Source organism: Zonotrichia leucophrys, chromosome 20 (genome assembly GCF_028769735.1).
Source record: "Zonotrichia leucophrys gambelii isolate GWCS_2022_RI chromosome 20, RI_Zleu_2.0, whole genome shotgun sequence".
Taxonomy (NCBI): Eukaryota; Metazoa; Chordata; class Aves; order Passeriformes; family Passerellidae; genus Zonotrichia; species Zonotrichia leucophrys.
The window spans coordinates 11,833,904-11,955,799 of NC_088189.1; the positions used below are offsets into that span (position 1 = coordinate 11,833,904).

The window sequence follows — 121,896 nt, forward strand, 5'->3', positions numbered from 1 at the left end:
GCTACTTCAATAAGTAAAGGGCATTCAGGACAAAAAAAGGGTTTCATTCAGTGACGATTGACTCAAGAGAGCATTTCACACCTCGTTTATCCTGAAGCTCCAAAACACCTCCATGGATTTTGCACACTGGGGTATCACCTCCCTGCCTAGTGCTGCCATTTCCCCGTGGTATTTAGGGTAGTGCAACATTTGGGTGCACTTTTTATTGTTTCCATTATAATCCAAAGATATATTTTTATAAGGGCATCGGGTTATAGGGCAAGCGATGATGGCTTTAAACTGACAGAGAGCAGGGTTAGAATTGATGTTAGGAAGAAATCCTTCGCTGTGAGGGTGGGCAGGCCCTGGCACAGCTGTGGCTGCCCCTGGATCCCTGGCAGTGCCCAATGCCAGGCTGGACAGGGCTGGAGCAGCCTGGGACAGTGGAAGGTGTCCCTGCCATGGCAGGGGTGGCACTGGATGGGCTTTAAGGTCCCTCCCAACCCAATCCTATGAAAAGCAGCTCCCAGCCCAGGGAGAGGCTGTACTGTGATACAGGCAAGACAAACTAGTGTGACCTTTAAAATACAATTTTTTTGTTGTTACCTCCTTGGATAAAAACATTTAACTGAGGCTCTGTGGTGTTTGTACAGAAAGCCTGACCCAGTACCTGATTTGGAGAACAAGTCTCTGCTTCTTCCAGCCTTGTAAGCCTGTTAAAACATCCAAGAAACACACAAAAACATGCATTTTTTGAAGAAATCAACACTCCAACTACCTGTCCCAGCTGCCAATCTGACAGCAAACAGCTCTGCAAGCATCCTCACTGACAGAACAGCTCAGCCCTGGTTCCCTTCCAAACCCCTGCAAAGATTTGCATCCATCTCATTTTAATTGGCCTTTGCTGGTCTCTCCTTTGTTTCTGCAAGTTGTTCTCCTTTCATCCACATCATTTGCATTTCATGCAGGCTGTGGATGTTTGCCTGGCCTTGGGAGGGCTGCACCTCCAGCTTGCCTCACGTGGAGCTCCTGAAGCAGCTCGCTGTTGTCTCAGAGTGCTCTTTCCCTCCTCCCTGTGAGCCTTTGAGAGAAGCACACAATAACAATATCTGCTTTAAAGGGGCTCATTGTGGCTGGATCACCTGAGCATCTGTTCCTGCCCATGGAACCACAGTGAATGAGCATTCACAGAATTCACAGAACTTACAGAATTCACAGAATGACCAGGTTGGAAGAGACCTTCAGGATCATTGAGTCCAGCCCAGCCCCAGCCCCTCACCCAAACCCTGGCACCCAGTGCCACATCCAGGCTTTGTTAAACACACCCAGGGATGGGGACTCCACCACCTCCCTGGGCAGCCATGCCAGAACTTTATCACCCTTTCTGTAAAAGATTTTTCCCAATCTCCAGCCTGTATTTCCCTGAAGCTGTGTGCTCTGGCTGTGTCAGTGCTGCTGCAGACAGAGCCCAGCCCCAGCTGAGCACAGGCACCTTTCAGGATTATCCTCCACAGAATTTTCCAGGCAAAGGGTTGGAGCAAGCACTGATCAATGCACATTTAAATAACCCTAAGCTACATAAATACAGAGCTGCTTCATAATTATTTGCAGTACTTGACTATAAGCTTCAAAATAGCATTTCTCTCACTGAGGGTCACCTTCTCCATGTGCTTTCCTATGGAGTTTTTAGATTTCCCTGCAAACAGGTAGCCCAGACAGTGTGGGAGAGAGACAGAGAAAAGTCAGAGTTCCTAACATGGGAGGACAGAGGAAAGGGCAGCTGCAGCAATTTGGCATGATATCCCAACTTTTAAGGAATGTAGGTGCACAAAATATATTTGAACTGGTTTAGTATCTACATTGCCAAACACCAACAAATAAATTTGGCTTATTCTCAGCTTTGGAAAAGGGCACAGTGCAAGGCAAGGTAGGATGTCATCAGAGACTACTGTAAAACAGTATAATTTTAAATCTATTATCTAAAATACACAGCTCACTGTCTTCGAGACTGTAATTGAGACTTCTCTTTTCCTCAGTGGATTTATCTTGTTCTTTACTTGGCTCATGGCAGATGTCTTCATCTTCTCAGGAAAACTTCCAGTTCTTTAGAACCCTCCCTTAATTTTTTTTCTTTCCTTTTTTCACCCCCTCCTTTTGTTCTTTTTCTGTTTGTAATTAATGCGAGTCACAGAATATTTTATATTTGGAATCCTGTTATTTGCAGACAGTAGTCAAACGTGTTTGGGTAGCTGCCAGATGCTCAGCATATGCAGCAGAGGAGGGAGATGCAAGGCTGGAGGTAAACAGGGAAGGCACCCACACCCATGGAGAGACTGACCCCCACCCCTCTCTGTGCTGCTGCACGTGCCAAAATAGGAGCCAGTCAAAAAAAGGTAAATAAAAACCGAAATCAGATGGAAACCAGAAGTAATTTGGGGGATAAATTTTTAATTTAAAAGCCAGTATGGGATAGCAAGTTTAGAAAGATTGCTTCTGAAAGCTTAAGGCTCTGTTTCTCTGCCCTCTCTCTTTAGCTTTTTTATTGACATGGAATGAGGAGAGAGCTTTTCCGAGATGCCTGATAGGAAAGCACAATCCATGCTGTAAGCATCTTTCTCATTTCCATCCAATATTACTGTCATGCCCTTTGAAAGTTGCAAAAAAATACAAATACAGAAGAAAGGGACTGTCTGCTTCCAAATTATCTATCTCAAGCATGGGGCACACAGATCCAGAGCTGGAACAACTTCTAATTGTCTTGCAAGGATAATTCAAATTAGTTCAACTCTTTATTTATGAGTGTGACATGAGTGTGACATTTATTCCTGTGTATTACAGCCATTCCTAAATGCCTTAATGTGGGATCAATAGCACTTTGCACCGGGCAGACCTGGACAACGTGCTGCTCCTCAGGGAGGATTTGTTTTGCTGGCCAGGGCTGTTTGCCTGACCCACCTTCAGCCAAGACATGGAGGACAGGGCACTGCAGGATGGATTTTGCCTCCCTGGGTATCACTCCTGGTGCCCAGCCAGGCTTTTGTGGCAGTGATGCCACCAACTCACCAAGTGCGTGGATGGAGATAAATAGGAGAGGAGAGAGGATGAGTGTGGTCACAAATATCAGCATGGAAAATGTGGATCTGGGACTCTCACTGCATATAAACTAAAATAATCCCACTCATTGCAAATTCACAATGTATATGACAGGAAATATTCGTCTCCCTTTGTCTTGCCGTTCCAAAAAACCAGCCAGGAAATATCAGGCTTTACCCCTGGAGAGCTGATGGCAGGAGAGTGTGCTGCTCCCCAAATCACACCTGCCTGTGGTATGAGAAGTTTAAGCTTTTGATTTGCTTTCTGTAGCCACAAATGGATGAGTTTAATAAAATAAATTATTCCTAAGCAGTGTCTGTATCATGTGCTGGAATCTCAGCAGAGGCCAGAGGAAAGTGTAAGGAATGGTTATGGTAGGAAAATAATCTGCAATCCAGTCTGCCCTAAGGTGTGTGGTGTTGGAGGCTGGGAACTGCTGTGTCTGAGAGAAATCAACGCCAGAAAAACTTTTTAGAGGAATTTCTGAGATGACAGATCCCTGTGCAAGATGTCACATTTTCTGCAATTACACACCCCTGCCTGTCTGCAGGAACAGAGCTCGTTCTTCTGAAACTTTGGGGTAGATCAATCAAATTAAGGAGGCAAAAGCAGTGCTGGAGTTTGATCTGGCTTTAACAGATACAGATCAGAGCAGCTCCAGCCAAGTGAGGAGCAATTCACTGAAATCAGAGAAGCAAGAGAGGCTGCAAGGCCAGAAAGGGACATTCCACAAGGCCACTGATGCTGGCACAGGCAGAAATATTTGAGATCTAAGTAGATGTGGCTGGGCAGCACCAACTGTCTGCTCTCAATATCCCCCCTCCCCAGAGGCCAGCTGATACAGCACACGATTAGATATGACAAGCTGAGCCTCAGAGATGAACAAGCCTGTTGATAAAGGACAAGCCAGCATTATATTTTAATGAGAGGAGAGATTTGCATATCAAAAACTCATTCTTTGTTTCCGCGGAGTGCAAGGAAGCGGACGTGAGGCTCAGGGCTCTTTTACACTGCAGCATATGTTTGTGTCTGTCTTTGGGGGGTTTGAAGTGGCATTCCAACCAAAATGCAGCAGCAGAATGGTTAACAGGGGTGGTGTTTTGAGTCTGAGCATGCCAGCTTCACACAAGGTGTCTCTTTGCCTATTAATTGCAAGGCACACGCAACAGAAGCCGCTCGCTCTCGAGATGAAAAAGCACATTAGCAATTCCTCCTCAGTATTGCTGCTAAAACACCTCAGGCACGTCTGGCTGGGGCTGCTTCAGGAAAGGAACAATCTCTGCTGCTCAGTCCTGGGGCATAAAGCAAAGGTTGCTGGAAATGAACCACAGCCTGCAAATATTTTTGCAACTATCACCTTTGTTTTCGAATCCCTCGTGGTGTTAATTATTTGCCCATAAAAGTGACATGTACAGAAGCAAAGCAGCTCCAGTGAGGATTTGCTCTTTGTTTTATGGCTCCAGATGGTTCCACAGCTCAAGGTAAGTTGTAAAGGACAGGCAGGAAGAGAAAAAATATTTTGCTTTGTGACTTCTACCTATGGGAGCCTGTAGGAGGGGGATGAGTGGGTGGGGAAAGTTACCAGTCCCATTAACAAATCTGCCCAAACTACTCTATTTCTGTTGTTTTACCTTCTCACCTACTCAACACACAAAACTACAAACATGGCTGATACAAGCTCATGTCTCACCAGCCTGTCTTGAGAATAAACAACCTTGGCATTCCACAAGTAATTTTCAAAATTGTTGAGAGCTAAAATTAGGGGTTTTTTACAAGTATTTTTATGCTATCCATTTGAAAGAAAACAACTGTGAGTTATTGCGTTCTCCAGGAAAGAAAGCTATCCTTTTCCAAGGCTAGGTTTCTGAGAACTTCACTCTAGCTGAGTCCTATTGCTATTTTTTAATAAGAAATGGAAACCTCAGACTTGAGACAGAGTCATTAATGGAGTTAAAACCCAGCAGCTATTGCTACCCAAAAGTAATTAATCCCACCCACTTTCAGAGGGAATAGGGGTGCTCATCCCAGTAGTATTTTACAAAATTTGCATTATATGCCCAGTTGCTCCCTACATAAAGGCAGCTTGAGATATTTTAGACCTGTTTATTTAGAGTGATATCTAAAGACAGATGCAGGAAAAGTGAAACCACACACAAAGCCTGGAATTCCTACTTGGGCTGCAGTTGATACCATGGCACTGCCTAAAGTGAGGAAATTTTTGGCAAGGACAAACCAACATTGATATGAGCAAACCAGAAAGCTGGAGACACACAAATTACAAACCAAAAGTGCTATGTGGAAATCATGTCCTTTTCTAGCAAATTTACAAAGTCAAATGGACTCACAAACATTTTGTTGTTTTTTCCCAACATGCTCCTTCTCTTACTCTCCATCAGGAATCTGCTGAGCTTATTTACCACTGGATGCCTCAGCCTGCTGCTTGCTCCAGGCAGAGCTGGGGTGTCAGGGACTTGCACTTTAAAGCATTAATATTGTTCTCTGATGTGCTGGTGGAGTTGCAAAAAAAACCCTGTTCTGGTGAAGACTAAGTGCTATCTGCTCAGAATTTCAACGTGGGAATCAAATGCCCAGTGGGATGCACCAGCAATAAGAACTGTAGACAAATCTTCGAGGTCTTCCCTTAGACATGCTGGGAACATTTTTCCACTCAGCCTTGAAAGAGCCAGGATTGTTCCAAGTCACCCAAGTAAAGCTAAATTGTTGATCAGCATCCCGAGCAGGCCTGCCTGGTGGAGTCTGGGAAAGAAAAATGGCTTTATTAGGGGCTGTCAAGGCACAAACCTGGTGCCATGCTGAAGATAGAGTGTGTGTGACAGAGTCTGTGCAGGGACAGGCTCACCCCAGCAGCAGGAGAAAAGGGCAGCACAGCCTGACTGCTCCCTTCTGTCTTCTGGGGGCTTGGCTGGTGTCCAGCCAGGGGACACCAGAGCTGTGCTCCTCTTCTCAGAGGAGAAATAGAGCTCAGCCCATGCTCAGTCCCACTCTGCAAGGCTGAGAGGCAGGGATGCTGTGCTCAGTGCCCGGTGTGTCCAACACACATGCCGCAGGGTGTGTGTCCATCCCACCTAAACCAGTCAAATTCTGACCACTGGAAGGCAGCTTGGGCTATTTCCTGGTGCTTCAGCAGGGAGTGTTTCCTAATTTTGGCAGGGAGGAATGATTCAGCATGGACAGACACAGACAGCTGCCTGTTCTCACCATGCCCAAAGCAGACAGATATGAGACAGCTCGAGACCAGATAAACCCAATAGTCACATTAGCAGGGCACAGAGCCCAAAGCAACATGCCAAGCCTCTCAGTTTATTCCTACACTGTTTATACATGTTTATAATCTTTAAATCATAGCTCTCTCCCATATTGAAAGATCCCAAACAGATGCAACAATAAACTGAAATTCAAGACAAACAGATTGTGAGGCAGAGAGACAGAGCACATTCATTTGTGGTGAATCACAAATGCTGAAACAAAATAAATGAATCAGTTCTAAAGAGTCTAATTAATAAAGGTTAATTTATTTATCATGCTGGCTAACCTGATATCTCTGAACTCATCTAAATTAATGCAAAATGAACAAAGCACAAAAAGGGCAGCAGTAATTGGAAAGCCACAGTGGATACACTTTCCAGAAGCTTCTTTTTCTGCTGCATAAAAAGCATCCCAGGTTCACTTGGTCAGGTGCACAACCAGGCTGATTGACAGCAGCACAATTAAAGGATGTTAATGGATTAACTCTTTCTGCCTTAGATATCTGTCTTCTCTTTATCATAAAAAGCATCAGGACCCAGCCTGTCCCACACATAAAATTATGTTTCCGTCTAGACCAATGCACACAAGGAAATGGAAATGGGAAAAGGCTCCCAGCAAATCCAGCCTGGGACACTGACTAGCTGAGAAATTGTTCTTTAATAAGCTTAACCACAAAATCATTCCACTGTAACATGCTACTACTTTTATGTATCTGTATTATCCCCTAATTTACCGATAAAATTCAGCCTCTGGATTAGCAGAAACTCCTTGCACTTGCTGGCTCGTGGTAATTGCAATGCAGTGCCATACACACTCCCTCAACCATGATGTCCTCTCAAACACAGTTTTGTGGCTCCTTCAAGAGGCAAAACTTCACAGGGATGAAATGATGGAAACACCACACTCCAGGCTCAAGGTGCCCCATTCGTCCTGAGCCTTCCTACATGCAGTTCATACAACAAAACTGTCCAAGAGTTCAATAGCACAAAGAAAATCTAAGTTTTGTGCTTTCTGTTGCATCAGTATCTCACTTCATCTCATGCTGGGTAAATCCAAGGTACACACAAAGCCATTAGTAGATTTTATTTTGGGTTCTTCCCTTCCAACTTGGCTCCTCAGTGTGTACAAGACTGATTTTTAATATAATTAAACATGAAAAAAAATTGCCTGATGTCTACAAAGACTGTTTCATGTTGCTGATAAACAGATTTGTTGGAGATATCCTGATATCAACCTTTTCAAGCCCTTCCACATCCAGTTGCATCCCCAGGAGGCATTTCTGTCTTCCATCATGAAGGAAAGATGTGGCCACCACTGAAAAGCTTCCATAACAACCCACAAAACATGGTTTGAAACACAGAGTAAATAAATATAACAGGGGCAAAAAGCAGAATCTGAGATTATACAGCAGGGCTGTGGTCATAGGGTCACTAATTCTTTTTTATTTCCTTTTTTTTTAAAGCCCTTTTGTGCTGCTGTGCCCTGTCAGTGACCGGGTTTCATTTCTAAAGGCATAAGTGGCTGTCACTTATAGAAATACCCATGGGGAATGGCAGGGGAGCATGTCAAAGTACTCCATTTCAGATGGGCACATGTTTTTTCATCACTTCTTCCCTTGACAATTCTTCAGCTGTTAAGGAACTCTTCCCTCTTTCAGAAGATAGAAAAAAAGAGGCTCAGGACTGTCTTTTGCTGATTTTTGGAATTAAAGAAGGGTTCCTGCTGTCTGAGCAGCTCTGGGAGCTGTGATACATCACTGGAGGAAACAGCAGAGCAGTTCTGGGATGCTTTAAAGGGCACAGCTTAACTGAACTGTAATTGACTTTCACTCATTGATCCAGTATTATTAGTGTTTGTTTAAAAATCAAAGGTTATTCAATTTGAAGTTATTTTCCTGCTTTCAGGGGCTATAAATGCCATTTAACTGCACTAAATTTGATCAATCCACCAAAACAAAAAAAAATTTTGAGTTTTTCTTGTAGTAATCCTCTCTTCTTCCCCTCAGTGCAGACAATTTCTCCATTCCCAAACTGCTGTGGAGATTTCACTTAAGCTCCAGAGCAGCATCCACTGGGCTTTGGCTTCTCTATTATCATGAATTCTATCCATTATCACCCTCTAGCTGCCAAATGGGGAAGACCACCCTGGCTACAAGTTCTAGATTGGTCAGGAAGATCCTTCAGAATGCTCTGGATGTGAAAACATCCATTTCTTCACATGGTTCCTGCAGGTAAAACAGCTCCAGTGGTGCTTTCTGTGTTCATGGGCTGGGGCTGCTGCCACCAGGAGGTCCCAGACTTCCATCAAAGGGTAGAACTCTTTGCCATTTAATTTCCACTGGTCCAGATCATCTTATTCTTGACATCTAGAAGGAACAGATATAGCACAGCCTGAACACCCAAGTGGCTTAGTGAGAATCCATTTCCAATTGCTTATTCATTCACTTTTGCAGGGCAAAGAGTTCCAGATATTTCATTTGATGAACATCATTTAAATCTTTTCTTTTTTTCCCAAATTATTAGGTAAATAAGAGAACACACAGTTTAAATACTGTGTACAATTCCATGATAAACAGGCTTTATTGGGACAAAATTGCCATTATTAATCTCAATTCTCACCTCAGGCTGAGACTGACGAAGTCAATGTCTCCTTAAACTTAATCTTATAAGAAATTCATTCAATTTGCTGGAACCCCTGAGGTTTGAGTCTTTAGGATATGAAGTTTTCATAACAAAAATTATAGTGATATAAACTTCAATTTCCTGTTTTAAAAGCAGTGATTTTCATATAAGTGCATGACTCCACCTGGGATTTGAAGAAAATGGTCAAATGCTGCTGAAGAAAAGCTGTGAGCCACAGGCACTGTCTAGAGGAAGAGTATGAAGCTCCTGGAAAGTTACTGTGTAAAAATACAGCCAGATACTGAGCATAATTGGTACTAACAGGTATTGGATCCCAGAGCAGGGACTGGTTTTGTTTGATTCTTCACAGTAGCCAGCACAAAATGCCCTGGACCTGAGGCATAACAGCAGTATAAATAATATCAATAATTTAGGCACTGACCATATGGGAGCAGACCCAAAGCTAGAGCAAGATGAGTGGATCTGCTGCAGAGGAGGGAACTGTGCCAGCTTGTGCTGAGGAAATGGCCTGAGAGCTGATCCTGTTCGTGGGGACCAGATGGTGGTTCATCTTTTTTTTTTTTTCTTTTTTTTTCCCCCCCCATTTAAAGTTTCTCAGACTGGCAAGGGGAAAAGGGAGAGAGGGGTGGTGTGGTGCAGCAGGTTGGTGGGTGGTGATGTGGCAGGGGGAGGAACCAGGAGCATTCTCCTCCATTTGTGCAGTATGACATGGAATGAAACAGCACTGCAGGCTCACCAAAGTTAGCCCTGGATGGGAATATACTCCTGCTATTGGGTGGGAGCTTTTTCGTGCTCTGTTCCACTGAATCCAACAAAAGATCTGGCTGATTTACTCCAGTTATGGGTCAGGTCCAAGTCTCCTACACATCCCTGCTGTGCCCCTCCTCATTGGAGCTCTGAGGGGAGTGCTAACGAGCTGTGAGCCCATCAGCTCTCCTGCACGTTGCTCTGCTCTACCCACACTTCCCACATGGAAGCAGTGAGTAAACTACCACACTACTTTACTCCTTTCCTTTGCTTTAAAAGCAGTTTCACTCAAGTTGAAATGTTGAAGAGCAGCAACTCCACAAAATGCAATGGGTAGATCAAGAAGCTGTTTAAGAGCTCCCCGGTATTTTCAATTTTTGGAGAAAGTTAATAAGCTCCTGAGCAGGCAGCAGCACAGAGGAGGGGGTTTTCAGAAAGAAAAGCTCAGTGGCAGCTCTGGCAGGCAGCAGTTCTCCTGGAGAGCTCTCCCAGGTATGGGTGCAGGAGCTGTGGCTGGCAGGTCACCAACAGTGCCACATGGGGTTTGTGCCTTTCTCTGTGATCATGTGTGTGCAGCTGTGTGTGTGTGCTCAAACAGGCCCACACTTCCAAAATCTAAGCCAGTGTCATGGATTGGAGGTCTTCAAATGTTTTGTATTCTACCATTTATTTTTGCAATGAAGTGAAGATGTCAATCCAGCCAAGGCCTGCCAAGGAATTGTTACTTAAGTGGGTTCTGTGAAGGCACAGATGAGAGAAGAGAAGGTGCTGGGGAGACCTGAGAGCATTTTCCAGTGCCTAAAGGGTTCTGAGGGAGCTGGGGAGGGACTTTGGACAATGCCATGGAGTGACAGGACAAAGGGGAATTTCTTTAAACTGACAAGGAGTAGGTTTAGGTCAGAGAGTGGGAAAAAATTCTTCCCTGTGCATGAAGGATTGCCCAGAGCAGCTGTGGCTGCCCCTGGATCCCTGGCAGTGTCCAAGGCCAGGCTGGACAGGGCTTGGAGCACCCTGGGACAGTGGAAGGTGTCCCTGCCCATGGCAGGGGGGTGGAATGAGATGATTTTTCAAGTCCCTTCCAACCCAATCCATTCTGGGATTCTGTCACTCTTGCAGAATGCTCTGGGCACATATTGCCATTCCTGACCAACCCTAAACTTGGAAGAGCATCCAAGGCAGGCAGAGCAGGCAGAAGTTACACCAAGACACCCCACACAGCCAGACAACCACAGCAAGCTGCTCATGATCATCCCCTTCCCTGCAAGAGCCAGATGATTCCCCAAATCCTTTGATTTTCAGTGCTGGGCTGGGGGGAGCTCCCAGCTCCTCCCCCAGCTGGGGGCTGCAGGGAGCAGACCTGATTTCCCCATTAGCGCCCCCAGAGCCCATTTCCAGCTGTGGAGAGATTTGCTGGGTGGTGAAAGCGCAGTGGGAGCTGCTCATTCAAAGGCAGGAATGGCATCAATAAATTCCAGCAGAACCTCTCTGCTTGCAGGGGAGCACTGCAGAGGCAGGGATGAAACCTCTGATGCTGCTGCTAATTGCAGCCTTTGCCCCATGGGAGCTGCTGTCTTTATTAATGCAATTATGATGTAGCCAAAGGCTGCAAATGCTTCTGCTGACCTTGCTGAGGGAACAGAGGCCTTCAGTCTCCACAGGAAATTGCTTCCTCCCCTGGCAAATGGCACATAACCCAGTGTGTTCCCATTCCTGCAGATTCACCATCTTGTCATTGGACCAGACAGGATGGAAATTGCTGTTTGATGCCACCTCCCTCGCTCCTGCAAATCAGAGATAAAGTCCAACAGTGCTTCCTGTCTTTCAGTATAGGAAAATTAACAGTAAAACTTAACATTATAGTAGAAGTCATTCTTGTATTGTGAATTACAAAAATAGTAATAATAACAACCCTTAAAGAGTCCTAATTACAGACATTTCTGAGCTGTGATTTAATTGGAATTTGATGACTGAATTCAGTTAGCCTAAAGGCATTCAACATGGAGACCTGCTCTCAAAAACACATATACATAAATTGAAATTCTATATTATGGCAAGAAGCTGCCACCAAGAATGACAGGACTGAGGGGGAAAATGGACTGAGGGGAAAAATGTCTTAATCATTAAAGATTAAGATTTCTGACCACACACTGCAGACTTATTATCAAAGCAGGTTCCAATCTCAGAGAAACTTCCACTCCTAGTCGAAGGAGAATTTCCTACGGTTATGATATATACTTTGTAAATACAAGTTTGAAAGAGGATGAACAGCTGTGCTTGGATTTTAGAGGACCAAAAAATGGTTCGTTCTCCAGACATTAGTCCCAACACTTTAACCCCAGGAGCTCTAAAATTGCCCTGACTGCCACCAAGATTTGAGCTTTCCCATAGATCAGTCACTGAAAGAAGAACATCCCACTATGGGATGCCTCAATTTGACAGCTCAAGGCAGACAGAGAGTGGAAAATGACAACTGTTGCCCTCCACAAAAATCTGCTGAGATCTGGGAGGGGCTGGATGGCTGGTCCAGTGTCAGTCAAGAAATCATCAACACAATGATGGGATCTCCTGGTATCACTGTGTGGTAATCACACATCCTCTGAGCAGAGAGAGACACAGCTCTCCCCTGATTTTCCTGAGACGCTGTGAGAAAGCCCAGAGAAAGAATTAAAACAATTATTATCCCAATCTCGGCACCTGGCAGGAAATCTCCTGTTTGTCAAAGATGTTTACAAGAAGGAACTGTCCCTTCTTGACCAAGAGGTGAGAGAAGATTCCTAAAGGCCAATCAGGTCTTAGGACCACCATTGTTTGTATAAGAACTGTGAATTTCTAATAATAAAGTGCCTTTTCATGCCTTCGGATGATGGAGTCTCTGTATCAGCTTTATTTGTCCCCAGTGTCCCTTTGGTGATAATTGGTGATCCCTTTTGGTGATAATTGGTGACCCCTTTGGTGATAACTGGAGGCCCCTTTGGTGATAACACTGGACCTGCCTCTACTGGTGGTGGCCCCAGGCAGGCAGTATGACAACCATAAGGTCTTTGGCCGGGTGTCACTCTAGAAAAAAGCACAGCCTCCACCCCCAGTGCTTTTCATCCTGGAACACTCTGTTGGGATTTTTGGAGTCATCTAAAGCATGGAGACCTGCAAGATCTATTCTCAAAGTACCTGAGAAAAGGGCAAAACCACCAACAAGGTCATTGTGCAAAGCAGAGGGTTGAGAATGAAGACAAACAAATGGCTGCACGCAGAGGCAGGAAAGGCAGATTGGGCAGGGTGCTTGTGCCTGCCCTGAGGGTTGGGACAGTCTGGGACAAGGCCCTGGGGAGCCCTGTGTCACCAGCTGAGGGCCCAGAGAGCTGCAGACCCTCCCACAGTGAGGGAACAGCACATGGCCAGATGCTTTTAGTCAGATGACTCACCACCAAGAAGCCCGGGGGCCAGAGTTTTAAAGACATTATAATGCATTAGTCAACCTTAAAGTAAAGGCTTCTGTGGACCTCAATGTCTCAAAATAATTATGCCTTGGAGACATGCCTGGGGTGGCACAGCCACTGTGAGAGCACAGGGGAACAGCTCTGCCCCTCGCAGCCTCCTCCAGCCCAATCACAGACACCATTAAGGAGCACAGGGGGATTTGCATGAATTTCCCCGTGCTGCTCCCAGCTCCTGATAGCTCTCCATTCTGCGTGATGCTAGAGTTTAGTCTCCTACTGTTCAGCATGAAAAACTGGCATAAAAGCAGCAGCTGGTGCTCGCAGTATCTGCTCAGTCCCTAACACCACCCAGCATGTGCTAGTACTGAATATTGATGAAACTCAGATCTTATTACAACAGAGCACAATATGTTCCTTGCCTATACATTGCCTTTAAGCACAAAAAAATAGTGCTAAATTAGCATCCAGGTCAGGTCTAGTTTCAAAAATCCCATTTAAGCCAAGGTTTGGGGGAAGGCTCCAGGGTTTTGCCTGGCCCTAGTGAGGATTGCTTTCTACTTTTCTAACCCAGCTGTAAATGAACCCCAAGTTAGGGGGTGTCAGGACTTCATCTCTGCTTAGGAACACACTTGGATCCAATCTGATGTCATGTGTCTGGAAGATAAAGGCAAATTAACCACTTCAAAGCAGCAAGCGCTTCCACGCACAGCCAATTTTGTTCTCTCTATAGAATCCAAAATAAAAATCCCTGTTTACCAAAAATCGGTTTTTCATCTTGCTGCATTTCAAGTTCAAAACGGGAAATGAAATGTTATATGAGCTGTATCAGTACAGAAATAGAAACACAAGTGTAAAGGATAAGACAACACTATTCCAGATACAGATATATTTTGAATAAGTTTTACTTCTGGGGATTTAGTGAACTTAGAACTGTGCATCATTGATTCATCCTTTGGTAGTGTTCCAAATTACACAAGATCCACATTATTAACTTGTGTAGTTGATAAAACACATTATGAATTCCCACATTCACCCCCACAACCACAGAAAGGAACAGCAAAAGCAGTTTTAAATGGCCTGGTGGTCCTCAAGGCAGCAGAAGATTCTCTGTAAAGAGAAGAAAAGATCTGGAAGTCATGGCAGGGGAACCTGCACATCCTTGCTTTCCAGCACCCACACACAGGGCTGGTTCCTGATGCTGGGGTTGATCCCAGGAGCTCTCTCCCACCTTACAGGCCAGGAATGAGGTGGGAAGAGACCTCAAAGAGAAGCCCTCTGCACTGGGGGAGGATCATCTTTACACAAGCCATAGCTTAATTCCCTTTTCTGACACCAAGCTTCTGCTGGAGTGCCCTGAGGCCACTGGTGCCAGTCCTGGATTATCCTTCCTGTTGGGAAGTCTCACTCAATATTCTAAATAGCTGAACCTACACCCATGACTTCTCCACCCATGAACAGTGGGCAAAGAGAGCAGGTTAGTTTTATATCCTAATTCTTCTCTGACATATTTGCAGCTTAGAGTCTCTGCTTGACCTCATTTGCAAATTTAATAAGAGCAATCTTTATCTCATCCTTGAGATGATTAATGAAGACACTGATTGACAGCAAACACTTTGCAGAACCCCAGTTTCTGAAGTCTTCTCTTTTGATGAGAAACAACTCTCCAGCATGGCTTTCCAACCAGTTTTGCAATGACCAAATGAAAATTTTCTTCTAATGAGGTTTCTCTATCTTGATTATCAAAAACATAATTGGAGAAAATCAAAAGCTTTATTAATGTCAATTTATACAAAATCTACTGCTTTTCTTTTGCTCTTAAAACTGAATTATACTGTCACAGCAGAAAAATCAAAATTGTTTGGAAGCCACTTGTTCTAGACAAGCCCGCAGGATGCTGCTGACCTCCTCACTATGTGCTAACATTTTCATTGTTTGCTCCAATATTTTCCTGGCAGATAAAGTTAAACTGCTGATCTGTATATGGAGCTTCCTTAACCCCATTTGAATGGGAATTTATTTTTATTATCTTTGCCAGGACATATTTTTCACACTTTGCAAAACCAGTGATGAGCAGCTCCATGGTGGAGCAAATCACCCTGTGGTGATTTTCCCCAGCACCAACGTGATTCCACAACAACAATCCACACTTTTTAATTTCTTTTTTCCTGTGTTGGCTGCCTGGTGGCAGCTGCACATTTGAGTTGAATCTGAAGCAATTCAACATCAATAGGAATGAACTGGGCTTTGCTCCTCCACAAGCTTCCTTGTGCTCCAAGGACCAGCCCAACATTTCCCCAATGGCCTCTTGTGTCTAACACACTGGTGCAGAGCATCTTCCTCTCTGTCCTTCCCAGTTCCCTCTCCATTTTGTGCCCTGGCCTGTTTGTTCTGCCCTCCCAGGCTCACACACTAGGCTTTTGTGCTCCTCCTTAGGAGTTTGACCCAGTTTCCCTAAGTCTGGACTGTTCCGCTTCGCATCGTGACTTAGCACTGACAAACAAAGCCTGGGAGCTGCAAAGACAAAGAACATCAGAGAGATCTGGGCCAGCACCAGCCCTGTCCAGAACACCAATTTCCCCCTGCATGCTTGTGAAAAACACCAATCACTTGTTTTTAAAATTTTAAAAGTGTAATAGTAGTAAAATGGTTATAAAAATAGTAATATAATTAGAGTAATAAAAATTTGGACAATTAGGATTTAGGACAATATGAGACAATAGAGACAAAGAGTTATGGATGGTCTGGGTACCTTTTTCTGGGCAAAATCAGCCCGAAAAAGGACACACATTAATAGAGGATTAATCCTTAAAAGCAACAGCCTGTTGCATATTCATACACCTCATACATGATGCATAAATTCCATTCAAACACAGGATTCTGTCTGGGCAGTGTCAGCTTCTTCCTCTTAATCCTGACAGCATCTCAGGGCTGAGTGAGGCAGTAAGAACTTGATAAGAGAGCAATAAATTCTCTTTCTCTGAAAGATTCAGGTGTCCTGTGGCTATCTCCGGTGCAAGTCCTCTCTTTAAAAAAAGTATCCTACATAGCATAGTTTCTATTTTAACATTATGTTATAACCTAAAACTATATTTAACACATTACTTTAAAAAATTAACACAGCATAACTTTCTAACAGAACACACATAATATTCATTTTCATATTTGTGAAAAGCCAATCATAAAATAGGCAATTTCACAATGCTGGCGCCAGGGCCGTGTGCCTGCAGGAAAGCAGGCCAGAGCCTCGGGATGCAATTAGCGATGGTTTGCGCAAATGCCGGGAAGGACGGCGGTGGCTCGGGTGTTCTCAGCACAAAGGAGGCTCTGCCTCACATGATGAGGGCATCACATGCCAAACTGGTGGGATTGGCAGAGGGAACTGGGAGCAGGTCTGCAGGCCGTGGTCTGGGCCATGGAAATGGGAACAGGTGTCCAGGCCAAAGTCTGGGCCATGGAAATGGGAGCAGATCTCCAGGCTGTGGTCTGGGCTATGGAACTGGGAGCAGGTCTCCAGGCCATGGAATTGGGAGCAAGTCCCCAGGCCATGGAACTGGGCTATGGAACTGGGAACAGGTTTGTAGGCCATGGAACTGGGAGCAGGTCCCCAGGCCATGGAACTGTGAACAGGTCTGCAGACTGTGGAACTGGGAGCAGGCCTCCAGGCCATGGAATGGGCTGTGGAACTGGGAGCAGGTCTCCAGGCCATAGAACTGGGAGCAGCAAGAAGCACAGAGCAGGGAGCTGGTGTGAGCTCCTTCCATCATAGGGCACAAGGAGGATGTGGAGCTGCTGGGAAGAGCCCAGAGGAGGCAGCAGGATCACCAGAGGGATGGAGCAGCTCTGCTGGGAGGAAGGGCTGGAGAGCTGGTATTGGTGAAATTTCACCCAGCTGGCAGGAGGAATGATGAGGGGGACTCCATGATATCAGAAGGCTAATTAATTACTTTATTATTGTATATTATTCTATACTATATTACACTACATCTCAATTGGGACTGCCCAAGCACTCAACTGCCCAGAACCTTGTGATTGCCTGCTGACCCACAGTCTGCACACATCTGGCCCTGACAGGCCAAGGAAACAAAACACCATCACTGTGGGCAAACAATCTCCACATTGCATTCTGCTTTGGCACAACACAGGAGCAGCAAATGAGATAAGGATTGCTTTGATCATTCTTTTCTCTGCTTCTCTCACTGCTTCTTTCAGGTTCACAGAATGTGAACCCCAGAAGTTGGGGCTGTTCAGCCTGGAAAGGAGAAGGCTTTGAGCTGATCTAATTCCAGCCTTGCAATAACTGAAGGGAGTCTAGAAAACGATGGAGAGAGAGTTTTTAAAGGGCCTGGAGTGACAGGACAAAGGGGAATGGCTTCAAACCTACAGAGGGGAGGTTTAGATGGGATATTAGGAAGAAATTGCCAACTGGGATGCACTGGCACAGGTTTTCAGAGAAGTTGTGGCTGCCCCATCCCTAGCAGAGTTCAAGGCCAGGCTGGCCAGGGCTTGATCTAGGAAAGTGTCCCTGCCCATGGCAGGGGCGCTGGAATGAGACAATCTTAAAGGCTCCTTCTAACCCAAACCATGCCATGATTCTGTGCTGAGTCAGTCATGCCCCTATGACCTCCTGCTGCCCTCAGTGAGAGCAAAGGAGCAATAAGGAGCCAGTGAGATTACACTGAGCAGCCCCACAGACAAAAATCCCATTGGGATGCTCTACTTGCTGTCAAGATTTGAAAAGGCCCCTGGTGAGGAATCTAGGAATTCTTTACAGGCAGATTTTATGCAGCTGTGGGAGACTGCAGAGGAGGGGCTGCAGAGATGCTTGTCCGGAGCATCAGGGAAGGAATGCACTTGGAGACACCTGAAGAGTGAAAACAACAGTTTTGGTGCTGTAGACAACAGCTTTTGCTGTGGCAGGGAAGGGGAGCTGCAGGGGTGCAGGCAGAGAGGAGGTGGTCCTAGAAAATTTGCTGAAACAAGGTTCTCAGGGAAGCTTTAACCAAGCTGAATGGGGCAGGACTGCATTTGCTGAGGGAAGAACAGAGCAGCAGCAGAGGTGAAGTCACATTCCCAATTTTCTGACATGTCTGGGTTTACTGAACACCTAGTTGTGTTGTTCTTTTCCATCTCAATGAAAAAAGTCTTGGTGGGGAGAGAAGAGAACAGGATTCACAACATTGCCCAGGTTTGCATTTCTCTGGAAGTCCTTTAAGAGAAATAATTAGAGTTGGCTTGAGGAACCTCCAAACCTGCAGTAAGTTGGAGAAGCCCCATACCCACTGTAGCTGTGGAAGTTTTTAATTCTTCCCCCTGCACTGGGGCAGGAACACTGGATTCCTAGCAAAGCTGACAGGCACACACAGCACCCCTGCATGCTGGACCAGAAGGGTTGAATTATAGAAAGGTTAGGCAGAAATTCTGCAAAATTCAGAAGCAGCTTCAACATCAGGACCCTGAGGGAAATGTGAGTCTGAGGAAGCAACAGGGAGCTGACCTGAATGATAATCACAATATTGGCAGCAGATCAAGGAGGGAAGGGCACAGGGAAGAGGCTGAGGACTCTGCCACGTGGGGATTGGGCTGATGGCTGAAACTCCAGAGGACTCTGAAGAGACAGGCTGAGATTTTTGTGTGGACGGAGGAAACACAAGTGGAGTGACCAGAGATACAATTCATCTGCACAAAATCAGGAGCTGAGCATTTCTTAGAACCACAGAAGGGTTTGGGTTGGAAGGGATGTAAAGTTCACCTCATTCCACCCCCTGCCATGGACAGGGACACCTTCCCTACCCAAAGCCCACCCACCATGACCCCCTTTGCAGCAGGTAACAATTCCTGTAGCCTTAGAGCAGAGGTGCATTATATCACAAAACAGTTCATTAAGGAAAGACTGGGGGAAGGTCACCCCTGAGTGACTGGGTGAGATAAATTAATCACATTTGTTGGTGAAAAATACAACTGATCATCATTTTTACTGCTGTAGAAGCACAGCTTAAAATAACTGTGTGAACAGTAATGAAGGGCCCTGCCAATCAACAGGAGCAAGAGAAAAACCCCAAACCAAGATTATTTTGCTTTTGGCACATTACAGGAGTAGGTTGCAACTTGTGTTTTACTTGTTAGCTGGCCAGCCTCCTCCTCAGAATAAAAACAAACAGAAAAAGGCAAATTCAGCTGACTGAATTAATTGCACAGTGCAACCCCATTGCCTCTGGCAGTCACCCACAGCTCCCCTGGGCTACAGAGACACCACCATCACTTGGTGAGAGCACAGAGCTCTGCCCATCATCAATCTACACCCAGGAGGGACAAATCCCACCCCATCCCCATGGTGGGAACATGGACAAAACCCTGGAGCTGCCACAAAGGGAGGTTTAAGGAGCCAGGAGGGCTGGCAGGGGCTCAGCTGCTGCTGGAAGCAGCCAGGGCACTGGAAGTGGAGGGGAGCTCTGTATTCATGGGCATCTCAGGGCACCCTTGGCTCACAGTGTGTTTGGGCAGCAAGCACACAGCACCGGGAATTGCTGCCTAATTTATTCAGCCTCTCTCCATCCAGCATTTACTGTTACTGAAGCACTCGGAGGGGAAATCTTCCTTGGACTTCAGAGGACTCCAGATCAAACCCCAGTAATGCTTTTATTTCCAGATGGAGAGGCTCTGAAATTAAAGAATAAAAACACAGGCTGACATGAAATTCCTGGATCTTTTCATATTTGCCACAGTACCTTTTTTTTTTTTTTTTAAATTGGAATAACCCAGATGTTTGCTTGAAAAGAAAGCAGGATCCCTGTGGCAAATATTTGTCCATTCCTTCACTTTCTTGCAGCTTCTCTGCAAAATACCAAATCTTCTAGGCATTTTCCACATTTTCCATGGCACTGATCAAAGGTATCATTATTAACAAGGAGCATCACTGGACAGGGCATGTTCAAAAAAAATCATTTTCCCCTAACAAGACTTTCAGATCATCAGCTCAGAGTTGAAAAAGCCCCAAAAATGTGCTGGATGCACAAAGTGAGTGGAGGAAAAAGGCACTGACAGGGTTGTGGGACAGAAATCCCACAGAGTAAGCACACACCTTGGAACCCACCAACAAAAGCTTTGTACCAAGTTAAGAAAAGCCCAGAGCTGTGGTGTTTTCTGAGATCCCCATTGAAGGGAGGAATGATGAATCTGACTCCATGTTCTTAGAAGGCTAATTTATTATGATATGATATGATATGATATGATACTAAAACTATAATAAAGAATACAGAAAGGACACAGACAAAAGGCTAAAAGATAATAAAAGATAAAAGATAAATTTAGAAAAAGATAATAATGAAAACTGTGATTCTCTCCAGAGACCCGACACAGCCTGACCATGGTTGGTCATTCAGTCAAAACAACTCACATGTTGGATAAACAATCTCCAATCACATACCAAAGCAGCAAAACACAGGAGAAGCAAATAAAATAATTATTGTTTTCATTTTTCTCTCAGGCTTCTCAGCTTCCCAAGAGAGAAATCCTGGGCAGAGGGATTTTTCCTAAAAATGTGACAGTGACACAGGACTGCAAGAGAGCCATGGGCTGCAGCACAGAGGGGTGCCAGGAGCTGGGACACAGGCTGGCACTGGGACTGCAAACACCTCAGTAATGGTCAGATAAGGAAATGCAGCCCCGGAGCTGGGCAGAGTTGGGTTTAGAGTGGCAGAATCAGCAATTAATGCATGAAAAACGCATGGGATAAATTCAGATATAACTCAGCTGCAGACTATGAAGGAAGCAGCAGTGCTCTGAAGTCATCAAAGAGAGAGCAGAGGTGTAAAGGTGTGTCAGCAAACAAAGAACTGGCCTGGGGCAAGGAATCCAAAATTACCACTGAGAACTTCACATCCTTAGCAAAGGATTCAGGCACTGGCAAATTGCTGTAACATCCCTCACTTCTCCCAGAATGAAACCACCAAGGAGTTCATTCCCCAGCCAGGACAACAAGGCAGAGATGAGCATAAACCCCTCCCCACAAAAGAGGGGTAAAATCCAAGTGCATGTATAAATACTTCAATTGTTTTTCTGTAACAACTTATCTAATAAACTGCAAAGATATTGCACATACCAGTAATATGTGAGGCTTTCCTCACGTGTTAAATGTGCTTCCTTTTCTCCTGCAGTGACAGGAGGAATGGCTTTAAACTGGCAGAGATATTGGGATGAAATTGTTCCCTGTGAGGGTGGGCAGGCCCTGGCACAGGGTGCCCAGAGCAGCTGTGGCTGCCCCTGGATCCCTGGAAATGTCCAAGGCCAGGCTGGATGGGCTGGGAGCAGCCTGGGACAGGTGTCCATGGCAGGGGTGGGATTGGATGATCTGAAAGGTCCCTTCCCAAATCAAAACCCTCTGCGATGCTGTGAAAAGCAGAACATTAGCAGCATTAATTTCTGAGTTAAAAGTGACCCAGTACAAGGTGCCATCTGTGAATTGTTTAGTGGAATTTGGAGACTCCTTTCCCTCTGATTGGGCTTTCCTGGGGTAGGAAAGCAGCTGATGTTACTCACTCCCCATTTTTCTCCCTGAAGAGATTTTGCAAACAAAACCCTCAGTTTCTGACAAAGCCACAAATTAATTTTCTGTTCTAGCCAGAAGCTGCAGTCGTGTCTGGGTGACAGCGTCCCCTATCCCACAGCACCATCTCGTGGGAGACTGCAGCTTGGAAAAACCCACCAGCAAAACCACCAGCCTGGAGCAAATCCATTTCCAAGCATGCCACTGCTCTTCCCTTAGCTCCAAATCTCTGCACAGCAGGACAAACACTGCATCTTTGCAGGGCTTGCAGTGTTTCCCCTAAAAAGGGACAGGGAAGCACTTCCATGGCTCAGCCTCACCCTGAGTTTATCTTTCCAGGACCAGAAGTGCACAAATGCACCTGGCTCTTATCAAAGAAATCCAGGTATTTTCAAAGGAATCCAGGTCTTTCAAAGAAATCCAGGTCTTTTCTCCCAGGTAACAAGCGTCAGGACAGGAGGGAACAACCTCAAGTTCAACCAGTGGGGTTTCGATTGGATATTACAAAATTGGATATTGGATATTACAATATGAAATTGGAAATTACAAAAAATTTCTTCACTGAAAGGGCTGCCAGGCATTGGAAGAGCTGCCCAGGGCAGTGATGGAATCATCAGCCCTGGAAATGGTTTTTAAAAGGTGTAGATGTGATGCTTAGGGATGTGGTTTAGTGGTGGCTTTGGCAGTGTTGGTTGGAACTTAACCTTAAAAGGCTTTTCCAAACTGAATTATTGAACTATTGAATTACATGAATTATTATTGAGTTATTGAATTATTTGAACTATTTAGCCCATTTGTGAAGTGCCCTATTGCAATTCCACCCTTCACAGAAGAACCTGCAGTGCTGCTTGCTCAGGTCTCACAACAGGATCAGTGAGAGAAGAATCCAAAAGAATCCCCAAAGCCATAAAATAATTTCATAAAATCTCTCCTTGGTCTGGGAGATCTTTCAGTGGGCCCAAACCATGTGCCTGAAGAGATGCTTAGAACAGAGAAAGTTTTCATCATCTCAAGAACAGGTTTGTATTTGTGGTTCCATCTTTTGGAGGCCATAACTTAAGTGGAGCAGCTATTGCTGGGATGATTTTTCCAATATGTACAAGATTTGCCATGGCAGCACTGCTGGGTGTCAGGGAAGAGGGGTCCAGACCCTGGGTATGGGTGAGGTTCCTGCCCAGAGAATGTGCCAGGCTTAGACTCAGAGCCTGTTCTTTCTCCTGAGGTTTCCACGTTGGAAGGTGGAATTACCATGTTAAAAACCATTGTTTAATGAAATTTTTCTTATTTTCTACATGGAAAAAGTATGATTATCCATCTCAGCTGTGGATTTACAGGATGCTGGGAAAAATAGAGGAGAAAGAGTGCTCCAGGACATCAACTGAGTCCCACCATGGGCCATGGAGACACCCAACACCTTCCACCTGCTGGAAAAGCATCACCCAAGCCTGTTTCAACAGCACTGCTTTCCCTGATGGGCCTCTACACTGATATTCCATAAAAACATCTTCTGCTGCATCTTTAATCAAATTATCACCCTTTTCAGCAGCTCTCACCCTTCTTAGCTGCAGTGAGAACAGTGGGAGTAGCAAACAGCTGTTCTCTGCTGCAAACATTTGACATAAAGCACATCAAATTAGCAGCTAATGCCTCTTCCCCCCCCCCCCCCCCCCCCAGCTCTGGGATCCCTTTGGGAGCAGCAGCCTGCACACAAAGGCAGGAGCCCCAGATGTCTGGCTACACCTCCCACCTCCATACCCAAAAGTAGAGTTCAACCTCCAGCTTGGAGCTGTAGGAGCCTCAGCCCTGGAGGGCTATTGATGTTCTTCATTTGTTTTGGTTTGGTGTTCTCCATTTATTTTTCTCCATATTTTTTGGTTTTTGTTCTCCATTTATTATGGGTTTTTTTCCACCAGCACGTGAAAATGTGGTGTGTCAGACAGCCAGGAAGCTCCATCCTCCCTTCTGCACCAGATGCTCTTTGCTCTGCAAAGATGTTGAGATGTTTAGGGAGGCAACGAGGCTGGAGAGGGGCTGGGAGCACAAACCCTGAGAGGAAGCCCTGAGGGAGCTGGGGGTGCTCAGCCTGGAGAAAAGGAGACTCAGGGCTGCCCCCATCACTCTCTGCAGCCCCTGAAAGGTGCCTGTGCTCAGCTGGGGCTGGGCTCTGTCTGCAGCAGCACTGACACAGCCAGAGCACACAGCCTCAGGCTGCACCAAGGGAAATACAGGCTGGAGATCGGGAAAAAGCTTTTACAGAAAGGGTGATAAAGTTCTGGAATGGCTGCCCAGGGAGGTGGTGGAGTCCCCATCCCTGGGTGTGTTTAACAAAGCCTGGATGTGGCACTGGGTGCCAGGGTTTGGGTAAGGGGTTGGGGCTGGGCTGGACTCGATGATCTTGGAGGTCTCTTCCAACCCCAATGATTCTGGGAATGCTGTGAGTCCACTTAGCAGGGCAGAGCCCAGGGTTCACCCCACAGCTTCCTCCATCCCCTGAAGGAGCCAGCCCATGCAGGGAAGTTTGTCTGGTTCATGTTTTGCACAGATTTTTGTCTCACCACGAGCATTTTGTGCTCTCTCCACCCAGGAAAGGCAGACCTCCTTGCACAGGGAGTCAGCTGCAAGCTGAAACCTCCCAAAACATTCCAAGAGTCCACTCCCATGGGCTTTCTCCAACACTTATTAACCCATTTATTTATCACACCACCAGCCCATCAGCTCCCCAGTGCTTCCACCCCTCAAACTCACTGAAATCAAGCCTGGCTGATGCTTTGTTTTTCAGAGAAGCAGCTAAGAGGCAAAGATGGAAAGGATTTTGTCACAGACATATTTTATGAAAAATCCTTTTGCCAGGATATTTTCTCCTGAGAAGCTGAGAAGCTTCAGCTTCTCCACATTTTTGGAATGCGATCTGGAGAATTGTTTACCCAGCATGTGAAATTGTCTTTCCTTGATGACCAATGACAGCCACCTGTGTCGAGGCTGTGAGCAGTCACAAGATTTTATTATCATCCCTTTCTATTCCTTTTAAGCCTTCTGATGAAATCCTTTCTTCTATTCTTTTAGTATAGTTATATTCTATCATTTTCTTTTAATATAATATATATCATAAAATAATAAATCAGCCCTCTGAAACATGGAGTCAAGATTCTCATCTCTTCCCTCATCCTGGGGCCCCTGAAAACACCACCACAGGATTTCTGTTGGCATCCAGATCTTTGGGAATTAAAGCCCAGCATGGAAAAGCTTCAGTCACATTTCGAATTCTGCTGTGACCAGATGGAAGCTGAAGTTCCTCCCTAAACTGCAGGACCTGCTTGGAGCAGGGGATCAGAAACCAAACCCTCTAAATCAGAGCACAAACTCTCATCAATTAAACTGAAAAGGGTTTTCCATTAATGAGCAGTAATTAGGGCTGCTGCCCAAAGCCAAGCAATTCCAAGCCCATCTGGGGGTGGTGGCTGTGCCCTTGTGCCCTGGCCAGCTCATTACAGGGGCTTCATTTGCCACCTTCAGGGCAGACAGCACTGCAGGCACCTTCCCTTGGACTGTCCCTGTCACCAGCATCAAGGTGGCCTTCCCCACACTGCACAGAGCAGGGGACAGTAACAGAGCTGAGACAGGCAACCCAGGGATTAAGCTGTAAAAAAAAAAAAGAGAATCCACCTTATTTTTATACCTTATTGTTATACCTTATACTGAGAATTCTCTACCTTATTCTTATATTTTATTCTTATACCTGATCTGAGAATTCTTATCCCTTATACTGAGAATCTACCTTACATTAACTACTTGTTTCTATTCAACAGTGGATCTGCTCCACTGCTTAAAAGTTGCCTTAACTTTGCTGGTTTCACATGGTCTGAAGGCCCTACAGTGAATAAAACTTGTAAAAATCCCATTTTGCTCAAGCTCTCAAGAAAAAGCGAAGCTAGTGTGAGTTTTATTTCTGGAGAGGCACTCATCCCAAGAAATCCCAGCTCTCCTGGTTACCAGGGACCTGGCACAAAGCTGCTGAGCTTGGCTGAGAGGAGCTGAGAGCACAGCCCAAAGAGCTGCAGCCACATTTCCAGTACTGCTCCTACAGAGGTCACAACTCAAAAATTGCCAGAGACAGAGCCTTCCTCATACTCCAAATGCAAGAAATTTGGGACACAGACTGATCAAAACTTGAATTCGGGAGAATTTTCTAAGTGTGCCACTCAGTTTTGGCTGGACTAAATCCCCTTGAACGCTGAGGGTTTGGTCTCTGCACTGGCTCTCCTCTGGATTTTGCTGTCTGAGCTCTGCTAATTAGAAACACTCTTCAAACAGCACATGAAACAGATGTGAAAGATGAGGAGAACATGGTACATCCAGGGCACAGGGAATGGAGCAGTGCAAGGTCCCATCACTTGATTGAAGAGATCTCCTTGCCACATTTAAATTTACAGCTCATTTAAACTTTTTTTTTTTTGCTTGCTTTTCATATCCAGCCAGCCTCTTCCCTCACATATGGACACATTCACTCCTCTTCCTTGCAGGAAGTTTGTCACTGTCATATTTTCTGAAAAATCCCTTTGCACAGGATTTCTCTCCTGGGAAGCTGAGAAGCCTCAGAGAAAAGGAAAACAATATTATCTCATTTGCTTCTCCTGTGTTTGCTGCTTTGGAATGTGGTTGGAGATTGTTTATCCATCATGTGAATTGTTTTAACTTAATGAGCAATCACAGTCCAGCTGTGTCTGGGCTTTGGAAGGAGTCACAAGTTTTCATTATTATCTTTTAGCCTTCTGTCTGTATCCTGTCACTATTCTTTAGTACAGTTTAGTATAGCATTCTTTAATATAACATAGATCATAAAATAATAAATTAGCCTTCTAAGACCATGGAGTCAGATTCATCATTCCTCCCAACAATGGGAGACCCTGAAAATACCACAGAAGTTGCTGGCCCAGCCCTCAGTCCCAGCCTTTTCCCTTCCCACAAGGTGACAGAAAGTTTCTTTTCTGAGCCTGAAAAAAAGTTTCTTTTCTCAGCACAAAGAGCTTCACCCACGGCGGTGTGAGAAACCATTCACTGCTTCTTCTGAGCCCTTCCAGTTTGTACCCAGATCTTCCCTAGAGGAAGGTCTGGCTGAGCACGATCTCTGATCACCCAAATGAGCTCCAGGATGAGCTGCCCAAGGATGTCATCCCTGGACTCGCCAAACAGGGGAGAAGCAGCGCAGCAACCACAGGAATTTCCCCCTATCTCCTAGCAGGGGAAATGCTCCTTGCAACACAGCTCTTCCCTAGGGCTTCCCACTGGAATAGCACTGGCCCACAGCTGGGTTAGAGCTGGAAACTGCCCTTGGCAGCTGCAAACGATTCCTTTGTGTGTAAATGGGGCTGTTCACAAACAGCAAAGCCATTGCAACACTCCCTGCCTGTTGGAGAGCAGCCCAGGTGGACAAAGGCTGCAGAGGAATTCCCTCACAGCATCACCTCCAGCAGTCAGGAGAGAGAAACCAGCCCAGAAAGTGCCACGGGCAAGGCCTGAGAGGAGGAGCCGGGGTTTGCATTTCAATAGAACTCCAGAACTTCATGTGGAGGGTGGCAGTGGGGTCCCAGGTGGGATCTGGGGAGTTCAGGCTCACCAGGGGTAGCTGGTCAGGCAATGACCCTGCTTGGATGAGTTGAGCCCCCATAATGGTCAGTGCAGCTGGCAGAGAAAGCCAAATTACCTCGGGAATCCCAACAACGATTAAATATTAGTGGGTTATTTCCTTCTCCTCTGTGATCACTTGCTATCTCTATCCAATTAGTAAATGTTGACAGTTTGTTTTTAAAGCTACAAAGTGCAGCTCTTGCTTTTCTTGGGAGACCTCTCCTTGGAACAGCTATGATGGTTTCATGAGCTCTCTTCCTTATCACTGTTCGAGTCCTGCCCTGGGTTTCTGATTACAAAGTCTTTTCTGAAGGGTGAGTGCAAGGGTAGCTGGGGTCAGAGCTCCTGGGCACTGCTGGAGCTGCAGAATACTGCACTGGCTTCAGAATGTTGCTAAAACTTCAGGCTTTGATTGTTTACTTCTTTTATTTCTGACAGATACATTTTTTAAAAGCTTGTTGTGCATACTGGAGACTTCTCAAAAGCCAGTTTGGTGTCAGAGCATCAATGAAAGAGTCCAGCCTTGAAAATTCTCACATAGCAGGAGGTTGTAATTTCTCAGTGGCCAGGTTAACAACAGGAAAGAGTTTATTTAGATTTTTATTTATGTATTCTTCAGCTTTTGGTTGAGTTGCTGTCCTTCCTCCCTAGCTTGGACCCCTGGCTGAACATCCTCAGGTGTCTCTGGTGCCTGTAGGGGAGATGGACACCTGTGCTCTCAGCTCTGACTGGGTTTTACATTTCTAGTCTTGTTAAAATGTCCTATTAGGTGTCCAGAAAAAATAAATTAATATTTTGTATCCTTTCACTATGACCCCACTCTTTGCCATGTTAATGTTCCTAGCACAAACCCACCAGTGTGGTGGGAGCCAAGGGAAGGCTTTTTCCCCTGCTAAAATGTTGCTGGTAGTGCCTAAAACAGGTTGGGCAGGGCTGGAGCACAGCTGCGGTCTCCAAGGGAAAGGCACAAAAGTGCTGGAGGTATCCAGCATAGGGATACAAAATTCAAATTAAACACTGGATATAAACTGAAGGAACTTTGTATCACTTTTATATATAAAGGCAAACATAATAACATTTATATGGATAACGATTTATAACCGTACTTCTACAACGGTGCTGTGTCTGCAGAGTGTTCAAAACTCTTTTCACCCTTTTTTTTTCTTTTTTTTTTTTCATTTTTTCCCCATTCTCGACAGCAGCGCCAAGGCGGCTGCGCTGCTCCCTGTGGCCACCAGGTGGCGACGCAGCCCCGCAGCTCCAGCCCAGCAGAAATGGGGCAGAAAACGCAAATTTGGGGTTTTTTGCACAACTCCGTTGTTAAAGGTCTCGGTTTGCTTTGGGCTTTCGGGTAGGAGAAGACTCACGGGTGACAGGACCCACCTGACGCATGGCCATTGTCCCTGTCCCAAACAGGAGTCACTGACAGCTGGGCTGGGGGAGCTCTCAGGGTTTCTAGGGCCACTCTGCTGCCCTAAATTACCACAGGCATTCCTACACCATGGCAGCCACGTCCAGCTCTGGAGAGACATCATGTCCAGCCCAGGAGAGCCATCTTTAACATGGGAAGAGCCATATCAGCCCGGGAAAGTCATCACCTCCAGCCCAGGAGAGCCATCTCCAGCCTGGGAAGAGCCATGTCCAACCTGGTGGAGCCATCTCCAACCAGGGAAGAGCCACCTCCAGCCTAGGAGAGGCACATCCAGCCCAGGAAAGCCATCTCCTCCAACCTGGGAAGAGCCACCTCCAACCTGGGAGAGCCATCTCCAACCTGGGAGAGCCACATCCAGCCCAGGAGAGCCATCATGTCCAGCCTGGGAGAGCCAGGCTGCCCTGCCAAGGTCCTGCCAGTGTGGCACCTCCCTGTCCCACAGCAGTGGGATGTGCTGAGGGCTGTGCTGCACTCCTGGAGCAGGATTCTGCTCAGGAACATCCCCACCCTGCCGCACTGGTGTTGGGGACAGCCAGCCTGGGAATCCTGCACTGCTGTCCCTGCAGAGCCACATTGCCTGGGTGGGGGAGAGCATGGGGAGGGCAGGATGGAGCTCAGTGTGGTGATCTTGTACCCCAAAAGCAAGAGCTCCCCACTTCCTCCCCAAAGCAGGTCCCAGGAGCACTGAGCAGCAGCCAAACAGCCCAGGGGGAGGGCAGAGCAGGCTGGGGGGCTCAGTGGAGCTCTGGGACTTGCTCTGAGGAAGCCGTGATGACAGGAGAGTGTGAGCTGCAAAGTGCTGGGAGCTGGGACTGGCTCAGACACAGGCTGTGGCAGAGCAGTGGGTGCTGATCCTGGCTGGCCCAGCAGTGGGTGAGCTCAGGGCCAGGGAAGGAGAGCCCAGGGTGTCTCTTGTTTGGTTTTTTTCCCTACACCTGCAGGTTTTTAATTCTTCACTGCCAGTCAAGGAGAAGCTTGTGCTGTGCCATGGAAACTGGTGCTGCCCTTATCCCAGGGAGCCCTCAGCATTTGGGAGGGCTGCTGTGACTCCTTAAATCCCTGTGACCATTCCTGGGCCCAGGGCCTCCATCTCCCAAGGCCAGCAGCCATTTCAGAGGGCAATGCCCTCGTGCTCTGCTGTTGGGTTGGCACAGCTGTCCCTCCACAGGCTGCTGCTGAGCCCAGAGGTGTCACAGACATCTTTTATGGAAAACCCTTTCCTTAGGATTTTTCCTCCTGAGAAGCTGAGAGGCCTCAGGAACAAAATGTAAACATTGATTATCTGCTGCTGTGGGATGGAAGAGGTGCATCTGTGATTGGTCTCATGTGGTTGTTTGTAATTAATGACAGTCACAGTCAGCTGGCTCAGGCAGAGAGCCAAGCCACAAACCTTTGTTATCATTCTTTCTGATTCTATTCTTAGCTTAGCTAGTCTTCTGATGAAATCTTTTCTTCCATTCTTTTAGTATAGTTTTAATCTAAAATATATCATAAAATAATAAATCAAGCTTTCTGAAACATGGAGTCAGATCCTTGTCTCTTCCCTCAACACAAGACCCCTGTGAACACGGTCACACAGAGGTGTTGGGTGTCTGGTGCTTCCTCCTGCCCCCTGTGGAATCCAAGCTGTAGGACAGAGGAGCAGTGCTCCCCACCTTGCTGATGCTGGAGGAGTGAACCAGGGTTTGGGATGCAGCTCAGGATCTCTGGAGGGTCCAGCTGGTGCAGGTGGGACTGGCTGGAGCCTCTGGAGCTGCTCACTGCACCAGAGCCCTCACCTGACAGGGGACAGCAGATTCTCAGCCTGAGCACCTTCCCAGAACTCCTCTCCCCTTCCTGGCCAGAGGTTTTTGCTGGTGTCTGTCAGGCAGCAGCAAATTTGGGAGAAATCAGCCTCATTTCTGCTGGGGAAGGTGGGAACCCAAGGCAGCCCCGTTGCTATGGCTGCTGCAGACCATCCTGGTGCAACATCATGTTCAGCAGCTCTGCAAGCAGATGTGCCACAGCTGGAGAGCAAAGTGATTCCCCCAGATGTGAGCAAGGCCTGGCAGGCCACACAGAGTGCCCTGGGGTGCCACACAGAGTGCCCTGGGGTGCCACAGCCTCCCCTGGGATCCTTGGCTTCGTGTCCCTGCTCAGGGCCCTCCCTGGCAGCAAAATCCCCTCAGTGGGAGCAGCACTGGGGAGGGGGAGCACAGCAAACAGCAAACAATGCATGTAGGTGTTTAAAAATGATGCACCTGGGATGTTTGTCATTCCAACAGTGTGTCAGTGTCTATATAAAGTGCTGGATGCTGTTTGAACAAGGGGGGGTTGCTGAATGGTGCCTGAGCATCACAACCATTTCTACTTTTTTTTTTTCCCCTAAGAAACTGGAGAATCATCAGCTCAAGGCAGAGGGGGTTTGGCTTTGCTCACCACAGCCTGGGCCAGGATCACAGGGTCCATCTGCACCTTGGGGACTGAGGGCTCAGGCCCTGCCTCCTGCCACTCCTCAGGCCCTGCTGCACTTTGCTACAGGGTTGAGCACCCTCAGCTGTGATGCACCTGACAGCCTCACCCATCACAGGGCTGGAGAGAAGCCAGCACTGCCTCTGGGAGCCAGAGAAGGAGCAGGGAGTGTGCAGAGCCTGGTCCAGAAGGGTGCCCAGGTGTCAACACCTTCACTGGTTCCTGCCTCTCCCCTGGGCCCTGTCCTTTGGGATGTCAGCCTGAGCCCCTGGGGTGCTCCTGCCCTTGTGCACACCAGTGGTGGCTCTGGAGGTGACAGCTGGGATCCATCTGCAGGGTTGTCCCTGTGCCAGGAGCCAGCACAGGCTGATTTTGCCTCTGGTCCCCTCTCCTGTGTCCCTTTCCAGGCCCTGGTGAGGCTCAGGAGGGGCTGGGTGGGCAGCAGAGCCCTGCTCAGCCCCAGCTCCAGGCACGGTGCTGGTGAGAGCTCTCCCCTGCTCTGCTCAGGGCTGTGCTGGATCCTGGCTCAGCTGGCTGCCAGCCAGACCTCCCGAGGGCCCAGGGGGCTGCTTAAGCTCATTGCTTTCCTTTCAGAGGCTTCAGAAAGCCGCCTGCCCACATTTAATTCAAATTTATTGAATAATTCCCCTGGGAACAACTAGTTCAGGAGCAGCCACTACAGCAGACCATCAGTGAGATCAGTTGGCACAGCCCTGGCCATCGAGGGCTCTGTGCCCTCCAGCACAGCTCCGTGGCAGTGCCAGGGTGATGGAGGTGAGCACGGGGCCAGGCACCTGCCTTGGCTCAGCCCTAAACCTGGCTGCCTGCACTGCCTCCAGCCCCAGGGGATGTTCTGAGCTCTGTTCACATCCCTGCCACTTCCACCCCAAACCTGCTCCTGCCTTGGGCAGCAGTGCCAGAAAGGGGCTCAGCCCTCAGCTGCCTCCAAAGCCTCCAAAGAGGGGGTGAGACACACCCTGCCTGTGGGGATGCACAGGTACCACGGGAGGCACATCCTGCTCTGATGGGATTCACGTCCTCTTTGGGTTGGCCAGATTTACAGCCAGGGTTCACATCCATCTTGGAGCCACCAGGGATTGGCTCTGCTGGACATGGGGGAGGCAGGAGCCACCCCTGTAGCCCTCTCCTTGCTGCCAAAACCTGGCCACACAAACCCAGCAGGGGTACAACAATCTGAGAGCACCTGGACAGGAGTGGGGACAAGCCAGGGCCAGGCTGGGAGGGCAGGGATGAGACCCCAGCTCCAGCAGGTGGACTGTGAGTGATGAGATCTGACAGAGTGGGCTTCCCTAAAGGAGGCTGAGCTCTGGGAAAGCCTTTCTACACTGAGCTCAGCCCCAAGCAGAGTTTGGGCATGTCCTGTCCCTCCTTATGGCATCCTGGGGGCCGTTGCCAACATCCTGGGGGCTGTTCCCAAGGATCAGGAGCTATTCCAAACATCCTGGGAGCTGTTCCAAACATCCTGGGGTTGTTCCCAAGGACCAGGGGCTCTTCCACATATTCTGGGGACTGTTCCCAACATCCTGAGGGCTCTTCTCAACATCCTGGGGGCCGTTCCCAAGGACCAGGGACTGTTCCCAATATCCTGGGGACTGTTCCCAACATCCTGAGGGCTGTTTCCAAGGACCAGGGGCTCTTCCCAACATCCTGGGAGTTGTTCTCAACCTCCTTGGGGGCTGTTCCCAAGGACAGGGGCTGTTCCCAAGATCCTGGGGGTTGTTCCCAAGGCTGTTCCCCACATCCTGGGGGTTGTTCCCAAGGTCCAGGCATGTTCCCAACATCCTGGGGGCTGTTCCCAACATCCTGGGGGCTGTTCCCAAGGACCAGGGGCTGTTCCCCAGGACCAGGCTGCCGACATGCTGCCCTCATCGCTCTCTGCCCTGCAGCTCTGTGGCTCCCCGAGGGCAGCCCACCGTGTGCCGGCGTTACGCAATTAGCACTGCCGGGAGCAGGACTAATGATGATCGCTAATGAGCACAGGCAGCACGGCTCGGTCAGCGCCTGTCCCGCTCGGGGCATGTGCAGTCATGCAGCAGCTCTGAGTCACGGCACGGCTGCTAATGGTGCTGGGGAGGGCAGCCCTGCCGCCAGCCCTGGCCACGGGCACGTACAGAAGGGCACGGCTGTGCCACCCGCCCTGCATCCCTCGTGGGACAGCGCCTGGCACTGCTCAGCCTGCTTTGCTGCAAGGTGTGGTGCCAGGCAACGTGCCAGAGCCTGGAAAGCGGCACCTGTGGCTGCAAATCTTCCTGGAAAGGGCAGGATGCCCAGGAACCTTCCTTTCCCAGTGCAGTGGCTGCGCTGCAGGGTGGGGCTGGGGTACAGAGCCCCTCTCGTGTGCTGCAGGGTGGGGATGGGACACAGAGCCCTTCCCATCTTCCTGGGGTCCCTTATTCCACTCGCACCCCCCCTTGTCATGCTCACAAGCTGCTGACAGGCTGGAGACACCACCTTGGCATTCATGGAGCCACGGGGGGGCTCAGCAAGCCGTGGCCAGAGGCACACAGAGATTTACAGCTCCACGAGCTGCAGGGAGTGATACCTGCAACAAAAGGTATCACTGCAGTCGTGGTGTGTTGTACAGCCCTGGTTTGTTGTACAATCCTGGTTTGCTGTACATTCCTGGTGTGTTGTACAGCCCTGGTGTGTTGCACAGCCCCTGGTTTGCTGTACAATCCTGGTTTGCTATACAATCCTGGTTTGTCATACAATCCTGGTTTGTTGTACAATCCTGGTTTGCTGTACAATCCTGGTTTGTTTTACAGCTCTGGTAGCCCTGGTTTGTCGTACAATCCTGGTGTGCTGCACAGCCCTGGTGCGCTGTACAATTCTGGTGAGCTGTACAATCCTGGTTTGCTGTACAGCCCTGGTTTGCTGTACAATCCCGGTTTTCCTGTGCTGGAGGCACATCTGGCTCAGGGCAGAGCAGCAGTGCAATCCCAGCCTGTGTCCAGAGGGTGTTTGGGGAGGGGGCAGGGGGCTGTGGGCTGAACAGAGAGGGGTATTGAGCAACGTGCTAATCAGCCCCACGTGGGTTTATTTTGGGCGGATTAAGACCGAGATGTGCTGCGGGTTCTGCCCCTGTGCCAGGCTCGGGTTTGCCCCGGGCAGAAGCAGGCGCTGCCTTGGGGCTGCGCTGCCCAGCATCGGGAACGGAATCTGAGCAGCGAGGGGGTCCCGGGCTCTGTGTGGTGCAGCAGAGCATCGCTTCCCGTGCTGAGGCCACGCGGGAAAGCGCAGAGGAGCATTTTACAAACACAGCCGAGGAGCATTTTTCAAACGGAGCCTCTGGACGCTCCGCAGTGGGCTCGGGGCCGGCTGGTAACGTACGGCAGACGCGGCGGGTGGGTGGGAGCAGACTGGAACAGGCACTCGCTGCTCCAGGCTTCCCCCTGGAGAGGCACTGTGCTCCCGCTGCTCCGGAGGAGGCTGCAGCGGCCCTGGGCAGCGTCAGGGGAGCGGAGGCGGCTCAGGGTGGCCAGGGAGCTCCCACCCACGGGGAACATGGGGGACTTCCAGCTCAGAGGATGCCCTGCAGTGACAGTGGTGCCCCGGGGGACAGTCACACTCAGTGTCCCTCGGGGATCTTCACCTCCGAGACTGCCCCGGAGGAGCTGCGCTTACAGGAACACCCTGGGGACCTCCTTCCCCAGGCCTGTCCTCGGGGACATTTACCCTCGGGGGTGTCCCAGGAGCTGAAATACCCCAGAGTAACCCTCATCCGCAGGGGTACCGCAGCGACCCGCTCTGCAGGGGACACAGGAGGGGACCCTGTCCCCAGGGATGCTCCGCCTGCCTTGTCACGGCTCCCCAAAGAACACGCGTTGCTGAAGACACCCGCGGGGCACCCCTCACCCCGGGGATGCTCTACCCACGGGGATGCCCCATCCACCGGGGCAGGGTGGGCTGGTGCGGCTCCGGGCGGGCGGAGGGGTCGCTGTTGCCGCCAGCACGGCCGCCCCCCGCCTCCCCCCACACACTCCCTCCGCCGCCTTTTGTTCGCCGCCCGCGCTCGTCCCCGCCCGGCGGCGGCGGGCGGAGCCGGGGCCGGGGCCGGGCCGGGGCCGCAGCCGCAGCCGGGGCCGAGCCCAGCGCAGCGCAGCGGGACATGGAGGCCGCGCCGGCAGCACAGCCGGGTCCCCCCGCGCCGCCGCCGCCGCCGCCGCCGCTCCCCGAGAGGAAGAAGAAGCCGCAGCGGGCGCCGTCGCCCGCCCGCCCCAAGGAGGTGCCGGGCTGGTCGCTGGCCAAGAGCCGGCGCGGCGGCGGCGGGGGACACCCGGGCGCGGCCCCGCGGCTGGCGGCGAGCGGCGCGCACCCGCACCCGCACCCGCGGCGCCCGGGCGGCAGCAAGGACGGGCGAGCCGACAAGCGGGGCCCGCCGGGGGCCCGGGCCGGCGGCAAGGGGCCGGCGGGGCGCGGCGCGGTGCGGCCCAAGGGCCGGCGGCACGGAGCCGACACGGCGGCCCCCGCGGCCAGGAGGAGCGGCTCGGGACCGCGCTCGGTGCCCGCCGCGCCCGGGCCGGGCTCGGGGCTGACCGACAGCAGCTCGGAGGTGTCGGACTGCAGCGCCTCGGAGGAGGCGAAGCTGCTGTCGCTGGAGCTGGGGCTGAGCGGCAGCGATGGCGAGTCCCCGGGCAGCGCCCCGCCGCCGCCGCCCTCGGCCGGAGAGGCGTCGCCGCTGCCCGAGGAGCCCTCGGCCGCCTCCGTGGCCAGCAGCCGCCTGCAGCTCAGCACCTCGCTCGCCTTCTCCGACCTCACCGAGGAGATGCTGGACGCCGGCACCGACGGGCTGCTCCGCGAGCTGGAGGACTTGCGCTCCGAGAACGACTATCTCAAGGTGGGCACGGCTCGGGGTGGCATCCCTGTCACAGCTCGGTGTGGCATCCCTGCCACGTCTCTGTGTGCAGTCATATCCCTGTCAAGGCTCGGCGTGGCATCCGTGGCACAGCTCGGTGTGCAGTGGCATCCCTGGTACGGCTCGGTGTGATGTGGCATCCCTGGGCAGTAGTGGTACCGCATGGCATCCCAGGGCACGGGTCAGTCAGGGTCAGCATCCCCTGGCTAAACATCACAGCGTGGTTTAACGTCCCCAGAGCTTTGCCGGGCATCTGAGGGCATGGCTCAGCATGGTGCAGCATCCCTGAGCACAATAGAGCATCCGTGGTTATCACAGCATGGCAGCCCTGTGCACAGGGCAGCATGGCACAGCTTCCCTGGCAATGGCATGGCACAGCATGGCTCAGCATGACACAGCATCCCTGGCAATGGCATGACGTGGCATGGCACTGCATCCCAAGGTGTAGCTCCATGTGGCACAGCATCCTCGGGTCCAGCCTGGTGGAGTTCAGCATCCCAGGGCATGGCTGGGCACAGGGCACAGCTCAGCTCAGCCTGGCATGGCTCAGATGAGCAGCACAGCACAGCATGGCTGGGTGCAGGGCTTGGCATGGCTCAGCCCAGCATGGCATCCCTGAACATGGCAGAGCCAGAGAATGCTGGCCTGCCATGCCGTGGCTGGGCTTAACTTGGCACAGCATAGCATGACTGGATGTAGGGTCTGGCTTGTCTAAGCCTGGCTTGTCTAAGCCTGGCATGGCCATGCTGAACTTAGAGCAGAGCTCAGCTTGGCACAGCATGGCCCAGCTGGGCATGGTCCAGCGTGGTGTGGCACTGCTCAGCTCAGTGTTCCATGGCATGGTTTGGCACAGGGCAGCCTTTGGCACAATGTGGGCAGGTTAGCCAGGCATGACCCAGCTGGGCATGGCTTCCCTGGCACAGCACACTGGGTGCAGAACGACCAAGCCTAGCATGGACCCAGCTTGGCATGGCCAGGCTTGGCACAGCCTGGGCTGGCACAGCTCAGCATGGTATGGATGTGCTCAGCCTGGGACACAGTGTGGCATAACCTGACCCTGTGCAGCTGGGCATGGCCTGGCAGTTGGGCATGGCTCCCTGCTGCTCTCCCTGCTGCTGCTGCCAGACCCTGGGGACATTTTCCAGCTCTCTTCTTCCCATTGGTTCCTGTGCTCCCTGGGGCCATTTTCCAGGTCTGCCTGGTTCATAGGGGCAGACGTGCTGTGAGGGGACAGGGACACTGAGCCATCATCACACACCAGCCTGGTGGGTGCCACGTCCTGGGGTGGCTGCAGGGATTTGGTGCCCTCTGCTCTCCTTCATGGTGGAGCTGTGGCTGAGCTGTTTGGGCAGTCAGCTGCTGGCAAGCTCAGGGCTGGGTACCAGGGCTCCCCAGCTGCTCTTAGGGTGCTGCAGGCTGCAAGTCAGGCCAGCTCTCCTCTGCTGCTGCCCAAGTTTGTGGAAGTGTCAGGATTCCAGCCCGAGGTGGGCACTGGGTGATGCACTGGAAGATGCTCAATCAGGCCCTTTGTCCATCAGCAAAGCCCCAGTGCACGGCTGCTGTCCCAACTCCTGCCAAAATTAGCAGCAACAGCTTAAAGGCTTTGATTTACTGGGGGCTGGAAAAATACAGATGAGGCCCCTGGGCTTCCAAGAACGAGTGCTGCCATTCCTGCTTCCTCCATTGCCACGTGATCTCCTTCCTGGCAAGCTGCAGGCCAGCAGGGAGCGAGTGATTTACCTGCCCTGAGGGCTGGCAGCTGAAACCCCCTGGCCAGGGGCAGTGGGAGAGGGCAGAGCTGCTGGAGGCATGCACCAGGAATGGCCATGGGGATGCTGGCATCATCCCTTCTTTGCCAGGACATGTGCATCCTGCTTATATCCATGTTTCCATGTTGTAGCTCACTTCTGCTAACTCTGGAGCAGGAGGTGGCTGGGGTGCTGCCCTGGCTCCAGCTGGGCAGAAGCCCAGTGCACACACCTCTCATGGTCCAAAAAATGTTGGAAGATTTGCCTAGTTTCTCCAGCAAGGAGCAGAAAACTGGGCTGGGCTGCAGCAGAGTGCTGGCTTGTGCCATCTGTGCTAAAAATTCAGGCATTTCAGGATTAAAAACAAAAATAAAGCCCTAACCCGAGGGATTGGCACTGCCCATCTCGGGTGTGGATGAATCAGACTTATCCCAGGTGACTTATTTCCTAGGACTCACCCAAAAAGCTGCAGATGAATATTTTTGTCACGTATTCATCAGCACCAGTGCGTATTTGGAGCGAGATGAGGATTTTTGGGGGTGGGAGGAAGGGCTTTGGTGACGTTGTGGCACGAGCCAGACGTGTGTGGTGCTACTACACCCGTGTGATGCACGCTGGGCTTGGGAGCTTCCCAGCAGAGCTCCAGCAGTGCCAGCTCACATCCCATCCTCCCTCCGCTGCCATATAAAACCCACTTGTTTAAGCACATTTTACCCATTTCTTTTTGCACCCCACATTTGTGCAAGGCTTTGCTTTCCTCCTCCTGCTCTGGCTGTGCTGGGATCTCCTCTTGCCGCTGCTCTCAGCTCTCTGCACCTGCTGTGACCGCCCTGGAGGGGTTATTCTGAGTGTTTCCCCAAAAAGGGCTGTTTTCAGAGGCAGCCTGGCAGCCTGGGGAGGGAGGGAGGCGGTGGCTCGGTGTCCTTGCCCCAGCTCGCTGTTGCTGAGCTGTGTGATGGAGAGCAGCTCCCAGCCCTGCTCAGCAGGCTGGAAAATGTGAGATGTGATACGGCAGCAGCTGCAGAGGGACAGGCAGACAAAGAGTGGGCACGGGAGGGTTTGGAGCAAGGGGAGGGGATGCCTGCAAAGCCTCTCCCTCTCCTCTCCTCTGCAAAGGAAGGGGTTTAGGCAAGAGCCGTGTAACCCTGGGAGCTGAGTGCCCTTTCCTGCTGCCTGTCCCCCTCCTGCTCCCTCCCTGAGTCATCCCACATCCCCTGGGGCTCACATGCATTTCCCAGCTCTCTGGAGAGACATTTAATGTGGCTGGGTGCCTTGTTTCCCCCAAGGTAGTCATGCCACCAGCCAGGGCTCTCTGAGAGCCCCCACAGGGGTACTGGGGGCTGTGTCTGGGCAGCCTGGTTGGCACTGAGTCCCTGCTCTGCCTGGGAGCCCCAGTAGCCACCTGCAGAGCTGGGGAGCAGAGCTCTGTCAAGCAGCCACCCTGCAAGGGCTTTTGCAGCCTCTTGCCTTTTTGGATGCTGCACAGCATGGGATGGGCTGCAGAGAGCCCCCAGCTGTTTGCCTGGTAATTTATGGGGGCAGGTGTAAAGCTGAGAAATGTTGATTTTTTCCCCTCACTCCCATTACCAAGGGGGAGCTGCCATGCCAGCCAGGGGCAGGGATCAGCACGACATGGATGGCCAGTGCTTGCTGTCAGAGCTGCTGTTAATGCACCCAGAGAAACCCCTGTGTGTGACATGGGTGTGCCTTGCCCATCCTTTCACCCTGCCATGGGCTTGTGGTGTGCTGCCTTTCCTGCATTCCCCTTGCATCTCCCATACCTGAGCACCCTGGGCAGTTTCCTTTAAAAATCCCCTCTGGTTTTTCTTTTTTTTTTTCCCCCTAGCAAATTCAGGCATAATTCCCTGTGCTGCCTGCCGGGCTGCCTGCTCAGAGTTAATTGAAAGCTGCTGCTTTTGTGCTGTAATCTGGGAGGGAGCCGTGCTTGTTGCTCTCCTGCACTGTAATCCCCATCTTTGCACGGGGCCAGCCGCAGGCACAGCCCTGCCAGCACAGCCAGCTCTGCACAAAGGCTCCTCTGCCTCACACCCAGCCTGCTCCCACCCTTCCTCCTCCTCTGCTGAGGTTTGGGGGGAAACTGCAGGGTGTGCCCCCCAAAATGCTGCCCATCCTCCATGGGCAGGCTGCTGCTGCTGGGATGTGCTTGCCAAGGTTGCCACAGCCTGCTGTGACTGTGCTGTATGAGCCTGTTTTGTATCCTGTGCTTTTTTCTGCTCCTTGGAGATAGCAGGTCCTGCTGGGTTGCTCAGTGTGTGCTCCCTCTCTGCTCAGAGCTTGCTGCATTCTTGCAGGAGCCAAAGCCAGCGTGTAACTCCGCTTGGGTAGGAGATCTGAGGGTTTAATTCTGCTTCTGGTGTGGTCTGCACTCTGAGGTGTGCTCTGCCATCTCTGCTGGTCCCTCTCCTGCCCTGTCACTGCTCAGGGTTATCACCCTAAAGCTCAGGCCTGCCTGCCAAGGTTGCCACAATCAGCCAGGCACAGCCAGCTCTGGGTGAGCTGCATGAGGCTGTTGTGTGTCCCTTGCTGTTTTCTGCTCCTTGGAGATAGCAGGTCCTGCTGGGTTGGTTGCACAGTGTGTGCCCCCTCTCTGCTCAGAGCTTGCTGCATCCTTGCAGGAGCCAAAGTCAGGCTTGGGTAGGAGATCTGAAGGTTTAATTCTGCTTCTGGTCTGGCCTGCACTTTGCTCTGTCACCTCCACTGGTCCCTGTCACTGCTCAGGGTCATCACCCCAAAGCTCAGCCCTTCCTGAAAGAGCTGATGTCCTTCAAGTGCATGTGTGGACACAGCTGTTGCCTCCTCCTGCTCTAAAAATGCATGGTTTCTTTTTCCTGAGCTGCAAACAGGCACTTTGCATCCCACCTTTCCGCTCCTTAGCTTCCTTAATAATCTCCCCAGGGAGAGACAGTGTCTCTGAGGTTTGTGCAGAGGAGGATGAAGGTAGGTTGTCTCTTGAGCTCCTCCACTGAGCATAACCTGGCTCCTGTAGCCACGAAATGGGCTGTTTGCTTCTGCAACAATCCCTGGGGCATCCAAATGAGTCTCTCTGGACTGCAGCTTCCCAGCGTTTTTTCCGAGACAGGAGATTTCTAGTGTAAAAAAAATCGTTGAATTTGAACAACCTGTGAAATCTTTGCTGCTGCAGAGATGGGGTGAGCAGGGTGCAGTGCTGGGTGATCCTGGAGGACAAGCAGGGGTGCAGCCCATGGGTGCTGGGAGGCTGTGACTCCCATAGGGATGGGCATTCTGTTGTTTACAGGGTGATGGAGCAGCAGGGCACTCCCCAGGGCATTTGTGGTGGAGAGAAGTCATTTATCTCCTCCTCTGTGCCCACCTGTCACCATGTCACACTTAATTTAACATCATTTACATTCCTCAATGCCACCCCTGAATTTGGGATGTTTCTGTGGGGTTCCTCCCCTCTCCTTGTTCTGCTCTCACCTTAATCCAATTTTTTTTGATTTTTTGCTGGGTTAGGCATCAGTTCCAGAATATGTGCAAAGGGTGAGGCTCTGTGGCCATCACAGACCCCTGAAGCTGTGAGGGGACCCCAGTGCACCCCCATGTGCTGCCTTAGCAGATCAGCTCTGTCCTCCAAGCTCTCTCCCTGGCATTTTTCCACTCTCCAGTCCTAATCCCTTTACTGTGGCTTAGCAGCATGCTTTACCTCCGTGGGGCAAACTGGGGCAGGCTGTGGATGCCTGCTGCATGCACTCAGAGGATTTATCAGGTTGTGGATGTGGGTGAATTCCTGCAGCTGGAGCAAAGACAGGCCCTGCTGTGCTGCAGATCCCCCCAGCCCCACTCCCTGGCTGCATTTCCAGGTTTTGCCCAGGCTGGACTCAGCCTCCCCCTAAAATAACGGTTGCTACAACCCAAAGCATAAACAAGCAGGAGCTCTTAGCAGGGCAAGGCCAGGCTTTCTTCCAGCAAATGCAAGATGTGGTTGGGTTTTTTCCAAGGTCCCTGCTCCCTGCCCTGCTCAGCTGCTGCCTGGGAAAGCCACATGGCAAGTGAGAGCTGGAATGGTGAGCACTGAAGGAGGATTGCAGTTGTATTCAAGCCACGATTCCTTGGTGGTGAAAGGAAGGGTTTTCCCCACCCTCTGCAGTGTGCCTGCTCACCTGCAATCCATAATGCCTTTTTATTTACAAAAGCTCTACAAGGAATAGATGCCACAAATCAGCTCTCCTGGTTTGCTTTATGGGGGTTTTGCTGTGGCCCTGCCAGGGTGAGGAGGTGGCAGTGCTGGTGGGGGATTCCCATCGAGTTTGTCACTCCATGGTGCATCCCAGCCCTTGCAGGAACATGTGGTTTGTTCCTGGGCGGTTTCACACCTGTCCAGGAGGTTTTCTCAGACATGTCTGCAGTGATGCCCCTTCACAGCACAGTCTCTGGCTGTCCCTGAACAGCCTGTCTGTCCCCAGGATCCCCGTGCCCATCTCAGAGCCTCGGGGCTGTTTGTGTTCTGAGACAGAACAGAGGCAGATCTGTTCTCAGGACCCCCTGTGTGGAAGCAGAGCAGCAGAGGGTGGCAGGACCCTGGTGGCCATGGTGCCACCGGGCTCCCAGGCCAGGGGATAATCCGGGATTGTCTAATTGAGGTTCTTTCTTTGTTACAAAGTGTTTAAAGCCAACAGTGAGCGACTGTGACTCGTCCCTGCAGCTGCAGGCCCTTTCCCCAGGCTTGGCTGCTCCTTTCGGGCAGTTCTTGCAGCTGGGGCTTTGTCAGGCAGGGCGAGTGTGGCAGCCACCGTGCCAGCGCCTGGCAGAGCCAGCACAGAGCTGCCATCTCGGGCTCTAGGGCACTGTCACAGCAATGAGGGGACAGTCCTCTGTCCCCTCTGCCCAGCGGGAATCAGGGCTGAGCATCCCCAATCCTGTGCCACAGCCTTTTGTTTCCTCCCTGAGCATGCCACGGTGCAGAGTGGCAGTGTGAGCCACTCTCAAGTGGCAGTGGCATTGGCAGTGTCAGGAGTCTTTAGTGGCAGGGGTTTTGGCAGGACAGCAGATGCTTGATCCCTCCCAGGAGGGATCCCTGGTCCCACTGGGTCTGGTCAAGGAGGACAGCTGGTGTGGTGGGTGGAGTGTTTGCCTGGGGGATTTGGGCTGGCACCATGTTCATGGTGACGTGGACAGAGCTTGGTCAGTCCCTGGGGAGCAGAGGGGACAGTCCTTGAGTATCCCCATGACCACAGTCCTGTTCTGGGTCAGGAGGTGGCACTGGGGACCCCACAGCAGTCGTGTGCCCCATCCCCAGAGGAGGCTCTGGGCCAGTGTTGGTGCCAGCAGGATGTCACCCTTGGCCCTGCTGTGGCACTGATGCAATTGCTCTGTGCCAGAGGCTCTGCTGTGCTGGAGGAGCTCACTGGGAGAGCTGATGAGACTGGGAAGAGGTGGAACAGGGACCCAGCCCAAGGGCTGCTGCTTGGTAGCAAAACAAGAGGCAGCCTCTGGTCCCCAGCACTGGTGGCATCTGGTTCATGTCCCCACATTGCCTCCCCTAAGAGCTGTCCTCGCCTGCCGTCTCCTCCTTCCCTCGCCTGCCTCCCTGACACATCTTTTCCAAACATAACCTAATTTTTTCTCCCTGTGGCTGCTGCCTGAGCTGCTCCTGCAGCTCCTCTCCCTCCCCCACCTTCCTCTTTCTTTTACCACAAAGACTCTCAGGCGCTTTTGTTGGCTGTTCCCCCCCGCGTGACTGGCTCACCCCTGGGTGACGGCATCCAGCTGGCTCTGAGCCTGCTCTGCAAGGACTGGGCTTGGAGACCTGTGAAAATGGCTCATGGATGGAGGGATGGATGGATGGATGGATGGATGGATGATGGATCCATGGATGGATGATGGATGGAGTATGAACGGATAGATAGAGGGATGGAGGAGAGGATGGATGGATGGATAGATGATGAATGATGGAGGGATGGATGGATGGATGGATGGATGGATGGATGGATGGATGGATGGATGGATGGATGGATGGATGGATGGATGATGGATCCATGGATGGATGGATGGATGCATGGATGGATGATGGATGGATAGATAGAGGGATGGAGGGAAGGATGGATGGATGGATGGATGGATGGATGGATGGATGGATGGATGGATGATGGAGAGCCATGGTGGGGAGGTATCACAGGCAAAAAGCAAGCAGAGCAAGCCGCAGGGTCTAACCCACCATCTCCCTGCAGGATGAGATCGAGGAGCTGCGCGCCGAGATGCTGGAGATGCGGGATGTCTACATGGAGGAGGACGTGTACCAGCTGCAGGAGCTGAGGCAGCAGCTGGACCAGGCCAGCAAGACGTGCCGCATCCTGCAGTACCGGCTGCGCAAGGCCGAGCGCCGCAGCCTGCGCGTGGCACAGACCGGCCAGGTGGACGGAGAGCTCATCCACAGCCTCGAGCAGGACGTCAAGGTCAGCCTGGGAGGGCTCCTCCCCACCCAGACACCCCCCACAAGGGGGTTTTGCTGAGTTGTGGGCAGGGGATGTCAGGGCGCAGGGAGCTCTGTGAGGATGTGCAGTTTGTGATGTGCAGTTTGGTTGGAGGCGTTATAATTCCCTGCTAGCGGTGTTGATGTGGGAAGTGGGGAGCAGTGCTTTCAGCTCACAGGTCTGAGGGGGTCCTGGTGGTGGAGAGGGCCAGCACTGCCTGAGAATGTGCCTGAAACTGCCTGAAATATGTGAGGCTCATCCTGGGCAGGCTGGAGCCCAGCCCAGCCCTGTGCCCTGGGGCTGAGCTCCCTTGTCCTGCTCCTGTGGGGATGTGATGGGGCCACCACTGCAGGGACCAGGGCCCTGCAGGCTTGGGAGCTGCTTCTCTCGGCCTTCAGGAAAACCTTGCAGAGCCCCAGGCATGGTGGCACGTGGGGCTGGGGCAGGGACAGGAGGATTTCTGCAGGGTGACGTTGCTTCGCCCTCCAGGAGCCTGGTGAGTGTTTGCTGAGGGCTCTCACCAGCGAGCCTGCTGCCAAGAGGGGGTGCGGTGGCACTCAGAGACAGCTCGGGATGGATGTGCAACAGCTCGAGGACTGACTTTGTTTTTTGAGCAGAAAACAGCCAGTCCTGGAGCCAAGACGTGCCACAAGTGCTGGGCTGTGAACCCTCCTCACTGCCCATCCCTGCTGGGGCCCCAATCCCCTCCCCAAACCACCCATCAGCATCAGCTCCCCCCCAGCTTGGGTGGCTGCTGCCAGAAACACCCCTCCAGCTTCTCCCTTTCTGGGAAAGAAAGCACAGCCCATCCTCGGGGGAGCAGAGCCCAGCCCCATGGCCTGAGATCCTGCAGCAGGGCTTGCTGCTGCCTCCAAAGTGCTCATATCCCAGGCTGTGCAGGAGAGCAGTGGCATTTGGGACAAGTTTTGCTGTCCTGCAAAGGCAGGAGTGAATGTTTTGTGTTATTAAGCTCCCTTTATGCTGGGGACTGCTCCTGTGCAGGGATCTGGAGAGGGGGAGCTCTGGGAGTGATGTAGGCACTCTTCACCCTGGGGCAGCTGCTGCTTTTTCTGTAATGTGATGCAGCAGCTCCTCTTTCTCCTGGCCAGCACAGCTGCTGCCTGCAGTGACAGGCTGCCTGCTCTGCTGCTGCCTACCAGCTCTTCCAGCCTGCTGGGGGCTTCTCCAGCTTTGTGCTATGGGAAAAAGGTGATTAATGTCTCCCAGCATCATGCTAGGGCTGGGGAAGGCAGGATTTGGCCAGGGGATGGGGATGCAGGGCAGCCTTGCAGCTGGTGAAGGAACAAGAGCAGTCACATCAGGGACAGATACAAGGACCAGTATCTCCCCCTGAGGAGTAACTGCCTGGTGATCTCCTCATGAGGACTGTGGGTGCCCAGGAGCTGGAGTCTCAGCCCCCTGCACACTGTGCCCCGTCTGGTGAGAGCCCTGCTGTGTCCCCAGGTGGCCAAGGACGTCTCAGTGCGGCTCCACAATGAGCTGGAGGTGGTGGAGAAGAAGAGGATCCGGCTGGAGGAGGAGAACGAGGAGCTGCGCCAGCGGCTCATCGAGACAGAGCTGGCCAAGCAGGTGGTGCAGAACGAGATGGACAAGCTCAGAGAGGTGAGTGGGGACCAGGAGGTGTCCCCAAGGCTCTGCTCATAGCAGGTGTCCTGGCCCTGCATCATGGGATCCCCCAGCCCTGCCTGAGTCACTGAAACCCAAACCGTGCTACAGATGCTTGTGAAACCCAAGCAGCACCTGCCCTCGGCGTGCTCCATCCCACCCTGCTGGCTCTGCCCCAGCCAGGGGGGGCTCTGGGACTTCCCCACTGCTCTGGGGACACTTTATATGTCCCTGGCCACTTGCTCAGCCCAGCCCCCTGGGCCGTGCCCAATTCCATCTGGGCAAAGCTCCAAATGATGTGTGGGGTCCCTGTCCCTGGCAGAGTGCCTGGTGCTGGCTGCATCCTGCAGGTGCCAGCAGTGTCCCAGTGCTGCTGTGGAGCTGGGTGGCTGCACAATCCCCTCTGTGCCCTGGGCAGTCACAAATGTACCCACATGCACAGGTCCAGGGCACTCCATGTCATGCTCTGTTTGCAGCCAGCTTCTGGCTGGGATCTGTGTCAATCTCAGTGACAGGAAAGGCATCCTGGTGACAGCATGGACTTGAGATCCATTGCAGAGCCCTTGTAACCCACTTCCCTACTGCCCAGGATGCCTTTGGTCCCCGGGGAGCCTCGGGATGGCTCTGGCTGAGCCTCAGGACAGTGTGGAGGAGGAGGCACAGCCAAGGGAAGGCTCTCACTTCCCCACTGTGCTTCCTGCACAGGCAGCTCGGCATCTCTGGGGCCATCCCTGCTAAAAGCCCAGCTCCTGGGAGGCTGCAGGATCCAGCTGCAGCCATCCCCTGTCAGCCATGGCCGTGCTGGTGACACTCAGCAGCATCCCCCACACTGGTGCCTTGCACAGCCCTGCTAACAGCCGTGAAATGGGTTTCCCTGCAGCTGGGAGCTGGGCTGAATAACAAATGGCAGCAGTGGGAGCTGGGCTGGAGCTCTCGCTCGCTGGAAAACAGGCAGGGGAAGTGGTTCTGTGGGGAGCTCTGAGAGGCAGGCACTGCTGAAGGGGCTGGGGTGGGACACAGCCCCTCCTGCAGCTGCCTGAGCCCTGGGGACACTGCTGGCTCAGAGATGGTCCCCAAGCTCAGCATGGCACACCCCCAGGCTAGCAAGGGCGTTGGGGTTACTGGCTGATTGCAGAGTGCTAATTAGGCAAACATGAGACAAAGTGAGCTAAAAGCCCTCCTCCTCCCTGCTGCTGCAGGGCACAGAGCCTGGCAGAGCTTGTTAGCAGCCAGAGCCAGGGACTGTGCAGGGCTGCACTCACCCCTAGGGGCTGATTATCCCTCCCTTCCAAGAGGTTTCTCCCATAATTGGATAATTTTAGGGGATCATTCCCAAAGGCACAGGCATTTTCCCCTCTCCTGTCTCCTAAAGGGGTCAGAAAAAGTGGGATCAATCTGGGTACCCCATGCCAAGCCTGCCACACCAAGCTTGGCTTTGAGGGCACCCCAGGGTGGAGCAGTGACAGCCACATCTGCCCCAGGGTGCTGTGCCTGGGGCTCCTTGGAGCTGCCCTTTGCCTGCTGCAGTCCCCAGCAGAGTGTGGGTGAGGGATGTGATGTGGCACCAGCAGCCCCTGGGAGAGGCTCTGCAGCTCCAGCAGCTCCAGGCATGGTCGTGGCCTTAATAGGAAAGCCTGGAGCCCTGCACCTTGGCACAGGCAGCAGCTTACATTTCACAGCTGCTTTCTCTGGCTGGGGGCCTCAGCACCAGCTTGGAAAGAGGTCCAGGGCAGCTGCATGGATCAGCCAGCACTCATGGGAGGCTCTGTGCATGTTCTTGAGGGTCTTGTCCCAGCTCCCTTCCCCAGATAACTGGCTCTGCTCTGGGCACCTCCATTTTTACCATGTTTTTGCTCTGCCTTATTGCTCTGCCTGCCTTCCCCACCTCCCAGCTGTCCTCACTAGCCTGGACATTGTCCCTTGTGTCCCCTTGTGACCTTGAGAGCAGAGTCAGCATCATGCTGCTGAGGGAGCAGCACATATCCCTTGCTTGGGGAGGTGATGGGGAATGTCATCATCTGCTGCTCCCACACTGGAATGTCCTGAGAGCTGTCCCTTGGCCTGGGGGCTGGATTCCCTGCTGCATGCAGCCCTGACAGGGACAGTGACTCAGCCTCTCCACTCTCCATGGCTCATTTCCTGCTCACTCCTGCTTTTTCACTGCTCCTTTGCCTGCAGGGGGAATTTCTGACCAAACCTCATGATGTGATGCTTGCCAGTCCAGCTGCCTCAAAGCAAAGGGAACACCAGGGCTAGGGTGTACTCCTGGGGTCCAGGAGCACCTGGGAATGTCAGCACCAATGTCCATGCACGCTGAATCTGTCTGTCTGTCACTGCTGGGGTGCAGGGACCTCATAACTCTCTGTTCTTCCTGCAGAACTCCCTGAAGAAGCGGAGCTCTCGCTCCTTGGGCAAGACTGAGAAGAAGCCATCTGTGCAGGTATCAGCACCTGAGCACCCAGGGTATCACCTGAGCACCCAAGGGTACCACCTGAGCACCCAGAGTATCACCTAAGCACCCAGGGCACGCCACAGTGACCCCCTACCCCCCAGCTCATGGTGCCAGCTGGACACTGAGCCCAGACCTGGAGCAAATCCGGGCATGGCAGTGCCATCCCCCCCTTGCAGGGCTTTGCTGCCTCTCAGAGCCCCTGCATAAGGGAGGGATTGATGTGCTGGGCCATCCTCTTTGTCCTCACTCACTCCCTTGTCTCATTTATCAATGGAGCAGCAGTGGCTTTAACCCTTTCCCTGTGTAAGGAGCTGAAGGAGTTTGGCTTTGACATTGCAAAGCTGCTCCTGCTCCTGTGGCTCTTGCAGCCTGTGTGCCTCCAGCTGTGTTTGAGGGTGCCCTGGGAGCTTCACAGGGTCTGGGGGAGCAGAGGGTCCCTGTGGGGATGGCTGGAGGCCACAGCACTCCTGCCCTCTCAGGGGATTTGCCGATGGCAGCAGGATTTCAGCTGTCACTTGCTGTTGAGCTGAGCTGCTGTGACTCACTAATGCTGTTACCAGGGCTTGGAGAGGCAGAGCTGCTGTTGCAGGGATAGAAAGGCAGGAGGAGAAATCCTCTTTCAAAGGCAACAGACCTGAAGGGTTTATTTTGGGGAACAGATCTGCTCCCCCAAAGCTGGGACAGGGAGGCAGACCATGGAAAGACACTCCTGACATGCTGCTGAGTGTCTGCCAGCAGGAGCCCTGAGCAGCCCAAGGGGTTTGGGTGACCTGTGTCCTTCTTGGCACAGGCCCTTCTGTGCAGCCACAGGACAGAGACCCCCAGGTCCTCAAAGACTTTCCCTTCCAGTCCTTATTTATCATCTCCCTTTAACTCCATTCTTCAGAGCCCTTTCTGGCCAGTTGATGGTCCCAGCATCCTTCCCCTCAGTTCCCCAGAGAGCACTTACAGCCAGCTCTGCCCTGAGCTGAGGGAGCTCCTCCATCACCCCTTTCCTGAAGCTGAGCCCCTCATCTGCCTCCTCCTGAGGCAGGAAACAACCCCAGCCCCCTCTGCTTCCCCATGGAACTAAGGCCCTTCATCTTGGGGTCAGAGTGGCCCCAATTCTGCTTGGACCAGTGTTCCAGGAACTCTGGGCTTCCCCAGGTGGGTGCAGATGCCCCTGGATGTGGCCCCCATGGGCTCCCTGTCCCTGCTCAGCTGTGGCTGGTGGCCCTGTGGCACAGATGCTGTGACTCATCTGTGGCTTCCTGGGCCCCTTTCCTGCCTGGCTGTGCTGGCTGAGCTTCAGCACTCCCCAAAAATGGAGCTGGGAGGGGACAAACTCAACACTGAGATCTCCCCAGACCCCAGGAGCACTCCAGGTGGTCTTGGGGACCTGTGTGTGTCTCTTTGCTGGTGCCATAGAGGGACACACTGGGTTGCTGCTTTTTTTTTTTCCCCCTGGAAAAACAGGAACTGAGGTCATGTCTGCCCTGCCCACAGCAGCCCTCCCCTAATCTCCTCACCTAATTAGGGGGGCACAGCTTTAATGCTCCTTAGTGAGGTCGTGTCCCGGTGCACAAGCATGGAAGTGCAGCAGGGTGGTTCCCATGGTCACTGCAGGACATTTAGGGAATAAATGGCACCCCAAACTCATGGGAACCCCCTTTCCATCACCCCTGGCCTTGTTATGAGCAGTGCAGGAAGTCAGCAGAGTAAATACTGCTGTGGGGTTTGGGATGAGCATGGGTGTGGCTGGGGGTGCAGAGCACCCAGAGAAGGGGGCAGCTTGTTTTTTCCAGCAAGAAAGGGGGAAAGGGGGTGAGTTCAGCCAGGCAGAGGGGTACCAGGGCCAGCAGCCACCCAGCCACAGGGCTTGGGCATCTCCAGCACTGCCCAGCTGCAGTGGGTGCAGCGAGGTGAGAGGCACAGTCCAGCCAGTCCCCTCCTGGCAGTGACCACAGCTCAGCTCAGAGCACTCAGGTGACCCCAGGGCACGGGAAGCTGCGAGCTGGACGTCAGGAAATCCTGGTCCTCCATCCAAAAAGCTCCCAGAGCAGAGAAACGGTCTGTCTGGGCAGACAGCCAAGAGCCTAACTGCTGAATAAAAAAAGAACACATGGAGAAACGGTCCTGGGAAGCAGAGGGCCTTGGGAAGGGACTGGTGAGCTGGTGCTGAGGCTTTGCCTGGGTTTTCAGTGCCCTGGCAAGGTGGTGGCAGCAAGGCTGGGGGTTGGGACTTTGAGAGGTTTTCAGCTGCTTCTCTGCCCTGTGATGAGAGTGGAGGCTGAGCAAGAGAAGCAGAGCCCTGATGAGGGCATTTCAGTGGCAGTTTTGGGGAGGAAGCCTTAAAAACCCTGTGGAGTCCTGAGACCTTTCCCTTCCCCTCTGCCCTGTTGTGGATCAGGCTGGACTTGGTCTTTACATCCCTGGTAGTGGCTCAATGTCCTTCTTGGGGCAAGACCCCAAGGTCTCCTCATCCAGGGCATCCTGTCCCATCTCCAGGCTCGCCCTGAAAGTCTCCAGGATGGATCTCAAAGCTTTTCCTCCTCCAGGAGCAGAGCCAGCAGCTTCCCTGGGATGACTGGCATGGGAGGGTGGCTGTGACTGTGTTCACAGGGGTTCTTGGATGAGGGAAGAGACAAGAATCTGATTCTATGTTTCAGAAGGCTGATTTATTATTTTATTATATATATTACATTACAATTATACTAAAAGAATAGAAGAAAAGGTTTCATCAGAAGGCTGGCTAAGAATAGAATAGAAAGGAATGATAACAAAGGTTTGTGGCTCGGCTCTCTGTCCAAGCCAGCTGACTGTGATTGGCCACATGAGACCAATCACAGATGCACCTGTTGCATTCCACAGCAGATAATCAATGTTTACATTTTGTTCCTGAGGCCTCTCAGCTTCTCAGGAGGAAAAATCCTAAGGAAAGGATTTTTCATAAAAGATGTCTGCGACAGGTGGCACATCCCCAGGGCTCTCTGGGAATCACCATGGTTCCTGGGAGCATCTTTCTAACACCCACCCCCTCTGGGTCCCCAGGAGGACAGCGCAGACCTGAAGTGCCAGCTGCATTTTGCCAAGGAGGAGTCAGCCCTGATGTGCAAGAAGCTGACCAAGCTGGCCAAGGAGAACGATGGCATGAAGGAGGAGCTGCTGAAGTACAGGTCCCTTTATGGTGACCTGGACAGCTCCCTGTCTGTGGAGGAGCTGGCTGACTCCCCCCATTCCCGCGAGGCCGAGCTGAAGGTCCACCTCAAGCTGGTGGAGGAGGAAGCCAACATCCTGAGCAGGAGGATAGTGGAGCTGGAGGTGGAGAACCGCGGGCTGCGGGCGGAGATGGACGACATGAAGGGCCAGGGGGACAGGGAGCTGCCGGGGCAGGACGCGCGGTTCCTGGCGGGCGTCTCTGGGGACGCGGGGGACACGGTGGCCGAGCTGCGGCGGCACCTGCAGTTCGTGGAGGAGGAGGCCGAGCTGCTGAGGCGCTCGCTGCTGGAGCTGGAGGACCAGAACAAGCTGCTCCTGAACGAGCTGAGCAAGTACAAGTCGGAGCACGAGCTGGACGTGACGCTCTCGGAGGACAGCTGCTCGGTGGTCAGCGAGCCCTCGCAGGAGGAGCTGGCCACGGCCAAGGTGCAGATCAGCGAGCTCAGCGGCAAGGTGAAGAAGCTGCAGTACGAGAACAGGGTGCTGCTGTCCAACCTGCAGCGCTGCGACCTGGCCTCCTGCCAGAGCACCCGGCCCATGCTGGAGACCGATGCCGAGGCCGGCGACTCGGCGCAGTGCGTGCCCACCGCCGGCTGGAGGGACGGTGTGGGCAGCAGTGAGCCCGACGGGCAGGACAGGGGGCTGGGCACTGGGAAGGTGCCCGATGGCCCTGCCAAACTGCTCAAGCCCAAGGACCTGGAGACCTTGCTGGGCATCCGGGACCAGGCGACGCTGGTCAGCAAAGCGATCGACGTGTTGATTTCAGATGCCAACGGGTTCACTGCGGGGCTGAAGGCTTGCTTGGACAATGAGTGTGCGGGGGTGCTGCTGGGAGAGGCGGTGGGCAGCGGTGGTGACAGCCCCAGCGATGCCAAGCTGATGAACGTGCTGCTGATGAGGCTGGGCGTGCTCCAGCAGGACCTGGGCTGCTTCGTGAGGAAGGTGGACCACCTCACCAGTGGCTTCAAGGAGCACACGGACTCGTTCCCCTTCTCCAGCCCCAGCAGCCACGATGTCACCAAAGAGCATTCCTCTGACTTCCAGGTATGGCTTCTTCCCACATCCCTCACAGCAGCTGCCGCTTTATTTGCCACCACGTTTCCTCCTGCTTTAATGGAGCAAACCCTGATCCCCACTGTAACCTCCCTCCTGCCTCTCCAGAGCAAAATCCAAACTAACACCTCACTGCATGCCAGTGGCACCGGGGACAAGGTAGGACTCTGCTCCAACAGAGTGTGCCCAGGGCAGGAGGCAGTGGGCATCCTGGCACAGGCTGGTTGTGCCAAGGCTGCCCTGCCCATGGCCAGGGGCTCTCAGGTGCAATCCCACCCTAGCAGGGCTGCTCTCCCTGGCTTAGCCCAACATTGTGTCTCAGAAGCTCTTTGCTTATTGGGGATGAGCTGGGTGGGAGGAGAGCAGTCTGCAGCCTCCAAAAGCAGCCCAAATTGCAGGGACCCCACTTGCAGGAATCCTCCATCCCCAGAAACACCCAGGCAGGGTAATTTGGAGAGCAAAGGCTTCAGGGCAAATCTGCATCCAGGGGAGAACACCTTTGGAGCAGTGCAGAGCAGCTCATGCCCTGCTGTCCCACTGTCCTCAGGGGTCCCAGCTCGTGCCAGGGGTGTCAGTGGTGGTTGGGGCTGCAGGCACAAGCCCCTTTCTGGAGCACACTCCCTTGTTCAGAGTCCTATTGTTCTGCATGTGGTCCCCCCAGCCCGAGGTCCCAGTCTCCCCCAGTCACTGCATGGCACCGTAACTGGTGTTTGCACATTTTTTCCCTCTTTCTCTCTTTTTTCCCCTTTCCCCAAACTATCCAGGCCACGTGTCTCCTCATCCTGTGTTTCCTTTTGGTTTCCACATTGTCTCCCGCCATGGTGATGAAGCTCCTTCTCCTCCTCATCCTTTTTGTTGTCTTGTAGTTCTTTACTGTTTCGGAGACCCATTGTTTTGTTTTCTGTTTTGTTTTTTTTTCCCCCTTCCCGCTCTTTTGGTTTGTTCTCATTAACTTGCCCACGCATGCAGCAGCCTGATTTTAGGGACGCCGACCCTTTCCGCATCCCCCACGCCAAGGACACGGACCCCGCCCATGCCCGGAGCTACAAACCCTGCCGGGCTGAGGAGAACGACTCCTACGCCACCGAGGTATGGCACAGCCTGGGAGCCGTGTCCCCTCGGCCACAGGGCTGTGGGACAGGCTTTGGGGAGCTGGGGACAAGGGAAGTGCAGGGCAGCTTTGCCATCCCCTTCTGGGGCTGTTACAGATGAAGGAGCTGCAGCTGGTGCTGTCTGAGGCCAACGAGAGCCTGCGGGGGCTGCAGGAGCAGCTCTCACAGGAGAGGCAGCTGAGGAAGGACGAGGTGGAGAACTTCTCACAGAAGATCTGCCAGGTGAGTAGGGAACAGCCTCTCCCCCTGGGAGACAGCTGTCCTCAACCTATGGCACTGCCACCTCCAGCCTCAGCCCTATGACCCACGTGGGGACTTGGGTGTCACCTGGGAGCACACACAGCATGTCCCATTTTCAAGGCTGAGCACGCTCCTTGCACATGGTGCCATGCAGGGCTTCCCCCATGGCCCTGCTGTCCCCAGCATGCTCCAGAGTGGTGCAGCTCCTCCAGATGGGGATATGGGGCTGGCACCAGGCTCATGTCCCATTTTCAAGGCTGAGCACACTCCTCCCTGCACATGGAGCCATGCAGGGCTTCCCCCATCCCCAGCATGCTCCCAGAGTGGTGAAGCTCCCCCAGATGGGGATATGGGGCTGGCACCAGGCTCAGCCCAGACCCTGGGGGGGAAGCATCACATGGCTGCCACCAGTGCTTGTCCTGGAGCCACTCATCTCTCCATAGTTGAAGGAGGACCACCAGAAAGCACTGCTGCGGCGGGAGTTTGAGCTGCAGAGCCTCAACCTGCAGAGGCGGCTGGAGCAGAAGTTCTGGAGCCAGGAGAAGAACCTGCTGGTGCAGGAGTCCCAGCAGTTCAGGCAGAGCTTCCTCCTGCTCTTCATGAAGCTCAAGTGGTTCCTCAAGCGCTGGCGCCAGGGCAAAGTGGTGCACAGTGAGGGCGAGGACTTTCTGGAGGTACAGTGGGCTGTCATGGAGGGGAGACCACACTGTTGGGTGTGTCCCTCATGCCTCTTTGTCCTGCCCAGGGCTGTTTGGGTGTCCCCCATCCTGCCCAGGGGCTGTGGGTCCCCATATCACCCCAGCCACGGTGTCACCCACAGGTGAACAGCATGAAGGAGCTGTACCTGCTGCTGGAAGAGGAGGAACTAGCTCCACAACAACAGGCAGACAACAAGATGTGTGCTGGGGACTCCTGGACCCCCAACACGGTGAGCAGGGTCCCCACGAGCCCAGGGGGTGGATCAGGATAGGATCAGGTCCTGCTGTGGCTGGTGGCTCCTCTTGGGGTGTGTGCCTGGGTGGGGATGGTCCCTGTCCCTCACCTTGGCAGCAGCCTGCAGGGCTGGGATGCAGAGAGGACAGCTCCCACAGAGTCGCACCCTGTTGAATCCCCTCGTGCTGCCTGTGCTCACCCCTGTTCTCCTGCAGCCCAACGAGTGCATCAAGACTCTGGCAGACATGAAGGTGACCCTGAAGGAGCTGTGCACGGAGCTGCGGGAGGAGCGGCGTGGTGCCAGCGAGCTGCAGCAGCAGTTCACCAAGGCCAAGGCTGCCTGGGAGATGGAGCGTGCTGAGCTCAAGTGCCACATTGCCCAGGTGGGAGCCCTGGGCACCCCATGGGCTGGCAGAGCCCCCCCCGTGCCTGCTGGGGGGCTGGGGGCCTGCCTGTGCCCTGTGCCAAGCGCTGGGCTGGGAGCAGGGTGGCACTGTGGGAATCTTAATTAGCAGCCACTCAGGCAGGAGAGTTTCCATGGCAACGGGGCTGGCATGGAAATCTGCCTGTGGAGCAGCAGAGGATGCTCTTTATTCCTCTGTCTGGGGAGGGTGGGATGGGACAGGGGCTCAGCATCCCCCCTGAGGACAGGCAGCTGAGAGCAGCATCAGAGCCCACCTCTCCCCCACCCTGAGTCACAGCACAGGATCCCTGTGGATGCTGCAGAAGGGATGCAGGGCTGCAGGGAAGGCAGGAGGTGGAGAAAGGGCAGCCTGGGCAGTGGGGGAAGCTCCTGCCTGTAGGATGAGTCTCACCAGTCCCTCAGCCCTGCCCTCCCAGTGCTGAGAGGTTTCCATTCATGCTGTGCTGGCAGCAGCCCATGGCTGCACATCAGCTCTGCTCCCCAGCACTTTCCAGGCAGGATTTCTCCTGGCAGAGCATAAGTCCCCAGTTCCCATATCTCCTCAAAAGCAAGCATAGCAGCTATGGTGGCACCGCCCCACTGGTGCTGCATCCTTGGGGGCCACTCAGGTGATGGTGCCCCTCTCCAGGAGCCATGTCCTGCAGGCAGGAGCACAGCCAGGCCGGCAGGACATTCAGCCTGTGTCCTGCTGGGTGACCATCTGCTGGCCAGCTGGCATGTTGTGGCTGCAAGCCATGGCTTGGCTGTGCCATGGGCAAGCCATGTTGTGTGTGTCACGTCCTTGGGGACATGCTTATTGCCCAGCCCGGCAGCATGGGACTGGCACTGGCAAGAGGGATGCCTGCAGCCCTGCCTGTTTGCTGGAGATGTCCAGCACCACACTGGAGCCCTGGGTCCCTCACAGCCACCACCGTGTCCCCACAGCTGGAGTCAAAGGCAGGCAAAGGGATCGCAGAGCGTGCGCTGCCAGACTGGAAGGTGGCACTGAAGAGGGAGCGTGAGGAGCACCAGCATCTCCTGGCCGAGTCCTACAGCGCTGTCATGGACCTCACCAAGCAGCTGCAGATCAGCGAGAAGAACTGGAACCAGGAGAAGGTGGAGCTGCTGGCTCGCTTCAAGGAGGAGCAGCAGCAGGCAGAGCAGCAAGCGAAGGACCTGCAGAACAAACTCAACCAGGTATGGTGTCCCCCATCCTGCACGTGTCCTCCAGCCTCTGCTGCTTGCCCCAAGAATGTTTCGTGCTTTTGCTTGCCCAGAGAGGCTCATGTTGCACCTGCTGAGTGACCAATGCATTCTCCAGTTGCAGAAAGGATCCAATCCATGGGCATTGAAGCACTCTGAAATGGAGAAGCATGGCAGCAACTGGAAAGAGGTGGGTAAGAGAGTGTGGAGTGCTCTCAGGATGCTCCTGGAGCCCAGATCTGTGCTAAGGAGGATGTGTGAACCCAAATTAACACCCCTTTAAACAGCAAATGAGGCTGCAAGGGAGAACACCAGGAGAATGTGAGCATGAAGGGCATGGCTGAACCCCCAAGAGCTTCTTTTTATAAAAAGCTGATTTTAAATAGATGTGGTTGCAGCAAGCCCCATGCAGTCCCGGGACTGCTGTGCCTCGGTGTGTGGGGAAGCTGGTGGTGCTGGAGGGGAGCAGGATGCAGCCCCTGAGCCCCAGCCCATCTCTGTGCCCTGGTCCTGTGCCTTCTGACCCTGGAGCTTTCTCCTGTGCCCTCCTAGGCTCTCAATGAGAAAATCACAGACAAGGAGACAATCTCTGAAGCAGAAGCCAAGGGAACCAACCTCAAAAGGTGAGTGTGCTGATGCCTCCATAGCCCCTGGAACATAGAGGGCTTGACATCCCTGAGAGTCACAGGGGAGATGCAACCCTGTTCCATGATAGTACTGGAAGCAAAGGGCTCCCGGTGAGGAGCAGGACTGGGTGCCCAGGAAGGTCCCATTGGGGTGGGAACAGTGTGTCTCAGCTGTCCCCAATCCCTTCCCTGCCCTGTTTTGATCCCTATCCTCTCTCCTCCCACAGGACCAAGTCTGTTTCCTCCATGTCAGAGTTTGAAAGCTTGCTCGACTGTTCTCCCTACCTCTCTGGAAAGACCATGCCAGGGCTGGGTGACCATGCCCGGTGCAAAAAGTCATCCTCAACCACCCAGATGCTGCCCAACGGGATCCGGGACAGCGCCAGCCTCCCTCCCTCCAACTGTACATATGTGAATATCGAACAACCTGTCCCCGACAGCCTGGCCAAGGAGAAGCTGGGCATCTCCTCCTGGGACTACTCACGGGCAAGCAGCCTCTCTGGGCACGACCCAGCTCAGAAACAAATCCAGAGGAGCTACACGGCCCCCGACAAGACAGGGATCCGCATCTACTACAGCCCGCCGGTGGTGCGGCGGCTGGAGGCGCCGCTGGTGCACAACAAGGAGGGCAAGATCATGATCGAGCCCGGATTCCTGTTCACCATGGCCAAGCCCAAGGAGCCGGAGGAGTCGGCCAGCGCCGAGGGCACCTACAGCCAGTGGCTGTGCAACTTCTCCAAGCAGCAGCAGGAGCTGCTGGATGGTGGCACAGGGGAGAGCGCGGTGCCGCCGGTGCCGCGCTTCCCCTCCTCGCTGCACGACCTGGAGATCTCCGGCAACATGAGCGACGACATGAAGGAGATCACCAACTGCGTGCGCCAGGCCATCCGCTCCAGCTCGCTCGAGAGGAAGGTGAAAAGCACCTCCAGCCAGACCGTGGGGCTGGCCCACGTGGGCACACAGACCATCCAGACGGTGAGCGTGGGCCTGCAGACCGACCTGCCCCGTGCTGCCGGCATGCATGGCAAGAGCTGGTCCCCGCGCAGCTCCTCCCTCGTGTCCGTGCGCAGCAAGCAGATCTCCTCCTCCCTGGATAAGGTCCACTCCAGGATCGAGCGGCCATGCTGCTCCCCAAAATACGGCTCTCCGAAGCTCCAAAGGAGGTCTTCCTCCAAGCTGGATGCCTCCAAGGACAGGAGCCTGTGGAACTTGCACCAGAGCAAGCAGAACGGCTCTGCCTGGGCCCGCTCCACCACCACCCGTGACAGCCCCGTCCTCAGCAACATCAACGATGGCCTGTCCAGCCTGTTCAGTGTGGTGGAGCACGCGGGCAGCACCGAGTCCATCTGGAAGCCGGGCTGCCCTGAGAGCAGCCGGGCCAAGCCCGAAGCACCCAAGTACGGCCTCGTGCAGGAGTTCTTCAGGAATGTCTGCGGGCGGGCGCAGAGCCCCACTGCCCCCCAGGAGAAGAAGGAGGCGACTGGGGAAGAGAGCAAGAGAGCCGAGCACCCCAGCCCCGCCACCCACCACGAAAACATCTCCCGTGTCTTGAACAAGAAGGTCCTCAAGCAGGGCAGCTGCGAGGACCCCAAGCCCTCGTCCCCTGGCCAGGGCAGTAAGGACGCAGCCCTGCGGGACCCCGACCTCATCTCGGCTCTAGCCAGCGAGGTAACGAGGCACAGAGGCCCCCGGGGTGTCCCGCCGTGGCGGGGGACAGGGTGCCTGACCCCTCTAACTCCGCTGTGCCCTGTCTATCTTTGCAGGACACGGCGTGTGACTGCAGCTCCCAGTCCCTCACCTCGTGCTTTGCCCGGCCGTCCCGCTCCGCGGTCCGCCACTCCCCCTCCAAGTGCAAACTGCACCCCGCGGAGCCCCCCAGGGCGGAGGAGAAGCCGGGGGCCTCGAGTGAGTGAGGACGGGGGGCCGGGGGACGCAGTGTGCCTGCCATCCACTGTCCTGCCGGAAGAGCGCCCGCGCTGAGCCCGCGGGGCCCCTCGCGGAGGCGGCGCAGGCTCATCTGTCTCCTAAACGTCCCCTCGGCCCCGGGGACGCTTACGAAGCAGATGTGGAGCCAGAGGTAGCCCCGGGGTGCGGGGACACCCTGGCAGGGTGGCTGCATCACCTCCTGCCTGTGCAGAGGTGGCACCGGGGCATCCTGGCTGGTGCCACCGCGCCGGGAGTGTCAGCGAGACCCTGCTGTGCCGAGGGCTGAGAAAGGGAGAGCAGCCAGGGGAGGCTGCTGCTGTCGATAGGGAGGGCCGGGCCGCTGTAGGGGTGATGCTGCAGCCACCCCGCGGATGGAGGGTGCTGGTGCTGGCTGTGGCTGCAGCATCCTGCCCATCCCGGGCCCGTTGCCCGATTGCTGTGCGGTTGCATCAGCCGCGGGCTGAGTGTGCTTCCCCGGCAGGAAGGAGGAGGGAGGCTCCCTGTGCTCACCCGGGCTGGGCTGGCTGGGGGCCCTCCTCGGCCACCCTCCTGCTCTTGGGGTGCTGCTGAGGCCCTTGGCTGCTGGCAGGGGTCTGGGTGGTCCCCGGGCTCCTCCAGCTGCAGGTGGGGATCACTGGGTGCACAGCATGGGGAGAGGTGGCCTGTGCCTCTGTGTGTGTGTGTGTGCACATCCCCTGCTCTCAAGGGGTTGTGGTGCCCCTGCCTTGCACCCACCTCCCTGCTTGGGGCCACTTGTAGTTATTTCTTCTCCAAGTGCTGAATATACATATTTCTCTTTTTTTTTTTCTTTTCTCTTTTTTTTTTTTTTCATTTCTCCACTTCTGGCCCTGCCCAACTCCGGACAGCCTGCAATGTAAAACCAAGTGCATTTTAAAAATACCGAAATGAGCTACTTTGGAGAGGCACCAATTGGATTAAGAGATTGTGGTTTGGGAGGCTGCAGCGTGGCCCGTGGTCTGTGCCGCACGTCCCTCTGTCACCACCAGAAAAAGCCTTACCCAGGGAGGGAGGGGGCAGCAGCCACAGCCCCCACAGCACTGCAGAGCTCCTGGGGCTGGGGGACTGCGACCCAGTCCCACTCAGAGCAGCCTTGGTTCCCCTGTGCAGCTCCAGGAGAGAACAGAGATTTCTGAGGCAGCTGCCTGACCTATTTTCCAGCCGCCTGCCAGGGGCCAGGCAGGGATTCACCCAGATGGAGCTGCCTGCAGGTGCCTGGGGCTCAACGCATTGCTCTGGGGCTGTGTGCCTTGTTCTGGGGTCTCTGTGCACGGCTCCAAGGGCTCTGCATTGCCCCAGGGGCTCCATCCATTGCTCCAAGGGCTCTGCATTGCTCTGGGGCTCTGTACAGTGCTCCAGGGGCTCTGTATGCTGTTCCACGGGCTCTGTGCATCGCTCTGGAGCTCTGTACACCACTCCAAGGGCTCTGTGCATTGCTCTGGAGCTCTGTACACCACTCCCAGGGCCTCTGCACATTGTCATCTCGCAGTTTCTCTAAAGAACTGCCGGTGCTGCCGAGGCTGCTGCCCTCTCCTGCCCGCAGCAGCTGCTGCATCACTGCCACGTCGCAGCCTCCGTCAGCATCTCCGCGACAGCCGCTCACTGCCGGTGTCCCCGGACACACCAGCATCAGCCAGGGCCCAGCAGGCCCACTACCCATGGCCTTTTGCTCCTGCAGCACCCAGCCAGCCCCCGGGGCACCCTCATCACCCAGCTGGGTGCTGCCCACCCTCACCAGCAGCCAGGGCCGGGCTGTGTCCCTGCCTGCCACGGAGTTGTTGGGTCCAGCACTGCCACGGGCAATCTCCTGCTGTACATAGATATTTTCGGGGTGGTTTTTAGCATTTTCATGGATAATCGGGGTTTTGGTTTGGTTTGGTTTTTTTTTAAAAGACTCTCTACTTTTTTGGAATGTGGTTTCTCATTTTTAAAACTGCCTTTTAATTATTTGTAATATTGGTCAGTTCTGTCTTACTCTGTAAATAGCGGTGCTGAGCATTTCCCAGGGGGGCTGAGATGAGGCTGGCAAGGAATTTGTGGGGAAAATTTGCTTGAGATGTGGAGGTGGCTGATTCTACTCCAGCCCCTCCATGATTCTGCCCCTGTCCACATGCCAGTGCCCAGCCTGGGGTGAAACCTGAGGTGTTTTGGGTAAAGCCGTTTGCCCCTGCCCTGTCCTCCTGCTTCCTCTCACCAGCCCATGCCAAGGTCGCATGAAGGGCACCTCCTGCCCCGATGACAGGCTCTCTGCCCACCCCATCCTGCGCCCCTGTGTCATGCCTGCTTGTTGTGTGATGAATAAAGGCCCTGCAACCCCTCACCCCACCCTTGGTGCTGCCTTCCCATGCTGTGGTGGGGGACTGTGCTGCCTGTCCTGTCTGGGGCAGGGCTGCTGCAGAGGGAGGTGTGGGGTGACCTGATCCTGTGCCTCTGTTCCTGCCATCCTGCCTGCTGCCCAGCCCACACATGGTGTCCCATGCTCTCCTCACCCATCTGTCTGTCCCTGGCACGGTCCCCATGTGCTGACCCCAGCTGTGCCACACCAGCAGGGCTCCTTGTGGATCCTCACTGCCAGCACTGTCACCAGGCTGCCCTCAGCTCTGCATTGTCCCTGTGGTGCGCTGGTGTTTGTCACAGCTGCCATGTGCCATGCCAGCCTGCCCAGCAGCTCACCCCAGCCTGCACACACACCCACATCCCCCTTCCTCTGCTGCCCATGGCTCCCTGCCCTTGTGCCCTTCAGTTGGACTTGATGATCTCAGAGATCATTTCCAACCTTAATGATTCTGTGATTCCCTGACCACCTGCTGGTCCCAGCCTTCCCTCAGGTTCATTCCATTAAACTGTTCCACCCTGAGGTCCTCCATCACCCACTAAAACCCACCCTCCTTCTTTGGCTCTTCCATCATCCTTCATGTCCTATTCCTTTCATCCCTTATCTTTGATCTGCCATGTTCCATCCCTCTTTATTGTGCTCTTTCATCAACCCTAACCCAACCCAGCCCTCCTTCCTGTGCTACTCCATCCCATTCCTCCTTCCCTTGTTCCCACCATACCCCATCCCTCCTGTGTATCTTCTTTTATGTCTCAACCCTTCTTCTACTGCTTCTCTGTTGTTCACCCACCCCTCCTTCCTTGCAGTGATCTACTGTGTCCCATCCTTCCCTGCCACCCACCTCCATCACCCAGCAGGTCCCATCCTTCTTTTCTGTGCTCATCCATCAGCCACCATGTCTTGTCCCTCCTTCCTGTCCTGCATCCTCCTTTGTGTCCTGTGCTTTCTTTGTGCTCCACTGTCGCTCACCACCTCCAATCCCCCCTGTTCCCCCCACTCCCTTCACATGCCATCCCTCCTTCCACGCTCCTTCCAGTGTGCTGTCATCAGCTGTGTCCCATCCCTCCCTGCCTTGCTGTGCTCCTCCATTACCCACCATGTCCCTTCCAAACCCCTTGTGCTCCTGCATCCTACACTGCATCCTCTCCCTCCTTGTTCTGCTCCATCACCCATCACCTCCCATCCCTCCTTCCTTTGTTCCTCCACTGCCTTCCATATCCCACCCTCCAGTTTTCCTGCCACACTTCGATCCCATCCCTCTAACCTGCTCCTCCATTCACCCCATCCTGTTCCTTAGCTTCATTCACCCCCACCTTCTTCTCATGTTTTTTCCTTCTTCCCCTTCACCCTGCCCCATCCATCCTTGCCTTGCTTTGCCTCCAGCTTTTCCTTTCATATTCATGTCAACATTTCACTGTCTTCTTCAGCTCCCCCCACCACTGCCCTCTACATCTTACCATTAATTTATCACTGCTTATTCTCCATTAGTTCCCACCTTCACCCCAACCTCCTCCCCTCCTCATCTTCTCCACATCTTTCTTCATCCTCTTCTCTCTTCCTCTCTGCTCTCTTAATGTCCTTAACTTCTCCACCCTCACCTCCCACTATTTCACCATCCTTTCAACTGCTAATGTCACCCAATTTTACCTTCTTAACCTCCACATTTCCAGTCCCTCTTTGTGCTTATCCATTTCCCATTTCCTCATTCATCTTCCTCCACTGCCCTCCAGTCTTTGTCTTCTTCTGTCCCCTTAGTGTGTCTCTGTTCCTCCTGTCATCCATGTCCATCTCCCAGTGTTTCCTCATCCTTCCCCTTCTTCTCTATCTCCCCTCCATCTTTTCCTCCACTCTTCTTGTTTTCCTCTTCGATTTTATCCACTTTCTTCATCCTCCACTTCCCACTGTCCTCCATCCTTCCCCATGCCCCACACCACCCACTATTTGCCTGTCCTTCCTCACCCTCCACTTCCTACCATCTGCCCAGTCTCCTCATCCTCCCCAACCTCACTTTTCATATTCATTGTCCTTCCCATCTTCCATCTCCTTCATCCTCCATCTCACACTTCTTCCTCCACCTTAGTTCTTCCTGTGACCCTTCACTTCCCATTGTTCCCCATACTTCTTCCTGCAGTTTCACCTCTTCCTGTCCCTCTCACACTCAATCTCTGGCTATCTCACCATCCTGTGTCATTTGCCTCCCACAGTGTCCCTGTTTCTCCTTATGCTCCTCCACTTCTCCCCACCTTCCTATCCCTCTTTACGCTCTAAGTGTCCACCAACCTCACAGATTTCCCTCTCCACCCCTCCCTGACCTCCATCCATCCTTCCTTACCTCACAGCTCCCTCTCTAACTGTCCTTACATTCTCCTTCATCTCCTACCTCTGTCCTGACTTCCAGTCTTCTCCCAGCCTGACCTCTCCCATTCCTCCCTGCACTTTTACTCCCAGCACATCTGACTCCAGCTACAATTTTCTGCTTCTGTTCCCACTTCTCCTGCCTTATATCCCATCCCTTACCGACCCAGGAAAGCCACTACCAGCTCAGCCACCCCTGATGCATATAGGAAGGGCTCTTCCTGACATCAGAAAACACTTCTCCCTAGGGCTAGTGCAGCTGGAACTGGTCATGGGGGGAAAGGGGATAACCTCTGCCCTTGGAAGGCTTCAGTAACCAGATAAAGGTTTCAGCCAGATAAAGTCACCAATGTCCCAGTCTAACAATAGCAATAACTGATGTGGAACATGCAGCTTGACTAGATTCCCCTAGGATCACTTCCAGCAGTGAAGGATTTGCAAGAGGGGCGAGAAAGTCCAGGAATGGCTTTGAATGCATTGCTTGGGATGCTCTAGGACATGAAGAACTATCCCTGCCACTTGCAGCTGCTCCATGGTGCTCAAGCAGACCACCACACACACTGCTCAAGCAGGACCACCCTATGCTCCACAAGGACCATCGCACCGTGTTCTAGCAGGACCATCCCATGCTCAACAAGGACCATCCCACTGTGCTCCAGCAGGGCCATCCCATGCTGCCTGAGCAGGACCATTCCATGCTGTTCCAGCAGGACCATCCCATGCTGATTGAGTAGGACCATCCCATCCTGCTTGATCAGTAGCACCCCAAACTGTTCAAGCAGGACCTCTCCAGGCTGCTTGGGCAGGATCATCCAATGTAGCTGGAGCAGAACCTTCCCATGTTGCCCAAGCAGGACCACCCCAGGCTGTTCAAACAGGACTATTCCCAGGCTGCTTGAGTACCATGGACCAACCCAAAGAGGCTTCCTGAAAAAGCTACCAGCTCCCAGGCCAGTGAGTGATCCCTGAGATGTCCCTTCAGACCCAAGAGCCAGGGATCTTTCATCATCCTTGTTTTCTGCCCCTGCAGGGCCATCCCCTTCCAACAGCCTTACAGCTGCAGTAGGGCACCAGGCTGCTGGCAGTGCTGCCAAGGGGAGGACAGGTCTCCTCTCCATGCCAAGGGAGCTCCAAACCCTGCAGGACCTGCATGCAGGAACTTCTCAGAGCATCCCATGTCACTCACGCACAAGGGCCAGCCAGCCTTGCTTCCCTGAAAATTGCCTTGCCATGCTGGAGGCTCCCAGCCGTCCCATGGAGGGGAAAATGCCCTTTCCTAGGGGATGTCCCACTGCAGGGACACAGCACCCAGTGTCTTTATAGGGTGGGTGTGACATTTGTGAAGCATTCCTGCCCATATGCCTTCCTGGCTGGGAAATCTGGGGGAGGGTGGAGGGAATTTGCTACCTGTGTTAGGAACTAGCTGAACTTACGTGTCTCCCCAAGCTGGATTTCTTATTCCAAATGTTCAAACTGTTGTATATTGTACTGGGATTTTTACATTGAATTATTGTAGAAAGCAAAAATTTAAACCGAGTCTGTTAAAAAATAAACATTAAAAATCTCTATGAAAAAAATAAATGTGAGCTTGTCTCCTTACACACGTGCCAGAGCAGGGATGTGTCTCCAGCGGTGAATTTCCAGCGTGAGACCACACCACCCTCTGGTGTCAGCACCGACCTCAGCTCAGCTCCGTGCTGGCCCTGCTCCAGCTGTGTCCCTTTACTCCTTGTCCCTTTGCTCCCAGCCCTGCCTGGCTGCCGGCACACCTTAAATCCTGCTCAGTCAAAGCAGATCCCATCCTGCTCCCAGCACGTGGCGTGGGGCAGGATGTGGCCAAGCCAGAAAGAAGCAAAGCAAGAGCAGAGCTGCTTTGTTGGGTGCTGGCATCACCCTCCCAGCCCCACTGGTGCTGATTCCCAATCTGCCAGAGTGTGGGATGTGCTCCTGTGTCCACACAGCCTCACCCTGGGCATGACCAGAGCTCCAGCTATCCCTCCCTGCTCAATAAAACAGGGACAAAAGGAGGCAGCCACGTTTATGGGAGTGAAAGGACATGCTCTGAAGCCTGGGGACAGCTCACACAGGGAAGCTGTTTATTAAACCCCAGTCTCCTTGCTGTGCTGCTGATGAAGGCACTGCCTCTCCTGAAGCAGTTTCCCTTCCTCTGCAGCCCAGGCGTCCAACAAATCTCTTACCAACCAGGCCCCCTCTCCCAGAATGAAAATAGCACCAGCTGGCAGAGCCCAAGTAAACAAATGAGCCACTGTGAGAGGAGAGAGCATCTTTATAAGTTAATTGGCCCCATCTAAGAGTCAGACAGACATTTTCCTGTGGATAGATCGCTCGAGAAGCTCAGGCAAACAGCACCAACATGTCTCCTGGGTTTGATTTATAAGCCTGATTGCATTACTAGCTCATCTCCATATAGAATGATTATGAATATATTGTCTGTACTCTGCAGAGGGCTAAATTACCAGGCTCTGATATTCATCAGCTACTCCTTGAAGCTTAAAACCGCCTCAAATTCAGAACCCTCTCTCCCAGTGACAGCAGGGGTAGAAAGGAAACAGCTCAGGGTTGATCCGTGTTTTCAGCACAACCTGGGCTGTTTTAACACCCTGATTAAGGGGTAGCTGGAGGGAGGGAGCAGCCTGAGCCAAAGGGCTGTGGAGCAGGGAAGTGCAGGAACCCAGAGCCAAGTGTGTTGGTATTGAGCAGTTACATTTACAAACAAAGGAGCTGATAACTCCCAGCAGGACTGAAGGGCTCTTATCACGGTGTTGATTAAAATTTCCTCTGCAGCCAGCGACGAGGGGGAGTGTCCTCAGTGGGGAGACAGAACAACCCGGTGTTTAACCCTGCTACTGCCGAGTGCTGATTCATCCAGCACAAGTGAAGGGCTGCACAGCCTGGCTATGTGCTGAAAATTAGCCCAGAAAGCCCCAGCAGGAAGATCCACAGCTTGGTCACATCCTCTCACTCCATCTCCTGTGCCTCCCACTCCATCTCACCCCTGCTCTGCAGGTCCCAGGAGTTTTTGCTGGTGTCACTTGTGATACCTTCCAGATCCTTTGCTCTTTTGTTCTGCCCCTCAGTTCTCTTCCCTTGCCTGTGGTTAAAGAAATCTTTCCCTTCCCACTTTGGGATATTCTGATAAAGGCTCCGAGTGCCTCTGGCACAGCCATGCAAGGCACAAACTTAACTTGTGATAAGTTCACCAAGAGTAAGATCCATGATAAAAAGATGCCTTCTCTGATTAGCATCATTGACAGGTGTTACACCAAGCTGCTCAATCTGCCTCACCAGGCCCTGGTCCAGGCTGCCCTGCCCAGGAGATGCTCTGGGAGGAGTGGACAGGCAGTGGGAGAGGAGCTGGCTTGCTGCCCTCCTCCAGACATGCCCATGAGGCTCAGCCATCACACTGGTGCCTTGGTGTAGCTCAGACTCGTCCGTGCCTTCCTGGCTTCCTTCCTCCACTGCTCTGGGCTGCATCCTTCCTGCCTGATCCTCTCAGTGATTTGCATGAATGGGGATGTGATTCCCACTTTTATTGGCAATAAGGCCAGAAGGCAATGCCCTGTGACCCCTGTTGGACCCCCAGGTAAGTCACCTGCCCACCTGGAGCAGTACTTACCCCAAATTAGCACAAGGTTCCCATGTGAGGCTGCCTCCTGCTCACCCCACCAGCATCAGGAGGTCTGAGGTGTACAAACCAGTCCACACTCTCCAGTTTCTTTCCCCCACCCCCAGCATCTCCAGGACTGAGATCTTTCTTGTCAGGGGAGATGCAGTGAAGGGTCCCACCACAGCTGCTGAGCTGCTGTGGGTGCTGCACTAGAGGCTGTTTCCCCAAGCTTCCACAGTATCCAAAGCAGAGTTTGAGCAAGATACCACATATCCTGGCCAGTATTTTTTTTTTTTGACCCTCTGAGTCTCTTCAAGAGACCTTAATATGCATTAATATATACACCAAGTAATTACATTAACATATACACTTAAAGTACTTTTATTCCTCTACAGGAAGAGGCAATAAAGGACCTTTATTTTCCAGGACTGCCTGGTGAGTTAGGAGAGCTGGGAGCCAAGCTCAGAGCAAACCTGCAGCATCCAGCTCCAGCACACACCAGCCCCCAGGGCAGGAGCCCAGCTGGATGCAAACTGCCCCGGGGTGGAGGAACTGGAGCAGCAAAGCATGGTCACACAGCAGGATTCCCTTTCCTAGATCCTGTAAAATCACCAAGGGAAGGCTGGGCATGCCCACAGAGTGTTCAAGACCAGGTTGGATGGGGCCTGGAACAATCTGGCCTAATGGAAGGTGCCCCTGCACATGGCAGGCGGTTGGAATGACATGAGCTTTAAGTTCCCTTCCAACCCAAAGCATTCCATGATTCTGTGGTTTTCCAGCTGTGAGACACTGAAATGAAAAGGTGAGGAGGGCTGTGTTTGTGCCATGGGTCTCTGTGGTTCACAACCCTGTATGCAGCTGCTGGGAGATTTACTGGAACATGAGAGAGCCGGGGAAAACAATAGGAGGCTATTTGGAATTTTCTGCTTTGCAGGTGCTTTCTGAGAGGAGATGCACCTTCTCCCCATCAGGCAGCTTCCTGGGCTGGACAGCTGCAGCACAAGAACAAAATTCCCTGGCTGCAGCAGCCCAGGCTGGACAATACTGGATAAGGGGCTGTGGGGCTGTCCCAGCCTCATGGCTCACAATGTCCTACACACACAGGCAACAGTTGCTGGACAGAAATCATGCTGTCACTGAGGCTGGTGGGGGATTTCAGCTGCCTAAATCACTGAAAGCAAAAGGCCAATGAGAAGGGAAGCAGAGGACACCTCCGAGATCTGCAAAGCACCTCTTCACTGGCTCTGGGACACTGTCCTGTGACAAAGAGAGTGACAAAGCCCTTTCCTGCCATGGGGTGAGTGACAGCCCCCTTCCTGGCACTGAGGGAGACAGAGGGTTTGTTAGAGAGCTGCTGGTAAATGCAAAATCCCTGGGACACAGGCTGCTGGAACTGAAGGTTGGCAACTCCTAACAGAAAATTATCACCTTGAGGTGTCTTCTGAATGACATTAGAGGTGCAGGGTTTGTCCCACTTCTCAGGAGAGGATCAGAGTGGTTTCCAGCTGGGGTTAAATGATGTGCCAAGTGTATCCAGAAATTCATGAAGCCATTCCCAGACCATCGATCCAAGGGGAGTGCTGGAGTGCAAATTCCCAAAACTCCTGAGGAGCTTCAAAAATAACCCTGTCCAAGGGCCCAGGCTGCAGAGCCAAAATGACTTTTTCTTAAAAAAAACCCCACCTTTTGTAATTGGGAACTTGGAGGTAATGATACTGCTGGCTGGTCAAGGAAAACTTCTTGCAGGATTCAGCTGTATCCTTACTGGTTTACCCACAGAGAAGGCCTGGGCTCAGAAACTGCTGATCCCAGATGAAAGCCCAAAAAGGAATGGGCTAAATCTGGGCATTGGAATTGTGTTGGAGACTTCATCTTCATCTGTGTGATAGAGATTGAGACCCTGCACACTAATCTTCCTGTGATTTTTAAATTTTTTTTAATTTTTTAAATAAAATTAAAAATATAATATATAATAAAAATATTAAAATTATATAAATACACAATATATAAATATATATTATCTATTCTTCATTATTTATTTTTATTCATATTATATTATATAAAAATTATACTATACATAATAATATATAAATGTATATTTTATATAATATATATTAAGTAAATATATATGATATATATAATGTCTATATAGCTTATATATATATAAACTATGTAGACATTATATATAATATATAGCATATTTATATTTATATTTATATTTATATTTATATTTATATTTATATTTATATTTATATTTATTTATATTTACAATAGAATCAATAGTATAAGGCCACACTGTAGCTTTCCAGGACAAGGATTTTATAGCACATGGCTGAAGAAGCTTTGTTACATGGGCTACAGCATGGTGTGAAGGTGACTGACAGATTTGGGATGTAAATCCTGCTGAGCTCATGTTGGAGGTGTGTAGAGAATATCTCTGGAGTGATACTGCCCATAGGGCACAGTCCATGGAGGGAGGTATCACCTGAGCTACTCCTGGGTTTCACCTCGGAGTAAACCAGCTGTGTCCTCCCACAAGGGGTCACAGAAGAACCTTTGCCCTGAAGCAGTGTGGGCAGGCAGCAAACTGACACAGAGCAGGGAGCTGCAGCACAGCCGTGCCCTTCAAAACCAGGGAACATCCTTAATGAAAAATACACACCAGCGCTGCTGCTTTTGTGTACAGAACTGTTTCTGGCCTCTTCGCTGATGAGAACATTGCTTGGAGTGCCAGACAGTGCTCACCAATCCACAGATTTGTGTCTCCTCCAATCCAGAGCAGGGCAACACACCCAGGGAGTGCACAATTGCACTTGGGAAAACCCAAGGATACCAGAGTAGGCTGTACCTGCCCACTGACACTGTGCCAACTTTAAGTTTATGCACTTTAATCTTTTGAGTGCTCTTTGGCCCTGGCCCAAACCAGCAAGAAATTCCCAGGGCAGGTGGCTGCCTGGGCATGGCAGTGCTTTGCTCCAAGGGGTGGGTTCCCCAGTGAAGAAAAGGAATTTGAGGTTTTGGCAGCCTTCCTAAGAAATATCTTCTTGGCAGGCAGTGTCACAGGGGCAGGCAATGCTGTTGGGGCAGCTGGGCTCAATGCAGGGGATGTTAAGGATTGGGATAACAGGGGGTTTGCTGCAGGAGGTACAACCACAGGCAACTCCTGCTCTGGAACCAGACTATTGGAACCACATTGGTCCCTGGGAGACCCCAGCTCCAGCCTCCTGCTGCAATGGGCATGGCCACTCAGGGGCTTATCTTGAATTTTGTCTGTGTCTAAGGATTGTGATCCTGCTCCTACTTTGGGCTTCTGTTCCAGCATTTAGCTGCCTTCTTGGTGAAAAAAAGTGAAAAAATTCTTAATTTCTCACTACTTCAGGAGATCTGTACAAAGTTTTTGCAGGAGGAAGGTGCTCAATGGACTGCCACAGCTTGCTGTGCACACACAGCTCAGTGGAGAAGTGGAGGGCCATGGATCCACAGGAAAGTTGTTTTCTGCATGGGGACAAGGCACGGAGTGTGGCCATACCCACTGGCCTGTGCTGGGGCTGGTGAAGGAGGAGCTCATGGATCTCAATCCCTCTGCCTGGCAAAGTGGCAGGGACTGGCACAGAGGGGACACAACTCCTGCTGGTGAGGGAGAGGCGGCTGACAGGGCAGGGCTGTTAAATGGGGACACTGCTGGCATGGGGGACAGGGCTGATGGTGCAGGACAGGGGGACACGGCTGTCAGGAGGACACCAGTGACAGAGGACACTGCTGGCAGGGGTCACTGCTGGTCTTGGGGACATGGCTGTTAGGGGGACACCACTGACAGTGGGACATGGCTGATCATGGCGGGGACACCAGTGGCAGGGGTCACCGCTGATTATGGGGACGTGGCTGACAGGGGGTCACTGCTGACAGGGGTCACCACAGATCTTGGGGACATGGCTGGCACAGGGACACCACTGACAGGAGACACTGCTGACAGGGGACACTGCTGGTCATGGGGACATGGCTGTCAGGGATATACCAGTGTCAGGGGACACTGCTGACAGGGCCCACCACAGATCATGGGGACGTGGCCAGCAGGGGGACACCACTGACAGAAGGGCCATGTCTGACAGTGGAACACCACTGGAGAGGGACACACTGGTGCCAGGAGGGACACGGTGTGTAGGGCACATAGCTTACATAGCTGCAGGGTGACATGGCTGATAGGGGGTCACCACTGACACAGGGGACACCACTAACATAGGGGACACGGCTGACAGGGCGCCACCTCTGACACGGGACAGCACTGAAACAAGGACACGGCTGACAGGGGGACACCGCTGGCAGAAAGCACAAAGCAAACAAGGGGACACCACTGACACAGGGACACTGCAGGGAGGGTGACACCACTGACAGCGGGACACCAGAGACACGGCGCCACGAGCACAGGCCGTTGAACATGGCCGCCGCCTCGCTCCGCCGCGAGGGCGGGCCGTGCCCGCCGTACCCGCCCCCGGCTCCGCGCGGCGGCGGAGCGGGACTGGGCGGCCCCCGCCCGCGCGCAGCAACGGTGCCTCGCCATGGGTCTGCCGGGGGAGAAGGCCCTTGTCTATCCGCCGCGGCCCGAACTCCTGCCCGCGGCCCACATCCCCTCCCTGTCCCACTACCAGCGCATGTACCAGCGCTCCGTGGAAGAGCCTCACGGTGAGCGGGGCCGGCGCGGCGGGGCGGCGGCTGCCCGGGCCCTCCGGGGGCTGTGGGGAGCCCCCCGAGAGCCTCCGCCTGTGGGGTGCTCGGGGGTGCCGCGCGTGTCCCCACAGACGTTACCTGCCTCATCCCCCTTCCTTCATCCCTATTTCCCGCTCACGGGCTCCGGTGCCCGTTGCCTTTGCAGAATTCTGGGGGGACATCGCTAAAGAGTTCTACTGGAAGAGTCAGCCCACGGGACCGTTCCTGAAGTACAACTTCGATGTGACCAAGGGGAAGATCTTCATCGAATGGATGAAAGGAGCGACCACCAACATCTGCTACAACGTCCTGGACAGAAATGTCAATGACAAGAAGCTTGGGGACAAAATTGCTTTTTACTGGTAGGTTTCTGTTTTTATAGTGGTGGAGAGGATGTGTAAATAGCACCCTGAAATGTACAAACAGTGTCAGTTTCTACTGAGGTGAATGAAAACGTAAAACCTGAGGGGGGCTAATCCTTAGATGGGTTCAGCGCGTGTTTGCTTGCGGTGTCCTTGGGAAGAGCTGTCCCGGGAAGCTTCTCTGCCCTTCCCGGGAAGCTTCTCTGCCCTTGTGGGATGCAGGAGGTGCCCGGCATGGCAGTGAGGAGAGCGCTGACTCCCAGCTCTGCCTCTGCAGCTGCACCTGCTGAGAGCTCGGAGCGCTCAGACTGGAGTGAGGTAGGTGCCACAACCGCCTGGGGAAGGAGGGAGATGTGGGTAGAGCAGCAGCCAACATCCGACGGCTAAAAGCTAATGAGCTCCATTATCTCTCGTGTTTATGTTTTGTGGGCTGGCGAGTTTCCACTCCTGTGGCAGAAAGGTTCTGCTAATACCTGAGTGTATATGTAGATTCCTTGAACTTGAATGTGAGGTGCTTTCAGACAGCCTGGCTTCTCTACCTTTGGGAAGAAAAGTTACTTTCAGCCTTATCTGAAGTATGTTTCTGGGTTTTTTTTTTTCACAAGAGTAGTTACTAGTGTTAAAATCCATGTAAAACTTACTTTTCATATTGATGCAAAGTAGGTTTCACTCGTGATGTCCAAGCTCCAGAAGTAATGCACTCCTGCTGAACTAGCTCAGCTGGCAGCTGCGTCCTCAGACAGAGCTGTGCCTGGCTCTCCTGTGCATTTTGCTGTTTCCCTTGAGCTTGTATTCATGTAACCTGGCTGTGACTGTATGTGACAGGGCAGAAGCACAATTAGATGTACCCCATGGTAGGCATGCAGTAACTCGTTGGGATGTGGTGAGTCCCTTGAGCACAGCAGAGCAGATGGAGAATCTTACTGTCATTGCAATAAAAATATCAGATAGATAGTCTGAGTGATTTATTGTGCAGCTGAAGGTCCCCCTGAGTCACCTGGTGTAAAGTTGACTGGGGAGCCGCCCCGCTGCTGAAGGGAACATGGTTATACCAGTGTGGCTCTGGCTGTGGCTGTCAAATTGCCTTCACAGAGTTTCTGCAGTTTCTATCCACAGCCCTGTTCCTTCAGTGAAAGAATTACACACACTGCCTAGTAGTTAATCATATTGATAAGGCACAGGTGAAATGCTGGAAAGTGTTTACTTCCCTTCTAGTTAAATAGATTCTATAGCTGGCTCTGATGTAAAATGACTGCAGCTTCTGAATGAAAACTCCTTTGTAAACTCCTGCAGGTAAAACTGTAAAGCAAACAAAGCCATTTAGCAGCCTGTGCTGGGGTTTGTTGAGAGACTGGGTTCTTCATGCACGTAAATCTTTGTGTGACTGTGAGGCAGCTACTCACAGTTTTAATTTGGGCTTGGTGAACATTTTTCTTGGTTATTCTGGCAGCCTTTGTGGGGTATTTGTGATGCTGAGAAAAGCTTGGGGTGGATATGAAAATGGTGGGTGGTTGTCAGTCATGGTGTTCACAGTGCTAAAAAATAAAATCTCTTCCTCCTAAGCAGAGAGTTTCCCCTGCCTGTTTTGGGACAAACTCTCCTAGTGTGGCTCTGTCACAGGTGACCAGGCACTGTGGTGTGGAGCTGTCAGCCAGGAGTGCTGGTAGGAGCAATGGAAGAGGCACACTGTGACAAACCTGTGGCACTGAGGACTGGGGAAAGCAGGGCTGAGGGTTGCAACTCATAAAATTACTCCTCTCTAGGCACGTGGTTTTCTTCAAAACTAAACAATAATTAATTTCTCTCATCTTGTCCTCTCACATTTTGTGTTGTAATGAGCCTGACTCCCTAAAACACTTGACACTTGTCACAGTGTATGGAAGGTCAAAAAAAATATTAAAGCCTCTGAAAGGTGAAGAAGTTTTTTATTTTTAAACACCTGAGCCACCAGATTACATCTAAGAAAGTCTGTAGCCTGCTGGATGGGAAAGGTGCTGAACTTATACCAAGGTTTGCTTGACTGCCCAGCTCTGAGAGCTCTGAAAAGATACAGGACCATGGTCTTTGCTTTCAGAGAGGAGGAGATTAGGGAAAAGTTGAATTATGTTTGGAGCATTGCTGAGTGTCTCTGAGAAGCAACATGTCCTTACAAAACTCAGAACTGCTGCCTGTGGCTGTCTCCAGTCCTGCTTGGATGGGAAGGAGCCAGCAGCTCATCTGGGTTGGTTAGGGCCAAGCTGCACTAAAGGTTCCTGCACCAGCAACAGTCCAGGACTGCCCAAATTGGCTCCACTCAGAGGGTGGAATCCCAAGCCACATGGAATTGCGTTTGCAGCACAAAGAGCAGCACATGGCATTGCCTAATGCTGCAGAACTTGTACATAGGTGGTGTTTGCTGTCATGGTGTCCTCCTCATGGTGCTGCTAGGATTGTGTAGTTCCAAATGGCCATCCTGAGGTGGTAGGAAACATGGATTTTTCCCTGTTTTCTCCTTCACTAGGGTATCTCAGGCTGCTTGTGAACGTTACAAATATTTCTGGTTTCTCGGCTTCTGATTCCTCTTTCTCTGCTTAGTATTGCTGATGTGGCCTAAAAAAAGGAACAGAAGCTTCAGGAAATGATCTGATAAAGTGCTGCTCTCAAAAGTGAATTCTCTTTCGTAATGGTGTGTAAAGGCTGAGGTCAGTGGCAGTGGTTGCTGTGCAGGTGGGTACCTGTGGTGGGCTTTGCAGGGGAGACAGACTGGAGCAGTCACTGGGACATGAAGGGGACTTGCAGCAGTGCTGAGGGACTTTGTGAGGGGTGGTTAATTAGGGCAGGGGCACAGTATTCCTTCACCCTGCTGTGGACATGCCTAAGTCACTTGGACAGCCCTTAGTTCTGTGCTGGAGTGTCTGTTAATAATCTCATATAAACTTCAGCCTGGGCAGCCTGTAGAGGTAAAAATACAACCATGAGGGAATTAAAAAACAGCCACCTATTGCAAAACTCTCTAATTAGACCCTGAGGTGTGAAAGTATTTGGATGAGGCCTGTTTTATATGTAACCTGTGCCTCTGTTTCTCAAACCAGTTATCCCAGCTGCAGTGCTGGTAGTGCCTGGTGGGACCAGGGGCAGAGGCAGGAGGTAAAATTTTGTTTTTAGAATCCCTCTAGCCAAGGAGATGGGGCTTGGCCAGTGCTCCTGGCTTCTGCCATCTCTGGGAAAATGTATTCACCTTCTGCTTTTATTTATATTGATATATGACATTACACATCTAGAAAGGAGCAATAAAGATAGTAAAGGCTGCCAGAGCTTATTGGAACTTTGTTTAACAAAATAATAAGTGCCTATGGTTCCTCTTCTGGGCCTAGAACAAACAGGACATGCAAATATAGAATTAGGAGGTGTGGTTTGTTTGGTTTGGGTTTCTTTATATGATTTGACTTTAAAATGTAATCATGGATTTAGGGCCTTGTAGCCTTGAGGTTTCTTTCTATAAATATTTCTATAAGAAAAAACCAAACAACTATGAAAGCATGTTTAAAAAAATTAATAAAATATACAAACCAGCCTCGCACATCTGTTATATGCACAGATGCTCACTGTTAACATCCAGCCTTTCCAAGGGCTTCTACATGATGCAGTTGGCTCTGCTGCTCCCACTGGCTCCAGGATTTTGGATCATCCTGTGTCAAACTGACCATTCAATTCTTTGGTAACTTCCTGCATGACTTGTTACCCTTTCAGTGATGCATCCTCTTTAAATGCTCTTCTGATGATCAGAGCATCAGAGATGAGATAGATTGTTGGTTTTGGCAGATATTAATTATTTTAGAAGCACTGCTGAACACTGCAGTGCTCTGCTTCTGGAAATCAGGCACATTATGTGCACCTAAAATAGGTAATAAATTACAATGAATGTATTAGTATTTTATGAAGCTGTAAATCTTGTACCTTCTTCAGGGGCAATGATAGTTGTAGATTCCATGACAGAAAGTGTAGCTCTTTTCTAGTGGGCTTTGAAATCTGCCAGTGTGGGAGAGGGTGACAAAACTGGGAGTTTCAGACAGCATTTCTCATCCCTCCAAAAGGGAAAAAAATATCCCTGTGTTGTGGGGATGACTGAGCTGCGTGGGTAGTGCAGGAGTGGGGGGAGCATCAGTAGAAACATGGGATATTAAAACAGGGAGTAGTGTAGTACCTCAGGCATGTCAAGGCATGTGCTTTCCTGGCTTCTTTGAAATTTTTCCTCTTCTAGATCTGGGCAGTCACCAAGCAGCATGGTGTGGTAGTGCAAGCATCCCCTGTGTTTGGACACTCATTTATGAAGTACAGGCTGGGACAGGAGGGACTCACAGCTTCTCCCCAGGTGTAGCTCCCTGACCTTCCTCCATAGGTGGATGGAGCCTCTAACTTTGGCTGTGGCTGTTTGGAGCAAGGTCATGATGGGTTTAAAATTAACTGATTTCATGTAACTGCTCTGAATTCCCTGCTCTAGGGTGCAGATGAGATACAAAGATGATGCTGCTCCAGGGCAGCACGGTGATGCTGCTTAAGGGTTTGAGGTTGTCACTTTGGCCTGAGGGGCTGGAAAACACAGGGATTGTGATCTAAAACTTGTAACCAAGGGCTCTGTGTGTGTGTGCTGAGACCCATTTTCCCCTGTCATATCTTGAGGTTCTTCTGTCCCAAGTGTTCTGTTGTTCTCATGTGCTGCATCCTGTGTTCTGTTCATTACTAGTGAAATCTGCAAGGTAGTTCCCAGGTGAGTGGTTGTGCCAAAAGGATGAGATAAATATCCGGAGAACAGCAAACTGCCTCCTTCAGGCGCATGTGGGGTGTGCTTTCCTGGATGCTGTGAGTCAGCAGATTGAGCACTGTGGTGCTCAGGCACTTGGCATGCTCAGAGTCACTGGAAGTTGTTTTTCCATTGCAAGGAGTGACTTGAAAGCAGAACTTGACTCATCCCTGTCAGGTACACTTGCTGGTTTGCAGGGAGATGCAGGGAAGGGTGAGAAGTTTGATGTTTTGGAGATCTCAGGCCCCATTCCTGCTTTGCAGAGCCTCTTCCATCCCAGGATGCCAGGCAGGGCAGGAGCAGGGAGCTGGCAAATGCTCTCATTCTGCTCTGCAGTGCAAGGAAGGAAGGGGACAGATATTAAAGCTTGGTGACACTTGATTACCCAGTGCCTGTGGTCTCCTGTGGTTTTGCCCATTCAGAAGCACCCCTGGACATGTGCCTCCATGGGAGGGCATTCCACATTATTGAAGATTTTCTCTGGAAGTAGTTTTTGCTGAGCTCAAATACCACATAATCCTGCTCCTGGAGACAGAGTGGGATTTTTCTTCTCTGTTAAGTCAAATCTCTTAAGAGAGAAGGCACTCAGGTAGCACTTGGGTGGTTGCTCCATGGTAAAGCAGTGAGGACAGGGATTGTTTGATCTCTCCTGCCTGGGAGAGCAGCTCAGCTGCCTTGAATCAAGGGAGCAGCTTTCATTTGAGTTTTGTTGGATCTGGTTCTTTGCAGCCTTTTGCTCAGAAACCTTTGGTAGCTGCTTCTGGCAGGGATACAGCATCCATCCATATAAATCCAAGGGATTATCCAGGAAGTATTGGACCAGATAAACAAGTGGGATGTCCATACGTGCCCAGGATTAAATGGCATGTGCCCCAGATAGGGGCAGGAACTTGAATGTGGAATTGCAGAGCTGCTGGCCAGGGTATACTGGTGGTATTTACAAAAAGCTGCAGTGCCAAGGGCTGGGAGGTTGCCAGTCCCCCTTAGCCCAGAGAGGGCAATGGAGAGGGTCCTGGGAACCAGTAAATCTGACTTGTATCCCTGGGGGTGCAGTGGAACAGGGTCACTGGGAGAGGTGGTGGAGCTGCTGGCAGACTGCTGGAGCACGAGGCTGATGGCACTGAGCCTGCAGAGACGGCTCTTTTCACACCACCTTGGGGAGGTTTCCCACAAAAGTGTGTTCAGGAAAGTAGTTCAAGTGTGCCTGGAGCAACAATGTTTTTATGGAGCTGCTTTAGCCTTGCCCTTTGCTTCCTCACTTTCAGTGGACACTCTCCAGGGTCAGCAGCAGGACTGCCAAGGGCAGTGTTGAAACAGAATTGCTGGTGGTGGCCAGGCTGATGTGCTCCAGAAACAGCACCTCCTGCTGCTGTTGCACCTGGAGGCCAAACATCAGCCATGGTTCTGACCCAGCATGGTACTTTAGTCTGAGAGGCTCTTGGCTGAGCTGCTGTGAGTGCAAGTGCAGTGCTGCTGTGTAAATGACACCAGTTTTTATGTTCTCATTTAGTACTTTTTCCTCATCCTCCTCATTGCTCTGACAGCTCTCTAGATTCAGCATGAGGGATTTAATAATTTGTGCTGAACCTAGAGCCCTACCTGAAAAAGTTGGTTTTGTGCAATGCTGTCTTTCTGCATGGGTTTGGGGCTGTGGTTGTTATCATAACTACCTGGAGCAGTGTGAGGGGTGGGTGTGCACAGACAATGGCACCTGGATTTTCTCATGTCTGTGGAACTTTTGTCTTGTTCTGCTGGCAGCTGTTACAAATAACTGGATATGTTTTAAAAATACTTGGCTGCTCTAGGGAGGGGCACTGTGGTCGTGCAGTGATGGCATGTTACAAATATTGGCTGGATATTTGAAACTTGCAGTGGATAAATGGAGTTCATGGACAGAGAGGATGGCGAACTTCTGTATGGATTCAGGACATGGAAGATCAGAGCCTTCAGTTTGCTCGTTGGACTAGAAAACCTGATTATTTTAGCTGTGTGAATGGCTTGTGTGTTCTCCCTTGGCACCCTGAATGGAGCAGCAGTGACAAGAACTTCAGCTACACGTGGGTGAGACTTGCTCCAAGTAGGGGACAAAATGCTCAGGCTTTGCCAACAGAGGTGTGAGTGGGTGCTCGTTCAAAGCGTGGCATTTTCTGGTGGGTTGCTGCACTTGCTGTGCCTGGGGGACTCTGTGCCCAGAGCTCCTGGGCTGAAGTGTTGATGGGCAGTGGTTTCACAAGAGCTCTCACCTCCCCCCTTTTGGGGCAGGGTTTCAGTTCTTTGTTTGCATTTCTGCCCATCACTTGGAAATGTCGTAATGAGGTGCGGTAAGAAATTGTGAGCGCTGGCAGTTTGCCATTAATACATTTTCATAGATGTCACCTCCCTTGTTCAGGGGAATCCCTCAAGGAAGTTGAGGGCCTTCCTGTTTGCTTTGTCACACCTAGCTACCTGAAAGTGCCCAGAGAAACTGTGGCTGTCCCAATTCTGGGGTCAAGGCCTGGTTGCACAGAGCTTATAGCAACCTGGTCTAGTGGCCCATGCCCATGGGACCTCATTGTCTTTAAGGTCTCTTCCAACCCAGACCATTCATTTTATGATTCATTCAGTGATAATGATGCATGTTTTCCATTCCTGTTGCCACTGACCATCTTCTAAGAGACGTTCCCTAAATGACATTCCAGCAGGTGACACCTGGCCTCCACCTCTGGAGGTTTATCATGCATGAAATTGAAATGTCCACCAAAAATCTGATTAAAAGCTTAATTTCCTCCCACGCCCTTCATGGATATTGTTTGAACCTCCATTGAAATTGCCTTGCCTGGCTTTCTGTGTTTCTAGAAGCTCTACAAAATCTGGCAGAATGTTCCCACCAGGGATGCATCTATTTCCCAAAATGGGGCATTTCCCAGTGGCAGACAGCTTGTTGATTATTTTACTTACAGAAGCTTCATCCAGGGTGTGTTCAACAGCCCAACTGTAAATTGTTTAAACAAGCAATCAGCTGTTTTGTACTGAATATAAGCCCTACTCCCACTGGACTGGTAAAAATAGTCCATGCTCATTTGAAAACTCAACTGATGGTAAACATCTAAAATGTTTCCCCTCCTGTCAAACTCGCATATTCTTCTGCAGCATTCAGTGGTTTTGGCTGATAGGGTTACAAGTGCTGGCTGAGGGCAGCCAAACTCTGATGTGCTGGGTCAGTCTTGCACATGATCTCTGTTGCAACGCTATAGGATTATTTTGTTTTTAAAAAAACTAATTAAAATTTACTTGAAAAAACCTCTCCCCTAAATAAAATAGGCAAAAAGCTGTTGTTTTTCTCCACTGGTTGTTTTCTTGTGTTTTAAAGTACTTCAGAAAGTAAAAGCTAATGCTTTTCTTCTTGACTTGCTGGTTACTCGGTATCAAGCAAGTAGGAAAATTATGAAGCCACAGAGAGCAAATTCTCCTTGCTGAGCCCATCAGCACAGAGGGGCTGCTGACACCATCACCAGGGTATTTACATGTGGTCTGTATGACTTGTAAAATGACTTATCTTGTCAAATGAGTCAGGGTGAAAGTACATTTCCCTTGAAGAGGGATTTCCTGGCTGCTGTTGATTCTGTGTTCCCCAAAACTCTTCCCTGGGGTGTTCTGGCTCTCAGGTGTGAGCACAGAGTGTACAAATCCCATGGCACTGAGTTCACCTGCCCATGTTGGCTGATGAACCAGCAGTACTGGGAGGTGTTGGTTCCTTTAGAGATGTCTGAGCACCCCACTGCCTAAAGAAAGGGGCTTGAAGTAGATTTTAGGGCATGGCCTGGCATGAGTGGGATAACTGGAGGGAATTTTGGCAGGTTGATAAAGAAGGAGTGGTTTTGGAGCAGTGTCCACCTCTGTCTGGGCTCTGTGGTGTAGGATCACTCAGGGTATGGCACAGTGAACAGTAGTTGGCTGCACAAGATAAATATTATTTCTTTAGATGCATCTGGTATTTGTTCAGCTTCTGAAAGGCTGCAGATACAAAGAGCAGCTGGGTATGTATTCAAATGAGATGGAAGGACAGAAAGATGGATGTGGTTTTCCTATGGGACAGTAACAGCTATGCAGGGTGTTGGGTGTTTGCTTTGTAGGCTGTGTGCCCATGTAGCTGTTTTTAAAGGTGAGTAAAGGATTGATTCCTTGATAAAAGAGCAAATGGTGACCCAGTATCCCTGTGGAAATAAGCTCCATTTTGGCTGTTCTGTGAAATACATAGTGCCTGTTTTGGAGTCAGTTGGGCTGGAGGGGATGGGCTTAGGGCTAAGCACAGAACATTGTTCCCTGTAGAGCACAGGGCTCCTGCTTTGACACAGCTGATTTGAGCTTCATAACAGCAATGGGAGCCCATTCATGCTAGATACATGATCAACTTTAAGTTGGGATGGTTTGGCTCAGAGATGGATTTGAGAGCAGAGCTCTGTTATGCCCTGCCTAAGCATATGGGGGACACTGGAGGGAAAAACTGATGGATGGTTCTAATGCAGTGGTCAGAGTCAACTGTGTGGATTTAGGAAGTGATGGCATTAAACTGGTAAGATTCTTCTTTTCCCTGGGCTTTCTGTTGCCAGGTTTTCTCAACAGTGTTCTCTCAGTGCTGCCAGATATTTCTGAACACACTGGGAAAACCTTTTCACCAGCCCCTCCCAAGCTGAGCTCTGTCATTACGCAACTTCTTCTTTCTTGATCCGTGTTGTGATGCAAGAGGATTTAAGCGTGGTGATGGTGGGGTTGAGCTTTCTGGTAAACTTGCTGCTCAAGGAACCTCAGGCTTCCCAGAACTCCTTTGGGAATTCTGCATTACTGCAATGGGAGATGGTGACGTTAAGCATGGGCAGGGCTGGGCAGTCTGCCCCGTTATTATGAAATGTTCTCATGGAGGTTTTTTTGCAGACCTGCTGCAGACCCATCTGTTTGTGCAGTTAAGAGCATTTCCATATTGAACAATCCATGCAAGTACCGTAATTTTTTTCCTGATGAAAGGGTGTCTTTTTCTGATTATCTTGCACAGCTGCTCTCCCCAAACTTCTTGTTTCAATGTTCAGCTTCATGTTTCTATTTTCTCAAAAACAGATTTTAAAGGCTGTCTTTACTCGAGTGCCATTCCTCTCTCAAATGACATAATCAAGGCTGCAGAGTGGGGAGAAATCCTATTTATTTTTCAGTTTTGCCTGCTGTTGCTCCTGAGAAACCAAGATGTGTCCAGGCAGACTCTTTTCAGGCAGCAGTTTTTGGGGCTGTCCTAGGAACAGCCGTGGCAGGAGGTGTGTGAGCAGCTGACACCATGGTGGCCGAGCATGCTGGGCACTCTCGCTGCCCATGCGGCTCACACGTGAGCACATTCCCCACATGGCAGCAGCCTGGCTGGCCCAGCTCTGCCTGGCATTTTGGCTGCTCTAATTCTGGATGTGGAACGGATCAGGAAGCCCAAGAGCCCTCCTGGCCGCCCCTGGTGACCTTGCACGTGAAGAGCTGTCACCACAGCAGGAAAATTCCTTCCTTTGCCCTGTTCCCTGCTCTGGGGACAGGCTGCTGGTGAAGCAGGAGCTGGAGATCTCTCATGATGCATTTGGTTCCATGTTTAGAAGGGATTTTGGGCTCTAAGCATGTTTTAGCTTAGATGGCAACAGAGATGTTCTAGGGCAGGCATTCCCACAGTCCCCATCTCTTCTCTGCTGGAGTCACAGAATCACACAAATAACCACATTGGAAAAGACCTTTGAGATCATTGAGTCTCTCTGTGGTTCCCCACTGTGTGAATTGTTCCTGTGATATGGCATCATCTGATAAAGGCTTCTTTCCCTCTTACAGCACCTTTTCCAAACTGGGAATCAGTGTTTTCTTAAGGGTGCTTTCCAGTTGGTAAAATGCAGAACCTTTGTCCTGTGTTAAGAAAACTTGCTCTGTGGGCTGCCATTACATCTCTACCAGTCAGAAAATGAGACCTGGTAGCTTTGAGATGGTTTGCTGTGCTCTGAAAATTTATCTCAGGTGCCCTCCAGCTGTGCTTGATGACTTTGGGTTGCTGCTTTTACTCAGTCACAGAATGGTTTGGGTTGGAAGGGATATTAAAGCTCATCTTGTTCTATCCCCTGCCATGGGCAGAGACACCTTCCACCATCCCAGGGTGCTCCAAACCCTGTCCAGCCTGGCCTTGGGCACTGCCAGGGATCCAGGGGCAGCCCCAGCTGCTCTGGGCACCCTGTGCCAGGGCTGCCCACCCTCACAGGGAAGAATTTCTTCCTAATATCCAATCTAAACCCATTCTCTTTCAGTTTAAAGCTGTTGTCGTTTGCAAAAAGGGAGTGAGTGATGTGTTCACAGGAGCTTAGAGGAGAAAGTTAAATGATCTGCAGCCCCTTTGGTCCTCAGTGGGAGCGTTTCCAGGGATCAGGAAGGCTTTTGGCTTTGTCCTTAGGTTGGTTTGGTCAGTGATTTTCTGCTTCTGGCTGTCTGGATCTGCAGATGGTCTGGCAGATCTTGAAAACTTTGAACACTTCACTTGCTTGGCTTCATTTCCTCTTTTTCTCCTGTACATCACCTTCTCCATGCTGTAACCCTTGTAAACCACAAAAGTCATCCTCAATTCCTTTGAAAACTGTAATTGCCACTGATGCAACCTGTGCTTCCTGCTGCTCTGTGCCAATGCGGGGCAGCTTTGCCTAGGGAGTTGTAGTCATCTGTTATTCAAACAATGCAAATAACTTTTCTTTAGAAATGTGGTGAAAGAGAAGAACCAAACCATGTTGGTGATTCATTTCCAGGTCAGCTTTGCTTGGCCTGTTTGGGTCTGTTTGCTCTGGGAAGTGTGTGTCCCCATGGCCATTGAGTTCCTGTGCCTCCCTTGTGTTTGCCACCCTACAGCTGAGATGGGCACAGCTCACTTGGTTAGGTGATGGGTGGGTGAAGCAGACCATGCTTTGGAAAGTCCTGGAGTCAGCTGTGGTGCTTGGCAGAGCACAGAAACTTCAGAGCCTGCTTTGGTGCAGATATCCAGGAGAGCATCTGGGCACAGCATCCCTCTCCCAACTGCTGCTCTGCATCCCTGACTGCTCCACAGGCTCAGTGCTTGAGCCAGTGGGGCTCTGCAGAAAGCTCTTACAGACCACCTTGCCTGCTCCTACAAACCACCTGCCCTACCACACTGTGTGTGTACAGCACTGAATCACTTGCTCACCTGCGTGGTGGCTCTGACAGGGAAGCTTAACCTTGATTTACTCCCTGGGCATCAGGTGAAACAGCTCTGTAGCTCTGCACCTCCAAGGTCAAACTCCCAGCTGAGCAGGCAGTCTGTGAGCCCCCTGTAAGTGTGGCAGTGCCACAGAAGTGACAAGTGTTCAGCTTTCCCACCTGATGTTTTCTTCCTCCCCTGCCCATTTGGTTTCTCCATGCAGTTGTTCCTTTCTCAGACACTGGCAGGGTCAGTGCCATGGGGCTTTGTGTGTCACAGCATCTGCTCTGGAGGGGCAGCTCCTTGTTTTAACTGCTGGCAGAAGGGAGCAGAAGGCTCTGCAGAGCCTGGGCTGCCTTTCATGTGTTGGCAGGGATCTGTTTTAAACAGGGCTGGGCACTGCCATCCTGCACACTGCAGTGGTGGTGGTGCCCGATGCCCTTGGGGTATCTGACCCTGGCAAGGATTGACTGCAAGCAGATACAAAACTCTCCTCTTTGTAGGAAACCTGACTTCTTCAACAAATCACAATTTCTAGTGGAAGACCTGCCTCAGAGGGCCTCCAGTTGTGCATCTCTGTGTTTAGTTAAAGAACTTGCATTTACTGAGTCAGTGGCTGGTTCAGTGGAGATCTTGGAGTCAAAATGAGTTGGGTCTCTTGGGTTGGAAGGGACCTTGGAGGTCATCTAGTTCTACTCCCTGCCATGGGCAGAGACACCTTCCACCATCCCAGGTTGCTCCAAACCCTGTCCAGCCTGGTCTGGGACACTTCAGGGATCCAGGGGCAGCCGCAGCTTCTCTGGGCACCCTGTGCCAGAGCCTCAGCACCCTCACAGGGAAGAATTTCTTCCTTATGTATTCCATATGGCCAGACTTGTCTTTTTCCAGCTGACAATTCACACAACATGCAATATGTAAAACACAGGCTTCTCAAGTGCTAAAAATCTCAAATGCATTCCTGCCATGAGCCAGATGATACTGTAAAATTTTGGATTACAGTTGCTAAATGTAGGACTTGGTTTGAAGATGAAAAAAATGTCAGACTCACTATGCTTCACCATGTATTTCATCTAATGATGTATCTGGGATGTTTGGGGAGCTGAGAATTGGATTTTCCTTTCAGAAGAAGCCTTGCTGTTAGAGGACAGATTGCACATGAACAATCACAGCAGCGCTGCTGCCACGTATTTTCACCAATACATCTTAAAAAAAAATGTATTTGGGGAGTGTTGGATTTGGTGGGGTTAGAACTGCGGAGGTGGCACTGTTTTCAGAAGAGTGAGGTTTATTTTTGCAGTTTTGTTTCTTTTTCAGTTGAATTTGGACAGGGGAGCCCATGTGAGATACTCAGGGCTGACAGCTCTTGCTGATGTCAGAAGGGCATTGTTGGGAAGGTGCTGCTGGCAGAAGTTGGATGCCATGAGTTTACAGGCTCGGTTTTGATGCAGAGAGCATTCAATAGCTTGTAAGTGGGCATTCCTTTAAATGCTCTGTCTAAAATCCATCATTCACTGGGCTTTTGTGCCAGAGCAGAGTCCTGAGCAGCCTGAGTGCTGCTGTAGCCCACTGAGTACAGCTGTGGGCACTCCAGACTATTTTCAGAGGCTTGGATACGTAAAACAATTGCCTGCTCTTGGGAGAATGCTCGAGGCCTTGGCTGGAGATGCATTGAAAGGAGGCATCTTGTCCTGTAGAAACAAGGACATGGTTTGTTTCCCATTGAACAAAAGCTCTTCTTAAAATCTGAAGCCTGAGGTTTGCCCTGCTGGTGGTAGAGGAGCTGTTTTACAGTCACACAGATGGATGGAAAGGACTTTGAGAAACCCCTGAAAATCCTTGTAAAAGTTTTAACTTCTCTTTGATTCTGCTCTGTGCTTTTCCTGCAGTGCCTTATGCAAGAGGCCTTAGGATGAGCCTGGGTACATTCCTTGGCCTGAATGTCCCTCCAAAATGCTGCCAAGGAGGAGGACCTGGCGTGTTTGGGATGTGCCTCTCTTGTGCAGGGAGAGCAGGAATGTCCCAGCAGTGCCTCGTGCTGGTGGCTCAGGGCAGCTCTGTGTCCCTCATGGGCACCGTGTGCAGGGCAGCTCCCCTGAGAGCCACAGCTTGGCTGACCCGCCTGCCTGTCCCCTTGGCTGCTCAGCCCCCAAATAGCACACTGGGCAGCCTGTGATAGTCTTTCCTCCCAATGTGTTCCTCTCTTGGTAAAGGCTGTAATTAGATCCTTTCCTGGGCTGGAGCATGGACAAAGGGACATCCTTCCTGCCTGCCCTGTTTGTTGAGCTGGGGGCTGGCTTCACAGGGCCTGCCTGTGGTGCCCAGCAGACCCCAGTGATCTTCAGGTGAGGGATTAGTGGGCTGGGATGCTCCAGCTTGCATTTGGAAGCATTATAATTGCCTTTCAAAAGCTATTCCATAGCAAGGCTCGTGGCTGAGGGGGGAGCTGCACACACAGTGATGCTGTACATCTAGACACAAACAGGTTTGCACAGCACCAGCCTTGATGTAGGTGCACAAAGGAAAAGCTGGATGGTGAGGGAAGGCAGTCAGTGTGCAGCCAGACACAGCAGAGGCAGAGGCTGTTGCTGTGAGCCAGATCAGTTACAGCTGCTCAGCCCAGCACTGGAATCAGCTCTTGCATCTTTGACCTCAAGTAACAGAATGAAAAAGGGAAACTGATTTCCTGGTTTCCCTTTCCTAGCTGAGAGTCCTGCTGTAAGGACCTTGACTAACAGTTTCATATGTCATTTAGCTCAAAGTGGTGCTTCTGGCTGTGATGGGAAAAAGTGAGGAAAATGCTGGGATGTCAAGGCTGAGCTGCCTGCCTTGGACACTCGCTCACATTCCCACACTGCTTTAGCTTTGTATTCTTGTGTCTCTCCCCTTTGCTCTTAGAAGGGGACAAACTTGCATAAAACATCAAGCAGGGGATCACCCTTCCAGCAGCCAGTGGTGGGAAGATTCCCTGTCAGTTCTGTGTCAGTGCAGGTATCCATGGTCCCAATTGCTGCAGAGCACTGTGGAAGCCAGGAGTGTAACTGGCTATCAAGAGGGATAAGGCAAGTGTGTAAGCAGCAGCTGCACAAATGATGATCCAGGTATAGCCACCAGTTTTGTAACCTCTGTTCTACATGGGGCAGGACCAGAGCTTGTATCAGTGAGGCTCTCCCAGCTCCTGTGGTTTCTCCACCAGGACCATGTCTGTCATTGGAGCATGTGGTCACTGGTGTGAATGACATGATTTACAGCACTACTTGGGAAATTAGGGTGTTGCTTTATGTATTTCTGCATCCCAGAAGCCTTCCTGCTGTTTGTATTGCTGGTAGAAGTGATTGGTTTTTGCTAGAATCCTGTACTTAGTTTTGGAGTGCTCTGTTTGACATGTTGAAGAGGTGAAGTTTCTGTTTCAGAACTAGGCAGAGCCTGGCTGCAATCCTGAGGGAGCACGTGGCATGGAAGTGCTTCCTGGCCTCTCCCCAGCACCAGTGGTGCTTTTCATTTGGCTGCACACGCTGAGGGGACACTTTTCCAGAAGCACTGGCAGCTGAGAGTGATGTGATACCCCTGTTCATCTGTGGATCACGGGAGTTTCTGTGCTGGCTGCCTTGGGGAGACCTGCAGAAGTGTCTGTGTCCTTCCAGAGTGCAGACTGCTGTTGCTCCACTGTGAAGTCATGTCAAATTCTCTATGAATCTCCTGATACTTTGGGAGTGCCACCTGATTTACATGGTTGAAGTGTTGAGTCACTTTAAAATTTTACTTCAGTAGCAAATCATTTCCCTGGGGATGTGACATTCCTGTCCCTTGGCTCTCCTTCCCATCAGAGCCTGGGCTGCAGGAGCTTGGAGTTGGTTCACAGAGGAGCGCAGGGAGAATAAGGCAGAGCAGGCATTGCACTGAACACACATACATGGGTGTATTTATATATGACCTTGGAAAACAAGACAGGCCTTGGCATCCCATCACAGCCCATCAGATGTCACAGATGTCAGGTATTTGGGGGCTGGCTGTTGCTGCACGTTGGGCTGTGTTTCATACCAAGATATCCGCAGGCATGAGCACCCAGGAGAGAGAGAGAGCCATGCCATAAATCCCAGAGTGCTCCTGAGCCTGAGCACTCTTAGCTTTGGTTCTTTGTTGAGCTTTGGACTTTTCTTGCCTCTCTGAAAGTGCCAGTATTTCCATTTCACACATTCAATTGCTTTCAGTAGTGATCTACTCAGGGCTGGGCACTTTGGACTTGATTTCCCTACTATTAGAGAACTTTATTTCAGGATTGGATTTCTGGAGTTTGATTACTCTGTGCTCAGAAGGGCAGGTGAGGACATATTTGTTGGCCAGAGCAGTTTTCAGTGTCACTCTTACCTTGTACTGCTGCACAGTAACAAAGATTATCTTGCTTTTCCAGGGAAGGGAATGAACCTGGGGATTCCGCGAAGATCACCTACCAAGAGCTGCTGCACAAAGTGTGCCAGTTTGCCAATGTCCTCCGCAGCCAAGGTACACAGCTGGGGCAGCAGAGCACTGCATACAGGGGAGGCATTTGGCCAAGGGTTTGGAGATTGGGGTCACTGCTTGTGTGGTTGCCAGTCTGTTGAGTAATTCTCATTAATTTGTTCTGCAATGCACAGATTCATTCCTGGCTCTGTCAGTGAAAACTGATCAGTGCTGGTCATATCAGCTGTACAAGGAAGAAAACAGTGTTTAATGATGCTCTGGGGTTTTCCAACAAGCAGTGGGCTCTGGTTACTTTCCTGTTCCCTTCAGGAAGGCAGATGAGAACATGAATTGTTAGTCATCATCTTTCAAGAGCCATAATGCTTTGTCAAAACCCAAGAAATTCCTCTGGCTGTGCTGGAGGACTCGAGATCCTGTCAGGGGGCTCAGAAACCTTGGCACAGAGCCCAAGACCCCTGTGCCTTTGATTTAGCCCTTGGAAAGACATTTACCAACCTTGTATGAAGAATTACAAGTCATGAAAGTTTAAGTAGAATAATAGTGAATTTATCACAGGATGAAAAATAGATTTTTGAGGTTTTTAGAATGAAGGTTCAGGAGGCAAGATGGAAGAATCTGGGGAAGAATCAGCCTTTCTCCTTCTTCTTCTTGACCTCCATCTTCTGCTGTGATGTTGGCACTTTTAGATTAGTTTAAAGTAGAAACTCACTGTCTAACACAAGTGATAAGTATTAGAAAGTAATTGTAAATATTGTACATGTAGTTTTTAGTATAAAAAGATAACACTGCCTCTGAGGCAGGCAGGGTGCCTTGGACTGTCTTGCTGAGCAGACCTCGGCTGGACAGGAGAAAGAATTTTATAAATAAGATATAATAAACAACCTTGAGACCAAGAAATTAAGAGCTCTGACTCCTTCTTCGACCACCAGGCTGGAAAAAGAGACTTTCTAACCCATCTTGGGGTCACTCTGACCAGCTAGAGATCCTGAGAGTGCTTGAAAGGCAAAACCCATGGCTGCTTCAGCTCTGATTGCAGCTGAAGCTTTATTGTGTGCATATAAATGTGGAATTAAAAGAATTGATTTGTTTCTATATCCTGTTCTTTTGCCATGTAATGTTCATTTTGACAAATGCTATGTTCACTTTCCCTCCATAGGGCTGAAGAAAGGAGACAGGGTTTCCATCTACCTGCCAATGATCGTGGAGCTGGTCGTAGCCATGCTTGCCTGTGCCAGGATTGGAGCTCTGCACTCTATTGTGGTAGGAACAAGCTCTTTGTGCTGCTCTTGGTGCTGAGCTCTGAGGGGAGCAGCTCTTGGTTTTGGGAGAGGAGCAGGAGAGATGACTGCTGACCATGAGATGGATGGAAGCTCAGTTAAGATGCTGCTGTTTGCCTGCATTAACTGTGCAATGAGCTCCTTTAGCTCTCTCCATCAGTGCCTGATGGTGAATCATTTGCCTTGGGTGAACAGCACAGGAGCTGAGGGGTGTGGGCTGGGTTTCTGTGTGTCCTTGCTGACTCTGCTGTGTGCTCTCTGGCAGTTTGCAGGTTTCTCTGCTGACTCCCTTTGCGAGCGGATCCTTGACAGCAGTTGCTCCCTCCTCATCACAGCAGGTAAAACACACATCTGAACAGCTCTCTTCCTGCTGCCTGGCTGAAAGGTCTTGATCTTAAAAGCTGGAAGTGGGAGAGAGAAAGCCAGTGCCTCAGCTGAGCCTCCCAAAGTGGGTGCAGTGCTGTAGCTGTGCCCAAATGCTGCTTCCCACTCCACACACTGAGCAGCCCCTCAGTTTGTCCTGTGAAGCTTGATGTCACCAGCTGCTAATGGAATGTTTCCAAACACTTCTCATCCATGTTTCTCCTGCAAATCAGCCAGATGTTTGCAAGATGTATCATCAGGGAGGCCTAGTGTAAGAATTCCCACTCTTCCAGTTTTAAGGACATTTTTGCTGCAGTCCTGGCCTTGTAAAGCAAAAGATCAAGAGTGTGGCAGTAGTTGTATATAAGCCCACTGCATTTCCTCAGCTGTTTTCTCCAAACATGCAAGAAATAGCGTTTTTATTAATCCCCATGGCATGAAAAGGACCCACTAAAGTGCAGTCTGTGTTCTGGATGCAATGGATTATTTCCCACAGAATATTCCCAAGAGATTTACCAGGTCAAACTGGGGCCTCTCCCAGAGAAGAAATTCCTCCATGTCTTTTGGCATCTGTTTCTCTGGGCTAATAAAAGGGTGCATTAGGAGAGCTTTCCCATCAGCTGTTTGTCTGCTTCCCCTCACTCCAGTGCATGAGTCTGCTCTGCCCTCCTCAAACTGCTTGTTGCTCCAGCTGCCTCAGGCTGCCTTGCCTGGGAAATCCTTCTGACATTTCCCTCGATGTTTTGCAGATGCTTTTTATCGAGGGGACAAGCTGGTCAACTTGAAGCAGATTGCAGACGAAGCCATCCAGAAATGTGTAGACAAGTAAGTTTGGATTCCCTTCTAGAAAAGGGCATTGCTGCCAGAATCTGCTCCTGCACAAGTGGGAGTTGTCATAGGTGGGCAGACTCTGCAGCAGGTCTGACACAAACAGTCATCAGATGTTACAGAAAGGGAAATAATCCTGCTGAAATGCCTTTGCCAAGCTTACAGACACAGCATCTGTGTAGCTTGTGTGAGACTGAACGTGGGTTTGTGTGTTAGATCAAACATGGAAATTCAGGGCAGATAGTCTGCACGTTAGAAATTCAAACTATTTAAGAAAATCTAAGTCTTTATGTCTGTAAAAATAGGTACCTGAGAGGACAGAAGTGATCCTGAAGCTGGGAATTAACTGGTGGAGAATGTGTTGATACCCTGAACAGGGTTGAAGGGAAATAAGATCATTCTGTCAGTGTTCTGTAGGCTGTCTTTTCCCTCAGAAGGGGGCAAACACCTACACCTCTCCTTGATGTATAATCAAGCTTTGGAAGCTTTTCCTCCCTCTGAGGCAGTCAGTCATGCCTAGGGGTTGGAGCAGCCACTAACATCTCCTGGTAGGATGGGTTGTTCCTGGTCACAGGCAGGCAAATTTGGGATTTTTAAGGAATCTTCACGGCAGTGTCCTGGGAGAGAGACTTGTGGGACCCCCAGGAATCACACCTGATAAATCCCCAGTAAACTCAGACTGATTTTGCTGTCTGAGCTGTTCCTGTGGCTGGTGCCATTGGAAATTCATGGTGTACCTGGAGTTTGCATGGCAGCAAATGCTCCAGCTCAACAAAAGGAGCTCCAGGCCCCTGCCCTGCCTCCATTGCTGCCTGTGAACCCCAGGAAGGGCTGGCTCAGCCCCTGAGCAGCCCAGTGTGACAGCTCCTTCCTTTTACAGGGGATTCTCTTTGAAAAAGTGCATCGTGGTGAAGCACCTGTGCAGGGAGGAGATAGGAGCGGCTGGGACCTGCAGCAAGTCTCCTCCTCAGAAAAAGCTGTGCCAGGAAGTGCAGGTGTGTTCCTGGTGGCATGAGAGGGGGGGTTTATTATCACAGGCCAGAACCAGCAAATTGATCAGTGCAAAACCACCTCAGTGATTCCCTGGACACTCCTGTTCCTGTTTTCACCCCTCCTTGCTGATGTTGCCGTGTGAGTGGTTGAAAAATGGTTCCTATTCCTTACCAAGATCCTCTCCCTGCTGCTTCCTTTACCACCCTCACAAGTTGCAAGCTTCCAAAGCCACGAGGGACAAGATGGCCATTTTCCTCTGCTCAGTACAAGGCTTTTCCTTCCTAACCCTTTGTCTCTCTCCCCTTGTGTGCAGAGACCGATGCTGTGCTGCGCTGTAGCTGTGACAGTGGCAGCAGGAGAGGACACCCAGGAGATTTGTGCTCATGGTGTGAACTCAGGGCAGCAATCCTCTGCTGAGAGCAGTGCAGGGGCTGTGCAGCTGCCACAGGGACTCTGTCAGCTCTCAGGCTGGGGCTTTCATTTGCAGCTAGAGATGAAAGGATGTGGGCCAGAGGCATGTGGTGAGACAGAGGTGGAAGGAGGAGGTGTGGTGGAGCTGCCTGCTGAGCTCCTGAGCAGCCCTGCTGTGCCCAGCCCTTACCTGCTCCAGAGGTTACTTTCAGCTACCCCAGAACTCCAAATCTTGCCACGTTGTCTTCTGTCCCTCTGTACTGGGTGATTATTTGCAGTGAGTTATCCCCAGGCTGCTGCTGGCTCAGAAATGGGTTGTGTTTGGGGAGTATTTGAGCTTTAGACTCTGCTTTCAGGAGGAGTGATCTGTGCACATCCCTGGAACAAGAAGTCCAGCAGATTCTCTACCTTTGACTTATTTTCCCTTGTTCAGCTATGTTAATTTTATTGGAGTGTTGCTCTTTGTTTGACAGCCTGGCCATGTTCCTTGGCCTGCTCTGCCATTTCTCTTGTGAGAGCAGTGTAGATACAATGAATGGGAAAAGTGGAGCAGACCAGCCTTTCTGTGTGAGGTTTCCCTGGCAGGGTGCTTGCAGGGCAGCCTGTCCCTGTGCTGGTTCCAGTAGGTGAGGTGAGGTTTTTGTGCAGAATGTCCTGGGGGAGGCTGGAGGGTGTCTCTTACCCTTTGGCTCTCTTTACTCTAGTTGTTTCCATACTTTATTGAGGATTCTTTCCCTCGTGGGTGCATTTTTACTGTGCCTTGTGTGAGGCTATTGGATGGTCTCTGGGCTGTGTGCTGGCTCTGTGCCTCTGTTCCCAGCCAGCCATGTGCAGGGGATGGCCTTGGGGACCTGCCCTGGGGGCAGCTGGTACCCTAGGAAGGTGATGGAAATGGGCAGGCTTGTGCTCAGAGGGCATCTCCTGGCCTGGCCCTGGATCTGGGCATTTTCCAGCCTGCCAGGTGGTGATTTTCCAGCCTTTCCAGCATCCAGGCCTGTGGGCTTCCAGCTCCCTTCCTGCAAAGCCCGGTGTGGATCCCCCCCACCTTCCTAGATTTCACACCCTCTTTGTGGATTTTTAACAGGAAAAAAAGACTGAAAGCTCAAAGAGACTCCGTCCCAAGGTATTTGCACACAGCACTGCCTTCCTCTTTTTGGCACCTCCCTTGTGCTTCCCGTGCAGCTCCCCACCTCCCTTAACTGCTCTGGCTGCCCAGCCACACGTGCCCTCCTAACCGTGGTGCCAGCAGCTGCATGGCAGTGACAGAGCCCACCCAGCTTGGCAGGGCTGCCCAGGGCCTGGGGGTGAGTGCAGTGCCACCAGTGCTTCAGAAACAGCCACAGGGGTGACCCCTGGGAGTGCAGAGCCACTGGGATGTCACCACCCAGGCCAGGCTTTGGCTCTCTGCCTTTCAGAAGCAGCTCTCACAATGCTCTTCCCTTTGTGGGGAGGCTGGCAGGGGGCACCTGCAGCAAACCTGCATCTCCAGAGCCAGCATCTGATGTCCTGCCTCATCCAAGGAGCTGTGGCTGTGACCCCAGGGCAGGCAGGCACAGACACACAGTGCCATGGTGTGACCTCCTCCCTGGGCACTGGAGGCTGGCTGCTAAATCAGAGAAAACTGCTGGGTAGCCTTGGGCTTGTTTACCTGGTGCCTTGCTGGGAGCTTGCTTGTGGGACAGAATTGTGGAAATTGCTTTGCCAGGTAAAACCAGGAGCCTGAGGGTCCATGAAAGCTTTCCAAGTGGGCTCAGTTGTGCCAAACTGTCAAGCAGCTGGTGTGCCCTGCCCACATGTGTGGGAGCTGTGGGGTCCCAGTGCCTCCAGATGTCTCATGAGCATCTTTAGGGCTGCAGAGAGTCAGCATGGGGCTGCTCTCTGTGCACCCCAGCTGAGGGAGCTGTGGTGAGCCTGGCTTTGTGAGGAGGAAATGTGCAGGGCTCTGGGTCAGGTCCTGCCCTCACAAGAGATGTGAGAAGTGGAGGTCTGAGCTGAGGCTGGGGCTTGTTCCCTGCACAGCTTCCCCCAGGCTTCTCTGAGGAAAGGTGAGAAGGTCAGGGGAAGTTAAGTCTTGTCCTGAGCTGTGCCACCACTCTGGAGAGGTGGGGAGCCAGAACAGCCCTCAGGGTGCCCTCTGCCCATCAGCCACAGGCTTGGTGGCACTGTCACAGCTGTGGCATCTTCAGTCAGCAGTGCTGGATGGCTCTGCATTGGTGCAGTCACTTCTTACCTGGGTAGTTATTACCTAACATATCAGAGAACAGATATTTTGGGTGGCCTGCAGGGCCAAGCAGTGTGAGCCCACAGTGCTGCTGTTCAACTCAGGCCGTGCTGCCATCAGGGTCCCCACAAGGTGTGTGGGACCCGTGGCTGTGCTTGCTGCTTGGCTGTAGCACTGCAGCACAGGGCAGGAGGAGCCTGGCCGTGGGACCAGCCCAGAGCAGCTGCTGCCAGCCTCTCCTGGCTGCTGCTGCCACCCACGGGGATTCACCACCATCACCTGTGGTCTGGACACTGCTTCAGACACGGCCTTGCAGCCAGACTGTGTTTGAAGGTTTCCTTGTGGCTGTGAGCTGTCAAAAGGAGCTTTGGGAGTGGGAGCTGCAGCTCAGGTGCATGGTTTGTAGCAGGCTGTGCTGTGAACATCCCCCTCAATGGCCTGTGACAGGGGCAAGGTTTGGGCTGTGCTCCTCATTCCCCCTTTCTTGTTTTTGGACAAGCCTGTTCCCAACCTTGTGCCTTCCTCAGACCCCCTGGAACCCAGCCTTAGACACGTGGTGGCATGAGCTGATGTCTGGTGCCAGCACAGAGTGTGAGCCCGAGTGGTGCGACGCCGAGGACGGGCTCTTCATCCTCTACACGAGCGGCTCCACTGGAAAACCCAAGGTGTGCTCCCAGCTCCCTGCACGGGGCAGCCTGAGCCCTGGGGACCCCTCAGCTGGGGGAACTGGTGTGGGGGGTGCTGGGAGGCCCCAGCAGGAAGAGGAGCCACAGAGGTCTCAGAAAGGGGCTGTGCTGGTGATTCCTGCTCAGCTGCTGTTGGAGGCAGCGATGCTCAGCTGGGCCTGGCAGGGTGAGGGTGCTGGTGGGAGCTCACCCTGACATTGCTGTGCCTTCTCCTTGCAGGGTGTGCTGCACACCATGGGTGGATACATGATTTTTGCTGCCACCTCCTTTAAATACGTGTTTGATTACCAACCTGAGGACGTGTACTGGTGCACAGCTGACATTGGATGGATAACAGGCCATTCCTACATCACCTACGGCCCCCTGGCCAACGGGGCCACCGGCGTGTTGGTGAGTGCCCTGTGGCCCTGGCTGCTGTCACTCCAGCAAAAGGGAGGTGGTGGTGCTGAGCTGCACCCTGCATTGCTCTGTGATGGTGTGTAGGGCTCTGTGAGCAAGGGTGGTGCTCTATGATGACTTCTCGGGGGAGTAGTTTGTGTGTGGGCTTTTCAAACTACAGAAATTTTTGTAGTTTTTCAAACTGTTTCAAACTGCTCCCCTGTTTCTTTCCCATAAAAGTACAAGCCTTGTGTACCAATGGAGTCAGTGCTGCTCTGACTTAATGCAAAAACTCAATCAGGGAGTGATATTTTCCCTGCTGATGCTAATTTGACAACTTGTTGTCTAACTCCTGTGCCTGTATCTCTCTTGTCAGTGTAACAGATCAGGGAGCCAGAGACCTCTGCTCAAGAATCCCCAGGGAAATGCAAGCAGGAAAATCACTGTTATGTTGGGGGAGGCCTTTGGGAGTTCTTGGTGCTTTGGGTTGTGATTCTGTCTCAGTGTTTGGACCTCTTGCCCTTTGCCACGTGGGCAGGGTCAGTTGGGCTGGTGGGACTGTGTCACTGTGGTGGCCACCCAAGTGCCTGTGCTGCAAGGGGCTGTCAGGGGACATCTGCCAGGGTGAGGGGGGATGACATCTGCCCAGTGAGGGGGTTCTTGGCCCAGGCTGGTTTCACTGTGTACCCCTATAGGGACATGCTGGGGTCCAGCTGCTGTTTGGCTCCTCCTGCTTGGGCAGGTGCTGCAGGTGGGGAGCAGTGAGGAACAGCTGTGTCACTGCTCTGTCTCCTCAGTTTGAAGGCGTCCCCACCTACCCAGATGTTGGCAGGATGTGGAGCGTCGTTGACAAGTACAAGGTGACCAAATTCTACACAGCACCCACGGCCATCCGGATGCTGATGAAGTATGGCGAGGAGCCTGTCAAAAAGTGAGTGCCAGTCCCCGGGGAAGGAGGATGTTGGCTTTGCACAGCAGATGCCAAAATGACCCAGGTCTCCTCTCTTCCCCCGTGGAAGAGTGCTGAGAAATCTCTGACCTGTACGTGGAAGGTGCATTTTGGGCAGCCCAGGGGTTCCTACAGGCTCTGCTGTGCAGCAGGCTCACAGCTCCATAGCCTGCTGAGCCCCTGCTGGCCCCCTCCTCTCTGCAGGCACAGCAGGAAGTCCCTGAAGGTGCTGGGGACCGTGGGTGAGCCCATCAACCCCGAGGCCTGGCTGTGGTACCACCGTGTGGTGGGAGAGGAGAGGTGCCCCATTGTGGACACCTTCTGGCAGACAGAGACGGTGAGTCCTGCCTGGCTGTCCCTGGCACCTCTCTGTCCCTTGTGCTCCCTTGCAGCTTTCCCTTTGTGGGGTTTGGGGTCTGTGGGGTCTGTTTGTTTGGCCTGCCCAGGAAACTCTTAATGTTCTCCTTCTCTTCCTATCCTGGAACTCAAGCAAGCTCCAAAATGAGAAACCTTCTTCTCCCAAGGGTCTCTTCCTAACTCTGCTCTGGCCACTGCTCTCCTTCCTCTCTTTCTCTCCACCAGCTCCAAGTCTGTGCCCAGATTCCCCATCCACTGCCATATCCTTCCCAGGGCCCATCTCCACACCTGCCCTGATGTGCTGTTCCCAGAGCTGATGGCACAGCTGTGGGATGGGCTGGCACGGCCCAAACTCACTGGTTTTTGTCTCTCTTTGCAGGGAGGCCACATGCTGACACCCCTTCCTGCTGCCACCCCCACGAAGCCAGGCTCTGCCGTGAGTACTCGTGTTCTCCTCCCCAGCAGCCTCAGCAGGGCCCTGGCTGTGCCATGGCTGGGGGGTTGGAGCCTGCCAGGGGCTGGGGGCACAGTGGTGCACATGGGGAGGTGACCACCACCCAAAATCTCAATCCCCATGCAGCCACACTTGTGGGCCCCATGTACCACAGCTCTCCAAAGCTGCCCTTGCCCTGCCTCCCACTCCCTCTGGTTAATGGGGGTTTAATGCAGGGATTCACCTCCATCTCTCCTTTCTCCCTGGTCCTCATGGCAGACATTCCCCTTTTTTGGTGTGGTCCCTGCCATCCTGAACGACTCGGGGCAAGAGCTGGAAGGAGAAGCAGAAGGTTTTCTGGTAAGGAAGGGCTGATCTTCCCCAGCCTCCCTTTGTCCATTCCCTGAGAGCTCTGGGACATTCCTGCTAGAATACCCACATCTTTTGGCCCAGAGAAGGGGTAGAGTCACCATCCCTGGAAGTGTTCAAAAAATGTGTGGAGGTGGCACTTGAGGACATAGTGAATGTGGGTGATGGTTGGACGTTTCCAACCTTAAAAAATTTTGATTCTGCCTCCACTAATTCTGGTCCACATATCCTTGAGTGGTGGGAACTCCCTCCAAGGCCAGAACTATGGGAGCTTTTCCAGCTGATCACTAAATGCACTTGCACATGTGGGCAAGACAGCAGGATGGGAACAACAGCTCAGCCAAGCTCCTTCCCCCTGCCAAAGCTGCTGAGACTTTCCCAGTGGAGCAGCACTGGCAGCAAGTGTCTGAGTGCTGTTATGGCTGTCTGACATGTCTCTCCCTGTGGTGCCAGCCTGGGTTGTTGCTTTGGCTCTCACTGCCCAGCTGTGTGTCTCACCCCAGGTGTTCAAGCAGCCCTGGCCAGGGATCATGCGCACGGTCTACGGGAAGCACCAGCAGTTTGAAACCATTTACTTCCAGAAGTTCCCTGGCTACTACTTGACAGGAGATGGTAAGGGGCTCCAGGCTGCTGTGGTCACAGGGGCCTGGGGACAGCAGGGGGAATCTTGCCCTGTCCTGCCCTCAGAATCCCTTATCAGTTGCTCTGAGGGCTGGCACTGCTGCCTCACACTCATTTCTGGCTATTTTTAGGTTGCAGAAGAGATAAAGATGGTTATTACTGGATCACAGGGCGAATTGATGACATGTTGAATGTTTCTGGTAAGTAGGAGTTTTGTCTTCAGTGGGGACCAACATGCTTTGTGACACCTTGCTTTGTGACACTTCTACATCCATTTCAAAAGCCACCTGCTCTAAGGGGATGGTTCTGCACCTGTGATTCTGCTCAGCAGCTTGTCCTCAAGGTGGATCCAGTTTCTGGGTCAGGGTTATTTCAGGGACACACAAACCTGTGACTTGGTGACTTCCCGCACCGTTTTCCCTGGAGACAAAGCCTTGGAGGGAAGGAACCTTCTGTAACCAGCCAGGGCACCTCTGCTGCAGGATTTAGGGCCACAGGGAATTCACAGAGTTTGGGCAGGACCATGGGGTTGCTAATCCAACCTGCTGCTCCGTGAAGGGCTCACCTCAAGGCTGGATCAGGCTGCTCAGAGCTCTGAAGATTCTCCCACCTCTCTCAACTGAGTCTTTGAGATTCACTTGCTTCTCAGCCCATAATTTTCCATGTACTCTATTTAATACCTCCCTCCCTCCTTTCCTGGAGCCTGTATCCTTCAGGGATGTCCTGCTCGGTCTGAGGTGCAGCTTTACTTGCCCCTGGATCAAATTAGATCCTTTCACCTGACCAGCAGTGCCTGATTCTCCACCAACTGATCATTCTGGGAGTTGACAACTTTGCTGTGGCTTTCTGTGACAGCAGTGCTCGGGTGGAAGGTCAGAGCACAGGTACAGGAGCAGAGGTGTGCAGGACTGAGCTGTGCCCCTGCCCCAAGAAGTGTGGAGTGACACTGCCCCTCCCCACAGCACTGGGCTGGAGCCTGGACTCTGCAGATCCAGCCTCTTCCTCTGCACCTTCAGCTGACCATGTGGGCAGCTCTCCTCTTGCCAAATCCAGCTCCTCCTCAGCCTGTGCCTTGGAAAGGAATCACTGTGAACTGTTCATGATCTGTTCCAGAAAGCCTAAAGGTGGGAGGGGGAGCAGCCAAGGGAGGTGGCTTCTGCAGCTGGGTGATACCTGGCAGCTTCCAGTGCACTGCAGAAATGAGTTTCCCACTCCAACTGTTGTCCTAAGCACATCAAACTGATGCTCTCAGATCTGTAGTTTAGGGCCTTTTACAGCCTCAGGCCTCTTCCTGCAGGGCTGTAAAGCTGTGTCTCCCCCTTGTTTGCAGGCCTGTAAAGCTCTGTGTCCCCCTTGTTTGCAGACCTGTAAAGATTTGTGTCCCCCTTGTTTGCAGGCCTGTAAAGCTCTGTGTCCCCCTTGTTTGCAGGCCTGTAAAGCTCTGTGTCCCCCTTGTTTGCAGGCCATTTGCTGAGCACGGCAGAGGTGGAGTCAGCCCTGGTGGAGCACCCTGCAGTGGCCGAGGCTGCCGTGGTCAGCCACCCCCACCCCCTGAAGGGAGAGTGCCTCTACTGCTTTGTGACCCTGAGAGAGGGCTACGAGTTCACCCCGGACCTCACAGATGAGCTCAAAAAACAAGGTAGCAACAGGCAAATGTTGGGGAGCAGGCAGGGGGAGCACAGGTGATGGAGGGGTTTAGGGCTTGGTGCTGCCTGTGGTCTGGACAAGTGCCACAAGGTGCCTCTTGATTACACAGCAGGGTGGCAAAGACTAAAATCAGTTCTGCCAGCCTTTGGCAGCTCATGTGATGCCATCTCTGCCTTCTGGGAGCTGGCAGCCCTGTGAGGGGCTGGGGTGCTCAGCTGGCTTTTGTTTGCAGCAGGGCTTTCCCTGCTAGTCTGGGACATCCTGAGATGATCATGGGGTTTCTTTAGGGAGGTGCTCTGGGTGTTAGTGCTCTGCTCTCAAGGAGCTGTTTCCCTGCAAACTGCAGCATTGAATACACCAAACAGAACCCATGGCAGCTTCTTCTCTGGAGGAACCCAAGAGTGAATTTGAATCAATCCTTGCTCTATCAAGGTCATGGTGTTGGTTGAAGCTGTTAGGGAGGAGTCTGGAAGATGGAGGGAGTGAAAAAATGAGTACTCTCAGTGTTGGGGAGATGTGCTTCTGGCCCTGTTGGCATTGCCCTGCCAAGTGTCCCAGGAGCTGGGCTCTGTGTCTTACCCTTCTGTCCTTTTATCATGGAAAGGATGTGTGGCTTCTCCTCAGCCCTGCAATGAAAATCTCTCCTTTTTTTGCAGTCAGAGACAAAATTGGGCCCATAGCAACACCTGATTACATCCAGTACGCCCCCAGCCTGCCCAAAACGCGCTCAGGTGAGTTCCAGGGCAGGACTGGACAGCTCCTGCCAGTGGAAGTTGAGCAGCCCTGCTCTGCTGGTCCAGAGAGGGAGATTAGGGGGAGGTACAAGCTCAGGGTGAGCAGGATGTGCAGGTCTGGTACTTCCCTCTTCTGCTAAGGATGCTGAAGAGATCCTGACTCCTGGGGAGAGGGACTTTTTATATAGACAGATAATGAAGGACAAGAGGTGATGGTTTTAAACTGGTGGAAGGCAGGTGTAGATTAAATAGACATATGGAAGGAATTGTTCCCTGTGAGGGTGGGCAGGCCTGGCACAGGGTGCCCAGAGCAGCTGTGGCTGCCCCTGGATCTCTGTAAGTGTCCAAGGCCAGGTTGGATGGGGCCTGGGACAGTGAAAGCTGTTCCTGCCCACGGCAGGGGGTTGGAAAGAGATATCTTTAAGGTCTCTTCCAACCCAGACCATCCTGGGATTCTGACTCCTGCTTCCCTTTCTTGGCTGTCATTACAGGAAAGATCACCAGACGCATATTGAGGAAGATTGCCAAAGATGACCACGAGCTGGGAGACATCTCCACCTTGGCAGACCCGGGCGTCATCACACAGCTTTTCAACAGCAGATGTGACACTGTTCCTGCAGGAGCAGCAGGACCTGTTCCTGCTCAGTAGGACAGTGGCAGTGGCATCTGATGGGCAGGTCCCTCCAACAGCCACTGCCTGCCCAGGAAGGAAACCTTCAGCTGTTGAATTAAATGCACCAATGGTAGAAATGAGGAGAGTCTGGCTCTGGAGAGGCTGTGTCCATGCCCTGGGTGAGGTGTCTGTCATGTTCCAGATGGATGTCACACATCTGAGGGTCAGCCTGGTGCACAGAGGGACTCATCCTCCTCCTTTTTCAGCACCTCGTTCTTGGTTTTAATTTAATTTTGGGGGGTTGGGGAGAGGGTGTTAACTTACTTTCTGTCTGGAGGGGCCCTGGCACCTTGTGCACAGTGGGAAGGAGCTTTGGGGCTTGCAGGGGAAGTGATGCTGGAGTTACTCAATGCAGGCAGGCCTGGGAGGGGCATCCACCACTGCCCACAGAGCAGCTGAGCTTCCTTTTGTGCTTGGAGAGCTGCGGGAGCACTGCAGCAGCCACATCATCACTGCAGGGCTGGGCTCATCCTGCATCCACTGGCCTGCTGCTAGCACAGCTCCCTGCAGCCTCCAGGGCACTGGGGCAAGGCTCCAGGGAGCTCTGGGCTTTAAACAGGTTTTGTGGGGCAGTCTGATACCAAGATCTACTGCTCCTCACTGTGTTGTGCCAGCTGGTGCATTGTCCCCAGCCCAGGGTCTTTCACTGGTCATGGACACCACTGGAAGGGAAAAGCCTTGGTGTGACATTTCCATGGAGCCCCAGTTTCTCCAACCCTGCTGCACCAGCTCAGAGCTGAAGCAGAGCTGGAGCAGCTGAATGCTCCTCTTGTGTCCTGGGGGAGGATGGAGAGGAAATGGAGCCAGGCAGAGGCACCTTTCCCATGGCACCATGAGCACTGCCACAGCAGAGAAACCAAGGCAGGCAGGGCTGTGGGAGTCCTGCTCATCTCCTCATCAAGAAAAATGGTGGGAGATGTTTCAAGTCAGTGTTTGCTTAAATCTGACCTGACTTAAGGATGATGAGAGTTACAGGCCCACAACCCTTTTCCCCAAGAGCCTTGACCACCACCAGGGTCCTGCCAAAGCCATCCTTCCTCCAGTGAAGGACCTTGAACTCCAGCCAGGGCTGAGCTGGGGCTCATCCCTCCTTTGCAATGTCTCTGTGAAACCTGCATGTGAACTCTTTGATTTTGCACTTAAACCAAAGGAGAACTGGGCTTTAACACTTGCTGCTACAGCTGTTTTGGGGAGTGCCAGTGGCCTGGGATTACCTGCAGCCTGAGCTGACTTGGGGCTGGAAAGGAGGAGCAGCTGCCTCAGGGCGCTCAGGGCAGCTGTTGGGGTGCTCCTCTGGGCTGTTGGCCAAGTCCCAAATCTCACTTGTCACCTGCTGCTCTCACTGGCACAGCACCTGTGTCACCTGTAACCTCGGTGCCTGCCTGTGCCCATGTGCCCCCACAGCTCTGTACCACTGGATTGTGCCACCTTGGTGACAAGGATTCCTACATCATCGTTCCTCCTGTTACTCTTTGTTAGCTATGTAATTTTGGCTGGAAAACAGCGAGAATTTAATGCAAAATTGAATAAAATTCAAGAAAACAAAATGGAAACAGGCTTGGTGTGGGTGGGAGGTGCTTGTGTGCTGCTGAGTCCAGGGTGCTCAGTGCTCAGAAACCAGGACTGGCTTTTGGGATGGGGAAGGGCAGGTTCCTGCCAGTGATGTTTTTCCATGGACTGGGATTTACTGTGGCTGGCAGTGCTGGCTCCATCCTGTGCCTCAGTTTCTCCCTGCTCTCCAGCCAGTGCTGCTCCAAGGCTTGTGGAAAACACAAGAGGGTGTGACACACACACGTCACCAACCCCCTCATGCATCACTGGTTCCACCTTGAGGAGGCTCAGGGCTGCCAGCACAGCTCAGGGCTGCCTCACCTCCACCCCAGGCCCACTCCCCTTCCAGGCACAGCCATGGATCTCTGCACACCTGGCCAGGTGCGCCCCTGGGCTTGGACAAATGCACAGACAGCAGTCAGATTGCACATTCCTTTTAATCTCTGGCTTGGGGTAATCAATCCCCCAACAAAACACCCAGGAAGCCCAGTTTCAGTCACACTTGGAGAATGGAGCAGTTTCCCAGGTGACCAATTGGTGATTGATGCTGCAGCAGCAAAGAGCCAGCAGGGCTGGCACTCAGCACACCCCGGCTGCAGGAATTCTGCCTTTGTGCTGCTTCTGTCACTCAGCACATCCTCTCTGCAGGGATTCTGCTTTTGTGCTGGTTCTGCCACTCAGCACATCCCATTCTGCAGGGATTCTGCCTCTGCTGGTTCTGTGTTACTGACAGGGCTGGGCTGAGGCTGCCTGAGCTCTTTGCTGCCAGAAAGGTGCAGCTTTTAGGGCTGAGGAGGAGAAGGGGCTGGAGGAAGAGGCAGAAGACCTTAAGCAGGAGAGCCCACACTGCTCCACTGCTGTGCTGTTCCCACTGATCCATAAAACCTGGAGGGAGCCACATCTCCCCTCTGCTGGTGCTGGTCCCACAGTAAGGTGCTGGGAGCTGGGGCTGAGCTGCCCAGCCTCCCCTGCAATTCCTTCCTCACCACAGAGCTCCCAGGCTCAGCAGGAGCATTCCCAAGGCTGGGGCTCCCTGACAAGAGGATGCTCAGGGTTTGATTTGCAGTGGGATGCACTGGCCCAAACCCAGGGTGCTTTGGGATTTACCAACACACACAAGGCTCCAATTCTCTGCTGCCTTGGGAGCTGCCTCCATCTCTGAGGGATTCTTGGAGATCAGTTGGACAGGGCTGCAGGATGCAGCAGGAGCCAGCCCTGGACCCTGCACTGCTGCCTGCCCTGTGTGGCACAGAGGCACCCAGTCCAATAAAACAAGAGTTGGGCAAAGCAAAAGCAAAAGGCCCTTGGGCAAATTACCCAGGGCAGCTGTGCCTGGTGCAGGAACCCTGAGGATCCTCAGGCACAGGGGAAAACAGAAATCAGGACAGCAGCAGCATGGGAAGGAGGGCTGGAGGGGCCATGGGGAGTGGAGCTGGGCTCTCCTCTTTAAGCTGGAGAGCACTGAGGCACATAAAGGCTGATCCTTGCCCATCCACCTTTCTCCTCTCATTCCTTAGGCTGTGTATGTCTCCAGAAACAGCATAAGGAGCTCAGAAGTGAGAGCAGCACAAAGGCCTGTATGGCACCTTGACCCTTTGCTCTGCATCCCCCTGCCCCCAGAACCCTGCAGTGCTGGGAGTCACAGCTGGGCTGTGCCCAGGGCAGGGCCCCTGAGCAGGCAGAGCAAGGGAATCTTTCCTGGAGGGGGAACCACCTCTGAGCAGCTGCATCACACAGTCCCTCCTCACAGCCTCCAGCAGCCAAAGCGTGGCAAGCACCCTAAGGAGGAAGCCCTGGGGCAGATCAGCTCTTGAGGCAGCAGAGAAGGAGGGTGGGGCTGTGGCTCCTCACACCAGGAACGGCGTGTCCAGCACGGCCACCCCGGCTGCCACGCCGCCGTCCGCGTGCTCGATGGCCTTGGTGCGCAGCAGGTGCCCGGCGGCCTCGTTCAGCAGCAGCTCCCTGCCCTGCCTGCAGAGAGAGGGACACTGAGCACAGACAGGGACACTGAGCACAGAGACAGGGACACTGAGCACAGAGACAGGGACACCGAGCACAGAGACAGGGACACTGAGCACAGAGAGGGACACTGAGCACAGACAGGGACACTGAGCACAGAGAGGGACACTGAGCACAGAGACAGGGACACTGAGCACAGAGAGGGACACCGAGCACAGAGAGGGACACTGAGCACAGACAGGGACACTGAGCACAGAGACAGGGACACCGAGCACAGAGACAGGGACACCGAGCACAGAGACAGGGACACTGAGCACAGACAGGGACACTGAGCACAGAGACAGGGACACCGAGCACAGACAGGGACACTGAGCACAGAGAGGGACACTGAGCACAGAGAGGGACACTGAGCACAGAGACACTGAGCACAGAGAGGGACACTGAGCACAGAGAGAGGGACACCGAGCACAGAGACAGGGACACTGAGCACAGACAGGGACACTGAGCACAGACAGGGACACTGAGCACAGAGACAGGGACACTGAGCACAGACAGGGACACTGAGCACAGAGAGAGGGACACTGAGCACAGAGACAGGGACACCGAGCACAGAGAGAGGGACACTGAGCACAGAGAGGGACACTGAGCACAGAGACAGGGACACTGAGCACAGAGAGAGGGACACAGCACAGAGAGGGACACTGAGCACAGAGAGGGACACTGAGCACAGAGAGGGACACTGAGCACAGAGACAGGGACACTGAGCACAGAGAGGGACACTGAGCACAGACAGGGACACTGAGCACAGAGAGGACACTGAGCACAGAGAGAGGGACACTGAGCACAGAGACAGGGACACCGAGCACAGAGAGAGGGACACCGAGCACAGAGAGGGACACCGAGCACAGAGACAGGGACACTGAGCACAGAGACAGGGACACTGAGCACAGAGACAGGGACACTGAGCACAGAGACAGGGACACTGACACTGCAGAGCACAGCACTGAGCCCCTGCACAGCACAGAGCTCCTGGCAGTTCTGTGGAGCAGCAGGATGCACTGTCCCTGTCAGGCATACAGGGCAGGGCAGAGCCCCCAGGGCTAATGTGGGAGCCTTGCAGTGGTGGCTGCACTGGCCACTCTGCCATGGGCACTGCCAGGGGCTGAATGCTGCCAGAGCACCTTTGTTCCCTAAACTGTGTGCAATGGACTTTCATTTATACCCTATGGAAACGTGGCCTAAGAGGGTTACAAAACCAGCTCTTATTAGAGTTGAACAGGCATTAGGCCATCAGGTATTTCAGACACCACCAGGGCTTCAGAAAAACCACACATGGGGCTTCATTCAGAACCCAAGAAATGCTCCCAGAAATCAGGGATGGGACACATGGACCCCAGGATCCCATTGCACCACTGACTGCCAGCACCAGCCCTGTGGTTTTCTAACAGCTCGTTTGGCAGCAGGTTCAGAGCAGTAGCTCACGTGCTCAGAGCTGCTCCAGGGGCACAGACTGAATGGTCATATCTGTCCCCTGCACCTGCACGTCCCCAGACATCTGTGCTGTGGCTGTGCTTGGGCTGCACAGGGGGCAAAATGCTCCTGCTCCATGTCAGGAGCAGGGAACTGCCCTGGAACACAAGCACACTGCTCACCTGACATAGACACCAAAGATCCCGAGCTCAGAGATGCACTCTGACACTTGGAGGGGGCTGTGAGCCCTCAGCAGGTAATTCAGTGCTGGCTGGGGTTTGATCTTATCCATCAAGATGTAAGAAGTTCTCTCAGGGCTGTCTTTGACCTTCTCCAGAACCTCCCTGAGCTCTTCACCATAGAGGTTGTTCCCTGGCAAACAAAAGCAGCACATCAAACCCTTCCAGGACAGCAGAATCCCCTGGTCCCAGCTCTGTGGCCCTGGCAGCCCAAATAACCCAGCCTTTGTCTCCCCAGGTGCTGCCTGGGCTCCCACACCCAGCACCAGGGCCTTGGCAGCTCCTCCAGGAGCAGAACTGCCTTAGTGGCAGGACCAGCCCCCATGGCTATGAGTACCCACAAGCCACCATTTATCCTTCAGCACAAGACCAGGAGCTGGCACAGAGCTCCTTCCTGTCCCAAACACAGCACAAACCACAATGGAAACCCCCACAGGCCCAGCCCACACCTCCAGAGCCCAGCTCAGACCCCCAGAGCCCAGCCCACACCTCCAGAGCCCAGCTCATACCTCCACCTTCACGCTGAGGCTTCAGCACGAAGCGGTCGGGGTCAGCGATGGCTGTGGCAGCCATTCTGTCACCTTCTTCACCCTGGCAGGAAAGGATGGAAACAGGTGGACACCAGGAGTCATTTCTTCATGGACAGGGTGGTTTGACATGGGAATGAGTTGGATGGAGTCACCACCTCTGGAGGTGTGTGGTTGTGTTCACAGGGGTCCCAGGATGAGGTAAGAGATGAGAATTTTGACTCCATTTTTCAGAAGGCTGATTTATTATTTTCATAATATATCATTTTCTTTTAATATATATATGGTATATATTATATTAAAAGAGATATATATTATATTAAAAAACTGATATATTAAAACTATGCTAAAAGAATAGAAGAAAGGATTTTATCAGAAGGCTTGAAAGGAATAGAAAGGAATGACAACAAAAACTCATGACTCTCAGAGAGTCTGAGCCAGCTGGGCTGTGATTGGCCATGAATTAGAAACAACCAACATGGACCAATCACAGATGCACCTGTTGCATTCCACAGCAGCAGATAATCATTGCTGACATTTCATTTCTGAGGCCTCTCAGCTTGTCAGGAGAAAAAATCCTAGCAAAAGGGTTTTTCATAAAATACGTCTGTGACAGAGGTGTTCAAGGAATGATGGAATGTGGCACTCAGTGCCATGGTCTAGTTGATAATGTGGTGTTTGGGCAAAGGTTGGACTCTGATCTTGGAGGGCTTTTCCAACCTAAATGATTCTGTGAACAGCAAAACATCAGGGAGCAGCAGGGGCTCTTCAGCAGATCCCTCTGAGCAGAGGCACCAACAAATTCCCCAAGGCCCACTGCTTGAGAAGAAGAGAGGGCTCTGCTAAGAGCACAGCAGTGCATGCCCCTCCCTGCTCCAGCCCGCTGCCACTCACCTCATCCAGGGAGTAGAGTCCTGCAAAGGTGGCTCTGATCCGAGCAATGGCCTCGGGGTGGCCTGGCAGCAGCTTCTCCAGCGTCCCCTGCCTGCTGAGCTCCTGCTGCACCTTCTTGGTGCCCGCCAGCTGCGTGGCAATGTCGGGGCACTTCACTGCCCGCGAGCGCTCCAGCAGCAGCCGCGCCTCCCAGTTCTGAGGCAGAGCGGGAGCAGCCGTGCCAGGAGGGAAAACAACACACAAAAGGTTTGCTCTGCTCTTTTCTGTGCAGTTCTCAACATATGGTTTGTCTCCTCCCTGCCTGCTGGCAGGGACAGGGGGTGGGAGTAGCACTCCAGAGAAAAGCAGGCATGAATTTCCCGCCACCTCTGGGTGGCACAGTTAAATCAATCCACTGTGAGCACCTTCCCCAGCTGGTCCAGTGCTGCCACCTCGAGACAACAGCCAGATCTGCTCTGTGCTATTATTACCTGCAGCCTGATCATGCTAGGAGAGCACAGAGTGATCTGTAGAGCAAGTCTGAAACGTTTAAGTAAGTTATACCTGTTACCCCCTGTTGTACAGAACATACCTGTACACATACCTGTTAACCCCTACTGTACAGAAACAATTCAGGGCTGCACTAAAGGATGACCCCCTGGAGAAGAAAGCCACCCATTTTTCTTACTGCAGGGTCACCCACCTGCTCTCTGGAGCCTCCCAATGCTCTCAGCCCCACCAGGCAGGACTGACCCCATCCCACAGAGGGCAGCTGCCCCTGGGGTTCTTTGGAGCTGCCTGGGCAGTGCCCAGCTGTGGTTTCTGGGGCAGGGCGGTGGGTACTGACCTGCTCATCGTAGACCTGGGGCACGTAGCCCTCTCTGTAATACACCACTGCCACCTCCTGGCCGTCCCTGCAATGGAAAGCAGAAGTGCTCACAGAGCCAGGCCCCAGCACCAAGGGGGGATCACAGCCCCCTGCCCTTTCTCCCCTGGCCCTCCTGCTCCTGCCTGGCTCTGCCACAGCAAGTCCTGGCTCCTCTCCACTGAACCACAGCTCAGCCTGTCCCAAGGCACAGAGAGCTGACACCCAGCCTCTGCTCTAACCAAGGGCTCAATAATTCTGACACCCAGCTCTGCACCTCATTTTTAACAGCTTTTACCCCATGCTGGCCTGGGGTCTCAGCTTGGAGAAAAGGAGGCTCAGGGGGGCCCTTGTGGCTCTGCACAACTCCTGACAGGAGGGGACAGCCAGGGTGGGGCCGGGCTGTGCTCCCAGGGAACAGGGACAGGACAGAAGGAAACGCCCTCGGGAGGTTTAGACTGGAGATTAGGGAAAATCTCTTCACTGAAAAGGTGCTCAAGCACTAGGACAGGTGGCTCAGGGTAGTGGAGGGACCTGAAATGTGAGGTTGTGGCACTTGGGGATGTGTTCAGTGGTGCTGGGTCACAGCCTGGACTCGATCTCAGGGGTCTTTTCCAGCCTTAACAGCTCTGTGATTCTTGAAGCTGGAAGGAACGAAGTTCTTCTGTGGCAATTCAAGGTAGGACATCAACTCAACAACCTGAGAGGCACCAAACCAGCCTGCCAGGGCTGGGCTGGCAGCACAGCTGTGGCACCACATGCCCAAGCTCAGGCATCAAAACTGTGCACTTGCTCTGGGAACTGCCTCAGGCAGACAGGAGATACCCAGCAGTGACAGGGGGGATGCTCAGGAGGAAGAACAAGGGATACACTTTCCCCTCAACTACCAGCCATGACAATACATTCACTAATTAAACACAGCACAGAGCCCAAAGGTCGAGAAATCAGCCTGACTACAAAAAAATCATTGCCATGAAACTACACGTTCCCTTAGGTTCATAGTCCAGCTCATAGGAGTCCCTTCCCTTGGGTTCTTACAGCTCCCAGCACATTACCTGGAAATGGGACAAACGTCACACTTGGGACCAGCTGGGAGTCTGTGATCCTCCCATCCTGGTCTCCACAGGGAGCAGGCAAGACACAGAGAGTTCAAACCCAAGAGATCCCCAGAGGACATGGAATGCTTCCTCTCCTGCACTAAAAACCCAGCCCAGCTCTGGCAGAGCAGCACGTGAACAGTGAACAGGAAATGGCTCTGTGGGAGCTCTCAAACAGCCAGGGCTGCTCAGAGCAGACCTTTGTGCAGGAGGTAAAGATCCCCCAGAGCAATGAAGGCTGAAGGAGGGAGGTTATGACTGCAACTGTAAGGCACTGATGTGTATCTGCAAAATCTCACCACTGTGAACACAAAGCCATCTCAGCTCCAGGAGGAAGCAGCAGCCTGGAGCATGGAAGAGAACTGTTTCCTCAGCCATTTCTTCCAGCCAGCCTTGGCTGCAGGCTCCCCCTGGCTGCCCCACGTGCCCAGGAGCTGGCAGGAGTGCGCACCTTGGCTCATACTCACATATACAGCCTCCTGCTGGCATCCAGGGAGCCCTGCTCAAACACGTCCCGGAAGCGCCTCCTCAGCACGCGGATGTTCCTGCAGGAGCAGGGCCACAGTCACCAGGCTGCCCACAGGCACCTGAGCTGCAGGTCAGGGGTGGAATTCATGCATCTATAGGTTCCTTCACAAACAGCCTAAGCTTTGTGCTATGGAGCCAGAGAAATCCTACAAATCCCCAAAACTCCCTGTTTAGGAACCCATTCTATGTTTCCTACGATCGGCCAGCTGCTTGCTCAGCTTTCCATATCAGAAGCTGAACCATCACCTCCTTCCTTTCCCATTGCAGGAAAATTCAAACTTCACCTATCCCAAAAAAATTCCCTGTTTAGGAACCCATCCTACACTTCCTAAGATCTGCCAGCTGTATGCTCAGCTTTCCATATCAGAAACTGAACCATAACCTCCTTCCTTTCCCATCCCAGGAAAATTCAAACTTTACCTGTTCCAAAGTTCATTTTCTACACAACGCTGATCAAAAATATTCCTCTGGACATCCTCTACCAGAAACATCACCACAGCCTGCAGTTGATACCAGACATCATTAAACCATAACACTCCACTCCTCCTAGCTGTCCGATCTTACATGAAAATCAACACTGCAGTGTGTTTGACTCCTCAGGCTCCCTATCTCCCCTTTAGATCACTCCACTGCTGACACTTTCCTCATGATTCAGGCTCCCTGCACTGCTCCTTACCTTTGGGATCCATAGAGCTCCCAAGCTTTGGCAATTCCCAAGGCCAGCCCCTTGGCTGGGTTGTTGGGCAGCAGCTGTGATGCCTCCTCACTCTTTCCCAGCACTTTCAACACCAACCTGTGGAACACAAAGCTGTAAGTGCCATGTCTGTGCCCAGCTGGAGCCAGGAGCAGCCTGGAGAGCACAGGGGCCATGCAGGGGGAGGTGCTCCTTACCTGTGGACATCAGCAGTGCGGGAGGTGAGCCCCCCAAAGCTGGCAGCAATGGTGTTTATTTCTATCTGCCTCAGAGCTGCTGCGCCTTCCAGCCCACAGTCAAACATGTAATCCGAGCGGTTGATGCCCAAAAACACATTCTGCAACACAGGGAGGGCAGCTGGGGTCTCCTGTGGCCTTTAACTGCAAATCCTTTGCTGGCCTTGCTTCAGAATCCTCCCAGAGCAGATCCAGAGAATCCCAGAAAGGTTTGGGTTGGAAGGAACTTTGAAGACCATCTCACCCCAGCCCCTGCAGCTGGCAGGGACACCTTCCACTAGACACCTTCCACTTGCTCCAAGCCCTGTCCAACCTGGAGTTGAGTATTTTCAGGGGTGGGACAGCCACAGCTTCTCTGGGCAACCTGTGCCAGCACCTCACCACCTGCACAGTAAATTTCCTAATATCTCATCTAAACCTGTTCAATGTCAGTTTGAAGCCATTCCCTCTTGTCCTGTCATCCTCAGTTTGATACAAACCATGCAGGTCACACACCTGGGTGCTCTGCTCCCTGCCCACAGCCCTCTCAGAGCTCCAGAGGAGCTCCCAACACTCCTGAGAGTAAAGGAGATTCTGCAGGGTGGCCTGGCCAGTGCAGGTCCCAACAGGACACACATCCCTGCACACCCTGAGGCTCCCAGAGGACAAACCCCATCAACTCCTCCCTCTCCAGCCAGGCTGTTTCCAGCAGCACCAACCAAAGAGCTCAGCTGCTCAACAGGGCAAGGTCCTGAGCTCAGCACTGTGACAAGACATTGCAGAGCAGGGAGTGACCAGCCTGGCACAGCTCAGAGGCCACAGTGCCAAGGCAGAGCCCAGGCACCCCCAGCACAATGCCAAGGGGCACAGACCACGGGGATCCCCTGCCCAGGTACCTGAGCCAGGCCTTCCTCCAAAACCTGCTTGTAGATCCTGAAGAGCCGAGCTGTGAAGTCGTCGACCTTGATGGTGCTAGAGAGAAACACAGACCACGTCAGCCCCCTGCAGCTGCCACAGAGGGACAAGAAAATTAATTATTCTGCAGAAAAAGCCCTTAGCAGGGGCATTCTCCAGCACAAAGAGCAGAACCATGTCCTCTGGGGATCTCTTGGGTTTGAACTGGGGCTCAGCCAAGTGCTGTAGCACTGTGAAACACCTCCCCATGAATGTGCAAAACCGCAACACAAACCCAGCCTGCCAAGCACAGCTTCTCCACAAAAGGCCCTCCTGTGCAGAGGTGACTCACTGGCAGGGCAGAGATGGGACAGAATTCTGCAGGTTCAGGCACAAAGCACAGGTCTCTCTGGGCCTGCACACACAGTTCAGAGAAGCTTCATCCAATTCCCTGTCCTGTCAGGCTCCAAACCCCACACACTGTGGCCCTGCTAGAGCAGATCTGGCTTTTCCTCAGGGCCCCAAATCCTGAGCAGCACCTCCAGGGAGCTGCCCTGGCACGGGCAGGCACCTGAGCACACACAAGCTCCAGGTGCTGCATTCTTTAGGCACAGGTACAAACATGTCCCCAGAGGCTCTGGCTGCAGCCAGCTCTGGAACAGCTCCAAAGGGTGAGGATTTAACAGAACAAAAGGATGCTGGAAAACAGCCTCCTCTGCTCTGTCCCAGTGCCAGAGGCAGCAGAACATGCACAGGCAGCACAGAACAGGCAGTGGGAAGGGAAGAGGGATTTGTGCAAGCATCAGCCCCACAATCACGAGTGACAAAATGCAACAGCCACAGATAAACTCAGCAGCACCCAGGAGCCAGAGCTGGGCAATTCTCCTGCAGCCAGAGCTTGTGGCTGGGAAAGAGGGCACAGGGGTGAATGAGGGAGGGTGTGGAAACAGAACAGACACCTCCTTTTCATCACTGCTGCAGCACAGCTGGTGGGTACTGAACAGACACAGGCAGATGCAGAATAAGACTAAAAAAGTCCTAAAACCAGGACTCAAAGACTCCAGTGGTTTGCATTTAAGGCTCAGGGGCTCAAAAGCCCACAAGTATGAATTTATAAGCCTGAAAAAGCGGCAAAGTTGAAGATGATAGCAGGGAATCAGTCTTGGCCAGATGTGCCATTTTCTGGGGCCCAAGAAAACCTCAGAAAGACAGAGATGTCACAAGGGTGATAAGATTTACATTGAAAATATTTCATTAAAATGCAACATGCAAAAACATTACCTGGCCAGAGTTTGCTCCAGGAATTCTCGGTTTTGACTGACAGCATCCACCAGCAGGTTAAAATCCTGCTGGACAGCGTAGGCTTGTTCAAACAAGGCCCGTGGCACTGCAGATGGGAGCAGCGTGAAGGGGGCATAATTCACCACCTGCAGGCAGGGATGCAGCACAGCACTCAGGTCTGGGCAGCTCAACAGGGGCTAAGGAGGGGCTTCCTCTGCTTGTCTGAAGGCTGAGGGCACCCCCAGCCCTGCAGGGCAGACATATGGATGGCCTCAACCCTGCTGGTTGCTCACTTCTGAGGGTTCTGCTTTATGAACCACCCGCAGGGGGGCTGGGCTGACTGCCTCCCCCTGAACTGGACAGCACTGCCTCCAGAACTTCTCAGGGGCAGACAAAAAGTTAATTTGTCAGTCCTGGGTTCTGGCTGTTTGGTTCTTACTTCCTTTGATCCCTGCTCCAGAGCCCTGCTCATCCTACATGCACAGGGTCATACTCACAGCCCATATATTACACCACAGACAAGTTTCCAATTCACCTGGATTTTTACATGGAACAAGGGACACTGGCAGTGTGTTTGGCCTCTCCTCCCAGGCTCCCTCATCCTTTGAGATCACTCAGAGCCCTGATCTGATATCAAGTAGCAGTGCTTTGGTGAACACCTCCCTCCTTGTACCCCTGCCAGCTGCCTGCTTGTCCCCAGGCTCCTCAGGGACCCCTCCCCAATGGTGCCCCACCCCTCCTGCACAGGGGCACTTCTTCCTCCGAGACCCCTCATGGCATTCTGCTCCAACAGGCTGAGCCCTCCCAGCCCAGCCATCCACCAGGGATTGCTCAGAGGCAAAATCCACACATCAGCCATCTCCACCCCTGTCACCTCACCCCAGTTATGGGACAAAGGCTGACTGTAGCTGGGAACATGCCAAAAGAGGCCCCTCCATGAGACTCTCCTCTGGTTCAAAGGTTCATATGGGTGGTGAGAGGCTGGGAAAGGGAATAACTCCCAGCACTACAACAGGCAGCTTCCTAAACCTTCCCAGATCTATCCCTCTCCTTGGAAAAGGGAATCTGTATGGCAGGGCTGTCCCTTGGGAGCTGTGCTCATCATTGGGATGGGCTGTGAGCTGCACCCCAGGGAAGGCTGTCCCTTGGGGAGCCGCTCCTTGCCAAGGGCTCAGGACCCCCGGCACGGAGCGGCTCCTCCCCGCGCTGTGCACTCACATCCGAGGCGTTGGGCTGCTCCCCGGTCCGCATCAGCACCCCCGCCAGCAGCGCCGCGTCCACCGCCACCGCCGCCGCCTCCCGCACGGCCGCCGCGTCCCGCACCACGTCCTGCCAGGCCGCGGCCATGGCAGCGCTGCGGGCACAGCACGGCGTCACCGCCCGGCCCGCAGCCTGAGCCGGGCCAGGCTGTCCCCGGCCCCCGGCTCCCGTGCCCTGAGCCCGGCTGTCCCGGCCCCCGTGCCCAGAGCCCAAATCCCAGCCCTGTGCCCGAGCCCCGGCTATCCCCAGCCCCTGTGCCCTGAGCCCGGCCCCTGACTATCCTCAGCCCCAGTGCCCTGAGCCCGGCCCTTGACTATCCTCAGTCCCTGTGCCCTGAGCCCCGCTCCCTGTGCCCGGCCCCCCAGCCCCGGTGCCCCCGGCTGTCCCCGCTCCCGCTCTCGCTCTCACCCCGCTCCCTGTCCCCTCGCCGGCCCCCTGCCCCTATACTGTCAGCGCGCCCCGACCCTGGCAGGCGACCCCCGGCCGCTTCCTGGTTCCCGCTCCCCGAGCCCCAGCCCTCGGCACATCGCTGTCCCTGACCCCCGAGCCCGCTGTCCGTCCCAGCCCCTCACTGACCCCCCGGTCCGTCCCGGCACCCCCGGTTCCGCCGCCCGGATCCGGACCCGCTCCGGCCGCTCGGTGCGGGCGCTGCGGACCGCCCCGTGATTGGATGGGCCGCGCCCCTCGCTCCGCCCCTCATGCAGATTGGCAGCTCAATAAACCAATCAGAGTGGGGAAAGAGCCCCTCGTGCGCGATGCCGCGCAGCGGGGGCGGGAGGAGGAGGAGCCGCGTCGGGAGCGCGCAGCGCGCACGCGCCGGGCTGTGTCACGGCGGTGTGACGCCATGTCACGACATCATGAGGGCGACGAGGCTGCTGGGGCTGCAGCTCGTCAAATCCGCCCGCTGCGTGCGGGGTCTGCTCGGGGCCAGAGCTGCTGGGAGCCCAGAGCCGTGGAAGGGTGGGCGCAGTGTTGTTAGAGGCTTTTTCCAACATCAGCGATCCTGCAATTCCGTGCGAATACCTTCACCGCCACTGCTGCCCTCACGGGAGCTGAATGCACCCTCGGCAGGCAGGCAGGACGGAGCAACTGCGGACCCGCCTGAGGAAGGGAAAGGAATTTGGAATATCGTTCTGTTTTCCGTTTCTTGCCCGGTTCCTCACGCAGGTGCCTCTGAGAAGGGCTGGCCGAGGGTTCGCGGTGCAGCCCCAGGGCTGATGGCCCTGCAGTGCCCATGGAGCTGTGCCGTGCTCCCGGTGTCCCCGGGGGATGTCCCGGCCATGTGCCCTGCAGGGAGGTGCTCCCAGGTTCTCAGCACTGTTCTGGGTGCCCTCAGTGCAAGCTGAGGTTTTTCTGGCCCTGTGACCCTGGGTTTGTGCTCTCTGCCCTCATGTCACACAGAGCCAAGGCTGAGGATCCTTGGGCCTCTTCACTTGGGGATGCCAGGGAAAGAGCAGGTCTCAGAACCCTTTCATGTACTTACAGGACATCATTCCCCAGCAATAGGGCTTGAAATGACAGTGTGGGAAATCGAGAGGGTTAATTTTCTGTTAGGAGCAAGCAAAAGTTAGATGCAAATAAACCCAAGCAGGTCCTTTCTACTTTTTTATTTCAATGTGCAAAGGAACTCTGAGTCCTAACTTAGTCTGCCCTCTGAATAAGTGTAATGAAATGGGACAACCTTGTGTTGGTACCTCCAACAGTGTAAAAAGAAACAAGATTTGTTGTCATCACAAGGCAAACATTTGTGCATCCACTGAACTAACAGAATGACTTGAGCATTTTCACAGCTCATTTAGGACAGAACTGTGAGGCTCCAACCAAAGCAGCACGGCTGGAGTTGGTTTGTGATTCTAGGAACGTCTGAAGGTGTGGATGGCTGGTGAGGATTTGGGGTGTGATGCTCATGTGCAGCCAAGGCAGCAAGAGCTGGACACCAGCCTCACATCTGCATCCCAACAGGGGCCAGCCCTGTGCCCTGGCACAGAACCCCCCGTGTGCCAGGCTCACCCCACACTGGGCAGCGAGGGGACCCTGCCTCTCTGCTCCTCTCTCTGTGCCTGTGGGGCTGCCTGCAGCTCTGGGGCTCCAACAGGAGAACAGAAGAAGCTGTTGAAGCTCCAGAGGAGGCCACAAAGTTCCTGAGGGGAACTTCCCCATGGGGAAAGGCTGAGAGAGCTGGGGCTGTTGAGGCTGGAGGAGAGAAGGTTGTGTGGAGACCTCCCAGCACCTTCCCAGAGTGTGAAGGAGCTACAGGGAAGTGTGGGGGGACTCTGTCAGGAACTGTGGTGACAGGACAAGGGGAATGGGATCAAACTGAAAGAGAGTAGGTTTAGATGTGATGCTGGGAGGAAATTGTTCACTGTGAGGGTGTTGGGCTCGGGCACAGGCTGTGCAGAAAGGCTGTGGATGCCCCATCCCTGGGAACATTCAAGGCCAGGTTCCATGGGCCCTGAGCAACCTGGGCTGCTGGGAGGTTGCTCAGGTTGGAATGGGATGATCTTTAGGGTCCTTCCAAGTGTAATCATTCAAGGATTTGATCATTTTACAATCTTTATCCACCAGTGCAGAGCAGCCCTGGAATTCTGGTGATACCACAGCTCCCAGATGGCACTGGAAGCCAGGAGCTGGAGACGAGCACAGCACACCCTTCACCTGCTGCCAGTGGTCACTTGTCACCTGCTCCCTGGTATGTCCATCAGTTCTGAGCTGTTCCTGCTGTCTGGATTTTCCCTGCAGGATGTGCACTGCTGTCCCAGTGAAGGTGCAGTGCCATTCCAGGGAGGGGGGCACCCCTGACTGCCTGGGCAGGCTGGAGCAAAGTGGTACTGGTGTGGAACAGAGACCCCACTGTGAGGTTTGGCTTCCTGCTGCAGCCTGACAGGTGGAGAGGAGGAGATGGAAGTGGATATATGAAGAAATGATGGAGATGTATGTTGAAGAGTTTGTTGAGGAGCTGGAGGTTGATATGGAGGAAGAATGGAGGACATGGAGGTCGATGAGGAAGATGAGGAAGAGCCCATGATCCTGGGATGAAGATGGAGCCCCACAGCCGGACAGGCAGGTGTTGGCCCTGTCACCCACAGGCAGGGTGGGTTCCCTGCTGCCAGGCTGGGGCTGGGCTGGGTGGCACAGTGACATGGCGCCCAGGGGCTCTGGATTGTGGTGGCACAAACACCACCCCAGCCTGTCCTGTGCTTGCTCTGGGCCACACCAGCCCCGTCCCAGCACCTGGGGCCCGGCTCCAGCCCAGCTGGGCTCAGTGCTGGCAGCAGAGTGCTGCTGTGCCAATGTGTGCCAGCCTGGGGGCACAGGGAACAGCCCTCAGGGCCGGGCTGGAAGGGTCCTGTGCTGCTTCCCTCTCTTCCAGAACTGACAGAGATGCTGGCTGTGGAAATCTTCGTTTTGTACATATGTTTTATAGGCTGTTCTTTGATAAATGTGTTATGAATATTTTTCATTGAACTTTCTGTAAATATATTTCACAGGTTGTTATTTCATTGGGTCTTATGTAAATACATTTTGAAGACTGGGTTTTCTTAGACCCTTCTGTAAATACGTTCTATGGATTGTTGTTGTTATAATGATTCTTATCATGTAAATAAGTTTGTTGGTTTTGCTGCTCTTCTGTAAATACATTGTCCTTGTTTGTCACAGCTCTCTTTGCATTTTCTTTGGGCACAAGCAGCATTTGCAGAGTTGTGGTTTCCACTTTCTCTGGGTTCCTGGGGTTGGAGGTCCCTGGGGGTGCTGGCATGGACACCTGGGGCTGGGGGTCCCTGTGCACAGGGGGTTCCACTGATGCCACTCCTGGAACTGGGCACTGCTCGTGTTCCTGGGCTGCTGCAGACCGGTGTCCCCAAGAGCAAAGCTGTCACCAGCAGAGAGGGGGTCTGACAGTAGCAGCCCTTGCAGCAATGCCACCAAAGCAGGCAGGAAACCTTTGGCCACAGGGAGTTCTGGGCCGAGCCAGCATCAGGCCACAGGGATACAAAATCCACGTTCACGCTCTGAAGGCCGTCACAGCATTGGGAGCTGCTGGAGCCAGGATCTGGGGAGCAGCTTTTCCAGATGTTAAAGGCCTGGAGCCCCCAAAGGCTCCAGCCTTTGCTTCCCCGCCAGCTTTGTGCCCGGATTGTTCAAGAGAAGAAAGCCAAGCAAGGGGATCCTTGCCCTGCCCGCAGCGGCCTCAGCCCCTGTGCCCCACTCGGGTGAGGCCTGGAGGGCCCAGCGCTGGCCGTGCTGGGCCGGGGCCTGCGGGTGCCGGTGCCCGCGGTGGCTGCAGGGTCGCTGTGGGAGCGCTGGGTGCTGGCACCGAGCCCTGGCAGGCAGGGCAGGGCTGCGGGCTCACACAGCAACGAGTGCAACGAGCCCGGGGCCCAGCAGTGCCCGAACGCGGCCCCTTCCCGGGCAGCTTCCCCCAGGCGCTCCCCCCGGGCAGGCAGGAGCTCCCCGGCAGCTCCTGCCCGGAGCAGAGGGCTGGCAGCACCGGGGCAGCCCCGGGGCTCGGCCGGCCCCGCTGGAGGTTCTGAGGCTGCTGCAGCCCTGCCGGCCCGTCTCACCCGCCGCGCTGGCGCTGCCCTCGCTGCAGCCCCGCTCAGCCCTCGCTCAGGGAGCGGAGCCCGGACCCCGCACCCGGCGCTCTCCTGCTTAGGCTGCTCCGCTCCACGGCCCCTGGCCCGGCCCGTCCTGCCCGCCCCGCCTGCGGACCCACAGCCGGGCCGGCCCCGCACCAAACCCTGCTGCTCCCGCACCAAACCCTGCTGCTGCCGCTGCTCAGCTCCCACCCCGGCCCGCAGCTTCCGCAGGGTTTGCAGTTTACTTAGTAGTACTTTACAAACACCCTGTGCCCCATCGTGAGAGAGAGAGTAAGCAGGACCCTCATTGACTCTGCTCAGCCCCTGACAGCCTTTGGAATGGTGTTATAAAAGTTTGAAACCATTGATGGCCGGTGAGGAGATGCGTGTGTGATGCTTGTGTAGCCAACAGATCCAGCCTGACATCTGCATCTTTGGTCTTCAGTTTTTACTAGTGCAGCTTTGGGAGTGGGATGAGTGAATTCATGTATGATGCTCAGATCCTGCAGTCACTAAACTGAGAGATTTTAGATTATTTAATTGACTCTAGAGTGCTGCCACTGGATACTTATTTTTTTCTGTCTTCTCTACCAGCATGGGGCAGCAAGGGAAAATCCCAGGAGGGCACTTTGAAGTGGGATGCACTAAGAGGAGGATGAGAAGGCAGCCCTGACCCTGGGATGTGCCTCCAGCAAGCCGGACAGTGCCTGTTGTCACATTTGCCTTTGGTCACCCTCCACAGAGAACTCATCACTGTTGGACAGGCTGGGATATGACTGGCTCTTTATCCTGCTCCCTGTGCCAGGAGCTGTCCAGGCCATTTTGAGCCTTTTAACTCTGTTCTTTGGGATCTGTCACCAGAATGAAGCTCTGTAGTTACAGCTCTCCTGGAAGGTTGGAGCAGAGCCATGAAGATGCAGAAACCCCTCTGCTCTGGAGCCAGGCTGGGAGAGCTGGGGGTGTGAGAGGAGAGGAGAAGGCTCTGGGGAGACCTCAGAGCCCCTTCCAGTGCCTAAAGGGGCTCCAAGAACTGGAGAGGGACTTTGGACAAGGGATGGAGTGACAAAACCAGAGGAATGAGTTTCCCACTGCCAGGGGGCAGGGTTGGATGGGATATTGGGAAGAAATTCTACTCTGTGAGGGTGGTGAGGCCCTGGCACAGGTTCCCCATCCCTGGAAGTGTTCCAGGCCAGATGGGACAGGGCTTGGAGCAACCTGGTCTAGTGGAAGGGACATGGACATGGATATGGAAGTGACAGGGACTGGAATGAGGTGAATTTTAAGGTCCCTCCCAACCCAAACTGTTCTGTGATTCTATAAACACCCACCCTGTTTGTTTTCTGGGCACAGAATCCTACTCTTCCTTTTTCCTCTCTGCTGCCCTGTCCATCAGTAACTGTGGATTCACACCTTAATAAATACAGATCCATGCTGTGAATTTGGCAGCTGGTAATTCAGTCTTATCTCACTGGAAAACTTCCCTGGGCCAGGATCCAGCTCAGACCCCACCAGAAGTGAGGAACAAATTTTAATAAGGGTGCAGAAATACAAAGTTTTCTCAAACAGAAGCATTTCCCTTCCCAATCCTCAGTCCCGTTCAGGGTTCTGCATCTCCCCTACCTGATGTGTGCCCTTTGCTCTGAGAAAGGGCATAAAAAGCTTCAGTTTCTAAGCAAAGCATTGCAAAAATAGTCCCAAAATAATTGCAAAAAGCTGGGAAAAAAAGCTCTGCCCTTTCCTTGGGAGTTCCTGGAATTAATGTACCCTGCTCAGAATAGGAGAAGTATTTTATAGAGAGCTGTGTCTTGCCTTTTCTGTCTTGTTCTCCCAATTGACTCTGGAGAATGAGATTTTTTTCAGAGTAATCCAGTAGCCCAGCGAGGATTTGTACATGCAGATTGCTCATAATCTCTGCTCCAGGGTCAGAGAGCTGCAATGCAGCTCAGCAGAGGCTGAATCATAAAAAAATATGGCAGACATGGTAAGTATTTGGCATGTTCCATGCAACAAAAGATGAACAACAGCAACTGGGCC

The 121,896-nt window shown here is 52.7% G+C and overlaps 3 protein-coding genes and 1 long non-coding RNA gene across 6 annotated transcripts; 3 read left to right on the forward strand and 1 right to left on the reverse strand.

Moving 5' to 3' along the window:
• The first annotated feature begins 35,679 nt into the window (after positions 1 to 35,679).
• Positions 35,680 to 65,352, forward strand: MTCL2 (microtubule crosslinking factor 2). 2 transcript variants are annotated; one of them, XM_064730300.1, is made up of 16 exons: positions 35,680 to 36,073; positions 44,049 to 44,273; positions 45,756 to 45,914; positions 48,295 to 48,357; positions 51,400 to 52,611; positions 53,590 to 53,709; positions 53,829 to 53,954; positions 54,416 to 54,646; positions 54,793 to 54,900; positions 55,121 to 55,288; positions 56,254 to 56,505; positions 56,630 to 56,701; positions 57,064 to 57,134; positions 57,365 to 58,805; positions 58,901 to 59,042; positions 59,930 to 65,352. In XM_064730300.1, the coding sequence occupies exons 1-16, from the start codon at positions 36,002 to 36,004 to the stop codon at positions 59,956 to 59,958; spliced, it is 4,491 nt and encodes a 1,496-aa protein (XP_064586370.1). In that variant the 5' UTR covers positions 35,680 to 36,001; the 3' UTR covers positions 59,959 to 65,352. The 2 variants fall into 2 exon arrangements, with proteins under 2 accessions (XP_064586370.1, XP_064586369.1); XM_064730299.1 differs by having other exon boundaries at positions 35,866 to 36,073; positions 53,593 to 53,709.
• A 6,543-nt stretch (positions 65,353 to 71,895) lies between these two features.
• Positions 71,896 to 101,912, forward strand: ACSS2 (acyl-CoA synthetase short chain family member 2). Of its 2 annotated transcripts, XM_064729748.1 has the most exons (19): positions 71,896 to 72,079; positions 72,270 to 72,465; positions 88,843 to 88,934; positions 90,049 to 90,152; positions 90,435 to 90,507; positions 91,282 to 91,357; positions 92,241 to 92,355; positions 93,849 to 93,887; positions 95,513 to 95,650; positions 95,891 to 96,061; positions 96,847 to 96,980; positions 97,203 to 97,335; positions 97,735 to 97,791; positions 98,068 to 98,148; positions 98,661 to 98,769; positions 98,910 to 98,978; positions 100,241 to 100,417; positions 101,082 to 101,156; positions 101,651 to 101,912. In XM_064729748.1, exons 1-19 carry the CDS (start codon positions 71,956 to 71,958, stop codon positions 101,806 to 101,808), a joined length of 2,121 nt encoding a protein of 706 aa, XP_064585818.1. In that variant the 5' UTR covers positions 71,896 to 71,955; the 3' UTR covers positions 101,809 to 101,912. The 2 variants fall into 2 exon arrangements, with proteins under 2 accessions (XP_064585818.1, XP_064585819.1); XM_064729749.1 differs by lacking the exon at positions 93,849 to 93,887 and having other exon boundaries at positions 71,897 to 72,079.
• A 1,889-nt stretch (positions 101,913 to 103,801) lies between these two features.
• GSS (glutathione synthetase) lies at positions 103,802 to 115,932 on the reverse strand. Its single transcript, XM_064730074.1, has 13 exons — positions 115,862 to 115,932; positions 115,244 to 115,379; positions 114,026 to 114,171; positions 112,747 to 112,822; positions 111,833 to 111,972; positions 111,617 to 111,734; positions 111,362 to 111,441; positions 110,881 to 110,958; positions 109,299 to 109,365; positions 108,473 to 108,667; positions 107,561 to 107,642; positions 106,995 to 107,184; positions 103,802 to 105,354 (listed from the first exon to the last, which is right to left on the reverse strand). The coding sequence occupies exons 2-13, from the start codon at positions 115,370 to 115,372 to the stop codon at positions 105,231 to 105,233; spliced, it is 1,425 nt and encodes a 474-aa protein (XP_064586144.1). The 5' UTR covers positions 115,373 to 115,379; positions 115,862 to 115,932; the 3' UTR covers positions 103,802 to 105,230.
• A 126-nt stretch (positions 115,933 to 116,058) lies between these two features.
• On the forward strand, positions 116,059 to 118,940 carry LOC135456394 (uncharacterized). Its single transcript, XR_010442525.1, has 3 exons — positions 116,059 to 116,245; positions 117,851 to 117,974; positions 118,162 to 118,940. It is a non-coding gene; the product is annotated as an uncharacterized LOC135456394 (long non-coding RNA).
• The last annotated feature ends 2,956 nt before the right edge of the window (positions 118,941 to 121,896 follow it).

What these genes read in the sequence shown, in the direction of transcription:
- GSS (XM_064730074.1), bottom strand. Translation starts at nt 115,372, where the DNA reads ATGGCCGCGGCCTGGCAGGACGTGGTGCGGGACGCGGCGGCCGTGCGG. An exon ending in CTGGAGCAAACTCTGGCCAG is followed by an intron (nt 112,823 to 114,025) that starts GTAATGTTTTTG and finishes GTTTCTCTCTAG; the next exon opens with CACCATCAAGGTCGACGACT. An exon ending in AGCTCTATGGATCCCAAAGG is followed by an intron (nt 111,442 to 111,616) that starts TAAGGAGCAGTG and finishes TATCAACTGCAG; the next exon opens with GCTGTGGTGATGTTTCTGGT.
- MTCL2 (XM_064730300.1), top strand. Translation starts at nt 36,002, where the DNA reads ATGCTGGACGCCGGCACCGACGGGCTGCTCCGCGAGCTGGAGGACTTG. An exon ending in AGATGGACAAGCTCAGAGAG is followed by an intron (nt 45,915 to 48,294) that starts GTGAGTGGGGAC and finishes TTCTTCCTGCAG; the next exon opens with AACTCCCTGAAGAAGCGGAG. An exon ending in AGGGCGAGGACTTTCTGGAG is followed by an intron (nt 54,647 to 54,792) that starts GTACAGTGGGCT and finishes TGTCACCCACAG; the next exon opens with GTGAACAGCATGAAGGAGCT.
- ACSS2 (XM_064729748.1), top strand. Translation starts at nt 71,956, where the DNA reads ATGGGTCTGCCGGGGGAGAAGGCCCTTGTCTATCCGCCGCGGCCCGAA. An exon ending in AGCTGTGCCAGGAAGTGCAG is followed by an intron (nt 92,356 to 93,848) that starts GTGTGTTCCTGG and finishes GATTTTTAACAG; the next exon opens with GAAAAAAAGACTGAAAGCTC. An exon ending in CAAAGAGACTCCGTCCCAAG is followed by an intron (nt 93,888 to 95,512) that starts GTATTTGCACAC and finishes TGCCTTCCTCAG; the next exon opens with ACCCCCTGGAACCCAGCCTT.